The 144179-nt window shown below is 38.8% G+C and overlaps 6 protein-coding genes across 14 annotated transcripts; 5 read left to right on the plus strand and 1 right to left on the minus strand.

Annotated features, from left to right (window-relative positions):
* The first annotated feature begins 972 nt into the window (after positions 1–972).
* p4hb (prolyl 4-hydroxylase, beta polypeptide) lies at positions 973–29306 on the plus strand. Its single transcript, XM_036571389.1, has 11 exons — positions 973–1249; positions 3527–3733; positions 8436–8569; positions 9649–9786; positions 12977–13081; positions 13411–13536; positions 15498–15698; positions 15981–16101; positions 18316–18497; positions 22322–22420; positions 27696–29306. The coding sequence occupies exons 1-11, from the start codon at positions 1114–1116 to the stop codon at positions 27777–27779; spliced, it is 1533 nt and encodes a 510-aa protein (XP_036427282.1). The 5' UTR covers positions 973–1113; the 3' UTR covers positions 27780–29306.
* A 3173-nt stretch (positions 29307–32479) lies between these two features.
* Positions 32480–35870, plus strand: ppp1r27b (protein phosphatase 1, regulatory subunit 27b). The gene is made up of 3 exons (XM_036569627.1): positions 32480–33234; positions 34393–34543; positions 35252–35870. The coding sequence occupies exons 1-3, from the start codon at positions 33003–33005 to the stop codon at positions 35370–35372; spliced, it is 504 nt and encodes a 167-aa protein (XP_036425520.1). The 5' UTR covers positions 32480–33002; the 3' UTR covers positions 35373–35870.
* A 1814-nt stretch (positions 35871–37684) lies between these two features.
* Positions 37685–44438, plus strand: LOC118808596 (mapk-regulated corepressor-interacting protein 1-like). 4 transcript variants are annotated; one of them, XM_036571393.1, is made up of 4 exons: positions 37685–37732; positions 39624–39734; positions 40443–40547; positions 42724–44438. In XM_036571393.1, the coding sequence occupies exons 2-4, from the start codon at positions 39632–39634 to the stop codon at positions 42786–42788; spliced, it is 273 nt and encodes a 90-aa protein (XP_036427286.1). In that variant the 5' UTR covers positions 37685–37732; positions 39624–39631; the 3' UTR covers positions 42789–44438. The 4 variants fall into 4 exon arrangements, with proteins under 4 accessions (XP_036427286.1, XP_036427284.1, XP_036427285.1 ...); XM_036571391.1 differs by lacking the exon at positions 37685–37732 and adding an exon at positions 37756–37934 and having other exon boundaries at positions 39621–39734; XM_036571392.1 differs by lacking the exon at positions 37685–37732 and adding an exon at positions 37756–37934.
* Positions 44439–47327: 2889 nt separating this feature from the next.
* anapc11 (APC11 anaphase promoting complex subunit 11 homolog (yeast)) lies at positions 47328–51148 on the minus strand. Of its 4 annotated transcripts, none has more exons than XM_036571394.1 (4): positions 51042–51148; positions 50099–50216; positions 47570–47711; positions 47328–47425 (listed from the first exon to the last, which is right to left on the minus strand). In XM_036571394.1, the coding sequence occupies exons 2-4, from the start codon at positions 50205–50207 to the stop codon at positions 47410–47412; spliced, it is 267 nt and encodes an 88-aa protein (XP_036427287.1). In that variant the 5' UTR covers positions 50208–50216; positions 51042–51148; the 3' UTR covers positions 47328–47409. The 4 variants fall into 4 exon arrangements, with proteins under 4 accessions (XP_036427287.1, XP_036427288.1, XP_036427289.1 ...); XM_036571395.1 differs by having other exon boundaries at positions 50966–51087; XM_036571396.1 differs by having other exon boundaries at positions 50961–51069.
* Positions 51149–52470: 1322 nt separating this feature from the next.
* Positions 52471–79119, plus strand: ccdc40 (coiled-coil domain containing 40). The gene is given in 21 exon segments (XM_036569629.1): positions 52471–52576; positions 52968–53040; positions 53805–53865; positions 57316–57383; positions 57554–57658; positions 57923–58006; positions 58352–58571; positions 59879–60036; positions 60220–60342; positions 61297–61418; positions 62243–62486; positions 62718–62900; positions 64066–64311; positions 65177–65390; positions 67869–68039; positions 69940–70054; positions 71041–71161; positions 72124–72312; positions 73314–73472; positions 73936–74073; positions 79006–79119. Coding segments are annotated over 20 exon segments (2901 nt in total). The 5' UTR covers positions 52471–52576; positions 52968–52974.
* A 6139-nt stretch (positions 79120–85258) lies between these two features.
* Positions 85259–118267, plus strand: card14 (caspase recruitment domain family, member 14). Of its 3 annotated transcripts, XM_036571400.1 has the most exons (22): positions 85259–85861; positions 86127–86387; positions 88851–88988; positions 90364–90570; positions 93901–94019; positions 97196–97354; positions 97608–97727; positions 99162–99287; positions 101058–101204; positions 101388–101513; positions 101722–101828; positions 104492–104565; positions 104763–104886; positions 105322–105538; positions 106450–106576; positions 108500–108737; positions 110012–110075; positions 114959–115082; positions 115228–115392; positions 115702–115820; positions 116446–116561; positions 117686–118267. In XM_036571400.1, exons 2-22 carry the CDS (start codon positions 86174–86176, stop codon positions 117891–117893), a joined length of 3039 nt encoding a protein of 1012 aa, XP_036427293.1. In that variant the 5' UTR covers positions 85259–85861; positions 86127–86173; the 3' UTR covers positions 117894–118267. The 3 variants fall into 3 exon arrangements, with proteins under 3 accessions (XP_036427293.1, XP_036427292.1, XP_036427294.1); XM_036571399.1 differs by having other exon boundaries at positions 85259–86387; XM_036571401.1 differs by having other exon boundaries at positions 85259–86387; positions 104495–104565.
* The last annotated feature ends 25912 nt before the right edge of the window (positions 118268–144179 follow it).

Here is a 144179-nt window from a genome sequence, read left to right on the forward strand (position 1 = left end):
GAGCTGCTAAGTCATAATTATGAGAAAGTAAGTCATTATTGTGAGTTGCTAAGTGATAATTATGAGAAAGTAAGTCATAATTCAGGCCAATATTAAGTCATATTTATGACATTATTGTGAGATATTAAGGTATTATTATTATTATTAGATCAAATCTCATTATTATGAGATGCTAAGTCATAATTATGACACAGTGAGTCATAAATATGAGATACTAAGCCGTTATTATGACAGTCATTATTATGAGATATTAGGTCAAAACTTTGAGATCAAATCTCATTGTTTTGAGATGCTAAGTCATAATTATGACATAGTAAGTGATTATTATCAGATCCTAAGTCATAATTATGTGAAACTAATTCATATCTATGACATGCTAAGTCATAATTGTGGGATATTAGGTCATAATTATAACACAGTAAGTCATTATTATGAGAAAGTAAGTCATAATTATGGCACAGTCATTGTTATGAAACATTAGGTCAGAATTATGAGATGAGATCTCATTATTTTGAGATACTAAGTCATAATTATGAAATGCTAATTCATAATCATTAGATGCTAATTCATACCTGTGATATGCTAAGTCATAATCACGAGATACTAATTCATAATTATAACATAATCAGTATTTTGAGATTATGATTGTCATAACTATTAGATCAAATCTCATTATTTTGAGATGCTAAGTCATAGTTCTGAGAGAGTAAGTCACAATTATGAGATTCTAAATCATAATCATGGGACATTTTCTCATTAGTATGCCTTACTAAATGCCAATATGTTTTTTTCCCCCCAGTGGCTGAGAATTGGAACACCGCCACAGCACAATGGCCGCGCAGTGCGCTCCCTCGCTAGGCAGCGCGTGTGAATTTAGGACGCGCCCGCCCGGCCTCGCCTCGCTTTTCACTTCCAGGTTTCCGAGCGCCGCGGTCCACTCACAATTCAACACGAACGGCATCGCGCAGATAAATGCGCCTCCCACTCCAAAAAGTCCTCTTCCTGCATGCACTGCCACGTTAGAGAGAAAACCTCCCGACAAACACACCTTTCACACACACACACGCACAGACAGACCTGCTCCGCTCTCAACTCGTCGCCCGGCCTGAAATCATGATGCTGAAGCTGGTGCTGCTGTGCGCCCTGGCGGTGTCCGCGGAGATCACGGAGGAAGAGGACGTGCTGGTGCTGAAGAAGAGCAACTTCGAGGAGGCGCTCAAAGCGCACCCCAACATCCTCGTCGAGTTTTGTAAGTACACTTGGAGGGATTTTTGCATGGCAGGAGCCCTCCCTCGGAGCCTGCTGCCCTGATTGGTGCCGTTTGTGCGAGTCAGCTTCTTATTCGCCCAGCTTGTTGTTCGAATTTCCCCGTTCCACCTTAAATGGTGCAGCAGCTACATTCTGGTGCCTGAGGCCAGAATGTAACTGCTGCACCATTTAAGGTGGAACGGGGAAATGCGAAAAGGAAGCCAACTTCAGCCTTGTGTTTGTCGCGCTTGTGCCGGCACGTAGGCAAAAATAAAAGCAAACTAGAAGTTAGTGATGCTTAGCTAGATGGTTCTTCAAGGGTTCTTTAATAAAGACACCATGAACGCTCAAAGAACCATTTGCATCTGTGAATATGTTCTGCATAGCCCTAAAAATGTCTGCATAGAACCATATTCAACACATTCCCCATGCAGGGGAACATGTAGATCGCTCTTTAAGTGCTCATGGTTCTATATAGAACCCCTTTTTTAACAGTGTATGCATTCACTAACGCTGGCCTGGGGACATGCATTTCTACCACTACTCACTAGTGCATGCATTTGATGCTACCTAATGCATGCATTTCCCCGTGGGCTGAGAGGTGCATGCATTTCTATTCAAACTGAACCTCACTAACACGGAAGGCATGCATTTCTGCTTCTACAGGAAGTATACAGGGTAAGCCGGTGCGTGCATTTCTAACCTGGGCCTTGCAAATGAGTTAGAAACCTTTTCTCTGACCATTTGTAGGACATACAGCACTTAATCCTTATGAACACAGCTAAAACTAATGTAATGCCTCTTTTAGGCCTCCAGTGGTGGTTATAAACAGGGTGGCCAATGCAAATGCACAGGTCAAAGCAAAGCTAGCTATGTGGGCATGTTTTGCTTTCTGGAATATTAAAAACTTGATCCAGAACATCACTTAAGATCACTACACCTTCCTGTTTCTCTAATCATGCTTTATAGTGGCCTGTGTACATTTGCATTGCTTTAGGTTGGACTTAAACTTGGCTCAGTGCTGCTTGAAAGTCTTATGTTTTGTGTTTTAGCTGCTTTTTGCTTAAAAAATACATGTGACTTTATCACAGTGGTGGTTTTCAGTGTCAGTCCAAGCTGTACATTTGAATAAAGTAGCTTTTATTGCCATATATTTGTATTAGGACGTATAAAAGACTAATAGTTGTTAACAAAAGACCAGATAAAGTTGTGAATCGCTGGTCTGAGTCTCCATTTTGGATTTTGCCCCCTCCCTCCCAGTGGAGGTTCATGAAAGTTTTCCAAGTGCTGCCCACTCACAAAGCTCCACGAGTTTTCACAGTGCAGTGGGCGGGGTTAGCACACAGGGGGGCGTGTCGTTAGCTCCGCCCCTTTCCCTTGGTAGGTTGACGTGTACATCAGCATGAACTCTTATGAGGCACGTCAGCAGCCAGAAATGTCCTTTTAATGTTGTTCAGACGTTAAAAAAAGCCCTCGGCACGTGCAGGTGACCGTTCCAACAGTGCTGAGGGTGACCAGTGTGGACATGAACCTTGGACTTTCACCCTACAACACAGCAGAGTTGTGGCAATTCTAATGTATGACTAATACAGGGAAGTTCAGGTTGGGCTGATGAAATCACAGCTCGGTTCAGCTTGGCATGATTGGTCAGATCTGCTAATGAGCATCTCTGGTGGAGAACAGCTCCGAGAGCATGAGGGGCAACCGCTGAGAGGAGCCGAGATGCAAAGGTGGAACCTGTCACCAGATAGGAGTGAAGTTAGGAGACATATCCAGCTACGGGTGGAGAGTGTAATGATATTTATCGTTATTATGGTTAAATTGGTGTAAAACACTTTCCCAAGCATATCGAGGTGCATATCGTGCTTAAATAACACGGACCAGCTGTTTATTTGGATTTAGCCCAGTGCAGTATCACTGTATTCATAGTTTTTGGTGGTATTTTGATAGTATGTGGCCTTTTTTGAATTGTGTGTGAAGGCAGGCCAGTTTTGTTTGTTCCTAATAAACAGCCCTTTTCTCATAGACCTGCTTAATATGCACAATAAAACCAAATAAAATGGGCAAAAAAAATTTGATTGTCCAGCTTTGCTTGCTTTCTAAATCCACTTTTTGAGTAGAAAATTTGCCAGGATGTGTACATTCTAAACTACTTTATTTACTGTGTTTATTGTCTATTCATTTATGTACACACCAGTTACACCAAGGCATGATTGTTAAACACACACATACTGCTATACATTCATATGTTAATCTGTGTTCTCATTGGTTGTCACAGATGCACCATGGTGCGGTCACTGCAAAGCCCTGGCGCCCGAATATGCCAAAGCTGCAGGAATGCTCAAAGCCGAGGGTTCGGACATCCGCCTGGCCAAAGTGGACGCCACTGAAGAGACAGACCTTGCGCAGGAGTTTGGGGTGCGCGGTTATCCCACCATCAAATTCTTCAAGGGAGGAGAGAAAGGTTCCCCCAAAGAATATTCAGGTGAGTCAGATGGGGGTGATGTGGCTGAACTACTGCAGTCATGATTACAGTGGTCACTGTCAGTTGTTTTTGAGTCATCTAGTGGTTACTATGACATTTAATTGAGTAATACACTTTAGAAAGTGAGTAAAATGGACTTAACTGAACAACAATGAACCATGCAGAGTTGCACACAGATTCCAAAATATGTTTAAATGGGGGAAAAATAGGCCTTTATGATGACTTTGAATGTAATGTTTTCAAATTGTAGGGAAAAAAATGTATAATAAAAAATATAATATAGAGGGTTTGTTCAGACAGTGACTATATGTGAAAACACTGTGGCAGTGCATATAATGCGTATACATCAGGCTCTCTTCTTGCTGTAAGAGTGACCAGTAGAATAATTATGCAATATTGATCACATAAACTGTCAGATAATCACCACCAGTATTATATGAAGGTAATTTCTATTCAGTTATTGTAAAATTGGATTTAATTGGGTGATCATGACAGCCCTAATCATAACAGACGCTAATTCGTTGGGTATTTGCTGCAGCTGTGCTTTATTAATCTTTTTCTTTTGTCATTTGAAATAATTGTGTTTAGTTTTTGGTGTTATTTTAGTTTTATTACAGTTTTTGATTTTCTTTCCGTGCTTGTATCTATATTACCATAGTGTATTTACATATAGTCGCTGTCTATCCATTTGTGTTGTTTTTAACCTCTTACTGTCGATTGATATGAGGTTATTTTTACCAGGTCTGTCCTCTAATTGGGTCATTAAAGTGTTTTAAATTGGTCAGTGAAAGGCATCTTAATACTCACTCATGTGGTGTCCACTTCAGGGCCTTTCCCATTCTGACACATGGCATAAGGAAAGTGCAGTGGTGAGATCTATAAGCGATACTAATGATGCACTAAGCAGTGTGAGTAAAGCGGGGGGTTCAGGCTCGGAAGACCCCGATGCCTTTAGCATGAGTGCCACGACTCTGAAACGTGCGGCTCATTCTGTACGTGTGTTAGTGAGTGTTTTCCCGCGGCCCCTCCTCCGCTTCCCGAGATTCCTCCGGCCGGCTGAGAGATGTGCGGGTCCTCACGTTGCCTGTGGTCTGCTTCTCCAGCAGGGGGCGGGGTCTGTGGCTTCACTCTCAGTTTTCTTCTCTCAGCGCAGTGTAACCGGAGCCGGTAGGAACTCCTCCGGCTTGCTCCAGACTAATCCACTCTCAGCACTGCAGCTGTGAGGGTTTCTAGAACCGGGATAGAGTCAAAGCTGCTGAACTTCTGGATCTCTCGGTGCAGTTCCACATACCGCATTGTACTGTGAACACTTGGACAAACAATTTAAAAACCCATTTGAAAAGTTTTAGGGGCACCAGAAGTTTGGTGGGAGAATCGCTCTTGCAGTTTGAACCATTTTAGATTCACTAGAATTTGGCCTATCATTGTTAAACCTGTCATGAAAAGTTTAGCTGATGGTGAATTGCTATATAAATCATTGCGATTGACATTTTACATTTTTTTTGTTCACTCTATATAGTGAATGAAGTACAAGCCTAAAGTGGCCAAACTGGCCGGTTGATTATTTTAGTTCCTTCCTGTTGACATACTTTGTAGCTCCCAACTGAAGACATTAACAGCTCAACTTGAAATAAGCAAATGTTACTCATTGCCACCCTCCAAAGACGTTAACATGCCCATATCCTACATGTCTCTTGTGTTTTAGGACCACTTATGATATTTGTTGGTTTTATCTACCAAAAACATTCATAATTCATCTTCTCTTTATTCCTTGGAATCAAACAGGCTGTTTTGGTTGCTGTGCCTTTCAAAATTGACATGTACATGTTCTTTGCTCTGATTGGTTTCTCATTCAAACGACACTCCTAATATCTTATAACTTTAGTATAAATGAGTGGAGCTGAAACTGACTCAGGCTGAACTGAAAGATGTATGTATGTAAATGGATGGTTTTTCATGACATCACAAAAAGGGCTTCAGAATCAACTGACTTAGTTTGGTTTCCATATATATAGTCTTTAGGCATTGAAATAAATGGCATGTTATGCAAGTTTAACAATGTTTACTACATCCAAATTTTATTTCAGAAACGGTGAGAAAAAAACATTGATTTTCCAACATCAGATAAACAAACATTACTCTTTGCTGTCCTCTAAAGGTTTTATAGCACCAATCAGAACTGTTGTTGTTGTAGAACCTGTAAATGAAAAATGCATCTGAGACACATTACAAGTAGTGGCCTCAACCCCATGCATAAAAATGCGCCTTAGGCTACGTTTACACAGCAGGTAAAAGTGGCCCAAATCTGATTTTCTCATCAAATCCGATTTTGTTTTTGTTTGGCTGTTCACATTATCTTTTATATGTGACCTGTATGCGACATCAGTCTGAACAGATCACGCTCCTAAACCGACCCGCATGCGCAAAAGAACAATGCTGGCTCCTCCAGAGGTAAACAGTCATGACAGCCAGCGAACGCCAGTCGCTCCCGCAGCTTTCAGTTTCATCTTCGCCAGCATTGCATGAGCGAGTATAAGGTTCCAGTGGTTGACAGCTGGACTCATCACCCAGAATGTGTTCGAGTTCGCCGAAAAAGGGCACGTTATTCGGCCACAGCCACTTCTTTCGTTCGTGTCCTCGGATTCTTGAAACTGTTCTCTGATGCTGCAGCCTCGGTTTCCTCCGTCCGCGTTCGGCCGTTTCGTTTGAACACGGAGCGGCTGCTATAAGTCTCTTCTAATTTTTTTAGTACAGAAACATCAGCCTTTATGAGTCTCAGCAGCAAATTATGACGAATGTTGAGTTGGACTGATGTAAAAGTTGCATGAATTCTGATTTGGCTGTTGAGACTGAGTCGCGTTGCCGGAGATCGGATACGTATCGGATTTCAGTACCACATATGAAAGCGTCTCACATCAGAATTGAAAATGTCAAATTGAGTGCGTTTTTGCTGTTCACACTGCCACACAGATGACACATCTGTGTCACATTTGAGGAAAAAGTTTGGATTTGGGCCACTTTTAGCTGCTGTGTAAACGTAGCCTAATTCACCTGGTTGTGATGCAGACATATGGCTGTGAAAACTAAAATAATTGAATTACCTGACAGGCTGAAGTTTAGTGCTTAATTGAAATTGAACGTCTTTCAGAACTAAGCTAAGTTCAGGGCTAGCAACTCTGATTTTCAAGATCCAGAGTAAGTCTAAACTTGGACTAAACAAAGGTTTTTAATGGGGATTCATCACTGGCTGTGGAGTTTAGTTTAAGCTCTTGTCTGTTTATTACAATTATTTTTCCAGTATTGAATCAGAGTTTGCATAGTCAGTGAGCTCAGGCTGACCTGAAGTCTGCCTGGTGACCCACACTGTTGCTGTGGCATTGCATCAACACTTCCTGCCCTCAGCTCCAGGGCTCTGCTCTACTGAACTGTTACCAACAGCTGAGGCAGAACTCCTCCCACAGCAATGTGGCTTGTGTTGTGGTAGTTTCCATATTTGGGCATTTATAAAAAAAATAAAAAAAAACCATTTAAAAGTTGTGAAGCGTTCACAGATCTTCCCCTTTTTTCTGTAAGGAGTTTCGTTATGATCTGAAAACGTTCACTCCTCAGTCTATATATAGAAGCTGAGCGGCAGAAAAACAGCCTGATGTGAATGAATCATGGTTGTGATGTCATAGAACAGGGGTCATTAGTCTGTTGCAGAAACAGCCTGTTTTTTCAAGGGATAAAATAGAGGTTAGAAAATAGTCATGAAAAATATAATTACTTTGTGTAAATGAACAGTCAATTCAGTGCCAGGTCCAGCCATCCTAAGACAGTAGTTTTAGCTGTGCTGATGCTACAATTAAACATTGCATCCTGGCCCAAATGTCCCTTCAGTACTGCATTACTTCACAACATGAAAAAGCTGGTTATTACTGAACTCCTAATCTATATAATCCAGCCAAACGAAGAACTGCCAGTTGAAGATCACCAATTGTTGTTTCTGGCTCCTGTTAACCAGTGTACGGCTTCATATTCTCTATATTTGAACTACATTCTGCCCTCACTAGATGAGGCCCACAGGTAGCTAATAGTCTAACAGGCTGCGTCAATAAGATGAAGGCCAAAAAACCTACTAAGCGCAAGTACATGAATGGAAATGACGGCGCTTGACCAACACATTGCGAACGCACGACCATTCTCAGAATGGCCAAACTCAGAATTGCAATTATGTTGTATAAATTGTGGTTCAGGCCTGTTTTTTTTTTTTTTTGGCCAAAAGACCAGAATATCCACTTTTTCTGGCTTGAGGCTTGACCCCTTAACATAGTGCACGAGAAAGCCCGTAAGTTGTGGTTATAATGTCACAACACATGCAGGGTTGGTTGCCTCTGATTGGACGTTTTTGCGATTTCGATATAAAAAAGATTAATCTTTCAGCCCTAGTTCTTATGTTACTGTCGGGGTTAAACACTCAATACTGAAGGGGGCGATAGAGGGAAAGTATGATCAGTTTGCAATTATTATGATGCATCAACTTCAAACATGTATCATAAAGCCAGTTGGCAACACTCAGTCATGTTGTTTACTGTGTAAATTGACTTTCTGCTCTGTTGTCTGTGTGTTTGCTCAGTGCCAGTCGTACTGTTTGTCTCTCTGTAACTGCTCGTGTTTGTTCGGTCATGTCACCTCTCTGCTTCTGTTTTGTGTGAACGTGCAGCTGGACGGCAGGCCGATGACATCGTGAACTGGCTGAAGAAGCGGACGGGGCCAGCGGCCACCCCGCTGACAGAGGTCACCCAGGCCGAGTCACTCATCGCTGACAATGAGGTCGCAGTCATCGGCTTTTTCAAGGTGGGCTTTGTTTATATCAGCAGACTTGGGCAGCTTAGTTAGTGGTGTTTGAGCTGGTCAGCGTTTGTATACAGTCGCTGTTGGAGCAAAATCTCACGTTCCCAAATAGTTTTGGACCCTTTCTGGTGGTCCTTTCATGATAAAATTTTAGCACAAGGCAAAAAATCAAAACTGGACTTTTCAGATTATTAAAAAAAATGAAAAACAGTTCCAAGCTTTTTACGTGATTATGATAATATGTAGAGGATTATAAGAGAATCTCAAAACTTGATTAAAGGGTTTCATAAATCTGAAGGTTTCACATGCCCACATCAATTCATGAACGTGTTTTTTTTTGGTAGCTGCTCTTTGTGGCATTTGCATTGTCATGATGAATGAACTAATATTTGTATCATTTAAGACTACTCAGAGTGGTTTGGTGTGAAGTGGTTCAGATTTCTTTACAGTGGTGGTGATAGGAACCAGGGGTCACCATGACTACAACAGAAATAACCACAAGTGAACCTACACGTGCTTTATGAGTTTTATATGGATTGTTGATGGTGAAATAGTGATAGATCTGGTTCCTATCACCACCACTGTGAACAATTCTGACTCAGCAAGTTTCTGTTGAATGGAGCTTTTCACACCAAACCACTCTGAATGACTCTGTTTACATCTTAACCACTTAATTATGTGGGATTTTTAAAAAATCAACGGAATTTTATATGGAATGTTAGCATTTTAGAGCTATGTGTTCTTTTCAAATGACAGGGAGGTATTTGGCTGTTTTGTATCCAAAAGCATTTTTTCCTCCTCCAGAGTCGTCTAGACTTCAAGGCAAAAATGATATCAGATGTATCTGGGGGGAGGGCCAATCAGATTTCACTGCCAGTCTAAACACAGCTAAAACTTCTACAGGCAGTCAAGGTTGTACATTAGCTCGAACAGCTGTATGAATTGCTTTTTTAAGTGTAATAATTCCTTAACAGCAATGCCAGCACTTGTTTGCTGGAGTTTGCAGTCCGTGGGGCATTTGTTTATGAGTGTTTCTCAGGTGGACTGAAGCTGGCTTTTTGTTCTCATTTCTGTTGTGGTAGGATGTGGAGTCTGATGGTGCTAAGGCCTTTATTAAAGCAGCAGAGGCCGTCGACGACATTCCATTCGGCATCAGCTCAGACGATGCTGTCTTCTCCAAGTTTGAGGTCACCAAAGATGCTGTTGTGCTCTTCAAGAAGGTATTTATTATACTCTGATATTTCTGCTCTCTCTGTTCATAGGTGGTTCTGTCTGCAGGATCTGAAAACTCTTGCAAGAAACACTGTAGGAGAACATTAATAAAATAAAATTAAAACATTTTTTTAACCTTTATTTAACCAGGATAATCAAATTGAGATTAAAAATCTCTTTCACAAGTGAGCCGCACCCAAGAAGGCAGCGCATAACATAATTAAATAAATAACATAAACAAACACACACACACCCACAACCAACAAAATCAAATTAAAAACAAAGACAATGGTACAATTCTTTAATAGTTATCTTGAAATCGGTCAAGGTTTCAAATGTTTCTGCAGATCATTCCCCACACATGAAGCTCTGTGTGTGCATCACAGCTCTCAGTGCTGCTACTCCTGACACAGAATGTAAAGCTTGCTGTATGTCTCCACTTCTTTATGTGATGTATGTGTATGAGGGTAATCTGTATCTGTAGCAGGGTAACACGACCCTGACAGCCTTACGTTCTCACCCGGGTGGTCTGACGTGCCCCCGCTGTGCTAATATTAGCCCCGACCCGGTGGGTGCAGAGACGCTCCTGCAGCGTCCTGCCTGCTTTTGGGCCTGTTTGGGTTCAGCATTATTTGGCACCTGATTAACCCCCTTCCTTTAACCCAGAGGGGTCTTCACACAGACCCCTCACAGCATTTGAGTAGTGATTCATTTAAAGAGGTGTTACTTAATCGCCAGTGTCTCCAGGGTTTCGTAAATCAGACGTGTATTCTTAGATAGCAGTTATGATGGACGGATGCTTGATGGTTTTCTCAGCCTTATCGTAGTTTCTCATGTTTGGTAATGTCTGCCTAATTATTGATTGGAGGTGGAGCTTGTGGCTGCGCATACTGGTAGTTATTTTAGATGTTTTAGCGTACTTTCACATCTTCAAAAATTCACAAGAGACTTTAAGGTCTAGACGTTTTGGGGATTTGGAGACCTCTCTGGTGGAAATGTGTTACTGCACGCGTTACTTTTGTAGCATGGTTTGCGTTTTGGACAGATTTTAAAGAGAACTGTTGTCATCACATCTTCATCAGTATAATGTTGATTTTTGAGGTCATTTGAGGCCTAAACATCAAGCTGGTCCTTCTTTTTTAGCCTGTGTGTGATGTTAATACGTAAAGATGTATGTGATGTATAAACCTCCAGGCTTTACAGGGAGTCTCGAAGCAGCATACACACCATATCTTAGCTATTTCTAACTCCTGACTCTAGTTGATCTGATGAATCATGGCTAATATGAACAGGAGTATGAACCAACAAGGTGGAAAAAGGGCACGTTAACTTTCAGTAATCTCTAATAGAGTTGTTAATGGGTGCAGGAAATTTTCATGTAGCTCTGTAAAATTCAACATTTTACAATTCTATTTTATTTTTTCTGAACTCCTCCTTTTAAGCAGGTTTTAAGTGTGTTGTGTATTGGACTTGTTAGGAAAGTCACTTCTGCCATCGTTAGTGGGCCGGGCTACGTTTCTAGCTGTAATTAGTTGCTTGTGTCAGAGCTGTGAAGGAGCATCACCATTATGTAAGAAATGACCTTTAGCTCTGAGGTAATCTGGGTCAACTGACCCCAGCTTCGATGATGCAAACCTGGTTTATAATAGCGTCTGACTTTAAATTACCCAGACTCTACTGCAGGAAAATGTTCTAGACTTTCTGAGCTGAGAATATGAACATCAACCTGATCAATATGAGCAACTAAGCAGCTTTTCGCCAATAATTAACTTTTCAAATATGTTCATGCTGGCTTCTCCTAGGCCTTTTGAAAGGCCCATATCCCATTTTTCTTCAAATTTTTCCCCCCAGTGGTCCATTTATGATATTTGTATGGTTTCATTCATGTCATTCATTCATAACTTATTTTTCATGACCATTTTCCATCCTCTCTTTATCTCTCAGAATTAAACCGTCTGTTTTTGTTATTGTGCCTTTAAGACTGACATGCTATTCCAGAATCAGTTCCTCAGTGAATGTTATTTTACTTTTTAATTTATTTAGTTATATTGATTTAAAAAATGCCATTTGCTAATTAATAAATAGTATTTTAATGCTTTGTTTTAAAACCTCTTGTACATTTGTAGTCTTGCCTGCGAGTATCGCCCTCTAAGAACGTAATCCTGCTGTGGTGTGGATGTATAGAGTGGCTTAGAGATTAACTCTGGTTTTGACTCTTGGCTCTAATGGAGCATTGATGAAATTCTCACTGCATTAACACCTACATGATCACTGCAGCTCTCTCTGTCGCTCTACTTTCCTCTCTTTTCTCAACTCTCGCTAGTCTACTTTTCTTGCCTCTTTCTTTTCTTTGTCTCTCACTTCTTTCTCTCTTTTTGTGTCTGCGCTTTTCTTGGGCCTCTTACACATCTCTCCCTCTTTCTCTCCTTTTTTTCGACTCTCCTTTTTTTTTGACTCTTATTTTTTTCTTGTTTTTCTGTCTTCTCACTACTTTTTCCCCCCCACACATTTTTTTTTCTCCTCCGTGTGGTGTGTGTGTGGTTTGTCACTCACTGGTCACCCAGTGATGTTAATCTCATCCCTGGCCGCAGCTCTGTGTTTGGACACCTGATCTCTCGCTCTTGCTGCTATTTCATCCCTCTCTCCCTCTCTCTCGCTTGCTCGCTCTTGCTCTCTCTCTCGCTTGCTCGCTCTTGCTCTCTCTCTCGCTTGCTTTCTCTTTTTTCTTTCTCTCTCTCTCGCTTTTTCCTTCTCTCTCTCACTTGCGCGCGCTCTCTCGCTCTCTCTCTCTCTCTCTCTCTCTCTCTCTCTCTCTCTCTCTCTCTCTCTCTCTCCCTCTCTCTCTCTCGCTTTCTTTCTTTCTCTATCTAAACAGCTGTTTCATGTTTGTTCGTTATTCCAGGCGTGTGTTGTTGCCTTCTGTTTCATATCCTCTCTTGTTTCTCTGTTGATTGACATGTTCTGCTGTTCTTAACACTTAATTAAATCAAATATAGCTCTGCAGGTCCCCTCGTGTAGCTTCCTCACACGGCTGGGCAGGTTTAAGTGCGCCAATGTGTTTGGTAAAGCTATAAAAAGTTTTATGGCACTGAAAAACGGGATGATCTCTGTTGCGGGAAGTTGCTCCATGTTTAAAGCTAACGCTGTGTCTTGTTTCTATGTGTGTGTGTGTGTGTGTGTGTGTGTGTGTGTGTGTAGTTTGATGAGGGCCGTAACACTTTTGATGGAGAGCTCAGTAAGGAGAACCTCCTGAGCTTCATCCAGGCCAACCAGCTCCCACTGGTCATCGAGTTCACAGAGCAGGTAAACTCTTCATGTATTTCCCTTCATTCATTTGCTTATTGGATTAAGTTTATTTTCTGGTATACTGATGCAGAAATAAGATGCACAGATTTATTTTTTACAGAACATAACAATCGCAATAATGGTGGTATGTTTAATATGGAACAATAAAATTGCACGTTTGATGGCATTGTAAATAAATATCAGTAGGTAAATATGCCATAGATGTTATTTGAATAATGTAAAAACAGTGCTTCCTTGTACATTTGGCAACTAATATAATGCTTTAGTCTGATGAACATGAACATGGGAGCAGTTAATGATGTATATATTTTTTTTTTCCCCCTCAGACGGCCCCCAAAATTTTTGGAGGTGATATCAAGTCGCATATTTTGCTCTTCGTACCCAAAGCAAGCAAAGACTTCCAGGACAAGATGGACAACTTCAGAAAAGCAGCCGAGGGCTTCAAGGGCAAGGTGAGGATGATGTACCTTGTTATTGCTGTGATGAGCATTGCTGTGCCTTGTTAGTAAGGCTGGGAGTCGACCCCAAAAAGAATCATTTCCTCGATTCCAGGTATTTAGGAATTATTCGTCGACTCCAAAGCTTTGCACTCGATTCCGCGCGGTAATGTACATATGGAGTGTGACATTCTGCTGTCACTGTTGAAATCAGGAGTCGGCAAACTGCAGCTCCGGTGCTGCATATGGCTCTTTTACTGCCCTGTTGCGGCTCCACAGCAGAATTAGATTCATAGGTAAAAATAAAATAATCCTCCTTTGCAGTAAAATAAAGCCTTTTGTCTTAAATGTTGGAGTTAATGTAAAACTCCTAATGCACCCTTTAACCCTGCAGATTGGCACACTGGTCACATAGAAATGCAGACAGTCTTGCCTAGCTAGTAGCTAATGGAAAGGCAAAGAGAGATTTAAGATGAACATCGATCATTTGGAGACACATTGTTTGCATTTATGATTACTCCAGCTGGTTTCCTGATACATAAAATTCCTGATACATTGCAGTGAGAAACTGACAAACACTAAAAAGCCGCAAAGCTGAGTCAGTTTCTCTGTCTAATTTTCCTGTTCCACCTTAATGGCTGCAGCAGTTAGCTACATTCTGGTGCCTCAGGCACCATTTAAGGTGGAATGGGAAAATTCGAACAAGAAGCTGGAGAATGAGAAGCTGAAAAATGCAAAAACATTCAAGACATTTCAAGACATTTTCTATTCTACTTTTGGAAAAGTTTCCTGCTGGAGATGCGAGAAAAGTGGCTATAGCTGAGCTTAAGCATAAAGCAGAGCAATGTTTTTTTGTTTTTTTTTCCCCCCCTCCTATTAGATTTTTTTTTTGCCTATACTCGGACATTAGCGCATACTGAGGCATATTTACAACCAAGATGGTGAAACGTTACTTTATTAAAATGGACATGAAATGTTGTGGCTCCCAAGGTGGTTTGATTTTTGTTAACTTGAAAAATGGCTCTTCTTAACTTTTGAGTTGCTAACCCCTCGCCTAGACAGTCTGTATGAAAAATGCAGACTTCCATGACACAAGCATTGATAGTCCAGTACATTGATGATAAGTTGTTAGTAAAATGTAAAATTTGTCACAAAAAATTGGCTTAGAAACAAAAAACATTGCCAGTGCCAAAACATTTGCTCACTTGAATGAGATGAATTAGGTGAAGGTAATTTAGCTAGAGCTAGCTCTGCAAAAGTTTAATAATTAATACTTCTTTCTTTTTTTGTCATTTTTCTTCTATGTCTTGTTTTTTGGAATTGAGGTTATTGTGTGGAGTCTACTCCGTGTCCAGTCACTTAGATTCTGAATCAAAGTCAATGCCAACATTTCTTGAATCGAACAGCTGTATTTGTTCGATGTTCAGTAGTGAAGGGCAGCAGTAATCAGAGGGTTTGACCATATGACTGTAACTGAAGATAATTTATATTGTCTGTCAATCGGCTGTTATCAGTTAATCCACAAATCGAATGGTCTGCCTTTATTGTTTCTGCTCACTTTGCTGCGGCCATTGTTCAAAGTGCCATCTGTGCAGCAGGCAGTTTCCGCTTTTATGGTGCAGTGAAACAATAGAAACCATATCATACTGTAGTCCATCAGAGTCTGTCAGTGACCACATGGATCATTAAACATGGAGCACTTTTTAAAGGAATCAGTAGAGGCCCTATCGCCCCCTACACTTCCTGTAGTGTATTACAATCTGTCAGAATGACTGTGTGGATCATATGAACATTATAGAGGGCTTTTTAAATGAACCGGTAGACGCTGTCACCCATTAATTTTCTTGTAATTTATTCCAGCCTGTCATTAACTGTCCTGAATATTGAGCATTATGAAGCTCTCGACACTTCTGTGTAATATCTTTAGTCAACAAATGACTCAATGTAATTTAACTGCCCCTCTCTCTGTCCTGCAGATTCTCTTCATCTTCATCGACAGCGATGTGGATGATAACCAGCGCATCTTGGAGTTCTTTGGACTGAAAAAGGAGGAGTGTCCCGCCCTGAGGCTCATCACCCTGGAGGACGAGATGACCAAATACAAGCCAGAAACCTCAGAGATTACAGCAGAAAACATCATCACTTTCTGTACAGCTTTTGTTGAGGGAAAACTCAAGGTGTGTTCACTCACCACAAAATGAGAGAGAGAGAGAGGCTGACTCTGTCCATTAAAGAATAACTGTACTCATGACTGTAGACAGTGCTGCCAGTGAGGTAACATATCGTGTTTGGTGGCAGCAAGGCCTTGGAGATGGCAATATCAAAACAAACATTTCTTTGGCTACGTTCACACATCAATTTTTTCCACCAAATCTTATTTAAAGCTCTGATGGTTATTTTTATTTTTATTTTTTAAATTTCTATTTCTCATCTTCCATTTCTTGTCTTCTTGTACACAGCCTCATCTTATGAGCCAGGACATTCCTGAGGATTGGGACAAGAACCCAGTTAAGGTCCTGGTGGGCAAGAACTTTGAGGAAATTGCCTTCGACCCCACCAAGAACGTCTTTGTTGAGTTTTGTAAGTGCCCGTGTCTACTTGCAGCACAGTTTTAGCCAAGCGGCTCATATTTAGGCATCAGGGGCCTATAATGTTTGCCAGTGAACAAAATACAGGAGTTTACATACTTTGAAACTATGAAATTAAAATACAGATGCAGTGAGACACTATAATAAATGTGTAATAAATGTGGAAGGCCGTATTTCAGGTCTCTCCTCACTGCAGACACATTGGAGACTCATAGAAATGTGGTGTGTGAACGGCTATAAGTCTCATTGTCCACTGAGACGGACGGTAATGCCAGGTATGAACAGGCCTGAATGTAACCGACTGTTCCGATAGGTGTCTATCTCTGTGTGCAGTAAAAACCAGTTGGTCCATGTATCTCTGTGGCCAGAGTGACTGACGTGGACTAAATTTTGCTTTCCTGATACAAAGAGGAGGAATACTTCTATATTTTTCCAGCAGCTGGGGGATTTGGTTATTTTTTGTCCCGCAAAAGTCGCTCTCTGTGTGGGGAATTTCCCCGTGGCGGAAGGGTATTTGCAGGGCCACTCACAGGCTGCACGTGCCCGGGGCTTCGTATGCTGCCCGCTGCATACGGCCTTGGCATGAGCCGTGAGTGGATTCATTCAGCTGTCGGTGCCAGACGCTCTCAACAAAGATGCACTCTGGAGGACCAGAGACAGATTCCCTCATACTTTCCACTGTGCTGGGCTTAGGAGACAGCAATAACGTTTCATTCTCTGAACCCGGGGACCTCACCCCGCCTCCCACCCCCCTCAGTGAGTTTGTCCAGGCCACTGTTGACCCTCAGCTACTGAAGCTGCAGCCCAGCTTAAGCCGAGTCTCCCAGCAGGACATTGTGCACACAAGCTGTTCAGCAGAAGGAATCAGTGTCTCTGCTTAAGCTGAGAAACGCTCAGTCACTGGTTTTGTTGCTGAGGCATGTTTATTTTGGCTTCGCACCCCTCAGACTGTTGCATCATTCATTTTTTTAGTCCTGGCTCTTTGATTAATGTCATTACAGTGTTGTTTTCTAGTAATCCTGTTCCACTTGAATGGAAAAACCTTGACAGGTTACCATTATTTTTGAAAAAAATGTGACACACTTCATGGTGTTGGACACAACAAAGCTATATCAGTGCCTTTCTAAACGAGTGCCAAGTAATGCCTTTACAAAGTAAAAAAATCTAAATAAGTAAAGAGAGGCAAATTAATCGGTCACAGTGTGATACAGCATTAGAAGAGGCTACAAATAGTTAGCAGGATAAAAATGAATTAGTTTCTTCGATGCAACGTTTATAATTGCTCTCAATGCCAAAAAAAAAACAACAAAAAACGTGGAGGCGTATGCACTGGCTGAAAATCAGTTTGAAATGTTATGCATTGATTGAGTCATGATTTACCAACAAAGCAAAATGATTTTAAAAACAATGTGATTTGACATCTTTTCAAACTGCCGCTAACACAGCGTCATTGGACAGCTGAACACGCTCAGAGGAGAGCACTAATCGCCAGTTCTGTTACGTCAGCTAACACACACCTGCACTGGCTAGCATCGTGCTGAGTGATGGAGGGGAGAAGGGGGGGGCATCCTACCCACCCAGAGAGAGCAAGGACAATAGTGCTTTCTTGGACTCCCGGCCATGGATGGCTGTGGCATCACCAGGATCTCTGATCTCCTTGCCTGGTTCAAGGGAGCGTTCCCAAGCAGCACTAGAGAAATGATCACAATTTGTTTGTTGAAAGTGGTTAATCGAATGGCCAAATCAAAGTTCTGACCTTAATCCTGTAGAAATGTTGTGGAAGGACCGGAAACAAGCAGTTCATGGGAGGAAACCCACCAACATAAGAGCTGAAGCTGTGCAGGACTAATCAACAGTTACTGGAAACGTGTAGTTGCTGTTATTGATGCACAAGGGGGTCACACCAGATGTTATCTAAGGGGTTCACATTCTTTTGGCACTCACAGCTGTGTGATCTTGGTCATTTATTTATTGAGGAAAATATGTGACGATGCTTCGCCGAATGCCTCATCATATAATACAAGTCTAATATTTTTGTCTCATTTGTTTAATTTGGTTCTCTCCATCTACTATTAGGACTTGTGTGAAAATCTGAAGTATAAATAAAACAGGATAAATTTGATTTATTATGATTTAAATTTCTTTGCACACGGTGGTAGCAGAAATGCAGATGTTCTTTTATTGATGACTCTTCCCTTTCCTTTAGATGCCCCCTGGTGCGGTCACTGCAAACAGCTGGCTCCTATCTGGGACCAGCTGGGAGCGAAATATAAGGACAGCAAAGATGTCGTGGTAGCCAAGATGGACTCCACAGCCAATGAGATCGAGACTGTTAAAGTCCACAGTTTCCCCACATTGAAATTCTTCCCTGCTGGGGAGGAGCGCAAGGTGAGACCTTTACCTTCCACCTCTTTACTTAGTTCATATCTAAAGCTCTGTTGGTGCTGGATTAGTTTTCCATTAGGAATAAAAATAAGTAGGAATGATCTTTTAGGAGACTTGAGGTTTCCTTAAGCACCATCGCCTCCAATTCTATCACTTTTTAGGTCATTGTATGTATGCGTGGACAGCTACAGGGCTTGCTCTATTCAGACTTTATCCTAAGAAGGCAGATCATATAAAACTGGGTAAGATTAAATATTGATCTAGACCTGATGTTAGCAGTGGAGCAAAAAATAGATGTACTTGAAATGGAGAAGTCTCATCACATGCTGAGTTTGGTTGCAAAATATAAAGATTGGGTTACCGATAATCATATTAACCAGCCATGAGTATATTAATGCCTCACAGCACTGAAGAAGTTGCAACATACAGCAGCTTTTCAGCCTAATTTCAGGCTCATTGCTCAATGTTGAGGTGTTATAACCTGTTATGTTGCTAGCAGTGAGGAGGAGCGTCTGTGGTTTGAAGGAGTAGTTTGTTGAAAAATCAAATTTACACAAAAAATGAAATTTTATGATCATACTTCCCTGACCCCAGTCAAAGTTGATCAACCAAGTAGTGGTAAATCTTTTCTAGAAGTTCAATCTTTTTTTTTCTTTTGGTCTGGTCAGGAAAGGTGGGCTTGTATACAGCTTTTTGATCTGACATACAGTTTTCATACAATCTTCAATAAATCCCATATGAATGAATGGGGTAATAAATTGCACGTCCATCTACTGTCTTTCTGCTCAATGGAAAGACACAGTTTTGCATATACTATCTCATGGCAGGCCCCCAAGCACAAATTCAATGTTGTTCTGACCCATGCTCATCTGTGCTCCCCACCCTTCACCCCTAGTTTGTCCTGTAGACTCCCATTCATTTTGGCCCCCACCCAAGCCCAAACATTACTTTGCCTGACAGCCACCAAACTGCATGTACTCACTCAGGGCAGGTCCCTAAACTCTAATCTACAGCCATACTGACCCACAGTCTTTTCTATTGATGCTTATCCCATGTTCCTCCCGTAGAGTCCCATTCATTTTTCACAATTAGCAACTACTTGGCAACCCCCTAACAACCACTCAGTACACACTCCTCATGCCATAGCAACTGTCTAGAAACACCTTACCAGCCACCTATCAGGAAAAACTTCAGCCGTGCAATCTCTCTGCATTTTCTTCAGGAAATGCACTATACTAGTTTTATTACTTATTGGCTACGTTAGCCTCGTAGCTCTGACATCAGGATAAGGGTGAGAAACAGTAATATCTCTTCAAATGTAGAAAACTACTCTCAGCATTATCACTGACCACTTACAGCAGTATAAGCTGACTGCAGTTAACTTTGTCCAGACTGGCACTGCAGTCAGGTTTACTTGCCACACCCCCGTCTCAGAAACCCCTATCACATTCCCTCGCATTACTTTGCACCCCTTGAAGAGATGCTGGTGATGGCTGAGGGGTTATTTTTGAAAGTGGCAGCGATAGTAACCCAGTGAAACTTTCTATCCGTGGTTTATTAGCTTCCCGGTTTAGAGCCGAACTGTTTACGACAGTGGCAACACGTGCTGATGAAAACCAGACGCGCCTGGCCCAGTAAATCATATCACCTGCTGTGTGCCAAGGAGATCCGGTCAAAACTGCCCCCCGTCGGACGCTGGGCTCTCCAGGGGAGCTCGGCACTGTGCCAAGTAAATGCCCTTCGTTTGCCGCTGTCTATATTGATTTCTGAAGGATTTGAGTTTCTGCTGGGTTGCTACCTGAAGCAGCTTCAGCTCGATTGTGATCAATATTGTAATCAGTATTCTTTTCAGCAGTCCATTTGACAAGGATTTAATTCGGGGCCCTTTGCCTCTTGTTTTAAAATAGCTTTGTGGGTTTTTGTTTGCATTTAAGAACAAACAATGACAGAGTCAATTATGACGAATGAGGTCAGGACAAATATTTCAACATTTCTGCATAATTCAGTGGTTGAGTAAACAAACGTTTAGTGATTTGATGTGAAATGAGAGTTATTGACAGTGGTGGTGATGAGAATCAGGGGTCATAATATCTAGGCAAATAACATAGTCATTTATTTAGTATCCAAAACCACCAGTGGACCCTCTGAGTTTTATATTTAATGCTGATTCTAAAATGTTGGTAAATGTTTTTTTGGGGGAGTATTTTGCATGCACACCTTCACCTTTAATCAATTATTTATTTATTTTTTTTGTGTTTTAGGCCAAAACTTGCTCAAAACTATCGTTATCAATGTCTAAGACATCTGGAAGCATATTCATGACATTTCGTGTAATAACTTTCTGTGAGCAAGCTTTTAGAGCAAAGGTGGCAAACTCGACCACTAAACCAGCTGTGTTTTTTTTTTCCCATTTTTACTTAATATTTTGCCATGACCCAAACTGGCCACTGTTTATTCAAAATACACCAAAACTGCAACAGAAAAATATGCATTGAATGCTTAAATACTTAAAAATAATTCTAAATAAAACTGCCTGTTTGCGTAAACTAGACACCTGGCATATTTTCTTTTTGTGTAACTGCTGGCCCAGAGATTGTTGTTGGAGGAATGGGGTCCGAGCGCACATCATGTTGCAGTGCATGCTGGGGACTGTAATGAATCTCAGGGTGAAACGCACTGGTAAGAATAGAAAAATAAAATAATCTTGCGGGACAAATAGGATTCTGCCACAGGCCTGACTCTGCCTGCGGCCCTTGTGTTTGGCACATGGGTTTTAGAGGCTTTAAACTCTTCAGACCTGGTTCCTATCACAATTCTCATGCTAAGTTTCTGTAAAACAGTACGTACCATCAAACCACTCTGAGTTACTGCCCTCTGGGCTAAATAAAGTCCAGTTTTTTCAGTGTATAGGTTTCTGAATCAGTCGGTTACCCTGTTACTGTCTAATGTGCTAAGAATATCAGGGGAAAAACCCGATATCATATTATTGAGACAAGTCAAACTATTATCTACCGCAAACCCCTTACATGGGTTGAAGTGATAATGGCCTTTGGCAGCAGTTGTAGGCTGTATTTTTAGGTACCACCTTTATATCCACAGTTCTAAATCAAGACTTTGTTGCTTACTTGAGCATCAGTCAACGAAAAGTGGACTACTTTTAGGTTGACAGAAGCTTAGCAATGATGTAGCACAATTTAGCACCCATGAATCTCTGACTCGCAGTTGTCACTGGTTCATTAACACCAGAAGTTGTCATAAAAAATGTTATAACTGCATTGTGGAAAGATTGATGTACATTTTTCTAAGCGAATAGTCTGCATTTTATTCACCAAATTTTTTACACAAAAGCTGGAACTTTCATGCATTACATTTAAAAAAAAATAAATAAATAAATAAAAAAGCCACGTAAACAGCCAGTTTAATGTATAAACTAAATTGAGCCTGTTCACCTGGGAAGCATAAATTATCCCTGAGGGAATCCCGCTCAAGGCCGGATGTGCCCTTTGCTGTGTGCGTGAGGAGCGAGCAGATGGCGTCTATAGAACTGTTGGCTGATGTCAGCTAGCCCCTGTTTGACATCTGTATTAAGTGTCTGTATTAAGTTGCTACTTGAATCTGAGGTGCCAGAAGCCTGGCACTGCAAGGGCACCCAGCTTTTACCCAGCCAACATCATAAACACCCCTCTGGGGAGTCATAGACTCTGTATGTGAAGGGTATGAAGGGTTGTGCAGATGTTTTAATGTTGCAGAAAGTTTTTTGCCAGAATGTGGTGCATAAACCACTGCTGGATCGCTAATGCCCGTTTACTCTGTCTCTCTGTGTGCAGATAATTGACTACAGCGGGGAGAGGACGCTGGAGGGCTTTACAAAGTTCTTGGAGAGTGGTGGAAAGGAAGGAGGAGCACCAGCAGGAGATGATGATGAGGTAGGTGTGACTAAGATGCTATGGCTGCCTTCACACAGCAGGTAAAAGTGGCCCAAATCTGAATTTCTAACCTTTTTGTTTGGCTGTTCACATTATCTTTTAAATGTGATCTGTATGCGACATCAGTCTGAACAGATGTCTGAGCCGCATGCGCAAAAGAACAATGGTTTATGTTGCTTCATGGCTCATGCAGAGGTAAACAATCACGACGGCCAGCGAATGCACGTCTGCTCCCAGAGCTTTCAGTTTCATCTTCACTTGCATGACAGGAGCCTTCATGAAGCTTCATTGACTTGACAGCTGGGCTCATCACCCAGAATTTGTTCGAGCTCGTTGTAAACAGGGCACAGTCACTTATTTGGTTCATGTTCTCGGATTCTTTAAACTTAGATTTCAGACCTTTAACTGTTCTTTGACACAGCCTCATTCTCTTATGGCTGAACTTTCAAAATCTCTTCGAACACAGAGGGGTTTGGATACGTCTTTTCTAAGTTTTTGTACAGAAACATCACCCCAAATCTTTGAGGCCACAGCAGCGTGAAATGATGAATGTGGAGTTGGATTGACGTAAAAGTTGCATGAATTCCAATCTGGCTGTTCAGAGTCGCGTTGTTGCATTTCTGATACGCACAGATTTCAGTACCACATATGAAAGCGTCTCAAATCGGAATTGAAAATGTCAGTCAGTGTGTTTTTGCTGTTCACAGTGCCACACAGATGACACATCTGTGTCACATATGAAGAAAAAGATCGGATTTGGACCACTTTTACCTGCTGTGTGAGCAAAGCCTGTGACTAAGTAATCGAGTATTGGGTATTCATTATGCTGCATCATGGAAATACTGAGAGAAAATATACAGGCCAACAATTCAACGAAAAACTGTTAACAGGCCTATGAAGTGCAATAATTTTTGCCTTGTGTTTAAGTATATTACACTTTGCTCGTATCTGTAACTGGCTTAACTATTCAAGCTGATGTTGGCTCAGCAATGACGAGATATGATCACACGTCATTCACTGAGGATAAAAACCTCGTGTCGAAGCCCGTAAGTCATCACCACACACCACTGCATTGGCTGGCTCTCATTAGCTCATCTGAAGGGGCAGCCTGCGTTACTTAAGCCTTATCCAACACACAAACTTCTCGGTTCAACCCACCAATGAATTTTCCTTTCTGTTGTTCCCTTTCTCCCCATGGGTAACCTGCTATTAACACCTACAGATAGTCAAATATCAAAACTGGTCAGAATACACATCCAGGTAACACCAAGGCTGTTTTTTGTTGAGCACAAAGCTCAGTTTTCAACTAATAGTTCACCAGTCATGCTCCCTTACATACATAAGGAAATAAAGAAATGCAGTCAACTGAAGATCACTAAGAATGATCAGTCCAGAGGTTCTCAGTTTGGCCCTCTGGGACCCCCAGACAGTTCCACATTTTTGCTCCCTTTTTGTTGCAAGCTAAGTTGGAGCAAAAATCTGGACTGTCTCTAAGGACCAGTTTAAGAACTACTGGATTGGTCACCAGGCCAACTTGGAGGTGATGGCCTAGATAACACATTCCAAATCCGTTGCTTTTCATAGCTACCATTTTAGTTTCAGAAAGCATTATTAAAAGCCCTGTTTTGCGGTCATTCAGATTTGCAAAGGTTTCTACTGTGGCTGTTGAAGTATGTGCGAAGTTACCAGAGTCTAAATAATGCAGTGGTCATAAATGACAGTGCTGGGGACCTAAAGTGCTACATTTTTGTGTTCGCTGTTCAATAAACATGCCACAACTTCTCAGGTAATTTAGAGTTTCAGATTAAAGACTGAGAAACTCTGATTGAATACATTAGGTCTCAACTGGAGCTTGAACCGCTGCAACAATGTGTATTTAATGCCATTTTGAGCCCCTCTAATGCTGCTTGATGGCTGCAGTTATATTTGCGGCTGCTCCATGTCCATCAGAAAGCCCTGCATTCTTGGCTTGGCTCCCGAAGCACTGCAGGAGGTTAAAGACCTTGCTGCACATCAGAAATGCCTGCCTTATGGCTGTGTCTCGATCTGCAGTCAAATCTGCACCCCAGTGCATCCTGTACAATGGTGTGTTTTTTTTTTTTTTGTTTTGTTTTTTTTTTCCTTTCCATTCAGATGATTTGTCAGATTTGTCTTGCTCAGTCTGTCTTTAAATCTACCACATCTGCTCATGGGTTTTAGTTTGCTGTTATCTTTAAATTGGAGGTTTCGAGGCCCAGTCCTGGAAAGCCACAACACCCAGAGTTCAGCACTTTTTTATTATTATTAAGCTTTTATTATTTCCTATGATTTTGTTTAATTCAAGAAAAACACAGTCTTGAGTCAAATCAAATCATGTTCATCACATTTACACAGATGCGAAGGTAATCAGATTATACAAGATATGGATATGTGAATATGTACAAGATGTCCATCTATATGTGCAGGTGTACATATAGGGTTGCTAGATAGGAGTAACAGTAAGATCAGAGTAAGTGTGTGTGAGGTGTGGATGCAGTGTGGTTTGCCTATGGAGTCAGACATTGTTCTAAGTTTGAGGTCAGTCTTTTGCTGCTACTCAGTTATGCCATTTACAGTATTGTAAACGGTCATATGCATTTATTTACTTGTGCATTAAGGGATTTAGTACCTCTTACTTGCTAGATTATCCTTGAACATGACCTTCAAATCAACCCCTGACCTGTTAAGTATTTGGGTTGTATCTTTAAAAAATAAATAAATAAAAAATTCCCCCCATTTTCTTAGCCATTTGCATCTTTCATTCTTCTCATGTTTCATACCTTCATTTGAAACCTAAGTAGCCTGTTTGAGTGCTAGTGTCAAAATATGACACAATGGGTTTGAGATGTTATTTTAATGGTCATATTCTCACATCTGCCTCAAGTGCCCGCTAAGTCATGGGACTGATGAACTTCTGACCGATGTTTATGATCATGACCACAAGTCAGGGAGTCTAGTTTCTCCAGTGAGTCTTGGTTTACAAGCTCTGATTCAAGTCCAGCACAGCTGCCCCTTGCATCTAACTCTTAGCTTGCAGAATGTAGATTTAAAATAAATGAGAATGCTAACTAGGAGCACTAACATTATTAATCAAAATGCTTAGCCCAAACCACTGATGGTCAGTTAAACCAAGCACTGGCCTGCAAAAACTTTTCCCCACCATATTCAGCACACTTTTCCTGGGCACATGGCCCAAGCTGTGGTATGTGAACCCATCACCAAAACCCAGTAAGACCACCACATTCTGCGATGCCCTTAATTCTTTCAGTGGCCACCATTTGGTATCCAGACTGGATAAGATCCAAAGCTTGAAAACCCATCCCAATCCCCTGGTTCTGATTCTAGGAAGTCTAATTCCAGGGCCTTACTGCTGTTGCTAATGCCTAGCACAGCTGTTAAGGGCTGTTTACCTCTTGGATGATGGGATCCAACCGCCAGCAGCCGCTGACAGCAGCTCCAGCAGTAACTCCTTCAACAGCCGTTAGTTTGCTGTTACTCCTGTTGGCATCACGAACGTGCATGATGCTCGTGACAGGGTGGCCGTGCCATTCGTGGCACAGTTGTTCCTTTGCAACAAGTCCAAATTGCCAACAACACCCTTGAAAACAGAGATGCCAGCAAAGGCTTTTTGGAGCATTGCCATAGTTTGGCTACCTGAAAAGCCTTTCTGTAGATGGTGCTTTTAAAAGCTCACTCGAAATCTCTGATTTGAAAGGTTCTTTAGTGAACCAAAAGCTTATGTTCTGCAGACTCAAACCAAACCCTTTTTGGTACCCTTAGCCTTATAGCCTTGCTCACAGTGATGCGCACAGGGACCGGTGTTCCTAAAGAACCTCTCAATTTACACTTCTTTAGAGAATCATTTTGGTCATGGTCACTTTTTTAATGAATTTTTTTATGTATTATATTTGTAAGTAGGGTGCCGAACTAAATCCCTTCTGGGCCACAGCTTTGGAGCGTTCAGCATTCTGTCACGTTGAACACAATTGACTCAACTCGTCAGCTAATTAGCAAGGCCTTGAGTTGAATTCAGGGTGTTAGAAGAGGGAAATGCTAATCTCTGCAGAGCTGTGGCCTGGAGGAAACCCAGTTCCACACCTGGTTTTGAAGGTTTTTCCTAAAGCTGTACATCCAAGCCAATTAGGAGCTTTTATTTTAAAGACTGGATCACAAATGAATCACAATGGTTAACACTGGTACATTAGCAGATAGTGTCTGCCATGGAGAACATGTAGCTATAAGAAGCCGATGAGTGCATTCAAACCTAAAACTTTCATTTAATGTTATTTGTTGTGTTATATAATATTCTGTAGTGCAGTGCTGTGTCACTCAGCCTCATCAGTTTGATGGAATTTACAATTTTGTATGGTTTGCTTTTTTTCCATTAATGTTTTCACTACAACTCCCAGTGTGCATCATGCAAACACACGATACAACCACCCGACGACATCAAGGGTCTCAATGGGCTTGTAGTTTTGCACTCCTAAACATTTTTTCCCACCTTAAAGATACATCATCAGTAGTTCTAGTAGTTTTTTAGATGGGTGGAGAACAATAATGCATCATTGATATGTTGTAGGTATGTTTGCTACACTCATGGTTTAAGGATTCTTCAATAAAGAAAATGGTTCTATAAAGAACCTTGGACACTCCAAGAACCCTCTGCATGATTAAAAGTTTCTTTGCATCATGAAAGTGTTCTTCAGAATGTGCTGTAGACAATTTTGTATGTATATAGCACCCAAAAGGGTTCTCCTATTGTTACGATGTCAAGCTTGTAACAAAAGAAGAATCCTTTTGGGTGCTATTTAGAGCCCTTTTCAAAAAAAAAGGTTCTATATAGAACCATCTACAGCACATTCTCCATCAATCTGAAAAACAGTTTCATGCTTAAATCATGCACAGGGTTCTGTGAGTGTTCATGGTCCTTTCTAAAGAACCATATTTTTTAAGGGTGAAACACCATTTTTCTTTTCTTCTTGCTCAACATTGTGACTGACTGAAGCCCCAGACTCACCTATTGGCTGACGCATAGTTACATCCAAGTTTGTTCCGTCAAAAGTTCTGAATAAATGATTGTAACTTTCAGACACATTGAAATGAGATTTTGATGGATACTGAAATGTCGTTGTGCACACAGCCTTACTCTTGTGGTATGACTGAAGCTTGGATTGGCAGCGAATGTAAAACTGTTTTTAAAAACGAAAATCACTTGATCTGTTGGATGAACATTCATGTATTTCCTCTTTCTGCGTAGGATTCGGACCTTGAAGATGCCGACCTCGAGGATGCGGACGATTCAGACGAAGGACACGATGATGAAGGGCACGATGAGTTATAAGGGCGGGCGGGAGAGAGAGAGGAGGACACGAGGAGAGACAAAACCCCTTCACCACCACCACTTCCACTCTAACGCACCCTCCCCGTCCTGGGAAACCTCAAGCTTCTCCTAGTCAACCCCACAGCTGCCGGGCGTCCGCCCGCATCCCGCCGCTATAGCAACCGTTTCCATCCTGACGGTCTCCAGCCCGAACTCTTCTTACCACTGGACCTCAAAGAATAAAAAAAAATGTTTTGGGTCATTTATGGAGCGTGTTTTCTGCTTCTGTTAGGAGACCCACCTGCTTAACCTCAGTGTTGGCATTTAAGCTTGTTTATCCTCAGATTTTTGAGGTTTTTAATCGTCTAATTAGCTTCTCTACAAGCCCACCACCTCACTAATTAGTTTAATTTGACATCTAATCTTGCACAGGGAGCAGAGTTGGAAAGGAAAGCCAGCTTATTTAATTTTTTTCCTCCAGAAAGGAGTGGACGAGTGTACAGTGGCTGGAATGGATGGATTTCTCAGGGCATCGGGGCCACATTCAATAGGAGGTTGATCAAAGCATTACATTCTGTCTAGAGCGGGCCATTGCGATACAAATGCAGGTGTAGCCGAGACCAAGCTGAGGTAGTTTCCCTTTTCTTGCTTTTTGTTTTTCTATTACAGTCTCTTTTTCACCGTTTTCTCCCAAATCATTAAAGGAAAAGCTCAACCATACATGCTAATTTAGCTGACGGTGAATGAGAGCCACTAGCCACCAATTAGCATGATGTAATTTTCATAACACTAATTAATGGCTGTTCTTCATTCATAGTTAGCAATATTAGCATCATTGACAGAGCTATTCCTTTAATGTCTGGCTACTGAATTATTTTTTAAGATATGAAATATGTTTGTTTTATTTAATTCTGTGTTTCCAGTTGTTTCTCTTTTGAATGGGTTTTTGTGTAAGGGCCCGTGGCCCTCTCGGTCTCAGAGGAAAGCAAAAAAATAAATACAATTCTGTAGCACTTCATTACGCCAGCAGAGATTTCATATCAGTTACTGAAGCGGCGACAGTTCATAGTTGGGAATAATTCCATTAAAAGTTCATCCTTTCTTTCTTTTTATCCCATCCTTTAATCTCCCTTGTCCTTGCGGCGGTTTGCGCCAAGGCGGTTCTGTCTGTGTGGTCAGTAAAACGGGGAGGGAACAATGCAGGAAAATGCTAAGGCTACCTTGATCAGCGTGTAGTTTTGTTTTGTCTTTCACACGTCCAGGGACAGGGTTGTGAATATATTCTATTGTTCTTTTCACCCCCAGCTGTTTGTGGTTATTTTTTCTAGTAGGGGTGGATATCAGGGGTGATGTAAATGGGGGAATTGAATGGGGGGGTTTGTACAGGGTGGGACTTCTGTAAGAGTTTTTTGGTTGTTTTGTTTTAATTGAAAGCTGTAAGCGAGAAAGGAGCGAATATGTTCAGAGAAGTGAAGCATTCCATCACATTTTCAATTCGATGTGGAAAAGTTAACTGGTGGCCAAATAAACAACAAAAATGGTGACAAACTTGTGTTGGTGTCTTTTATTTTTTTATTTTTTTCTCTTTCATTTTTTTTCTTTCACTTTTAGTTGTAAGTGTTTAGAATTCTGTGCTGATTTGTAATTCAGCTTAATAGTGGTGAGAATTTGCCCATTGGTTGTCCTTACATTTCATTGCTAAACTGAAGGTTTAGGCCTTACAGAATTGCTCAGAGTGGTGGTGATGGGGACCAGACGTCCACCTCTAAAAGCTCCCTCACAGAAAGTTATTACATGAAATTGTTATCAATACACTGCCTGATTGTTTTGGCCAAAATTATATAATTTTTTGGTGGGTGTTGAGGCAAAATAGTCTCCAAAGAAAATGTATTATTTAAGATTTTCCAATATTTTCCAATCATCAACATTCCATAAAAGACTCAGACACGTGGTTCACTGGTGGTTTTGGATAGTAAATAAAATGGCTATATTTGTGTTGTAGTCATGGCGACCCCTGGTTCCTATCACCACCACTATAAAGAAATCTGAACCATTTCACACCAAACCACTCTGAATGACTCTCTTTACATCTCAAACACCGAGTTATACAGAACTCAAAATGTGTAAATAATGGTGTTCTTTAAGATTTAGAAGTTTCTCTTCCATTTTTTAATTCAACACTTGAGAATATTGGACAATCAGCATCTAGTTTGAGTCGAACCTGCTGCAGTCATTTAGATTTTAACTAATTGAGTCAGAATTTGTTTGCATGAAATAGAGAATCTCAACAAAAAAAACTGACGAACCAAATGATGCAGAGTAGATGAGGAAAGAGTGTTCTAGGTTCTGTAATCAGACGTTTGTCTGGTCCGTGTACTCCGGCCTTAAGGGTTAAGTTGGGGGTCTCTGTGTACCTGGGGAAAGTCCAGGCAAAGCCATTTGTGATGCCTTGCTGGTGACGGATGTTTAAATTTAATTTCTGACCACACGCTGCCCTGACAGTGATGACACTTGTATCTGAACCAGCTTACTGGCACTTTAGTTCCGGCAGTAGGTTATCCTTTAGCTCGTGCTTACGGTCATTCAGTGTCATGTGAGTGAGTTTTCTGAATTGTTCTTGAAGGGTGATTATTTTATTAGGGGCATATGAGTATTTTAGAGACTGTTTTATGTTACATGGTACTACAAAACCCATTAATTTATTAAGTCACACTGATGTTTAAGTATACTGTTACATTACAGTTCAAAATAAGATTAAATAATAAATCTACCATCACAATATATCAATCTGTGTGGCTGTAATAGTGCACTTTTTGAGAAAGAGAATGGCACCAACAGTGGACTTTTGTTGTTTAAGCTGATTACACACATAAAAAGCATGAATTTTAAATCAATTTTTTGGATGTTATGAGGAAATATAACACCTAAATGTTATTATTTTTATTACTTATTATTACAGAGTAGATTAAATGAAAAGGCTTGGGTGGAGGAGAAACAAAAATACTGAAATTCAGATTTTTTTTTTAATCTACGCTAAGAATAAAAAATTCCCTTAAAGGGCCAGATCATGGAAAACAATTTCCCTCCATTTCTTTGAAATAGTATGGAGTATACTTATAAATAAGTAAACACTTAAAGTTTCCAAACATACTGTTGATTCCTCGGTCCATGAAGACCTTATATGGAACCTGAGCTGCAGAAACAGCCTGTTTTGAATTCACTGTTTCTGTGATGTCATGAAAACAATTTACATATATCTGGCTACTCAGCCTATAGCAGTTTAGCCCCGCCCGTTCAAACTGAAGTTATAAGGAGTGTTTCTGCGCAGACTGCTTTTTGAATGAGGCACAATACAGGGCAGCCAATTAGAACAGAGCTTATTTACGTATATCAGTCTTAAAGGCACAGTAACAAAAGCATCCTGTTTAATTGTAAGGGCCAAAAAGAAGTTGGAAAATGGTCATGTAAAAACTGTTTTACATTATGACTTTTTTTTTTTTAATAAAACCACACAAAAGTGGAGCTTAAGGAGAAAAAACAAAAATACATGAAAAAGGATATATGGGCCCTTTTAATTGAAAACCTAGCCAGTAACTATCTAAAAGTAGATGAAATCAGATTATACTTTCTTCCTTTCCTGGTTTTAAAATTAAGTCCTTTTCAATTTTTCAAAATTTCTACAAATTCAGTGTTTGAGATGTAAACAGAGAGATTCAGAGTGGTTTGGTGTGAAATGGTTCAGATTTCTTTACAGTGGTGGTGATAGGAACCAGGGGTTGTCATAACTACAGAACAAATACAGACATTTTATTTACTATCCAAAACCACCAGTGAACCTACACGTGTCTTCTGAGTTTTATATGGAATGTTGGTGATGGTAAAATAGTGGAAAATCTGAAACAATATGTTTTCTTTGGGGACTGTTTTGCCTCACAACACCCTGGATTTGAAATATATATGTTTCTTCTGAAAACTATCATTAAACAACATCTCAGACAACAGGCAGCATATTAATAACTATTTGATGTTATAACTTTCGGTGTGGGAGCTGACGTCTGGTTCCTATTACCACCACTGTGAACAATTCTGACTTGGTAAGTTTCTCTAGAACGGAGCATTTCACACCAAACCATTCTGAATGACTCTGTTTACATCTTAACTATTTAATTATGCAAAAATTTTGAAAAATCAGTTGAGTACATGTTTCCACTTTTAATAATATATGTTTAAATTGATAAGTTATTGACACCCTTTTGTCTTTACCAAGTCAATTTTATGTTAATTAGGCTTCACTTGGAATGTTCTAGAGCTCTAGAACTGTGAAGGTTATTTATTAATGATAAGCTCAGGCAGGAAAATCTGGTAGGGTTGTATACTAAATCTAGAATCCAACATCATCTGTTGTGTGGCATCCACATGGTAACACCATAAACCGAGGAACCGAAATAGCCCTGTTTGCTGGCATACACCTTGTTTTATGTTGGCCGTTGGTCAGACACGATTTGTAAAAGTCCAGTCATGGCTGTTGACCAGCCTTGGCCTGCTGTTTGGCATGTTTCACCCATAATCTTTATGCCCCATGGGTTGTTTACTAGAAGTTACTCCCCGCTTGTGCAGTGCGTGACCAACAAGCTTGGAGTGATTGGGAATGTGTATGTGGGTGTGTGTATCCTGGCGAAAACAGGCTGAGGTTACAGCTCCCATCAGTTGGAAGGGCATGAGTGAGTTGAGTGGGCTGGGCCAAGGTCCACTCATCTTCCAATTCAGTCATTGGAGCTGTGAGGTGACAGCACCGAAAATAGTCCAAGAGAGGGTATATAGGGCCCAGAGCCATTCAGAGCCACTCAGACTCGCACTACACACCAACTGTCCAGGAAGAAGCCTTATACCAAAGAGATCCAGCCACAACAGCACTGGAAGAGCAGGAGCAACTGCAAGCTGCAAGAACTGAGAAGAACTGAAGCTTCCCAAGAGGAGACAACCAGAACATCTAAAGCTTAAGCCAAGTTTCAAGCTTTCAATCTACAAGACTTGAGAAGACCATTCTCAAAAGTGAAGGAGATCTGAGGAGATAAAGGCTTAAAGCTCCAGAAAAGCAAACCTAGAGAAGATCTAAAACTTAACCAAGCAAACGTTTGACTTGAACGTCCAAGAACATCACAAAGAAGCCAACAGCTTAGCTGCTGATTTACCAAACTTCTCAGATTTGCTTCTTGAGAGACGAGGAGAACTTCTTAGGTGAACATGAAGTACTACCAGTGCCCAGTGACCCCAACTGTGACCTACGAGGGCTGCAGCTCCAAAATTGTAAGCCCAACATCCTGCCTGCGTCCTCACAAGTCCATCAAACCCGTCCGCAGCGTCCACTTCCCCAACGATGTCCTCTTCCAGGATTACGTCCGCCAAGGCGAGCTGGAGAGGATTGGTCGCTTTATTAGAACCAGGAGAGTGACCCTGGACACCATCTACCACTCAGGTAAGGAGAGAAGGTGTTTTTGTTGTTGTTGTTTCTTTTTATCTAATTTATTTATGCTACCACAGATGTTTGGAATCAGTTATCTTTCTAAAAATGAGTTGTGTTGTTTATAAACTGTAATAACTGATCTATAAATAATATAATGCTGATTTAGATATTAGAAGGTTGATAAAAAGTATTTTAGATGTTTTGATCAATATTTCAGGCTGAGAGCAACAAGAAGTGATAAAATGATAAATAACATACTGTAATTCTCCATTTTACAGTCCTTTTATGGCAATATATCTGCCTCAAGATTGAACTTGTCATAATATTTTCCTGCACATTAATTATTATTATTTTTTTTTATCTAGAAGCTAAACAGCTGAAACAAATCTAAAAGCTTCCTAGCTTCCTATTATTAGCAGTATTATTATTATGAAGTTGAACAGGGCTAGCATATTCAAATCATTTATATTTATCTCTGCTGCCCAATTTGGTTTTATATTATTAAGAAAAATTATTACAAACTTGAATTGTGATTTTAAACTTCTGAACGATAGTCTAACCATGATGCACTAAAAATGGAAAATACCGCAAAATTCAAATAATGGACAATAATAATATAACAATAATAATATGCATTATTTATATAGCACTTTTCCAAACAAAGTTTCACAAAGTGCCTTACAAAAGACAGAAATTAATAAAATTGTAAATATAAACAATTAAAGGACAAAAAAGAAACAAGTGGAAGTTCATTAACAGCTTATCTAAACAAGAGGGTCTTAACCTTCTTTACCTTAAATATGCCAAAAATCTGCCAAAAGCAAAATAATAACCTAAATAATAAATAATAACCTTAATACAGCAACAATTTGACTGCAGAAATGTAACTAAAGTGGTTCAAACCTCTTCAATAGCTTCAATGAATATGACATTCAAAAAAATACTCTCATTATTTCTATTATTTGTTCAATGGGGCCTTAAAATTGCTCCCAAGCTTCTTATTAAGCCCTATTCACCAGTTATCGCTCCATCACAGTCCTTTTGTTTATCAGACATAAACAGACTGTGGCTGTAATAAGATAATCCTCAGTGTCCTGAACCTTAATCACGGTGATAATTGAGTTGTCTGAGCTGGATATTTATCCTGTGATCCCTCTGATGGTTGTGCAGGCATGGCGGCCCTTCACGAGGCTGTGCTCTCGGGGAACCTGGAGTGTGTGAAGCTGCTGGTGAGCTACGGGGCTGACATCATGCAGAGAGATGAAGAAGGATGGACGCCGCTCCACATGGCCTGCAGTGATGGATTTCCAGAAATTGCAGAGTGAGTTTGCATATTGGTTGCCTTTAGTAGCTGGTAAAGGTTTGGTGTGAAGTCTTTAGTAGTTCAAAAAAAGAATTAGTGACTCACTTCTTAAATGGGGTATTATTATAAAACTCGACCATCCGTCCAAAACTTTAAAGATACAAAAGTCAGAAAACTTTTTTAAATTTAAAAATACAATAATAATGTATGTTCCTTGGACTAGCACTAAACATTAGCATTGCGCACTAGCATTGAGCATTAGTAGCTAATTTGATTTGTTGACCTAGAGTATTAGCAATAAAGTTGTCACATAGGGTATTATTGCTTAGCTACATGCACTAATCTCTGTAGAGGGACTGAGATTAAGTCTTTTTAGATATATTTTTTTTCAAAAAAGTTTTGTTTTACTTCATTTCTTTCTACACCATTAAGCATTATGATTAGCTTCCCAAACACGGTATTTCTGCTTAGCTAAACATGCTAACGTTGTGATCCCGCCACAATAAGAAAGATAGACATTTACAACCCTGCTAAAAAAAATCAGCATAAACCAGAATGTGTTGTTTTTTTGGATGCTGGTATGCTGGTCAACCATGATCATGCTGGGTGACCAACTAAACCAGCACTAGACCAGCATAAACCAGCATAAACCAGCTTAGACCAGCATGAAATTCAAACCTCTCCAACTTGACTAAACACATTCTTTTTCATCTCTGTGCCCTTCAGGTATCTGTTGTCCTTGGGTGCTGATCCAGAAGCAGAGAATGAATGTGGAGAGAAACCTGCTGACCTCATTGACCCAGACTGCAAAGAGCTTGTGGAGCTGTTTGGGGTTGGAGGAGACTGAGATTTCTCCCGAATTCTTCTCAGTTTGCGATAAAACAAGCCAGATGGTTCTGTTGGGACAGCCACTGTCACGGTTGAAGTCTTCAACAAGGCCCTTCGGTCATATCCGCCTGGGCCTGAGCGCTCAAGGTGACCATGGTGGTCAGCTGAATGGAGAAGTGGCTCTGTCCTCTACATCGAAGGATTCTACCTTCAGTGACTGTGCACAGCTGCTTTCATCCCAATGAAGAGCTATACACGAAGCAGTTCGAGATCAGTTTGTGTTTAGCGCTACTGTACTACATTATAGGCTGTATAAATGATGTGGTTTGTATAGATTTCGTAACAACTGCATTTTATACACTTGTGTAATTGTGCAATCCAAGGCTGCTCATGCTGTAAAAATTGTGTTTTTATTTCCCTTTTGCCTTTATATTGTGACTCTCTTTTGGTACACTGAAATATTTTTTGCTGATTATATAGGTGTGATTTTTATTGCAATCTTGCACTGCACGGCCTAGTCTTAATTTTTATACTTTATTTTTCAATAAAGTTTTTTTTTATGAGTAAATGGTTTGGTTTCTTTCAATTTTATAGAAAGATAATGAGTTAGTGCAGCAGCTTTTTAGCCATACTGATCTTCAGTATGCCCTCAGTGCCTTTTTCCATGACGGACTTTAACATGCCCTCTTATTGCCCGCACAGGACTTTAAGGCCAGAAACATACTCAGTGCAAAAATGCGAAGGCAAATTACAACGCCCCGCTAACACTATGCAAATGCACGTCTTGCTGTACAATCCCTTTGTGCATTTCGACATTACTGTGGTGATCAAAATGTGCTGCTTTATTAGTTCTATTGGAAAGAAGAGACGATTAAGTAGTATAAATACATACATATTTATAAGACTGCTGGTGTACACTGACAACTGACCAGACAGATACATGCTGGAGATATGATATAGCTTGACCAGGCTTGGCTCTCGATATAGCACCCCTTGCTGGACTTTAATACGCCCTTTTTGACTACATGGGGCTTTAACATGCTCTTTTGGCTATGCTGCACTTTAACACGCCCCTTTTTGGCAATGCTGCACTAGAGCTGATTTATGAGGAGCCTGGCCACTTCCTATTCCCCCCATTATGTAAAAACATGACTGCAAAATGCCAGAGGGCACCTGTGAGTGAGTCCTCAATGAATGGGAGTAAATAGAGCTCAACAGCTAAAAACAAAAAGTTAAAATAGTTTCTAATCACTTGCCCAGAACTTTCCTTTAATTGTAGAAAGTAGAAGGATGTATTTCACTAAAAAGGCAAAGAAAACTTACCTATACATTTCCTTACGTGTTTGGGGCAGCAGAATGCTGGCATTACTGCTACTGAGTGCTGTTTGGTTGGCAGCGGAGCAGCTCATTGGCTTTTCGCGCTCACAGACGTCACAGAAGTACATGAGGCGCCATTTTAAGCTCCTAAAACTCGAGTTTAAAAGCTCTTAAAAATATAACAGCAGTGTTTAAATGTTTTATGCTATTAAGTGTTCTTTTGTATTGATTGTATTCTTTTACATTAAAAATGTTTAAGCATTTATAAACTATGATTTTACTCAAATCTCCATCTTAACCCATTCATTTTGGACTCGCTCGGGAGCGCCCTCTAGCTTTTGAGAAATCCGGAAGACATTACAAAGTGGTAATTCTCCTCTCTACAAGTTCTCTGGCTGCATTTTAATGTGCCTATTTTTTGGCCATGCTGGGCTTTGACACCCCACTTTTTGACTACACTGGGTTTGAAGTTCCCCTTAATAGCTATGCTGGGCTTTCACATGCACATTTTGAATACATTGGGTTTGAATACAGTGCTTTTTGGCTATGCTGCACTTCAACATGCCCTATTTTGCCCATGCTGGGCTTTAACACGACCCTTTTGGGCTATGCTGCACTTTAACACGACCCTTATTGGCCACACTGCACTTTAACACGCCCTATTTTCCATCATACTGCGCTTTAACACGCCCCTTTTTTAACATTGCTCTTTTTGCTCATTAAGGGTTTTAAAACGGCCCTTTTTGACTACATTGGATTTGAACACGCCCGTTTTGCCCATGCTGTGTTTTAACACGCCCCTTTTTGGCTATGGTGCACTTTAACACGCCCCTTTTTGCCCACACTGCACTTTTTGACTACATTGGATTTGAACACGCCCCTTGTGGCAACACTGCACTTAAACACGCCCCTTTTTGGCATTACTGGCACGCCCCCCTTTGGTCGCGCTCTGCACTGCAGTGTTGACCACGCCCCTTTAGCAGTTTGTTTTGAAAGCTTCAGCACAAAGGAGGACTTGACTGGGCGGTTCTGTAAGTGAGCCTCTTATCAAAGCAAAGCAAGGTTAAATTTGCAACGATTCTTACAATTATTGGTTCAAGTAAAACTAGCGGGAAAATAAATCATGTAATATGTCCGCTGCCGTCTCCTTTTGAAAGCTTAGAAGGCTTCCTCGCTGACAAAAATCTGTGGTTCGTGAAGGTTGGCTAAGCTAACGGCTAACCTGCTAGACTGTGTCGTTACAGGAGCGGACAGCTGGGACAAAGTACGTTTTTACGTGTCAAAACATAAACTAAATTATGACTTCAGTAAATGGGACATGGAAAAAGCGAGGAACCTCTGTTTTGTAACGAAGCTGAAGTCTGCGTCGTGCTTGCTAGCTTCTTGTTCGGATGTTCCCGTTCTACCTTAAATGGTGCTGCAGTGTAGCTGTAACTGCTGCACCATTTAAGGTGGAACGGGAACATTCGAACAAGAAGCTGGCAAATAGGAAGCAAATTTCAGCCTCGTAGTATAGATAGGCGGGCTTGAGTTTAGCGGGCTAACTCAACGTTGACGAATTTATTAAAACTTGCATTTAACTAATAAGAAAAAAAAACTCATTCCTGCAGCCAGAGATATCTAGCGTTAATGTTCTTACACAGTTCCGGTTATGAACGTTAGTTCATCAATTCAAAGCAGTCAGTGTGCAGAGAGCATCACGGTCTGTGAGTCTTGCTGCTTTATCACCTGTATGGTCTACACTCTAAAAAAGGTATTTCTTAGTTAAGGGGATGGTTCTATTTAGAGCCGTGTGCTTTATGTAGAACCATTACCATTCCTAAATTGTTCTGTGCATGGTGAAATGGTTCTACAGATTGATGGAGAATGTGTTGTATGTGTAGGGCTCTGCTATTGTGATGACGTCAAGCTTGTAACAATAAAAGAACCCTGTTTGATGATATATAGAACCATATGCAGCACATTCTCCTTGCAAAGAACCATTTAATCATGAAATGGTTCTATATAAAACAGTTTTCTTTACTAAAGAACCCTTAAAGAACCATCTTTTTAAGGCTGTATGTCATGTTTCATACTGCATACTACCATACTAAATACATACACACAATACGTAGTACATTACCATTAGAAATGCATTCATTTGTACCGTATGTGTGTTATGGTATGATATAGTATGAATACAGACAGTCTTATACCATTTCCAGCTAGGGCCCTGTTTCCTGGGTTTAGTAGCTGGTTTAGAAAACATCAAAACTGTGATTAAGTTCATTTAATAGTAACTATAGGGATACACTGATATGGGCGTTGTGGGCTGATGCCATTATTTGGTATTTTTTCATGTACATATCTGCCAATACCTAGGAGTGGGCAATATGACAATATTTTATTGTTATTGTGATAAATCACGTCACAGTATGCTTTTTTTGAGCATTTTGTGGATATCGTCAGTACTTAAATAACACTGACTAACTATTTCATAACAAAGTGAGCATAATTTGCCTGTTTAATTGGATTTAGTGCAGTGCAGTTTGCAAAACACTGAATAAAATCTTTGTAGTTGTAGGTTTATTAATATTATTGTTATAGTTTTTTTTATGTGGCACTACAGGTTCTGTTTTGTCTGTTTCGACTTATTAAATGTCAGAAAAACTAAATAGTGTGATGCACATTGTGTATCGTGAAAATGTCGTGAAGTATCGTGATAAAATATTCTTGCCATATCGCTCACCTCCACATAAACGTTTATAAAATGTAATAATTAGGACTGGGCATTTCAGACAAAGGAACACTTATTTGTACAAGAATACCAATGCAGTAAAAAGTGCAGACATTTAGTACAGTAACTTACTACAGTATCATGCATTCCTAGTCAATTGAATGTTAAAGAATATTAAAGTAAATATTCCGTAGTGATTTTTAACATGGGTGAAAATGACCCCTGTTTTGTCAGCAGCTCCAAAGATGGTACAAAACTACAAACAGACATCCGGCGCCTGCTCGCCAACCAACACAGAAGAGTTACTCACACCAGCACACGAGGAGAACGTGCGCTTCATTCATTACAGTAAGCAGTTTACATGTGTAACAAACACTAAGAGAACCATGAACACTCAAAGAACCCTCTGCATGATTAAAGGGTTCTTTGCATCATGAAAGGATGGAGAATGTGCTGTAGATGGTTCTGTCTAGAACCTTTTTGAAAATGGTGCTATATAGCACCAAAAAGAGTTCTTCTATTGTTATAATATCAAGCTTGATGATGCAAAGAACCCTTTAAGCATGCAGCGTTCATTGTTCCCTATAGAACCATTCTCTTAAGTAAAGAGCCCTTGAAGAACCACCTTTTTTGAGTTGTACCATAATCGTTTAATCTAGTTTTACCTACTGTATCCATCAGCTCTTGATCAGTGATCAACATCACTAATTAATTAACTGAACCTAATTATTAGAGTTCTATTTTATTCTGCTCTATTAAAAAACAATACATGATATACCTAACAGAGACAACTGTGAAACTTGACTTGTCTTACATTTTGTGTGTTTTGTGTATTTAAATGTATTTGCTTTCTAGGACAGTTATTTGTTTTTGCTTTTGTCTTGTTCTGGCAAGTGGAAAAAATAAAGCTAAATGAATCTTTTTTAACTTCCATATTGAAAAAGGTGCAAAAACACAGTACATATCAGACTGTAAAATTTGTGTAGCACTACACCCTTTTTAGTCAGCTCGGCTTTTTTTGCTTTTGAATGTTTTTGTTGTCTGTTATTTTTGCAGCCTGGCAGTGTGTGATGAGGGAGATGCAGTCTTTCCAGGGAAGTGAAAACAGCAATAAAGGACCCCAGAAATATGTGGAGAGGACACCGAACCCCAACCTGAGCTGTATGTTGACCTAATTTTTTATCTTTCTGTCAAGCTCAAAGAACTTGTTTTAGTAAGGCGCTATACAGCGATCAGGCATAACATTATGGCCACCTCCTTCTTTCTATGCTCATTGTCCATTTTATCAGCTCTACTTACTATATCGGTGCACTTTGTAGTTCTACAGTTACAGACTGTAGTCCATCTGTTTCTCTGCATACTTTGTTAGCCCCGTTTTACCCTGTTCTTCAGTGGTCACCCTCACAGAGCAGGTACTATTTAAGTGGTGGATCATTCTCAGCACTGCAGTAACACTGACGTGATGGTGGTGTGTTAGTGTGTGTTATGCTGGTCTGGGTGGATCAGACACAGCAGTGCTGCTGGAGTTTTCAAACACCTCAGTGTCACTGCTGGACTGAGAATAGTCCACCAACCAAAAATATCCAGCCAACAGCGTCCTGTGGGCAGCGTCCTGTGACCACTGATGAAGGACTAGAGGATGACCAACACAAACTGTGCAGCAGCAGATGAGCTATCGTCTCTGACTTTACATCTACAAGGTGGACTGACAAGGTGTCTTATAGAGTGGACAGTGATTGGACACAGTGTTTAAAAACTCCAGCAGCACTGCTGTGTCTGATCCACTTGTACCAGCACAACACACACTAACACACCACCAACACGTCAGTATTACTGCAGTGCTGAGAATGATCCACCACTCAAATAGTACCTGCTCTGTGAGGGTCCATGGGGGTCCTGACCACTGAAGAACAGAGTAAAAGGGGGCTAACAGTATGCAGAGAAACAGATGGACTACAGTCTGTAATTGTAGAACTACAAAGTGCACCTATATAGTAAGTGGAACTGATAAAATGGACAATGAGCATAGAAACAAGGAGGTGGTCATAATGTTATGCCTGATCGGTGTATAAGCTAACCCTTAAAAAAAAATTGTTGATGGATTTTCATTTTTCTCTCATGTATAAAAGGCTTGTAGGAAACCAACTGACCATAAAAGTATGACGTTTGTATATATTTAAAAAAATGTTTTAAATTTTAATTTTTGTAAAATTACAGCCATGGGTTTCAAAGGTTATGTATTTTTCTCACTGTGGTTTTAAGTGAAAACATGTGAACACATCCTCTATAGCAGGGGTGCACAACTCAAGTCTTGGAGGGCCAGTGTCCAGCAGGGTTTGGTGGTTTCCCTGCTCAAACACGCCCACTAAAGCTGGCCATTAACAGATGAGTGTAATCAGGCATGCTTGAGCAGGTAAATTACCAAAGTATGCTAGACACCGGCCCTCCAGGACCAGAGTTGTGCACTCCTGCTCTACAGAGAACACAATTCTGCTCATTTAAATGCACACTTGCTGTTTATTTGCTGAATTTAACTAATTGGAAGAAAAGTAAAACATGTGGCCTGTGCAAAATTATGGCACATTTATATTTAAAATTTTTGGAAACAATTTGAAGAAAAAAGGTGCTTCCATAAACTACAGGTGAGGTTTAACGAAATTCAAAAAAGGTCCTGATGAGCGCCTGGCGTTCAGGCCGAAACATTATGTTTTTAAACAAAGAAAGTTACCCTTTTATTGAGGATAGAGGGAGCGTTGCACCTTTTCACCTGAGATGTTTTAATTATTTACAATATGTTAAACTCAGTAAATAAATAGAAACTGTGTACTAAAATTCACTGAAGAATGGCATATTTAAGAGTGTTCTCTGTAGAGGATGTGTTCATTTCCTTTAGAATATCAAGGAAACATGCAGTTTTACCAGGAGGGTTTTAAGTTTTGCATACAACTCCCAAATACACCTGGTGTATGTGTGTGTATATATATATACACACACACACCAGTTGTAATGAGCTGTAATGAAAATCCTAAAAAAATTGAGGCCTCAATTGGTTCCATTTTTGTAACATTCACAAGAATTCTCAAATTTGTGTAGGAACATTTATTTATTTGCTGTATTTCTTAAATCTCTAAAACATGATAAAATATCACAGCTTGGATATTTATTTAAAAGAATTCTTACTTGCCAGTTTGGTCCAAAACAGAGCAAAGCTGCAATTATTTTAGACGATTACTGCAAGTTACAGGAAGCACAGAAAAGTGTTTTTGTGTTTGCTAATTGATCATTTAAATTCTGTATTTAGATTCTGTATCAGATGTTTTTGGTGTTTGTCTTGCAGCGTTCACACCAGTGGACTTAAACGACGTCAGGCGGCGGAACACGCAGGACTCCAAAAAGTCTTAGTGAAAAAGGCGAGGGATCCCGTCTGCCTGCACACATCTCCAGCAAACGCTTTTCATTTTTAAATCGACTTTGTACGAGGTTTCTCCTGTCCTTACGCAGACACTGCCGCCTCCTGAGGACCTGCACCCCTTTTACCTGCATTCACTCTGCTGTAAGGTTATGCAAGTAACGGAGGCTCTGCATTCTTCCAGCTAATTTCTGTGCTCAGAATGGGACGGCAATTTGTCAATGATGGCAAACAGTCTTCCCAGCCTGGAACATGCTAACTTGGCTCATGTGCTTCTGTATCATTGGATCAGTTACAGTAAAAGACTCAAGACGATCCTGGATCAGTACACTTCATCAGGTACTCGTACACCATGAAGCAGAAATGCTGATCTAGGATTCTGGCCCTGTTTAAGGTGGTTCTAGCCATAAAAGTGGGTTCTGCATCAGCTCTTCTGCTCCTAAATGCTTCAAGCTTTAAAGCCCATATGATATATTTCCATATAATTGTATGTATTAGATTGTAAAATACATAGTTGCAGTTTATTAAGTACAAACACTTTATATCTAAACTAACTGGCCACTTTATCGGAAACACCTGCCTTAAAAGTCTAGAGACTATAGCCCGTCTTATTGGTGCACAATTTATCAGCCCCTCTCTATGATTGGAATCACCATTGACCAGATATTATTTGAATAAACATACCAAGTGCAGCTATATGGTAGGTGTTTCTGATAAAATGGCCAAGGAATGTAGCTACAAAGTAGGTGGAGATGATAAACTGGCAACTCAATGCATATATATGCATTTAAATATGAATCTTTATCCTGGATCAGCACTCTTGCACTGCAGAAAATGGTATGTTGTCAAGTAAAATGATCTTAATTCTAGTCAATGAATCTAATATTTCTCCTGGTGAGATTCTTGTAAGCTTATTTCAAGATTATTTAACTTGTTCCCAAATATATTATAATTGTTTTAAGTGATTTATGAACTTTATCTCACTATATTGGCAGATAATTTTGCTTAGGTAATGTATTTGAAACCAGCAAAATTATCTTCTAGTATAGTGAGATAGTTTTTCTTGATAAAATTACTTAAAACAGGTAAAAATGTCTAGAAATGAGCTAGATAATCTTATAAGTGCACAACCATCTCAACTTGACAACATTATTGCAGTGTAGTTTGAGAATATCAAGCCCTGGACATTTTTTCCAGTCCTCCAGAGCCAGCAGAGCAGCGACTCGAGCATGGATTCGTCTCTGCTTCTTCCTTTTCTTACCTCAGCTCGGGGCAGCTAAACCTACGCACAAGCCCAGCTGCAGACTGACTACACTTTCAGGCCTTTTCCACTGAGCTCCTTCAGGCTCCTCACACTTCCAGGTTGTATAGGTTTGAACAGATCGCAAGCACTTCCCTCCCCGTCATTAAGAAGCCATAATCTCATCTTCCTTTAACTGTTTTGTCAGTTGCTTAGCTGGGCCCTTCTCTGATAACTCGAAAGTGTTTTTGTCTGTCGTTTTAAGTTTTAGTATTTCTCTTGACCCTTGTGTGGTGTTCAGGTCTGTGGGACCCATTTTCAATGTTTACCAAAAGAAAAAATGATGCGATTTATTATTATTTCCCCCATATTCCTTGGCCTTTGCTCATTTTCTGTGAAGAACATATAAAAAAACACATTTTCAGTGACTTCACACTGTTCACCTCCCCCACACATTTATATTACACGTGGTGTTGGGGTGAACCTGCTGTGTCCCTTCACTCTGTTCTCTTCCTACATGGCCTGCTGTTAGTGTGTGTGTGTATGTGTTTGTATATGTGTGTGTGAGGGTGGACAACATGGACAGGCTGCTGACTGGCTACAGCTGCTAAAGGAGAACCCTAAGCTGTCCACTAGTGATATTTTAAACATCTGCTATTTTTTTTACATAAATTGTTATGGCTGTATTGATTTAAAAAAAACAATAATGTGGTGGGTCCACCAGACCACAGAGTAACAAACACATGAACACCACACAAGGGTTTAATGTCCAGATGGTTTGGAGTATAGTCGTATGCAAACGTTTGAACATCCCCAGTCAAATCTCACACTTTGTTGATTTTCTACCATCTGCTACCACAAACACACTTAAATATGACATACTGTGCACTAAAAATGGCAGAAAAATGGTTAACACTTTTTCTGGAGTGGTCCTTTGTAGATGATTAATAAAATCTTACCAGAGTAACAGTAACACATCAACAACATATCGGTGAAGTAGCAGTAGTGCAGCATCTGAATACACTTGAGTAAATATCTTTTAGATGTTCTGTTGATACATTACTTACATTAAGTAGATGTGTTGTTATATGTTACTTCCATTACGCAAAACCTAAACCTTACCCCCACCCTGGCCCTAATCCTAACCCTAACCTTACCCAAAACCTAACCCTCACCCTCATATATGTTTTTGACTTGAGTCCGTTGAGTGTTTGTTTCATTTAAAAAGGACCACTCAAAATAAAGTCTTGCCGAAAAATGTTAACTTTTCAACAAAACAGGTCATTTGAGTAGGGGCACACAAATTTTTCCATACGACTGTATGCGGCCGGACTGGCCACTGTATAGAGCTGTAGTTAACAGGGTTAGTTAGTAGTTATTGTGTCTATTTTATGTTTAAACTCTTTATTCATACCGGCTAGCTGCAAGAAACACAGATCAGCACTCGTATAAAACAATGACATTCTTGACCAGTTTTCCCAGATACAGACAGATTTCTTATTGGATAAAGCCATTGCTTTTGTTGCCGGCCCAATCCTCTTCCAGCCTGAAGGCACGATTCCTGAGCAGCAGTCTCTCTCTCTTTGTGTATGCAGGCATGTGCAGAAGTTTAGGCACCCCTGGTCAAATTACATTTGTTTATTTTCTAAGTGTAAATAAGTTAACCATCCTCTACAGAGAACACACCTCGGCACATTTTAATACACACTTACTGTTTATTTGCTAAGTTTAACTTAAATACTAAATGTGGCAAAAATTATAGCACTTTTATATATTGTATGTTTTCCATTATGTTAAACACAGGAAATAAATAGAAATAGACTTTACTGTTCAACAATTAAATTATAATTTCTTAGAGGGCCCATATCCTACATTTTTCCAAATTTTTTTCACATTGGTGAACTGCTTGATGTCTGAGACATTGTATTACAAAATTTTGAATTTTGAAATGTATTCTTTTTAACTATGGTGGAGAAGTACATATAGGACATTGTGAGGCAAAATATAGATTTAGGACTTAAGATTTATTTTAGGACTGTTTTATGATTGTTTTCAGAAGAAACATATTGTAATTCAGTTGGTGGTGGAGGGATACATGTGGGGTGTTGTGGGGCAAAAAGGTCCCAAAAAAACTTTTTTCAGATTTCCCACTATTTTACCTTCATCAACATTCCATATAAAACTAGTGTAGGTTGAGTGGTGGTTTTGTATAGTAAATAAAATGGCTATATTTGTGTTGTAGTCATGGTGACCCCTGGTTCCTATCACCACCACTGTAAAGACATCTCAGTCTCTACAATCAACCATTTCACACCAAAACATTCTGAATGACATTACATTTCAACAATTACATTATACAGGAATTTATTAAAGAGCCCATATCCTACATTTTTTTGGTGTTTTATTTGTTTCCGTTGATGTCCACTTATAACATTTGTGTAGTTTTATGTACCAAAAACAGCCATAATTGATTTTTACATGACCATTTTCCAACTTTTTATCCCTTAGAATTGAACAGGCTGATGCCTTTAAGACTGATAATGGCTGCCTCATTCAAAAAGCACTCAAAGCTGAAACACTCCTTAGAACTTCAATATGAATGTGGGCAAGCCTGGATCATCCAATGGGTTTTATGGGCGCATGCCCAGTGGCCCAAGCCACTTGGGGACCCCTGTGAGCAATTATGAGAAAATCTAAACAGTTGTTTTGACTCGCAGTGGGAATTTCTGTGAATATACTTTAAATATGAGCTCCAGATATTCCACAGGTGCCTGAAGGATCTGTAAAAGCCAGACCTGATACTATGTTTATGTACTATACTATATTAAGATACTATAATTCTGTAGAAATGTTTGTAGAAAATGCCATATTTAAGCGTGTTTTTTTTTTTATGCCATTTAAGCGCATTCTCACACTTCTCACATCTATTTTCACTTAGATCATCAACAAAACATGACCGGGGGCGTTCAAACTTTTGCAAACTGTACAAGTTAGACACTTTTTTTGTGATTATAATCTCAGATGATATTTGCTGTTGGATTGCAAAGTGAAACTCATTTAAAGCTCCTTCCACACTAACCAAACAAAAAAAAGACTTGGATGTTGAGTAGGTGTTTTGGTGCAAGTTTGAAGTATCTGTAATTTTTGGTTTTACTGGTGTTCGATCAGGGTGAAAGAATCCTAATATATTAAATGTTACTCTCTTCTCAATATACCATGTAATCATTTGCCATTTAAGGAACAAAATGTATGTGTTTTGTCATTCTAGCACATATAATCATCGAAATATATATATTTTTAGGTTGAGGTATGTATTTATTGTCCTTAAAAGAATAAAGCATTGGTTTGATATTGTAATAGTTTATTTCATCACCTCATGATGTGTCTCCCCTGAATAAAAAAAGGAACAGCTATTACTTTGTATGAAAAAACGAGCTCATAAAACACTTGTTTAGAAGATTAAAAACATGAATTTGTGTAGAGTGGGCTTTAAGCTATGTGAGTGGGCTTCCGGCTGAGAAGTAAAATTCTCACTCTTTGAACTTCCACTCCTGCCGGCACATCGGGCACTGCTGCTGGACCTGCTGCGAATTCAGCCACTTCAGGATGCAGTGCATGTGGAAACAGTGCGAACACTGACCCCAGACCAGCGGGCAGTCGTCTCCAGGGACTTTGCCTGCACATAGAAGCATAATGAAGCATTACTGTCACACCTTCAGAGAGCACACTTTGGTTTATTTCAAGGTGAACTCTACCGAGTTTTCAAAGTCTCTGCATAATTAGGTGGTTAAGATGTAAACAGAATCGTTCGGAGTGGTTTGGTGTGAAATGCTCTGTTCTAGAGAAACTTGCTGAGTCAGAATTGTTTACGGTGGTGCTGATAGGAACCAGACATCCACCTCTAAAAGCTCCCTCAAAGAAAGTTACTACATGAAATGGTTATGAATACACTACCTGATGCCTGAGACATTATATTTTAAAAAAGCTTTTGGCCTAAAATGTATCTTTTTAACTATAGTGAAGAGGTACATATAGGATGTTGTGAGGCAAAGTAGTTATTTTAGGATTTATCACTTATTTTACCATCAACCACCTCTAAAAGGTCCCTAACAGAAAGTTATTAGGCCATGTTTTAGGCCATGACAAATTTAATGTAAAACAATTTTAATTGGTTTATTTCAATCCATTCATGTTGGAGGGATACATGCAGGGCGTTATAAGGCAAAATAGTTCCCAAAGAAAACTTAATTATTTCAAATGTGCCACTATTTTACCATCATCAACATTACATACAAAACTCAGAAGACACGTGTTGGTTCACTGGTGAAGACATCTGAGTCTCTACATCCAATCATTTCACACCAAACCAATCTGAACTGCTCTGATTACATTCCAACAAGTAAATTATATAGGAACTTATTAAAGGGTCCAAATCCTACATTTTTCAGGTGTTTTATTTGTTTCCCTTAATGTCCACTTCCACCCACAAGTCCCAATGATGGGCCCAACCCTGCAATTAGCGTATGGTGCTGCTTAGAGCTCATGTAACCTGCTGCGCTATCAAAAAATTCGCTGACCACCCAACAAAGGTAGGGGCCCACCAAATATTTGTGTCCAAGGGCCAATAACTTGATAATCTGGGCTGTGAATGGGTGGGGCTAAACTGCTGTAGGCTGAATAGGTAAATATATGTGAGTAAATTGGTACTTGTGACACCACAGGAAAAAAAAAAATAAAACTGGTGGTTTTTGCAGTTCAGTTTCATTATTTGGACTGGGCAGTGAATGGTACATTTTTAAACTTTAACAAGGTTTACATATTACTCCTATTTACTCCGTTATTGATTTTTCAGGGTCAGGAAAAAGTAGAAGACATATTTAACAGAAAAATACACAGAATCCTTCATATAATATCACATTTATCAGTATGTAATAATCTGCAGCCACTTTAACTTGTCTATCCATTCAATCTTAAAACCAGCCAGTTCCATCTGCAACTCGTACTTGATGACTTAATGATCATTTTGACTGGAAATTAAATAACTGAATGGTGTTCTCTGACTTTGCAGTTCTGTATATTTTTAAAATTCATGAATATGCCACATTCACATTTACCTTTTGCTGACAAAGATGTCCAACTGCGCATAAACTTGTATGGCTAATAGAATGAGACCCTGGAGCAGCCTAAGGTCACCATACTCAATGCCAACTGTGGGCTAGAGGGATATAAAGACTAACCAGCATTGGGCTGTGTAACTTTGGAACTCTCCATTCTCTGGAGTGATGGAGCTGGGGATGAAGTGATCCAGAAACTGACCATCCAACATCAGTATGAGTAAATAATACACACAGAGAACATGGTGAAGGATGACTCATCTGACATCACTTTTCCACCCACATCCCTGCAGACTAGTGCCTACAGTTTCTGTACTACTGAACTCTCAAATGGTCATTTGTCTTTTTGACCAATTCTAATGCTCATAGTAGTCTACAAATGTTTAAACCGCTAACAACTATATGGTAAACACAGATGTCAGGCTTATGATTAGGGACAGGTTAAGGTTTAGGTTGAGACTAAGGTTAGAGTGAACATGAGATTTAGAGATTGAGATTTAATGAAAAGGTAATTTAATAAACATTTTAGTTGTCTGACAAACATCTACAGAGCATCTACAGTGAAGCATCAACAATCTCTTACCTTTTCATCACCAAACAAAATCTAGCTTAAAGCTACACTACGAATTTGTTAAAATTGAAAGAACAGAAAATAAAAACAGTCATATGGCGAGTTCGAAGTCAGAGTCGGGTTGGCAGCTTTTCACACCACATCGTACGTCTTTATGTATTAACATCACAAGCATTGATAAAGACAATAAAGAAGGTCTGGCTCGATGTTTAGATTTCAAATGATCTCAAGATCAACATTATACTGATGAAGATGTGATGACAATAGTAGATAATTCACTCACATCCTCAGAAGACGCGTCCTTCACCATGTTTTGACTGAGTTCACCTTAAATTCCCCTTTGATGCGCATGTAAATGTTTTAAGAGAGATCACTTACAGTCTGGGCAGCAGCCGTTGAATGGAGCTCTACAGATGCCACAGTTCTCATCATTGGCCACCCACAACCAGGACGCCACGCCGTTCCACTGCTTTATCTTCACCTTCATTTCTCACTTCTGGGAAGAAAAGAAAAAGAAATCAACTAATGTTAATGGGAATGGTACTATATAGAACTATTTGCATGCTTAAATCGTTCTTCAGATTGAGAATAATATGTTGTATATGGTTCTGTATAGAACCTTTTAAAGCACCAAAAAGGGTTCTTTTCTTGATATTGTAACAAAAGCAGAACCCATTCTGGTACTACATGGAACCATTTTCAAAAACAATCAATTCCATCAATCTGAAGAACCATTTCACCACAAAAGGACCATTTAAGCATGAAATAGAACTCATGGTTCTAAATAGAACCATCCCCTTCATTAGCAAAGGACCATCTGTTTTAAGAGTGTACAAATATGTTAGTAATATTTACTGGTTGTATCACAGTAAATTTATTCTACTGCATGAAATCACTCTAACGTTAAATATCGCTAAAATATCGAATCGTTATCTTACACATCGAAACCGTGTCAGCACTTCAACATCACTGAACATAAAAATACACAAAGAAATGATAAAGGTTTTTACTCCACACCAGCCAGTTAAACGTGGAGGTTATCTTGAACAAACTTGTGAGAAAGAAAACTAGTACAGACATAAACCCAGTAAAATCAGTAACTGTTAGCGGTTTATGAGTTATGAGATCTATGAATAATTCCATCTTTCGGTTCCACCTTAAATAGTACAGGCGCCAGAATGGAAATGCTGCATCATTTAAGGTGGAAGGGAAAATTTAAATTTAAGCCATGTAAACAAACCATACAGCAAACTACAGCCTCATCGTCTGAGCCATTTAAGTCAGTAAAAAAAAGAAGAAACGTGAGATAAAAGAAAAATACCGAGCCATAAAACTAAAGCTCTGTTTCCCTCCTGTTTTCCATTTTGTTTACAGCGACGACATGAAGTTCCTGCTGTATTACTAACAGCTCCGTATCGCCACCTGCTGCACCGGAGGAGATGTAGCGCTATTGACTGAGAAAGAGAAAAATATATTTGTTTTCCTCCTTAAAGAGAAATTCCGTTGATTTTTCAAAATGTCTGCATAATTCAATGTTTGAGATGTAAACATTCAGTGTGGTTTGGTGTGAAATCTGATGTCTTTACAGTGGTGGTGATAACAACCAGGGGTCGCCATGACTACAACACAAATACAGACATTTTATTTACTATCCAAAACCACCAGTAATCCAACACGTGTCTATATTTATGGAATGTTCATGATGGTAAAATAGTGACACTTTTGTCAAAATATGTTTTGTTTGCGGAATATTTTTGTCTTATATCCCCCTCCATGTATCCCTCCAACATGAATGGATTAAAATACACTTTATCACAAATCTATCGTAAAACTGTGCTTCAGAAATTAGGCAGCATATTCATAGCCATTTAATTGTTTCCACTGTGAACTATTCTGACTTGGTAAGTTTCGCTAGATCTAAGAAGATCTAGAAGCATTTAGAAGCATTTCACACCAAACCACTCTGAATGACTTCACTGGCATTTAAACCATTTCATTATGCAGAAATGTTGAAATGTCGGTGGAGTTCCCCTTTAATACATTCTACTCTCATTTTCCGACTGTTTTAGTTACTGTAAGCCACACATCTCAATCTGCATATTAGAACCCTTAAAGGCATTTCCATGAGTAGTTTCACTTAAGTAACTTAAGTTAAAATTATTGCTGTTTTCAGTTCAACGCCAGAGTCTCAAATTTGCTCGATTTAACCTCCTTTATACCTTTTTGTACTTTTTACATTTGTGTTCATTTCGTACTCTTTTGTATTAAATAAACAGAAACGTTAAAACCAAAGACTTTCAATTTGTGGCTGTATCTTAAACGGCTCTCTGTCCACTATGTAGTGCACTAGGCGAGTCTCGTAAATTGAGCTTTTTTTCACCCAAACTATTTAGCAAATATAGAATTAGGCACAACAGACTGAATCCCAAATGGCTCTTTTTTAGACATATGATGCACTGTTTGGGTGCAGTAGCCATTACTTTAAGTTTTTTGTAGTGCACTAGGTAGGGAGTAGGGAGCGGTTTGAGATTGAGCCTGTTACTCAGTAGTGGCGTCAAAGCGCGGTTAAATCTCAACGTTTGGCGTCTAAAACTAAATCCTTTTTAAATAATAAGTAATATTCCATAGATTTATATTATTCACAACAATCATAATGTTATATACATCATAAATTACATTTTATTACAATTTATTCAGACGACTGTATTTTATTTGAAAAAAATCAGTTCCCGGAAGTGTACGGTCTCCTAGCAACGGTTAGTAAACAGCGCTGTACTCCTTCAGCTGTGTGGAGGGCTTAAAGTCGACAAAGACGAAATTAACTCGATTTTAAAGCTCAGGATCACTTTCACTCGGGTATTTTGTTGTTTTGGCTTCGTTAGGCTTTGTGTTTTTTTTATCTGTAGTTTTGACGATAGCAGTCTTGGCTAAGAAAATAGAGAGCAGCTGAAGTCAGATAACTACTCGCCAGCTTCTTGTTCGAATTGTCCCGTTCCACCTTAAATGGTGCGGCTGTTACATACCGGCACCTGGGGCGGCAGAATGTAACTGCTGCACCATTTAAGGTGGAACGGGAAAATCCAACAAGACGCAGGCGAATAATAAGCTAAAAATAACATCATAATTCATAACATCAAAATCATAATAAGTTCTGAAATAATTTAATGCTATTTGTTGCCAGTCATCCTGTCGAATTTGCTTTTTAACGTTTTACTTGTTTTTTTTGTTTTTTTTTATCCATCTGCAGTTTTAGGATGGCGAGTGTTGGAGAAGATGAAGGGCGAGGGAGCACAGAGGGTCTTCCAGAGGGGTCAGCAGAGGTCAGGCCTCAAGTTTTGGTTCCCAACCTTTTTATTTTTACAAACAGGGCAAGAGATCATTTTATATGGCAAGAGAATGAATACTGACAAATAAGACGTAAGGACGTGGCATTGTGTGTCACTAAATAATTCATTATGACAGAAATAATTCTTTTTTGTAAGGATGTGGTTATATATGCACAAAAAAGTAACCCAAAGTAGAGCTGAGCAATGACAGTACTTATCGTTATTGTGATGAATTACATTATGTCACAGTGTGTTTTTCTGATCATATCATGGATATCATCAGTATTTAAAACTCACTTCCCAACTGCATGTTTGGTTAAAAAGAGAGCTAAATGAGTGCTATTTAGTTGGATTTAGTGCAGCACTATGTAGTGTTGAATAGTAATTGGATTGATAAACGCATTCATAAATGCATTATGGCTAATTTTTATTAGTAGTATTTTATAAATTCCTGAAGCTGACCGTGTGGGCTAAGTGAACACATATAACAAACTAGCACAATTAGCTGTTATCAACTAAAATTGCAACAAAACAAACAAAAATGTAATTCAAAAAAGTGGCCTAATTACATAACATGAATCAAATACAGTGCTACATTGAAAATAAGAGGTGACTGGCTGTTAAGCACAGTAAGTCATGTATAATTATAATAATGTTATGTTGATACAGGTGTAGCAGCAGCATTTAAATACAGTAACTTAAAATAACTCGGTGGTTTGGTGATGTTTTAAAGCACTGATGTGTTGGTTTCTCTGCAGGTTCCGGGGGGAGACCAGGTGGAGTCCAGCACTGATGATCCGGTTTCACACACACATTCAGGTGTGTATTAGTCTTCCCTCCAGGAAATCACCAAGAAATATCAGGAAAATGTGGTTCACCTTCATTTTAATACATGCAAAATGACTCATCGTTCCTGTCTGCTTATTAAAAATAAACAAAAGTGGTGACGCACTTGTTTTGCTGTACAGCTCAAATTGACAAAGCAGTTGTTAATTAAAGCAGTTACTGCACTTATTCCAGCCATCAAGATCATAAAGATGGCAATAACCAAATATCGATTAATTATAGCATTACAGGGTGACCAGGGGGCATATTACAGAAATGTTTTAAAGGAGAATTCCCCCATTTTTCTTAAATGTGAAAATAATTCAATCATTGTAATGTAAACAGAGTGGTTTTGTGTGAAATTCTGTGTTCTATGGAAACTTGCAGAGTCAGAATTGTTCACAGTGGTGGTGATAGGAGCCAGATGTCCACCTCTAAAAGCTCCCTTACAGAAAGTTATTACATGAAATGGCTATGAATACACTGCCTGATGACTGTGACATTGTTTTACGAGACAGTTTTGGCCCTAAAACATAATCTGTTTAATCTATTCATGGCGGGGGGCACACATCAGGTCGTTCTAAGGCAAAATAGTTCCCCCAGAAAAGTATAATTTCAGATTTTCCACTAGTTGACATTATCAGTATTACATAGAAAACTCAGTAGACAAATGTAGGTTCAGTAAATAAAATGGCTACATTTGCATTATGGCCCTTTTAGGCATGGCAGTGGCTGGTTCCCATCACCACCACTATAAAGAAATAGGAGCTGGTACGTTTACTGCATAATGAACCATTTCACATCAAACCATTTTGTTTACATCTTAATGATTGAACTATGTGAATTTCTTAAAATTGGGTGGAATTCCCCATTAACTTTGAAAATCTGATCTATTTAGTCTCCATGACGACTTCAGTACAGACTGAATTTAGGCCAGTAGCTATGACAGAATAACAGTTTCTAACTTCATCATCTCATCATTAACTCCAGATAAGAAAACAGTATTACACAAACATCCTAACTAGACTAAACCTCCTAAATACTGTCCTAACTTTAGGATAAACCCCAACAGTGTCCTGACTTCTGTTTAAGCGTCTGTTTTTATCGGTTTTAGGCAGCTGTGTCAGGCAGCATAGTTCAGTACTAGCATAATGATGCTACATTTATTTATACTATAAAACGCTGCTTTCAATGTGAGATGTTTTTCTTTTCTAACTCTGTGTTTTAAAAATCTCAGACACTGCAGACTCAGATCTCCACCGTCCCTCTTATTACCTTCCTGTGTTAATGTTGATGATAAAATATTACAGTGATGGTGGTGAATAATGAGGAGACAGAGCTGAACGTGTGTCTGTTTATTAGGAGGAATAATGTTAGTGTGCTCTGCTAAAGCGTTTGGAAAATGGAGCGTTTATCACACTTCAGTTTTCTTTGACCTTTTTACATCATTAACGGTAGCTAACGTTAGCTGTCTGGCTAACTAACTTGATTATTTTGACTATGTGTTTATGTTTCAGCTGTGCTCATATAGTCGGTTGCTAGGTAACAGATATGACAGTTGATTGTTTACTTTGATTGAGTAGGTTAAAATGTCCTAACTTGAGATAAGATGCTGTAAAATAAGATCAAATTAAATTAAGACAATATTTGCTTCTGTAATGTGAATTTGTGAAAAATCTTATCTTGACCTGTCAGATCTTAACTTAAGTCAAAAATAGGATGTTTCTGTAATACGGCCTCTGAAATAAAACAGCATCATGGCTAGAACAGAATACAAAACATGGAAAATAGTTTGCTTTGCATCTAACTGTTAGTTACAGTAAATCATGCATTTTTTTCACTGGAAGCTTCACCGTTTTTTCTGTTGTATGTAATGGATACAGTAAATTACTGCAATATTTCCAGTATAAATTTACCTCAGTTCTTTAGAGTGTACATCACACCATGTAGAATTATTACATATTGTTAAACGGATACTTCCGGTTCTAAAATCTGATTGGCTGAGCTGTGTTTGAAGCTGTTATAAAATACTCGATATACACACAGCTATGACCGCTTCACAGCGAAAGAACTCTGTATTACTACGCCATGGCACAAAAAATCCTTGTGCTGTTAATGGAATAATCTTTGACTGTAATGCTGCTCGCATGGAGCACCGAGTGTACTGGTGAAGTAAGAACCTGTTTTTGTTTAAACTAAATAGATTACAACTTATGTTCTTAATTAGAGTCTAACAGTTTAGTTAAAGAACGAGCTAACAGGCTAAAGGAGAGCTAACATGCTAAGCAACTCCATCATTAATATCTCAGGCTTAAATTTAAGTACTTAAGATTTGATTCACCGTAAAACTGCATTATGAAAGTCTGAATAATGTCACTTGAATGTCTTACATACTTCAATTGTTCATGTTTCAGTCAGAAATAGCATCAGTCTCAAATGGCTCCATACTCCCACTTTATTTCAGTACCAATATATGCACATATTTATTCAGTATTGTCATTATATGTTGTTACCTGTGCCTCCTTGTACATTCATTATTGCACTACCTTTTTTATCTCAGGATAGATCTTACTGAATATTTTTGTATATTTCTAGTTGTATATATGCCTGTACATAGTTTTTTTGTATATATTCTTCTTTTTCATATTGTATCACCCTTATTATTATAACTGTCCTGTGTTGTGTGACTGCTACTGTCTATCTATCTAGTGCACTATGTAAGTAATTGAAATTCTAACCTCTACAACCAAATAGTGCACTATTTGTTGAGTATGGGTGTGGCTGAACCACAAATGACTAATTTTTAGTTATATTATGCACTGTTGGGCTGCTGGAGTCAGTATTTAAATTCCTACGTAGTGCTCTATGTAGGGAGGGGGGAGCCATTTGAGATTCATCCACACTGTGGGAAGAGGGGCAATGCTAATACGACTGACGGTGGTAATTTGGTGAGACAAAGTACTTATAAAGTGAAGATTTTTGTAATAGCCAGTGCCAGGATATGATCAGTTTATTGTTATATGACCAAAAGTTAAAACGTTCATGAAATAATCACAGTATACAGTGATGAGTGACCGAACGTTCTTCTCCTCATTTAGCAGTTCATGGTTGCTTGGTAACGAATCATACACTGAAGGAACGACATTTCTTGGCGGAATACTTGTTTGTGTTGATTACTATTAATGATAAATTGTTTTTGGGAAAAAAATGTTTATTTTGTCATATGTTCACTGCCGATTTATAAAAGTAATAAGCCATTTGAGGCCGAGCACATATTGTAACTCCACTTCGCGTCTTGCCTAAGAGTGCCCTTCCCTCGTGATAAACTCGCAGTAAAGCACAGCCTTTCGTAGCTTATTGCTTGGATAGGTTGCAGAACAATGTTAATTGGTGTTTAATAAGAAAATGGCATTTTTCAAAATTCATTTGTGCTGTATTTTCTAGAGTGGGACAGTGGTGACCTGCCTGATCCTCCTGCCTCATCTCTACAACTCACACTGGCCAATTCTACGGTAACAGAGCTGCAAAGGAACTAGGTTTTATATTTAAAGCTCAAATACTTCTGTCACATGTTTATGCCTCAAGTGCCCATACAAATACTGTTTTATCAGTCCATTCTTAGAGATTTTTGGCATTCTCCATGTAAACAAAACATTAAAAATGGTAAATCCCCTCCATTCAGGTGGCTCTTATAGATGGAGAGTCAGACGAAAGAAGCAGGACGATGCAGAACGATGAGGATGAAGAGGATGAAGACGAGGAGCTCATAGTGTTGGACCCTGAGCATGTATGTACCATTACTTTTCACTATATGAATTTTCTACGCAGTGGCACTTGGAGGTGTTGCATTTTTATTGGAAACTTACACTTACTCACAAATTTATGGCATGTATACTGCATTATATATTTTAATCATATTTAATCATATGTATAGTATTGAGCTAAAGACAGTTGTTGAAAACAATTTGTCTTGACAACTCTTTTTAATTTTTTTTTGGAATATTATTAGTAATATAACAATGTAATATAAAATCAAATATTTTCATTGCAGCCTCTGATGAAGAGATTCCAGTCTGCCCTGAAAAACCACCTCACAAAACAGCTGGAGAGACTCGATCTTGAGCTCCGTGAGAAGGTGCAAAAGTTGTGTCTATGCTAACACACTTCCAACAAAAACAAATATTTGCAAATTGTATATCATATACAAGTTCAGGAGATCTGCTAACTAGTGCTCTAGAACTAGGCTACATGTATGTCTAAAATATAAAATGTGCCATAACTTTTGCACATTGTTTTTTTTCACCAGTGTGTTAAATTCAGCAAATAAACAGCAAATGTGCACTAAAATGTGCAGAAGTGTTCTCTGTAGAGGACGTATTAACTTATTTTCACTTATAAAATCAACAAAACATAAAATTTGACTGAGGCGCTTAAACTTTTTAAAAGATATTTCAAGCTCTAACGTTCTGTGCTCCACCAGGTGGCGCTGGAGCGAGCGGAGGGCAGTCGGAGGGAGAATTTGGGTGTGGAGCTGTACTCGGTGCAGCAGGAGCTGGCCAGGCTGCAGGCATTTCTGGAAGGCCGTCATGAGGCCTGTGCGCAGGCCAGCACCCAGCGGAGACAGGCTCAGGGACAGCTGGAGCACATCAGGAACCAGTACAGGACTGTAGCGGGACAGGCCAGCACACAGCGCACACAGGGTGAGGGTGGGGCTGGGCAAGAAACGTGTCAAAAACTGAGCTTAAAAATTTTGTCACAAATGTCCAAAAGTTTGTCGACATCTACTCATCCAACATTTCTTTTGAAATCAAGGGTGCTGCATTCCACATCAAATTTAAAAAAAAGTGAGGAACACTTAGTTTTCCATAATATTCACCCTTTAAAGTGAATTCACTCTTGTGGCTGTCTAGATATTTCTGGGTGTAGCGTATTTTTACACTCGAGGTCTAATGCATTATGTTAAATGAAGCAAGAAGAGGCTAGGATTGTTAGGCAGGTGAAGCGGAATAAAATCACTTATAATGGCATGGATAACACTTTTGATTTTGAGTGACGCTTCAGTAAGCATTCCCCTGACCAATCACAAGGCTGACATCTCTGGCCCCGCCCCCACAAACATTTTAGAGTCAGCGAAACTAAGTGAGGTAAAGCTAGTCTAGCATAACCAAAAGCCAGCAAGTTAGACCACCTGTCTGTAGCTGCCTGACACCTGTTTCTTAATCTGTCTGTTTGTTTGTCTGCATATCTGTTCGCCTGTGTCTTTTTTTCGTCCAGTTACCGTCACAAAAAAAGCTGGATAATGATTTTAGTTCTGTATGAGGGGCGGAGCAGGCTAAGAGTGTTGAACAGGGAACTGTCAATCATGCTGCTCATTAGCCACGCCCACACAGTTCTTAGATAGGTCTGATCAGTGTTTTTTAAGCCATGTTTTATCATATTTAAATCTTATATTTTTTCATTTAAGCTTTGCTGGATGTTTAATATAACATCAAGATTAACATCAAGATAACGTGATTCATGGTGGAAGTAGCGTGGTGGTATTTGCTGTTGTTTTAGACTACTGGCTAATCTGAAGAGATAGCCTCTGTTACTCAGATGACATAAAAACCCTTCTGATTTCACTCAGCTATTAAAGTGTTTAATTCCAATACACTGTATATCAGTTTGTGACAGTTTTGGATATAAGTTTTTGAAAAGACTAACAGCTGGTGTATGCAAAACACATTTTTTGTTTTTCTAATAAATGTGGAATTAATCATAATTCTTGAAAGTGGTCTAAAATGCATTTTGCAGAGCATTATATTTCATAATAATAGAACATGTTTTCAAATATGTTCCTCTGCATGCTATGTTCTTCCTCATGGTTAAACAATTATATGTTTATTAACCTTTACAGATACTGGAATATCAAAAGTCATGGGAATGCACATCCTCAGCCAATCAGACTTCAGAACTTCAGTTTTCTAATCATATATTGAACCTCTTTTCTGTCTGCGTGGTGTCTCAGTATCGGATTTGCAGTCGGAGGTGGAGAAGCTGGCCCTGCGTCTGCTCTACATGCAGGAAGTGACTTCTGACCTTCGCTCGGACATCACTGCCATGAAGAACGCAACACACAAAGTGAAGGCAGAGAAACTGCAGGCCGAACAACAGAAGCACAAACAGGTCAGATCCGGGTCTGCAAGGCTCCACCTGTTCACTCCACGGAGTTAGCTTAATTTACATGATTTATTGAATTATTCAGAATAAGAGTGTAAACTGTGTATATGTTTAACATCCGCTGTTGAGAAGTTCTAAGAAGTAAAATATCCGTGATGTTTAATGCTGTGTGTTCATTGGCTGTTGTAGGACCTGTATGTGGAGCGTCTGGTGAAGCAGGTGGAGAAGCTGAGGGATCAGATCGCTCTGTATGAGGCCCAGACTCTCGCGCAGGCCGAGGAGACACAGGCAGCTAAAGAGACCTTAGCTGAGGTCAGGAACTGTCTCACAGTCGAATACGCTGCAAAACTGCATCTGATGGCTGACATGCACATACTTAATGCAACTGACTCTCCATAGCATGGTCTGTATTTGTAACCAAAAAAAAGGCTGAGTTGAGAAACACTGATTGCACTTATTTAAGCTGACTGCAGTTATTTTGCACAGTTGTTATCTTTCACAATCATATGTTTTACGTTGCAACAAACAGAACTTAATTTGATGCATTTTCATGCATTGGGTTAAAGAAAAAGAATGTAAATTAAAGATAGCAGATAAGACATGTATTGAGACATGTTACAAAAACAACCAAAGATATAACTTCTATCTGGTGCTGTAACACCTAGGAAGCGAAATGGCTAGTCAGACAATTTGGCCTTTCATTTTGGGCAAAAATTTTATGAACGCGACAAGCTTGGAGTGTACTAATATGGCTTGTACAGTTGTTGATGTCCAAGTTGGCCGACTGCTCAAAACATATCTAATCAAACACAATGAAGCCCAAACCTTAATTTCTTGGAGCGCTCTGGTGCTCTAAAACAACAACTTGGAGAGACATTAATGTTGTACTTATAAAAAAGAATTGCTTTTACATATGCTAATATATACAATGTATATATTTATTTTATGTTCATATAAAATCATATCAGTCATATCAGTAATTTTAGTGCTCAATTTATTGAGTTTAACATATAGGAAAATAAAACATGCCACATTTTATATATTTTCCCCAATATGTTCAAATAAACAGTAATTGTGCAAGCATAATTTGACTGGGGTGCTCAAACTTTTGCATTTGACTGTAACTATATGTGTGCTTGTGTGTGTGTGTGTGTGTGTCTGTGTGTGTGTATATGTGTGTGTGTGTATGTGTGTGTGTGTGTGTGTCTGTGTGTGTGTGTATGTGTGTGTGTGTATGTGTGTGTGTATGTGTCTGTGTGTGTGTAGGCTCAGCTGGAGATAGACTCTCTGACTGTGGAGCGGAAGCAGCTGCTGCAGCAGTGGAACAGCAGCCTGATTGGGATGAAGAGGAGAGACGAGACTTTTACCGTCACACAGGAGGCACTCAGGTGTGTCTGTCTGTCTGAGGTGACCTTTAGGCTGCTCATTCATAGAGACACCAGAGCTTCTCATTACCACATTATGCCAAATAAATAAACACATTGCTTAATGAAATGAAAACCATCTCTTTCTAACTTCTGTATTATAACAACAGTAATTTAGAATGTTTGACACTGATTTAAAAGCTTTGTCAGTTGACAGAGTCATTTAGTTTTCAGCTATGTCAGTTATGGAAAAAGGTGGATGCTCAGTATACTTGAATGTTCATATGATCGTAATACAGATTGTAATACACTACAGGAAGTGTAGGGGGTGATATGGCTTCTATTGTTTCATTTACAAAGCGTTCTATAATGTTCATATGATCCGCACAGTCATTCTGACAGATTGTAATACACTACAGGAAGTGTAGGGGGCGATATGGCTTCTATTATTCCATTTAAAAAGCACTCTATAATGTTCATATGATCCATATAGTCATTCTGACAGATTGTAATAACTACAGGAAGTTTTGAGTTTGCAATAAATGAAATGGCAACATTTAAGTGGAACACAAAATGAAATCACTAAATCTTTTCAATAAATGGGTATGGCTCGTCTCTTATGCTAGCTGCATGCAATAAACTTTATTTTATTTGATTACTTTCATTATTTATTGGAATTGTTGGAATTTTGGAATTTTGGAATGCTATTTGTTCAGAAATGTGGGTATTTGAACAGCAAATGTTTTTTAAAATAGAAGTAATGACTGATTTCATCCCAAGCAGCAACCATATACTAGCTCGTCAGTTGTGGTGATCCCTGATTGGTTGTCCTCTTGCTCCTCCCCCAGGCTTGCCGATCAGCAGGTGCGGTCCCTTGACACGGAGGTGGAGGGCTACAAGAGATCCATCATGAAGGAGCAAGAGCAGAACGAGCTGCTAACCGTACTGCTGAACCGCGCACAGCTCAACAGCGCCACCTACCGCAAACTCATCACACACTCAAACAGCCAGCAGGAGGCACTACAGGCCCTGTACAGCACATACTCCCGCACACTGCAGGAGACCGAGAAGAGCCTGAACAGAGTGACCGCGGTGAGCGACACAAACGCACTCACACGTTTTTTTGGGAATCCACAATAAACAATCAGTGGTGTAACTATGATGATACAGGTACAGTAAGGATGTTGAATGGCACGGTTGTCATGGGCCCCTGCACATTACAGGCACAAGTACATGTGCCCTGCCTCTACTTTCAGCATTTACGCTTCTGAAAATGTTCCTATTTCAGCAGTTTTTGTATGTTCTCTCTCTCTCTCTTTGTAGGAGTGCAATGCATGTCAGTCTGAGCTGACTGTTCTGAGGAAGCAGTTGGAGAAGGAGTCGTCAGTGCGTTTGGATCTGGAGGACAAGATTGTGAAGAAGATGCAGGAGCAGCTCACCCACGATAACGCAGCTAAATACTCCAAACACCTCACCAACAAGACCGCCGCACACCAGAGAGACAGGGTGAGGGTCTCTCGCTCTCTCTCTTTCTCACACACACAAACACACATGCACACACACATATACACACACACACACACACATGCACACACATACCCACGGCACAATTCATTGTGAACAATTTTGTAATTTTAGATTTATTATCATAGAATATAATCATACTCAATAAATACTCAATACTTAATAAAAAAAAGTATTCCAAGTCACCACCAGGAATGGGAATGATTATGGGATTATGTGATTATTTTATGCCGGTGAAAGTAAACCTGGTTTCATCTGTCTGCGCTGTTGGTAAAAGTTTGGCTTTATCTTGGGAATTTTTCTTACTTTATTTTATAACAATTATTTTGAACTCTGCTTCATAACATTGACATAATCGATCCATAAACATGCCATGGCAAATGTCATATTCTGTCATGAGTTGTCAGGCTATTCCCAGTAATGTAACAGTATCATGTTACTATTACCGGTAATTGTCATGTTATGTTGTTTGATGTCATGACAGGTTATGTTATACACTGTTTGGCTGTGTATTCCTAGTTAGCCATAATGACATCAAACATTATGATGTCTGATGATACTATTACATTACAGTACATTTCATTACAGTGTATAACATCCGCCATGCCTGGTTAAGATATGGTTATATCATGCTTAGTTCTCAGCCTTCAAACTCTATTTGGCTGTCTGTTGTAAAAAGCATTTACAAACAATTAGAGGTCTTTGATACTTTACAAAGTGATTCAATGTATCATAAATTCACCAAAAACTCAATTTAATTAAATTCTTTTGGTCTGATTCAGAAATACTTTTAAAAACACAAATATGAATTAAGGACAATACTATTGTTTTAGTCTCTTTATTACAATATACATTAGTAGATTATGGACAAAGTAACATGCACCAAGCTTTGTTTTTTTATTTTTACTTTTAAAAATTGTCTGTATTTTATTTAGGCCAAAAAATTAGCTGTATTGAATACTATTATAATCATTTAAGAATCAATGCAGGTGAATTATCACCTTCAGATCAATGCATCAAAATTCACTGAAGCATTTTTACACTTATACAAACAATATATCCTATTTTATTTTAACTAAAGAACAAGCTGTTACGCTTCTATGTGAGTATGAACCTGTAACATGTCTTGTTTATTTGTTTCTGACAGGAGGCTCAGCTGTCTAAGCTGGAGAATGAACTGGCTGCAGTAACCCTAGAGGCCAGCCAGGTGGCGCTGCATTTGGAGGCTCTGGCTGGCCTGCAAGCAGACCTGGAACAAGAAATGACATGTCGTCACCAGCTGCTGACTGCCAGCGAGGCAGAGGGGGCCAAACGTACCACTGCCATTGAGCGCAAACAGGCCACCATCAACGTCTACAATAAGAAGATCCAGCAGATTGTAGCCAGCACAGGGGTCAGAAAGCACGGCAGTGCTGAACATGCTTTACACACACTGTATGTCCAAAAGTATTCAGGCAGCTCTTCTAATGAGTTAATTCAGATACTTTAAGGTCACCCATTCCTGGCAGCTAGTATAATGCCCTGAAGCAGTAGCACACGAGTCTTAGGTCACCAGGTCCAGTGCCAAGCGTGGGCTAGAGGGGTATAAGGTCCCCCAGCATTGGGCTGTGGAGCAGCCTGGAGTGATGGAGCTCCTTCCAGTACCTTTGGAATGAGTTGAAGTGATCCAGAACTGACCATAAACATCAGTACCTGACCTCACTAATCCTCAGATCCTCATAGCAATGTTCTAACATCTAAAGTAAAGCCTCCCCAGAAGAGTGGAGGCTGTTACTGCAGCAAAGGGGGGCAAACTCACTAATAATACCCTTCATTTCAGAAGAAACGTTGGCATCTATATACTTTTGAACATATATTGTACTTTACACTTTACACTCTGATCACGCTCACATTTTACAAACTCTTTATGTAAAGCCAAAAAACGAATATCTTCAGAATTGAAGCACTATGTGGACATTTCTGTGTTTTTGTTGTGGAAATATACAAACCATATACAGAAACTTGCAATGAGAATAAAATACAGACTTTTCTTCTTTTATCATTTTCAGAATGCATCAGTTATCCACATGTTATAAAGTTAGCTCGCTTAATAGTAATGGTCTTTAATAAAGTCTTTTAGTATAGCACATGAATCACCCTGATCATACTTTACACACTAATTGCAGTTTACAGTCATTCAGATGTGAAAGTTAAGATGCAGGACATGCAGAATTGCCCTTGTATACTAATGAGATGCTTGTGTGTGTTTGGATGAGCAGCATGAAGACCTGGGTCCTCTGGAGATCCAGGCCAGCACCCTCAATAAGCAGCTGGAGGAGGTGGGGGCAGAGATTAAAGAGAAGCAGCAGTTCTGGCTCTGGCAGCAGGGGGAGCTAGTGAGACTGAGCCAGGAGAGACAGGCCCAGAACAGCGCAGTACAGAACTTGCAAACGCAACTAATTATCCTGCAGCAGAGGAAGATCAGGACAGAGAGTGAGTAGATGTATATATGCATGTATCTGCATACAATAATATGACCCATATGTATTATCTAAATATATAAGTGCCTGTCTATTAGAATACTCCCCCTATATGTTAGGTCTGTATACTATATGTATGAATGATATGTCCCATATGTACACTCCCCAAAAAATAATAGGCCAAGCCCAAAATGGTAAAACATTAAGCATCCAATGGTCTTAACAACAAATCATTATAAAAATGTAAAGTAAATTAAGACTTTATGTATGTATATGTGCAGACAGTCTTTTACAGAAAGAAGAGTCACTATTTTTCCACTCAGCACTCACGGCGTCGAACAGCTGAAAAATGTTGCTGAGCTAGTTTGTATTTAATGTAAGACCAAATATTTTCTATAGGGTGCAAATCTGGACTCTGACCAGCCCAAAACCGTCAGTAAAAAACATTAGTATTTAGTATTTTAGTGTACTATATATATGTAAGTGCCTATACCTGATAAAAATAAACTCAATATGTGTAATCTATGTCTATGTCATAATAAAATACCCAATATACATTTTATCTCTATTTGCCAGAACATATGTGTAATGATATGTCCTATGTGCATTACAAACCCAATTCCAAAAAAATTGCGATACTGTGTAAAATGTAAAATAAATGTAAATAAAAACAGAATGCAATGATTAGCAAATCCCATAGACCCATATTTTATTCACAATAGAACATAGAACACATATCAGATGTTGAAAGTGAGACATTTTACCATTTCATGAAAAACATTAACTCGTTTAGAACTTAATGCCAGCAACGCATCTCAAAAATGTTGAGACAGGTCCATGTCTACCATTGTGTAGCATCCCCTCTTCTTTAAACAACAGTCTGTACAGCTGCTCTAGCTGATTCTAGCTGCTCAACAGTCCTGGGTCTTCTTTGCTGGATTTTTAATTTAATGATGCGCCAAATGCTTTCTATTGTTGAAAGATCTGGACTGCAGGCCGGTCAGTTCTGCACCCAGACTCTTCTTCTGTGAAGCCATGCTGTTGTGATGGATGCAGTATGTGGTTTAGCATTGTCTTGCTGAAATATGCAAGGCCTTCCCTGAAAGAGAGGCTGTCTGGATGGGAGCATATGTTGTTCTAACACCTCTATATACTGTTCACAATTGATAGTGCCTTTCCAGATGTGTAAGCTGCCCACGCCATAGGCACTAATGCAACCCCATACCATCAGAGATGCAGGCTTTTGAACTGTGCACTGATAACAAGCTTGATGGTCCCTCTCCTCTTGAGTCTGCAGGACACGGCATCCGTGGTTTCCAAAAAGAATTTCAAATTTTGATTCATCTGACCACAGAACAGTTTTCCACTTTGCCTCAGTCCATTTTAAATGAGCTTTGGCCCAGAGAAGATGGTGACGTTTCTGGATTGTGTTGACACTTTGCATGATATAGCTTTAATTTGCATTTGCGGATTGCACAGCAGACTCTGTTCACAGATAATGATTTCTGGAAGTTTCCTGAGCCCATACAGTGATTTCCAGTACAGAATCATGCCTGTTTTTAATACAGTGCCGCCTGAGGGCCCGAAGATCATGAGTATCCAAAATTGATCGCCGGCCTTGTCCCTTGCATACAGGGATTTCTCCACATTCTCTGAATCTTTTGATATTATGTACTGTAGATGGTGTGATATCCAAGTCTTCGCAATTTTACATTGAGAAACATTTTTCTGAAATTGTTCCACAATTTTTAGACACAGTTTTTCGCAGATTGGTGAACCTCTGCCCATCTTTGCTTCTGAGAGACTCTGCCTCTCTAAAGTGCTCTTTTTATACCCAGCCATGTGAGTTAGTTGCAAATTGCTCCTTCAGCTGTACCACTTACTTTTCCAGCCTTTTGTTGTCCCGTCCCAACTTTTTTGAGATGTGTTGCTGGCATTAAGTTCTAAATGAGTTAATGTTTTTCATGAAATGGTAAAATGTCTCACTTTCAACATCTGATATGTGTTCTATGTTCTATTGTGAATAAAATATGGGTCTATGAGATTTCCAAATCATTGCATTCTGTTTTTATTTACATTTATTTACATTTTACACAGTGTTCCAAATATTGGGACTGTTTTCGGAAATGGGGTTGTAAATATGTTGCTTGTGTTGGAACAAAACCTCTCTAAAATGGCAGTTTTACAGGAGGAAAACAAAGTAAAAGCCTTATCTCCGCAAAGCTGTAGTCCAGAAGGAACACAGTTTGACATGCTTGTGCTAACCCTAGCTTTTGCCTCAGTAACCAAAAAGAAATGGAAATAATTTCACTTTCAAAAAACGAAACGTGGGGCTTTTGCAAAAAGCACGGTAGCAAAGTCAGGAGCATTTTGTTGCTCCTGTAAGTTAGTCCTGTTTTTCTCTGGATGTACTACAAAGTGCAATGCAATGATAAACAGCCCTGTAGACTCACCTCACTGTGAAGCATCACCTGTATGTGTTTGTATGTAGGTGAAATAGAGCAGGAGCAGCGAGGTTTATCAGAGTTGGAGCGACACTCTAAAGCTCTGATGCTGGACCTGCAGAAACTGAACTCACTACTGAGCCAAAACACACAGCAGAGCCAAGAACTACAGCAGAGTAACAGCCTGATGGAGAGCAGCTTCATCCACCAGCTTAAAGGTACACATACATTCACACACAGTGTTTTGGATCATAGGCTGTTGTAAATGAGAAAGAGATCTACACTCCTGTGCAAAAAAAGGGGCAAAGCCTAAAATACCAATGTTTTTACTGAGGGTTTTAGCTGAGTCCAGAGTTAAACCCTATAGTGAATATTCGGTCTCACATTAAACACAAACTAGCTCTGCAATGTTTTTCAGCTGTTTGAAGCCACCAGTGCTGAGTGAAACAATACTGACTCTTCCTTCTGTAAAAGACTGTCTGCAGGTTTACCCACAAGACTTCAGTATTTAAAGAAATCAAGGGAAAAGCTCTTTAGTATTGACTATTTTACTTTTTTTGCAATAATTTGTCATCAAGACCAAGAAAAGCTTAATGTTTTACCATTTTGGGCTTGGCCCAAAAAGGGAGAAGGGTCTGGCTGCAGACATGCACTCTCAGCCTGACATGCACCGCCAGCCTATTGAAGACGTCAGCGCACGCTCTGCCACGACAGTGTTTTTGTCGGTTTTATGAGGAAAAACAGCGAAACACATACTGTTGGGCAACAAGAGTTACACTGAATGTTGTCTTTCTGAGCAATTACATGTCAACGTTGTGACGATGTACAGAGCACCAAGCACACAGCGTTGTGGGCACCAAAACAGTATGTTGTCACAACGTAACTGTGTTTGCTGGGCTGTTAGGAAACTATCAAATGTATGTGGAATCAGTCCCAAAACACCTGATTAAACGGAATCCTTTACACTGTGATATCAATCCATCAGGAAAACACTGTGTTAGCCGTGTTATGGGCGAAAAATGGATTAAGTGATGATATCGTTAAGCAGCAGCAGCAGCCAAAAGTTAATGTACCGTTGGGCTCCTTCCGCCATTGTGGCAGAGAGTGCATGTGCACGTGACGTCACTGGGGCTGAGAGTGCATCTGGCTGAGAGTGTATGTCTGCAGCCAGACTCTATTGGGCAAAAAGGTGTGTACTCTGTAAAACTACTTTTAACAGAAAAAATAACATGTATCAAAAATGTTACGTTAAAGATGATGAATTTGACAGCAGGACCGAAACTTCAAGTTTGACTGAAATCACCAGTTTTTGTGTTAGAAATTATTGAAATATGTGGTGAACAGTTTTAAGCTAGACCTTCAGTTTGGGCCATAAAACCTGGTCAAAAATGGGAAAAAAATGTCCTTTATGATAATGCTAATTTCTACTAGCACCCCTATGGGATTTTAGTACTAGCACTAAGCTAACAGCAAGTCACATTAACGTTTTTGCCCTCCTGCTTTAAAAATAGCCATTTGAAGCTTGTGAAAGACATTAACGTTAAAGTCAAAACATGATTGGTTGATTCCACTCTCACTTCCTAATAATGTTGGTAGGTAATCTAACATGTAAGGCCTTCAGTCCAGATTTCTTAACCAATGGGAGAGCTCGGTTGAGTGTATTTACCAAGATACTACAGAGGAAGCAAATCCTAAGTGGATCATTTTCTGCTGTGAATTTAACCCTTTTGTTTCCAAAAACTTTACAGTGAAATAAGAGTATTAATATAATATTTACAGAATTTAAATACAACAAGTATGATGATTATATTAGACAAAAGTGAACTTAAAATCACAGCCATGTTTTTTTTTATTTCACAGAAATCAGTAGATCTTCTCTGAAGGCCCAGAGGGTTCCCCTCTGACTGAAATACTGTATAAACGCTTTGCTGATGCCAGCAGGCATCCTGATCTGTGTGTAATTTGATATGGAGTAAATGATAACTGAGGTCATATGCAAAAGTTTAGGCACGCCTGGTCAAATGTTGATTTTCTAAGTGTAAATGAGTGAACACATCCTCCACAGAGAACACACTTCTTCACATTTTAATGCAAAATTAGTGCTTAGAGTGATGAGAGAAACTGTTTATGTGTGTATGTAGGATGCAGAGAGGGAGTCTGTGGAGATGCAGCTGCGTCTGGAGAAGCTTCAGGAGGAGAAGGAGAGACTGCTCAACAGCCTGGTGGAGGCAGAGTGAGCGCAATACAAACACACAGTACACCCACCCTAATAATGCCCACCCTGAACTGCAAATAATCGAGTCAATATCTCCATCGGCGGGAGATCCTGAGTTTGATTCCCGGTGATGCACAGTCATTTGTGTTTAGAAGTCCAAAAGAGCACAGTCGTCCTCTCTCTCTCTCTCTGGGTGGGTAGAATGGTTCTCTCTCTCCCTCATCACTCAACACAGTGCTAGCCAACGTAGGTGTCTCTTAGCTGATGTTACAATATTAGCAGAATTGGGTAAAGACCCAATGCACCTGTACTCACCCAATGCACCTGTACTCAGCTGTATTGGCTCAGTGCACCTGTACTCACCCAACACACCTGCACTCGCACACTGCACCTGTACTCACCCAACACATCTGTACTTGTTCAGTGTACCTTTATTAACCCAAAGCACCTGTACTCGCTCAATGCACCTGTACTCACCCAACACACCTGCAATCAGCTGTACTGGCTTAGTGCACCCGTACACAGCTGTACTCGCTCAGTGCACCTGTACTCACCCAATGCACCTGTACTCAGCTGTACTGGCTCAGTGCACCTTTATTAACCCAAAGCACCTGCACTCACTCAATGCACCTGTACTCACCCAACACACCTGCAATCAGCTGTACTGGCTTAGTGCACCCGTACACAGCTGTACTCGCTCAGTGCACCTGTACTCACCCAATGCACCTGTACTCAGCTGTACTGGCTCAGTGCACCTATACTCACCCAGTACACCTGTACTCACTCAGTGCACCTGTATTCAACCAGTGCACCTGTAATCACTCAGTACACTTGTACTCACCCAACGCACCTGTACTCAGTTGTACTGGTTCAACACACCTGTACTTTCAAAATTCCAACCACTCTGATCCCAGTTTAGACCAAATAGATCAAACAAACTCACCCAACACAACCAGTCTATCATCCTCCTCACCACTCCACTCCACGTGTGTGTGTGTGTGTAGGCGTCAGATCATGCTGTGGGAGAAGAAAACTCAGCTTGTTCGTGAGACCCGCTCTGCTGTGGACTCAGAGGTGGGGAAAGGAGAAATTCACACCATGAAGGCAGAGATACACCGCATGGAGGTGCGTGGGCATATGTTCTTGTTTGTTAATGTATGTAAAGTGTTTGCATTTGTAGTATGTATTATTATACACATTTATATTTATTTTATTTACATGAAGGACATATTTTTGTAAAATATAAATTCTTACACCTGTATAATACTTATTCAATACAGTTTTATTACATGTAGGTACCTATAACCGCTGTTATGAAAAAACCTTGCACCTCCAAAATGGTAAATTACAGGAGATGGAAAAAAGTTATTGATCGGAAGTTAATAAAAATATTTCTCTCCAAGTAATTGTGGTGCATTTCTCTGTTGGTTAATTCATAATGAAATTAAGGCACAATGTAAAAGGCAACTGACTTTTCCAAATTTGGGAAAGAAAAAACACAAAAACGGAGATATAATTTTTTGTTCCAAATATAACTTCATGATTATTGTGCAGAGGACAGGTACAGAGCCAATGAAATGCAGTTAGCTTGTAACCAGAAGTGCAAAATACCGTAATATTTAAATATAAAGTGCAGGAAAGTAAGCAGTATATATATTATTCTACATTATTACATATGTGTATGCACTTATATATATATATATATATATATATAGAGAGAGAGAGAGAGAGAGAGAGAGATGCCCTGTGATGGACTGGCGACCTGTCCAGGGTGTTTGCTGCATTCCGTCAAATGAGTGCTAGAATAGGCTCCAGCACCTCCCATGACCCAGGAGGATAAGCAGTATAGATTATAAATGAATGAATGTGTGTATATATACATACATGAGCCATGTTATTATTAAATATAGATACTTAAGTATACATGCAATATATTAGCCTCACAGTGCCACATGTAATTCCTTAACAACGACACATGTCTGAGGACAACTTTTGTTGGTAGGTTGCGGCCTAATACAACGCTAACAGGAGTATGACCCACATCCTGATGTTTTGATCTAGTCGATGTGTGTGTTTGTGTGTTTCAGGTGCATTATGGTCATCTGCTAAAGCAGCAGAAGCAGTTGTTAAGGGACATGGAGGCGGCGGTTGTCAGACGTGAGAGCATCGTCACTCAAAGTGAGGCTCAGGCCCGCAGTGACCGTAAACACCCCACACACACTGACCTCCAGCACACACTGCAAGCCCTGCGCCGCAACATCCTACACACGCACAAGGTGGGCAGGTTTTCTACTCTTCTTATTTGAACATACAGTTGTAAGCAAAGGTTTGCACACCTGTTCAAATTACATGATCAGTTCACACTAACTAAATCATAGCATTTTCTGCAAATATTCACTGTGTTTAACATATTGAGAGAAATGTATGCAACATAAACATATTAAACATAAATAAAGATGCACAGGCCACTTTATTATGTTGAATTTTTTAAATGTGAAAATCAACAAAACATGGAATTTGGAGCGCCCAAACTTTTACATACTTTTGTCATATCTATGTGTTCCTGTACAGTTATCTATAGTCTGCGTTTGAGCCTATATATATATGTATATAGTTCCTGCTCCACTTCTGATTAGAAGCCATTGCAAAATGTGCACATATACAACTGAATGCAAAGGTTTTGGCTCCCCTGGTCAAATTAAATGTTTTCTTGAAGTTAAAATAAGTTAACACACCCTCTACAGAGAACTCTCTTCTGCTAATTTTAATGCACAATTACTGTTCTTTTGCATATAAAATGTGGCATGAAATTGTGGCACATTTACATTTTATGTTTTATTTTCCCCAGTATGTTAAAATTATGAATTAACATATGCTGAAAAATGTCATATTTAAGTGTGTTCTCTAAAGAGGATGTGTACACTTATTTCAGCAAAACATGGAATTTGACCAGGGTGCTAAAACCTTAGCCTATGACTGTATAACCATACACATCAGTTGAACTATGCATTAACATTGCAGGCTATTAACAACCAAAGAACCAATATGTAGAAATGTAAAGAATCACATTGCTTGGCAGCCGCTATCTGCTGTGAACATGCTGCATTGCTAGGCTGCATTACTTATTGCAATGGTTAATAATAAATTATTTAGCAAATATTGTTTTATAAATGTAAGATGCTAAGCACCACCTCTAACTGTGGTGGCTCTGAGTGGCTTCTTGTTTAGTAAATGTGTGTGTGTGTGTGTGTGTGTGTGTGTGTGTGTGTGTGTGCAGCAAGTGGAGGAGTGTGATGGTGTGTTAGCAGAGCTGCAGGAGAAGCAGAATTCTCTGAGTGAGAGTCTGAAGCAGAAACAGCTGCAGATCAGTGACCTTCACAACACCAGCACTGCCCTCAGTACTGACCTACAGGATCTACAGGAGACCAGAGAGAGCGTCAGTATACATACACATTCTATTTCTACTGTTCTTTAAAGGGGAATTCCACCAGCTTTTCAAATTTCTGCTTAATTAAAATGTCATTAACAGTCATTCAGAGTGGTTTGGTGTGAAATGCTCTAGAGAAACTTACAGAGTCAGAATTATTCACAGTGGTGGTGATAGGAACCAGACATCCACCTCTAAAAGCTCCCTCATAGAAATGTATTATACGAAATTGTTATAAATACACTGCCTGATGTCTGAGACACTGTTTTACATTTTAAAAAAAAGGTTACGGTTCTAAAACATATTTTTTAAAATCTGTTAATGGTGGAGGGATAAATGCAGGGCATTGTGTGGAAAAATAGTCCCCAAAGAAAACTATTTCTTTTCACTGCTTTAGAATGTACTTACTTTACTAAGCGTTTAATTGTTTCCTGAGTGAGCACTTTACTGAGCATTCTGTTCTCTATTCTAGAACCTGGCTCGGCTACTGTCTCTGCAGTCTCGGGCAAAGCAGCTGCAGGTGGTGAAGGAGGGTCGCTACAGCGCCACGGCAACTGGAGAGGCTGCGCTGAAGGAGGCCATGCAGAAACAGCACGAGCGGCTACGTTCGGTCAGTCACCACACACACTTCACTCTAGAACACAGTTCTAGAGTTTCTAGAAAGCCAGGGATTCTACAACATCTTTCTAGAAGACCAGGGACAAAAATAAATAAGTTCTTTGTGACAAAAATAAAAAGCTTTTTACATGTAAAACTGTAAATGTTAAAAGTTCACGCTGAAAAAATTTGACACCATATTAACGCTTCAGCTTTTAGTTTAGTAACCTGGAGCCACATTACAGAAACATCTTAACTCTGAAATCTTTTTAGTCTCCATGACGACTTCAGTACGGACTGAATTTAGGCCAGTAGCTATTACACAGTAACAGTTCCTAACTTCATAATCTTATCATTAACTCCAGATAAGAAAACAGTATTACACAAACATCCTAACTAGACTAAACCTCCTAAATACTAGGGGTGGGAATCTCTAGGCACCTCATAATTCTATTCGATTACGATTCAGAGGGCTGTGATGCAATTATAAAATGATTATCGATGCACCTCGATGCATCTTTTTTTTCTATATAGCATTTATATTTTCTCACTGTGTGAGCTCAAGTTTTGAGTTCAAGTTTCAAGTTTATTTGTCATTTGCACAACATGTCAGGATATTTATGCATTGAAATGCTTGTGGTGAAGCACAGGCAATCACTCTACAGAAAGTAAATAAGTAAAAATAAAAATACAAGAAAAAACAACTGAAATATATTAAATATACACAAAATATACACAGAATATACACAGAATATAGAGACAATATACATTTTAAAGTGACTAAGTGACTCGGTGTTATTGTTATTTAAAGTGACTTTTAAACCAAAGTGTTTGTAGTGATCCATAATAAATTTACTTCCAATATCTTTTTTAATAAAACAAATGGAAGTGATGTGGCAAGTGAACTAGAAGGCTCTCATTCACTGCTCTTGTTTGGAGCACGAGACGCTGCTGCTACTCATCTGCGATAAAATGCGCAGTTACGGTGAAATAAGATCCAGTGGTGATGGATGTCCATGCAGCACGTTACAGCTATTCTACCTGTTTTCTTTAGTGATTTTATAACTTCAGTTTTGGTCTCGTTGTAGAGACGGGGGGGATCGCTGTGTCAGTAAAGTATCTTTGACGTGTGCAACATAGCGTGAAAGCCCTGTTTCGCAACGACTGAGAACCGGCGTGCAGACTGCAGGTCACATAGCAACAATGCGTTATTCGCATTTATAAGCAGCGCAGTAGGTTTCCTGGTACGTTAAATCTGCAACAAGAGACTGTCAAACACTAAAAAGTGGCGAAGATGAAGTCGCTTCTCTTTTGAATTCTCCTGTTCCACCTTAAATGGTGCCACTATTACATTCGGCGCCTCAGTTAGAATTTAAGGTGGAACGGGTAAATTCGGACAAGAAGCTGGAGAATAAGAAGCGACTTCAGCCTCGAAAAAAGGTCAAACGTTGAGAGACATTTAACTGATCAACTTCTGCAGAAAAGTTTTCTGGCGGAGATGGGAGGAAAGCGGCTATAGCTGAAGCTTAAAGCACAGCAAAGTAAATCTGCATTTTCGTTTAGGTTATACTGTTTAGTCTATACTAGGACATTAACACATACTGAGACATACTGGCCATTAAATGCTGTGGCTCCCAAGGTGGTTTGATTTTTGTTGAAAGGTCAAAATAGCTCTTCTTAACATTTGGGTTGTGACTCCTGACCTAACCTGGCTTTTAATTCAGAGGGTGCCGGTCGGATTTCTCGCTCATCCAGTAGTGTTTTTGTTATGTGCTGCCACAGACTGTCCGGGCGCTGCACTTCCACACTTCCAAGTTCCGCCCTTTGTGTTCCGTCAACATTACATTCTAAATTAAATATTTAGAAAATCGATTTTTGACATTTGCGAATCGATTCAGAATTGTTCACATCCGCATTGCGATGCATCTAAGAATCGATTTTTTTCCCACACCCCTACTAAATACTGTCCAGCAGCGTAGTCCACTACTAGCAATGACGCTACACTTATTTATGCTGTATAACGCTGCTGGAGATGGAGACTGAAACTGGGGAGCGACGACGGTCTGATAAACAACAGCACTCTTTACTTTTGTTTTGACTTTGCATCAGTAATGGTGGCTATAACTTACATATTTAACATTATTTTGATTTTGTGTGTATATTTCAACTGTGTGTATGGTTGCTAGGTAACAGACATGACAGTTATCGACTTCGATTGAGTAGGTTAAGATTTCCTAACTTGAGATAATGTGCTGTAATATAAGATTCCTAAATGCAGAAAAGATTTGCTTAAAATCTTAATTTAAAACTATTAAGATAAAAAAAAATATTTACATTAAACTGACTAGGTTGCCTCTGTCTGCACATACTAACTAGTTTATTAATATGAGATTTAGATGTTAGTTTACCATCCAGCCAAATGCCGAGGTTCTTATACTCTGTGACTCGCTCAATGCTGGATCCTGCCAGGGTAGTAATAGTCACAGTATTAAAATCAATATTTGAATAAGCTCATCATCTCCAGCCACAGCATGTTTAGCTGTATCACTACACAGGCCAGCATCAACTTTTTATGTAAGTTTAATCAGGTACAAACTTCTGCACATGCGAGTTTAGGCTTAATGCGTCAACTATTTTCATAACACAAACTGATATTTCAGAATCCACTCTAAAATTAAACAGTAATTTACCGTAGGCTGTTTGTTACAGTCATTTCCTCCTGGTTGGTATAACAATAAAATGTATCAATAATTTTTTTAACCACAGTTATGAGGCACTTACTGCTATTATAAAACAGAGACGAAACACAATTTAAATACATGATTATATTCAATAAATCATTGACATTATTAACAGTTAAATTACATAAAGTGCTCCGTGAAGAGCACCCTGGTTTTTAATGACTTGGGCGGATTAATGCAGAGTTCAGTTGGTGCCTCTGAATGTGGCTTAGCCAATCAAGCAAGCAAGCAAAGTTTATTTATATAGCGCTTTTTACAACAGGTAAATAAATAAATAAGTCAGCATTACAGAAAGAAATCCGGGTCCAAGCCCCCATGAGCAAGCCAGTGGCGACAGTGGCAAGGAAAAACTCCCTAAGAGAAACAAGAAGAAATCTTGAGAGGAACCAAGACTCAGAAGGGGAACCCATCCTCCTCTGGTTGACACCGGATAGCAAAAATTGTTAGTACAAAAACGGGGAAAACAGGTGGAGCAATGATTAATTTGATTAGTTTAGTTTATGCAGCAGCAGCATCAGTGGGGTCAGGATGTGAGGGTGAGGTTGCACGGCGTTGTACAGCATAAAGCTCAATGGTGGTCAAGCCAGTCCAGAGGCAGCATCAGACGCACAGGATGGGCAGCTGTTTAACTCGGCAAAGAAAAGAAAGAAAGGAAAAACACACAGTCAGTTCTGTAATGGGTGACTGATCACAGATTGCAGTGTTAGCAGAGCAGCAGAGACTCTGGCAGGTATAGAACTGACAGGGAAAACTAATTACCAAAGGCTTGACTATACAAGTAAGTTTTTAGCCTAGACTTAAAGCCTGAGGCTGTGTCTGAGTCCCGAACATTAACAGGAAGACTATTCCAAAGCTGGGGGGCTTTGTATGAGAAAGCTCTCCCCCCTGACGTAACTTCATTAATTCTAGGTACTAATAGTAAGCCAGCACTTTGTGATCTAAGTAGGCGTGATGGTTCATAATGGGAGAGAAGTTCACTCAGGTACTGAGGGGCGAGTCCATTCACAGCTTTATAAGTCAGTAAGAGAATTTTATAATCAATGCGAAATTTAACTGGTAACCAGTGTAGGTTTGATAGAACTGGGCTGATATGGTAAAATTTTCTGGTTCTAGTAAGAACTCTGGCTGCAGCATTCTGGACTAACAAGCTGAACTTGTTAAGGCTTTTGCTGGGACATCCAGCTAGCAGGGCATTACAGTAATCTAGCCTTGAAGTAATAAATGCATGAACTAACTTTTCTGCATCCTGTAGAGATAATGCATTTCTCAATTTAGCAATATTGCGGAGATGCAGGAAGGCTGTTCTACTAATATTAGTTATATGTGCGTCGAAGGACAGATCAGGATCTATCATGACACCAAGATTTACAGATGAACCTGATGCAACTGAGAAATTGTTAAGTTTGAGTGTAAAATTAGACAGTTTGTTTCTAGCTGCTTTTGGACCAAGAAGTAGAACCTCTGTTTTATCCGAGTTAAGAAGGAGAAAGTTACTCGACATTCAGTCTTTTATGTCTTTTATACAGTCCTCAAACTTGATTTACAATCAAAATTTATGCCGTGTTTACTGATAATGGTGCCCAGTGGTAGCATATATAGTGTGAATAATACAGGTCCTAAAACAGAGCCTTGTGGAACACCATACTTTACTTTTGCGAGGGCAGATGATTTACCGTTTAAATTAACAAATTGATAGCGATCAGTGAGGTAGGACCTGAACCAGGAAAGAGCTATTCCTGTTACCCCTACAAGGTTTTCTAGACTAATAAGATAGCGTGGTCTATCGTGTCAAATGCCACAATAAGATTGAGGAGGACTAACAAAGACACTTTTTCTTGGTCAGAGAATAATAATAGATCATTTACAATTTTTACCAGAGAATCAGATTTTGGAATCATAACTGTCCACTTTTTCATAATAAGTTGATTTTAAACTAAAAAGCGTTCTCGCAAAGTGAGTTTTAATTATAAACTCCAGTTTTAGGAAGAAGTTTTTGAACCTTTTCTGGATTTCAGGACGAATGGTTCCTAATAAACAATGATAAGCGAAGCTGATCTTATCTAATAATCAACAAACAACATTTAACATTTTCATGTGTACTTTCCAGAGCTGGTGTGAAGTTTGACGTCATGTGCTGTGTTCATATATGAGATTCCTCAGCTGTCTTTGTGACATGTGGGTGTTTGTGTGTGATGTGCCCTCAGGTCAGCGGCGTTCTGCAGCGTGTGGTGCAGGACTTTCCCCATTATGAGAGCGCCCTCCGCAAAATAAACCTCCTACTGTCTGCACGCACCCCCACGGACCACCAGAGAGCTTAACCTCTTCAGTTCTTTTATAATTGATTTATGTTTTGCATTATTGTATTACAAAATACCATCTGTGATGTGAGTACATATTCTATACATATATATTTAACCCAAAAAGACTGTAGGAAATGCCTTCGTGCAACCAAAGACCCACAAAAATTCATCTGGAGCATCTGTGATCGGAGCACATATCAAAGTAAAAATAAGATTAAAACAGCGGTTTGTCAGAGCCTTCTTTTGCACTCTTACAGACCCCATGAAAAAGGAAAATAGATTAATATATTGTATACACTGATCAGGCATAACGTTATGACCACCTCCTTGTTTCTATGCTCATTGTTCATTTTATCAGCTCCACTTACTATATAGGTGCACTTTGTAGTTCTACAATTACAGACTGTAGTCCATCTGTTTCTCTGCATACTTTGTTAGCCCCCTTTTACCCCATTCTTCAGTGGTCAGGACCCCCATGGACCCTCACAGAGCAGGTACTATTTGGATGTTGGATCATTCTCAGCACTGCAGTAACACTGATGTGGTGGTGGTGTGTTAGTGTGTGTTGCGCTGGTCTGGGTGGATCAGACACAGCAGTTATTTTTTCATTTATTTTATTTCCAGAGTGTTTGGGATTACTTTGGTCATAAAAAAGTGTAAAATACAACCAACTTCTAAGATTGAACTGGAGATTTGGAAAAATATCCCTGCAGATTTCTTAGAAAAACTGAACGCATGTCATTTGAATAGAATAGAAGTTATAATTAAGCTGAAGAGTGGACACACTCAATACTAAAATAATAGATATTATATATTTAGGTGTTAACTTTGCACAATTATCTGCTTTTTTTCCTGAAAAATGAATAGCTTGTACATATTGGCCATTTTTGCTAGAAATTAGATAAACAAAGGGTGCAAAGTATTGTTTGTAATGTTGTTGAGAATGAGGTTGTCAGCACATTCCAGAATATAAATAGCATGCATTGTGATATATTTACAGTGTGTTACTTCTTGCATAAGAAAGCTTATAATGCGATAATCATCAGAAAAATGATATAGGCGTGTTGCCAAGCTCTATTTATCGTACTTTTTTACATTGTTGTCTTTGTTTAGAACAACACAGTGCACCTGAGTCTGTGGATTCATATTGAAGCTAAGAAGGAAGTGGAGTATAGAGTGGAGAGAGAGCTCAGGGGTTTCCCCTTTAAATTAACCTGTGATTCAGGCCTGTATCAGGGGACTGGGATAAGCTCACTTTACAGCCGCCGCAGTCACGAAAGAGTTTCCACACAGATGAGACACACAGTGAGAACAGAACGTGTGTCATACCACAGCTAATCTGACCCCAAAGCTTGGTTAAAATAAAGCAACAGGGCCCCACAGTGCTTTAACTGGGAGCTGATACGCACATGCTTAAAACGGAGACCAAGTAAAATATAATTAAATACACCAAAGCTCAATGTTCAACAGGTGTATTTAGACTTTACTTCGACTTGCAGTCAAGAAATGAAACTATTTTCCCGTCAAGTGTGGGAGAGCTGCTCCACCTCGGTAGTTGTTGTTGCTCAACATGTTCACCGTCACCTTGATGAGAACATTGTGATTCATTGTTGTGACTCAGATTAAAGATTCTTATTTCCTGGTGAGACAAATCAAAAATCATAGACACAGCAGATACATATATTTACAGTTTTATTTATTTTTGCAGGACAAAAAAACAATGTCATAGAGTCCTCTCCTGCTATCTGTCAGCTTCTTTCTGAACTTGGCAGTCACAGTTATCTCCAGTGATAGTATATCTAACAACAATAATATCTCCAACAAGAGTGAGCTGCAATTCAGTGTGAAGTATTTATGACTTGTCATTTAAAAAAGAGGAGAAATTGTGTGGAAAGTGCAGATTCCAAACTTTCAGCACCACATCCGTGCTTTTAAGTACACTCTTAAAAAAATGATGCGTCAAGAAAATGGTTTTATATAGAACCATGATTTTTATATGATTTAAAGGTTCTTTGCATCATGAAAAGGTTCAGCAGATTGATGGAATGTGTTGTATATGGTTCTATATAGTGCCAAAAAGGGTTCTTCTATTCTTACAATGTCAAGCTAGTATTAATAGAAGAACCCTTTTTGGTGCTATACAGAACCCTTTCCAAAAAGATTCTACATGGAACCAGCTAAAATACATTCTCCATTAATCTGAAGAACGCTTTCACCATGCAAAGAACCCTTTATCATTCAAAGGGTTCCTCAAGTGTTCATGGCTCTATATAGAACAATTTTCCATAATGAAGAGCTTTTGAAGAACCATCTTTTTAAGTGTGTACCAATCAGTAACAACATGTTTTTATCACAGCACCTTCATTTATTTAATTTCCAGTACAGTGTTCAGCTACACAGTGAAGTTTATTCCCTTTAATGGCTCACAGTATGTCAAACTAAACCACATCAACAAGTCTGTATGACCTCAGTGAAGACCCAGATGTGGTTTGAGAGATTTGGGGATGTATTAAGAGAAAATATTTGTGTGACTGTTGACTTCTAGTGTTTGTTGGGGATGTTAGCCTTGCAGCTACAGTGCTAAACAAAAGAATTTAAATTTAGACACCAAACATGTCTTGGCTGCAGGCTACATCTAGGTTTGGAACCATGTGAATTTAATATTCTTTTAAGGCTTACTGAAGTGTTATTGAACTACTTAGATTATGTTGGGCACTAAATCAACATAAAGCTGGTTTCTCCTACATTGTAGGAAAAATACTGTCAAAGTACTGTAAAATTGAATGGTCAATAACTGTTTTTTGAGGAAAAAAGCAGGTTGATTGCATGTAAATAAGCCATACATATACTACATTTATACCTGCTGCTGTAAATTCACAAAAAAAGGAATGTAAATTCACAAAAAAAAAGATCATGACCTTTATTTCACAGACATTTGGCATTATTTGAATGGTTGTTGCTGTTATTATTATGCTAAAATATATCAATCAAAATCATGTAGAAAATGGCTGTCATTTTGCAGAATTTTACTGTCATAGGCAAACATACTTTTAGTTTTTTTACAGACTTTTTAATGCTAATAGGTAATTTCCTGTTACGCTGTTCTCGGCAAAAGTGATCAACCCACTTTGATTACTGTAATTGCTACATACTTATTGTCCACCCTTTCACCTACATACTTCACTGACGGTATAACACTGTAGCAGTTGCTTTAAGGCCTGTCATCTTTGCATGCAACATGAAAACATGTGGACAAACCAGATATGAGGAGTGGCAAGATTGCACTGATTGAAAAGAGGCGTAAACACAAACTTTACAGTTTCCACTGTGTCAGAGCAAAATAAGACTAGACTGAAGATATTTACAGGTCAGGAACTGATAATATTTGTGTATAAGAACAGTTCACATCATTATTTTGCAGTTTGCTTGCTGTATTCTTTTTTATATGACTGGTATTAAATTGCATACGCACAGATTTGGGTAGTAACTAGATCAGTTTACCAAGTTACACATAATTAAACAAAATGTATGGAGTGGTACTTGATTTATGCACAGTACTGTTGGCTTCTATTACTTGTTAGCTACATTAGCTTCATAAAAAAAGAAAACCACGAAAACAAATGGACTACATTTGGGGGAAAAATGGGGAAATCCAGACTTTCATTCTGAACTGTAGTATAATGCAGATGGTGGTAGAAGTGCAGTTCAAGGGGAAGATGCCATCGTACTTTGAACAGTGTTTACCTGCCGCTCTAGGAATTCACCTGCAGCCTCAGGTGTTTGTGTGTGCACACGCTTATGAGCTTCCTATGAACCAAGTTGCTTGAATTAGTCACTTGAGGCTGTTATCATGTGGAAAAATCTTGTAAGTATCACACCTGATCAGTAGGTGTGCATTAGGATGTGCGTCGTTTTCCTGTAATCGCTCTCTTCCTCCTCTGTCCGAAGCTCTCTTTCATTTCCTTTCTCCGTCTGCAGGACTTTGGACCACGTTTGGTTTGTTTTAGATAGCGACGGCCTCAGGTGTTTAATGAATCTGGGTCGAGCACAAACACAGGGGTCCTGCAGCGTGTGTGCAAAATAAAAGGTGTGTGTGTGGTTGTATATCGGCATCGTAGGTTCAATGAAGCTGCTGCAGGGTGAGAACCAAAGCGCTAAAAAAACACAGGTTATAGGTGCTCATGTTCGGAATCAGAATCAGTGGGTTGAGAGAAGATTGGAGCAAACATTTGGGTGACTATTGACTTCCAGTGTTTGTTAGCAATGCTAGCCTTGTAGCTCCAGTGCTAAACTAAAGAAGCAAAGCTTGCACACCAAACATGACTTGGCTGATAACTACATCTGTGGTGAGTGGAGAATTATGTAAATTAGATTGTTTACTGAACTACTCCTTTAAAGCCTTATTAATCAGAATCCCAATCAGAATTAGAATCAGAATCAAAATTAGAATCAGAAGCATAATTGGTGTTAGAAAGAGAGACGGATAGTAGAAAAGATAGTAGCCAAGCGTGTGGCAGCGGTCAGTGCAAATAATCATGCAGATACGGTCAGCAGCTTTAGGTAATTTTCACATCAACCATCAGAATGAGGGGAAGCTGACAGAAAGGCTACAGTAACTCAGATAACCACCCTGTACATTTGTGGTGAGCAGAAAAGCATCTCAGAAAACACAACACGTCCAACTTTGAGGTGGATGGGCTGCAACAGCAGATGACCACGCCAGGTTCCACTTCTGTTCCACTTTCAGCTAGGAGTAGAAAGCTGAGGCTGCAGTGGGCACAGGCTCACCAAAACTGGACAGTTGAAGATAGGAGAAATGTAGCCTGATCTGAAGAATCTCGATTTCTGTTGAGGCACATAAATGGTAGGGTCAGAATTGATGCCAAAAGCATGAATCCATGGACCCAACCTGGACTGTTGACACAAGGCAGGCTGTTGGCGGGGAGGTGGAGTAAACAATGAGTTTCATGACAATGAGTTTAGTGCTCTTCAGTGGCCTTCCCAGTCACCAGATCTGTATCCAATAGGGCACCTTTGGGATTTAGTTGAACGGGAGATTTGCAGCATGAAAGTACCTAAAGAAATCTGCAGGAATTGCTTGATGCAATCATGTCAACATGGAGCAGAATCTCAAAGTAATGTTTCCAACATCTTGTGGAATCCCTGCAATCCCTCTGTTTTAAGAACAAACAGAGGTCCTACCCAGTATTAGATTGTGTTCCTAATAAAGTTTTCATTAATTCTAGATAATAATTCTTGCACTTAGTAGAACTATTCTAAAATAGTTCTACTAAGTGCAAATAGAAAGATTTTACTATTTTACTATTTACACTAAGTGTTCAAAGGAACATCATGCTATTTACACTTATAAGCACATAATTATGTGGTATTTTATTATATGTCTTGATATTGATTCAGCAGTTGATTTGTTAATGCTAGTGTTTTCTGATTTCTGCACTTGCTCCTATCTGTATTAGTGCAGTTTTAAAAAATATAATTTGTCCATTGCAAAAACTTAAGTTGAATTAAAGGACTGATTAAATGTTGTTTCACTTAAAACAGAAAATAATAATGGATGGTGCATAATAATTTTAAAAAATGACAGGTGCACAAAGGTCAGTGGTGTTATCCTCTACACTATCCCATCATCCCATTGTCCTGGATAATGTTTCAGCTTAGCAACTGTTACTGTTAGATAACAATAGATGTAGATGGTTTACTTATTATTTATTTAATAAGGTTTGAGCAGTGAGTGGAAAGTTCTCTCATTTGTTCTGATTAACACTAAATAACTAAATTTCTCTCCAGTTATCCCTCAAACACAGCTTCTTTTAATGCTTCCTCATTTTTGTTCATGGAAAGTATGATAACTGCAGACAAAAATAAGCTCATTTTATGTTCTAATGTCACATGATTTACCAGCTGAAGTATGTGTAAATAGCCAGGCTGCGTGGTTAATGCTGTTTAAACTTAGTATTAATAGACAATGCCTATATATAAATATAGAGACACACAGGAACCCACACAGAGCGAGAGACAAAGAAAAAGTTAAAGAAAAATCGGTAAGAGTCAGTGTGTGTGTGTGTGTGTGTGGGTGGGTGTTGTACAATGTGGTTTGAGAGGAAACACTGCTGCTCATATTTCAGGTTTTCTCAGGGTAGGTGTGTGTGGGGGGGGGTTGTACTTGTTTTAGTATATTGTGAGGAGCAAATGTCAGCATGATTACAGGAAAACAAGACACAGCAATTATTTTGGAAAAGCTAAAAAAAGCAGAAAGATTGCCTTTTGCTTACTGAAGTTAAGGGGTTCAGAGTTTAGGGTTTAGGTGTAGTATTACTTGGCTACAGTAATGTAGAAGTTAATAAAAGTCCTCACAAGAATAGCAATGCCAACCTGTGTGTGTGCTGGGTGTGTTTTGGGAGGCGTTTCTCTTTCTGTCCCTTCCTCTCTCTCTCTCTCTCCCTCTCTCTCCCCCCTGAGTGAGTCTCTCAGCCTTAAAATTCCTCATTATAAAGGCCGGTGTGTGTGTGTGTCTGAGCTGCAGTCGCTCTGCGTCTGGCTGTGTGTATGTGTGAGTGTGTGTTTACTTTAGTAAAGCAGTTAAGCAGCTGTTAGGTTTGGATGTGTTTTGGGTTTTTTGTTTGTTTGTTTGTTTTTTCATCTGGAACTCATCAGCAGGGCTACTCTTTTTATATTTTAACTGCTTTATTAGTGTATTAATGACAATTCAGGAGATCTCAGGACGGCTGTAAGGGTGTATGTGAGTGTCTATTTGAGTGAAGGAGTTTTTTGTTTGTTTGTTTGTTTTGTTTTTTTAGTGTTGTTGGTGCTTTTGGTCTGGGGCTCATCAGCAGTTGCTGTCCTTTTTATTTTATTTGCATTTTTGGGTCCTTTTTGACCGTGTGAGTGTAAGGGGGGAGTTTTTTGTTTGTTTTCTTGTTTGTTTTCTAATCTGGGGCTGTCCTTTTTATTAGCATTTTTTGAGTTTTCTGTTTGTTTTGCTTTGTTTTTGTTTGTCATGTAAGTGCGTGTGTTTTAGTGTGTGTGTGTGTATGTGATTGAGTGTGTGACCATGGCGGCAGAGAGTCTTGAGGAGTCCCCTGAACTGAAGGACATGGATGAGGAGGTTCTGTGGGATTTAATTAATGATAACCGCCACGGTATCTGTCTGGGCATTCGGCCATGCATACTGATCCCGTACCTGCGGCAGGTGCGCGTGCTGACTGACCTGGACGAGGACGAGATCCTCACCTGCCTCAAATTCACCAACCGCAGCATGAGGACGAGTAAGTAGCCAGTACAGAGATCTTTATAGGAAATACAGTGTAACATAATGCAGTGTAATGTAAACTCCTGTTCAGACATTTGAATTAATTTCATTTTCACAATAGCCGCTGTTCGTTAGTAACATCTTACATAGTAAAGACTAATTGTTTCATGTATTTATCTGCAACAAAAATGGTTGTACATGATTGAAAACGGTCATTCAATCCTTTGAAACACTGATTACAATTGTTTGCACAGCAGCGTAAACCTAAGGACTTACAATAGGGAATACAGTGCAATATAATGTAATGCAATGTTAGTCCAGATAACTTTCTAAGAAATGCAAAGTAATGCAATGGACTGTAATATACGTTACTGTTCAGATGTTTTACTTTTATTTTTATAATTGATGCTATTTTCAGTTCAGTAATAACATAAAGGTAGTTAACTGTAGACTAGAGGGCTATCTAGGAAAGTGTAATGTAATATAATGTAATATAATGTAATATAATGTAATGGACACTGTCACTCAAAAATGTAGAGCACATGTCATCTTAATAGTTGTTATTGTAATCTCTCATATGCTCTCAAAAAACATAGTTCTTCAAGGGTTCTTTAGTAAAGAAAATGGTTCTATATAGAACCATGAACTCTCAAAGAACCTCTTGCATGATTTAAAGGGTTCTTTGTGTCATGAAAGGGTTCTTTAGGTTGATGAAAACTGTACATTAATGTGCTACAGATGGTTATATATAAAACCCTTTAAAAAGGGTTCTATATAGCACCCAAAAGGGTTCTACAATTGTTTGGAACCATTTTCAAAAAGGTTCTACATATAACCATCTACAGCACATTCTCCATCAAAGGACCATTTTGTGATGCAAAGAACACTTTGAGTTCATGGTTTTATATAGAACCATTTTCTTTACTAAAGAACCCGAGAAGCACTTTTCTTTTTAAAGTGTGTATTATGTGGCTTGAAATTTTATAAACTACATACAAAAAGGTTTTTATGTGTTTAAAATTGAATGTCAAGTTTCTTATTTTATATTATACTGTAGTTATTGTACCGTTTGTATTTAAGTGACCTGCTTTGAGATTTGATCAACACTCTACTCAGCTTTGCTTTGAGATTTGATCAACACAATAATACTAGGCATTTTGAGAGTTAAACATATTATAATTGAGGGTAATACAATCTAAGGTAATGTAATGATACTACAACACTGTGTAGGAATTACATACAGTACAGTACAGACTAAGAGCACACAAGATTAAGAGTACAGCATTGAAACACCAGTGAAATGTTATGGAACAAACTGATTTTTTAAGAGAAAACAAACACGTGAGATACAGTTTGTCGGCAAATTTACATTAATTTAGGTAAATCAGTGTTTGTCTCCGTTCATTTTGTCCTGTGGACTTTCTATGAATTGCGGTGTAGCTTATTTAATGATGAATATGTTAAATTATGAGAGATTAGGAATCAATAAGGGATTAAAACAGAATGATAGAGATGGTAAGAGAGAATGGACAATAACTAATAAATGAAAAAAAAGATTCCAAGGAGAGCATAAGAATAGAGATCGAGGGGGATTTTAGGTGTTCGATCAGTTTGGATGAAAATAACTTAGTTAAGCTGTGACTGGAATGGTGGAATTCAATGAAGTCATAGATTTTGATGTTATCGTGCTCAATAAAAGTGAAAGAATGATCATAGTGTTGTCAATACTAATATTTCTTATATCGAGATGGTTGTGCACTCATTATAAGGTTATAGAGCTTATTTATAGACATTGCTACCTGTTTTAAATGATTTTATCATGAAAAATGATCTCACTATACTGGCAGATCATTTTGCTGGTTTCAAATACATTTCTTAAAATAAGCAAAATGATCTGCCTATATTGTGAGATAAAGTTTCTTAATAAAATCACTTAAAACAAGTACAAAATGTTTGGAAATAAGTTTAATAATCTTAAAATAATCTCACAGCAATCTTAACTGGAGAAATATTAGATTTATTGACTAGATTTAAGATAATTTTACTTGGCAAGATACCATTTTTTTTGCAGTGTATCTTCAGTCTTAACCTGTACGATCTGTACGATCAATTGGAACCCATTTTATTCCTATCTTTGCCTATGATTACCGTTCACTCAACACTAAGGATGGGACAGCTACTGGTTTTAACAATACATCATGGCATAAAACCCAATTCCAGTAACTATGCACAATTGCACAAAGGCTTCTTTGGAGTAATACCACAGAAGACCTTTTGGTTCCTAGTTTTGGTTCCTTAAGAATCTCAGCGATGCTAACAAACGTTCAGTATGTGATAACGAGTGAAGTCCAGAGTGTTTGTTTATGTATTCCGTGTTTGGTTTAAAGGTAGAGTTTAGTGTTGGGTGACCAATTGGATGTAAGCTGACGTTGGGCACTGGTTGGGTCCAATGGTGAATGTTTGATTTGTCTTCCTGCAGGTCACATGCTGGACCTGCTGCGTGTCCAGGGCCGAAATGGTGCCGTGGCGCTCCTGGACAGCTTGATGATTCACTACCCAAATCTCTACACGCAGATCACCGGCCGCAAGCCCAGCACAGAACCTTCCGGCTTCAGTGGTGAGCCAGTCAGGAGTGCAGCCTCAGTGTTTATACTGCTGGAGTGTGAAATAAAAATAAAACCAGTTTACAAATTTATTTTATAATAACAACAGATGTTTTAGGCGAGTGTGTTAAATGTAAATCTGATAAACAAAGCACACAGTTAGAAATGATGGTTTTTCAAGGGTTCTTTAGTAAAGAAAATGGTTCGATATAGGTCTATTAACACTCAAAGATTCTATATTGCACCAAAAAGGGTTCTTCTATTGCTATGATATCAAGCTTGTTACAATAGAAGAACCCTTTTTGGTACTATATACAACCATTTTTAAAAAGGTTCTGTATAGAACCATCTACAGCACATTCTCCATTAATCTGAAGAACAGTTTAATAATGTAACAAACCATTTAAGCATGCAAAGGGTTCTTTAAGTGTTCACAGTTGTATATAGAACCATTTGCTTTATACAACAACCTATGAAGAACCATAATTTTCAAGTGTGTATATTTAGTTGGATTTTAGCTACAATCATATACACTGGTCAAATGTTTTTTGTTGATTTTCTGAGTGACAAATAAGTAAATAATACATCCTCTACAGCAAATATAATTAATATGGCATTTTTAATGCACAATGTCCATTTGTTTACTGACTTGGAAAAAAAAACATGAAACACAATGCGCACAGGCTACATTTTACATTTTACTTTCAACAGAACTTATAATTTGAATGAGGTCAAAGCCAAACTTTTGCACACAACTGTAAGTCTAAATTAATTCTGATCTAGAATGTAAACAATTCTCTAGATTCCGAATTCACAACACCTGTACTATCAATTGGAACCCATTTTATTCCTACCTTTGACTACGATTATCGTTCACTCATCGCTAAGGACGGGACGGCTACTGGTTTTAATAATACATCATGGTGTAAAACCCAATTCCAGTAACTATGCACAATTGCACAAAGGCTTCTTTGGAGCAATGCCACAGAAGACCTTTTGGTTCCCAGTTTTGGTTCCTTAAGAATCTTTTAATGAATGGTTCTCTAAAAATACTGAATTGGAACTACTCGTATTGGTGCTTTTTAAATATTAGTATTAACAACACTATGATCATTCTTTCATTTTTACTGAACGTATAATTTGACTGAGGTCAAAGCCAAACTTTTGCACACAACTGTAAGTCTAAATTAATTCTGATCTAGAATGTAAACAATTCTCTAGATTCTGAATTCATATACATACCAATGATGCTCATGATGGAAGATATCACATTTTAATTCAGTGCAGATGCTACAATTTCTTCATTATTGTAGCATCAATACAAATACTTATATATTTCAAATGTCTATGCAGTAAAGTTCAGATCCATTTCTATCTCTGTCTGTTCAGGGTTGATAAAGTACTCTGAGCTGACGGAGTATCTGGTGCGGGCGGTGACGGGGATGCAGAAGGAGCTGCAGGACGCTCGTGAGGAAGCGGCTCAGCTGCGTGCACGCTGCTCCTCCCTGCAGGGCGAGCTCTCTCAGGCCGTGACGCAGGGACAGGAAAGCACACGCCTGCAGGCGGAACATGCACGCCTGCGCACCACCCTCGCAGGTACCGCAGCTGAAAAAACACATTTTTGTTGAATTATGACAGGAACAAACAAACTAACCATCTACAGGCTCTGGATAAGTTAGAATTTAGCTACAGTCATATGCAAAACTTTGGGCATCACTGGTCAAATGTCATTTTTGCTTGATTTTCTAAGTGAAAAAGAAGACACTCAGCACACCCTCTACAGAGAACATACTTAAATATGGCTTTTTTAGTGCACAATATATATTTATTTACTGACTTATTGAAAAAAAAACATAAAATACAGTCATAATACAGTCAAGGACTGGACATTGTTGATTTTCAAAATAAATAATAGTTATATAAATAAAGTTAACACACATCCTCCACAGAGAACACCCCGAAATATAGCATTTTTCTGCACAATTCATATTTATTTGCTCTGTTTAGCATATGGCAAGATATAAAATATCCATAAATTTTGTAAAAATTTTGCTAGCAAACGTTCAGTATGTGATAATCAGTGAAGTCCAGAGTGTTTGTTTATGTATTAGGTGTTTGGCTTAAAGGTAGAGATTGGTGTTGGGTGACCAATTGGATGTAAGTTGATGTTGGGCACTGCTTGGGGTCCAATGGTGAATGTTAAAATGTGGAGGATTTAACAAGGGTGCCCAAACTTTTGCATACAACAGTACAGACACAGATGTATTAAGGACTGTTTTCAACAACTGTATCTACAACTGTAGATATACTCACTGAGCACCACTTCATTAGATACATCTGCAGATACACCTTCTATCTGCAGTCACTGTCTATTTTATCAGGTCCACTGACCATATAGTTTCACTTTGTAGTTCTACAATTACAGACTGTAGTCCGTTTGTTTCTCTGCATACTTTTTTACCCTGTTCTTCAGTGGTCAGGACCCCCACAGAGCAGGTATTATTTGGGTGGTGGGTCATTCTCAGCAGTGACACTGACGTGGTGTGTTAGTGTGTGTTGCGCTGGTGCAAGTGGATCAGACAAACTGTGCAGCAGCAGATGAGCTATCGTCTCTGACTTTACATCTACAGGGTGGACCAACAGGATAGGAGTGTCTAATAGAGTGGGCAGTGTGTGGACATAGTGTTAAAGAACTCCAGCAGCACTGCTATGTCTTTTTCACTCGCACCAGCACAACACATACTAACTCAACACCACCATGTCAGTGTCACTGCAGTGCTGAAAATGACCCTCTACCCAAATAGTACCTGCTCTGTGGGGGTCCTGACCACTGAAGAACTGGGTAACAAAGTATGCAGAAAAACAGATGGACTACAGTCTGTAACTGTAGATCTACAAAGCCAGTGGAGCTAATAAAATGGACAATGCTAAAATAAAAACATAACAAATAGACTGTTATTTGCTATTATAATAAACATTTTCAGTACTATGCAGCCCCCACACAGTCCAGGCCGTAATGGACTATTCCATGTAGTTACGTGACTACACAACCATGTAAAGGCAGACAGGTATGAGGAAATGAGCGATAAAGCATAAAGAGGAAACACTTAACAGCCTGTGAAATTATTTTGTGCTACACAATGTTTAATTAAATGTGAAATAAAGTTTAGAGAGCACCGTATCCCTGTATTTACCAAGGGGATTAAAATCCACCCCTGAATCCTGATACTGAGTTTGCTGTACAGTCCTACACACATACACAAACAGCTTACTGTAAACCAGTTTGGTTTCTTGTAGGGAGTAATTAAAGCGTCAGCTTTCTGCTCTCACGTTGTCTAGTCGGCATCTAAATGACGCCATCCGTGGGGATTTTGGTGCTCTTTAATCTGAGACGAGGCTCCATGTGTATGGAGTGCTTTCATTTCTACTATCACATTACTCTTCTACAAGAATTAACGTCACAAACATCATTTTAATTTCAATTTTAAATGCAAAAATGTTGGAACAGTTTTTGAAAAGCAAATCAAAAACAGAAAGCAGTGATTTGTTTATCCATTTTAACCTGTATTTCAATCAAAAAGCAGAATAAAGACAAGACATTTAATATTTTACCTAGTTTACCTTCATTTTTTTCTAAATATATGTTCATTTTGAAATTGATGCATGCAAAAAAAGTTGGATACAAAAGAAGTATCCAGGAAAGGTTGAGTCCTTCAAAGATAGGTTGCGGCTCACCACAGCGTCAAAAAATGCACTAGTTAATAATCCAACAGTTTAAGAACAATGTTCCTCAATGAATGATTGCAAAGATTTTATTCCTCTATGGTGCATAAAATCACCCAGATCGTTACCAGTGTAAAGTTCAAAAGCCAGGGTCTGTCATGGCGTTGGGGCAACATATCATCGCTGTCCAAAGAAAAAGAGGTATCTTCAAAATAGTAACTTTACAGGAGAAGGCAGAAATGTTCTTTACTTTCAATGTAAGTTAAGGTAAAGAGATTTTAGAAAAATAAAAATCAACAAAAATGGAGATATATGTTTTTCGCTGGACAGTGACGATATGCTGCCTTCTAGATGATGTCTTTGTCAAGGACGTCCATGCTCATTTCAACAGGACAACAGCAAAAAAAATGTGACACATTGCGACAGCACAGAATGAAAAATGAATGCAATAAAGTACAACATAAAATAACATGTTTTTGTACTGGTTTCAATTTCGTACAGGTTAAACAGTATTTTCTCATGACAGCTGTCTATTTTTACTGCATTTCGTAAACTGTTCCAACCTTTTTGGAGTTGAGGTTTTTGGTTCCTGAAATATAATATTTTAAAAAGTTTCAGTTGTGGGTAATTGAATGTGTGTGCAGGCAGCATGTCTGTGTGTGTGTATGCTTGTCTGTGTGGGTGTGTGTGTGTGCATATTTAAGAGCCATGGGAGTAAGTTAAAGGGAAATTCAGAGTGGTTTGTTGTGAAATACTTATTCTTTAGAAACTTGCAATCAGAATTGTTCACAGTAGTGGTGATAGGAACCAGACGCCTGAAGAATTCAATGCCTCTAAAAGCTGTTATTGAACAAAATAGTTGTGAAGATGTTGCCTGATGTCTGAGACCTTAATGATAGTTTTGAGAGTTTTTTGGGCCTAAAATATTGTTTTAAATCCAACTCAGAAGACACATGTAGGTTCACTGGTTTTTTTTAGATAGTAAATAAAATGTCTATATTTTTGTTGTAGTCATGGTGACCCCTGGTTCCTATCACCACCACTGTAAAGAAATCTGAGTCTCTATAATCAACCATTTCACACCAAACCACCCTGAATGACATCTCAAACACTGAATTATGTGGAAATGTGTAATGTTTATGGATGATTTGTCATGGCAAATGTGTACGTGACAGTAAAGCATGTATGTATGCATGTACGCAGGCCTGCATAGAGACCTGCTGCGGCTGAAGGATGAGAAATGTGATCTGTATGTTAGATACGCAGCAGCAGTGGAGGAGAAATCTGCCGTCAACATTCGCTGCAGAGACTTGAACCTGCAGGTGAGTGTGTGTGAATGTGTTTGAGGTTGACTTACACGGAGTGGCCAGTTTGTGACTACACTCACTGGCCAATTAATCAGAAACACCTGCCATACAGGTGCACTTTGTGGGTTTAGAGTTACAGACTGCAGCCCATCTATTGCTGCACATTGTATTCAGCCCCCTCTACCCTATTGATCACTGTAGAAGGACCAGATTAGAGACCAGATATTGTTTGATTGGTAGATGCTAACAGTGCTAGAGTGGTCTACTAACAAAAAATATCCAGCCAAGAGCAGCTCTGTGGTCAGAAATTGACTGTCGTTGATGGATTAGAGGATGGCTAATACAAACAGTGCATCAACAAATGGACTGATCTTTGGCGATATGGACCTATGAGTGTGAATAAGTGTGAGAAAACTTTGAAGAACACTTTTTACTTGAACTCTGCCACAAAATATTGACATATCAATGTCATAAGTATGTCATGTCATTATATCTGTCTTAACGTTTAAAGCATGTTATGTCAGTGTTATGCAGCAGTGGTCAAGACGTTGATACCAAATAATAATACAGTGTACAACTAGATGTAAAAACGCAACACCTGCCCAGCTCTGGGCTTTCTCCATTGTTCAGTGTTTTTGAACACTGTTTGGGAAACACAGAAGTCTATCTGATATTCTGGTGCCTGCCAAGTTACATCATTAAAGTCCAATAATTCCTGAATATGTCTGATGATAATCAATACTGTGTTCATATCATTGCTGGGCCTTATATAGACACTCAGCTACTGTATAAGCGACTTTTCACCCAAATTGCTGGTCGCTCATCGCCTGTGGGCGTTTCTTAACTTGAGCGGACTGTTGGTTGCCATGGTTTTACTGAAGCCAAGCACAAATCAGATGCTTTCCCTCTGGAAATAAAAATCCTGGTGAGAAATGCTTGTGTGCTTATTTTTATTTAATCCCTTTGTCTACGTAGTCAGTTTGTGAGGAAAACAGTATTTGGCGAAAGCACCACTGCCGTTATTCCACCTGTAGTAGAAACAATTATCTAGGAACCAAAAATGGAGCATACCAGTTTGCAGTGGCATAGATGAAGTGCATACTACGCTGCTCAATTCTTAATGGTAATCACCACATCACTTCGCTCCGTATTTGCAAAACGTTGAACTCAGCTCAGCGTTGTTGCATCGCTGACTCCGCCCACTTTGCATCGCCAATGTTCACGTCGCTGCCTGTTGAAATCACCAGGTTTCATTGAAAATGAATGACCTCCGGCCACTTTGTCGCATCGCGTTGCTGCCAGTGTGAATGCAGGGTTATTGCTGGGACTACTTGCTGTGGGTTTATACTTCTTAAAACATGAGACAATGTTATACTTTTGCTTTGGCAGTATAAATAAGAAGAAAATAGTCTTGCTTTAGACTCAATGGATAAAGTGTTAGAATTTAGTATTAGAGTTATTGATTTCAAATTATATTTATTTTGTATGCACCTGAAATGTTACAGTGTTGCAATAAATCTGATAGTTTTCCCTCATGTAATCAATCAATCAGTCAACCTTTATTTAACCTCAGAGAACATTGAGGGTGACCCTTATTTACAATCTTGCTGAGTTAAAACAGAAAAAAGGGACTGATAATGTGTAAGAACACATCAAATCATGATATCTGTTTTGACGTCTGTGCGAGCTAATGTTAGCATGGCAACCCGTTTAAGGTTGTTATCTCCAACTTGCTTAAAACAACATAGTCCAGCTCCATAGCGCAGAATGTTAGAGACTCCTACAATGTATGTATTATTATGTAAAGATTAGGATTTTGGTCAATATTCTGTAAAGCCACAACATTCTGCAGCAACACACAGATTTTGCGTGGAGCATAAATTACCATTTGACAGACATACAAAGTCTAAATAGCGTCAGCACAAACATTGACAGTAGACAGTCCCACATTTTCTGTTGGTGATAAGTCCACAACTGTACAAATGACAGTAAATTTAAATGTGCAAGCAATATAGTATCTCATAATTATATAATGTCTCCAAGGGAAAGTCCAGGGTGACAGGTCCAACTCTATATTATGTTTACTCATTTTTATATGAAGAGGCCTTGGCGGAGAGCGAGCTCTATTGGGCTTACTACCCTCAGCTTATTCTCCTGGCTGGCTCGCCAAATGTTAGACTGCAAATTTCCCTCAGGCCACTGCATGTTAGACCCACAGTGTAGCACCATCCTCTGTTGATGATAGACTCCTTTGCCTAAGACAAAGAGCTGCAAGGTTAAATCCAAAATAACTTTGAGAACTGATCATTTCATTTTGTGCTGGTAGAAGGTGAGCAACAAAATACTGTAAATTGACTGTAGTTATTTTTGATCAGGCTCAATAGTTGCTTTTGCACATACAAATGATTTGCTTTTGTTTTCATTTCAGTTTGTTGAGACATTCAGTTCATTATTCTTTCATGCATACTCGCTGAAATTAAAATAGGGTGCAGAGTATTTAGCATAAAGTGCTGTATTCGTGTTGGCAGAATTACAGCTGACCCCTCTCATCCTCAACATCAACATTCAGGACCATTAAAACTAGCACAGCCAGACATGCTAACAGCTTTTTCCCCAGAGCTGTAGCTCATTAACCACAGTGGACACCTCACACTTTAAACTCAAACTGAGCCATCAAACCTCCTTACTGTATAACTGTAACTCTTCCTGTAGCAAAATGCTTATTTACACTACTGTACAAGTAATTTTTTTACAAATGTTCATATCACTCTAATATTCTGCATATAATAGTTTTTATAGTATATTTTATAGTACGTGTCTACTTGACCTGCATACATACAGAGATTCATATTTGCATACATACAGATCTCCACACATCTCATATGTACATCTCCTCAGCTCCTTTCACTTGGCTGTTTTTATATTTAGTTATTATATTTTATCCTATATTCTGTTTAATGTATTTTATTTTACTTGTTAACAATCTGTGTGCTTGTCTGGTCTGCTCAATATTCTTTGATCAATTCCTTGTATGTGTAACGTTCTGGGCAAAATAAAGTGATTCTGATTCTGATAATACTGAATAAAAAACAGTGGTGCAACAAGGCAGCATTACAGACAATTTCATGTCTCTCTCACCTCTCTCTCTGTCTCTCTCTCCGTGTCTCTCTCTCACTCTGTCTCTCTCTCAGGTGTATCAGTTGCAGTGTGAGCTGAAGAAAGCTCAGACTGAGACGGACTTTCAGAGGCAGCGCTCTCTGAGGAGGGTTTCTCTCAGCGAGACGCAGCAGCTGCGGGAGGAGCTCAGCGTGCTGCGGAGACAGCTACTGGAGGCAGAGAAGATCACACCGGTGAGATGATCTTAATAGTCAGATGCAACAATTTATTCTGTTATAAGCTTAATAATTGTACCACATATCAAATGTAGTGAAATAAGGGTGCTAAGAGGTTAAATGCTTGGCTGAGTGCTGCTGCACACCTCCACCAACAGCGCCAGTTAGAGACTTAATGTTGCTACAGCTCACTTGGATATCATTAGTGTGGGTGATTTTATTTGAAAAGCCATTGTCCAACAAATGTTATGATATAATGTGTGTGTTTCAGGCGTGTCAGGACATCCTGGCGCAGGATCTGGAGGAGGCGAGAGACCGACGCTCTGAACTGGCCGAACAGCTGAGGATACTGCATGAGGAGAACGAGGCACTAACGAGAGAGAGAGATGAGGTAACACACACTTTCCTTTTCTAGCATTTTCTCTTCTGTTCCCTCTTACTATCTATTAATCTCTGCCACAGAAGCTCCGCCCAAAACTCTGCCAAAAAGGTTCTTTATTGAAGAAAATGTTCTTCAGATTTATGGAGAATGTGCTGTAGATGGTTCTAAACAGCACCACAAAGGGTTCTTCTATGGTTATGATGTCAGGCTTGTTACAATAGAAGAACCCTTTTTGGTGCTACATACAACCATTTTCAAAAAGGTTCTGTATAGAACCATCTACAAACCTTCTACAAATGAAAGGACTATTTAATCATTAAAAGGGTTCTTTATATGTTCATGGTTCTTTATAGAACTATTTTCTTTACTAAAGAACCCTTGAGGAACCATTACTTTTAAGTGTGTACAAAAATAATAAAGTGAGTATTAATTTGTTTTCTATGCATTCTAGTGTATATGTTTACATTACGTGTAAGTATGTCTTTGTACACTCTTGTTCTCTGCATGTCCATGAGTACGCACCACTTTTTAGGAGTCTGAACTGAAATAAATTTGTTTTATTAAGCTTAATGCCAGCCAGCCACCTGCAATAAACAGTTGCTTTCTCTGCACACAGTAAGAACAAAGAGCATTTTAGATGTAACTGCTGGATTGCAAAAAAATCCCAGTATCATATCATTAAAAGTTACTCAATATTCGAATTAGAATTGGTTAGTACAATTTCACAAAATATCCTGATCTGTTTTTGTTGTAACACCAGAAAAAACTGTCTATGAATAAGCAGGTTTCAGGTCTGTCAAGTCACCCCTTCTTGTCAAATTCATGTTAAGCAACAAAACCTCCCAGACTCTCTATTGATTGTCAGAAGTCTGGCTAACTAGACGAGTGCTTTAGTTTCACCACCTTAGCCAAATAAAACAAAGTGCATGAGCTCAAATGTAATATTCATTAACCACAAAAACTGTGTATGTGGGTCTACATTTCAAAACACAGTGTAGTTACTGAATAATGAGCTTTAGGATTGACCCCTAAAAGGCCAGGGCCCAAAGATTTATTACACACTTCTAAAACCTAAGAATAGCTCAACCAGTTTGCATTGAAGTGCCTGTAGTTACTGAATAAGCCTTAACTGAATAGTAAGCATGCAAGCGTGCCTCACAGCATCTACATCATCATGCTGTTCTCTTCTGCTTTCTGTACACAGTGTGACGATGGGGCTCTATTGTATCATATTAGCTCAATGAAGATCACTTGCGTCCACATGTAGTGACCTTATACGTTTCAGGATGTAATAAGTTGAAAAAATGATTCTTTAGTTGTTTCTTTGCTCAATAGCTGACGAGATACACTTGTGATGTCTGCTTAACCCAGCATGGTGACCCCTGCCTCTGTAATCATTAACAAAGAAGTAATACTGCTCTCTCTCTCTCTCTCTCTCTCCAGCTACTGGAGGAGAAGGACTGTTTGGCTCTGCAGGTTCAGAAGTTAACTCTTGACTGTGAGATGTATCAGCAGAAGAGCACTGTTTTCCAGAGCCAGCTGGGCGAGCTACAGGCCGAGCGAGACCGGGTCAGTCTGGCTTTAAAGCTATAGTTTGGTGAACAGTACAAGCATACAAATGTCCAGTGCCCCCCACCCCGGCCTTACCTCAATGTAGTTGATCAGGCAAGACATGTTTGGTGTTCAGTAATCTCTTATAGACTTGATTATGTTGTTTCTGACACAGTACAGCACACTGTTATCTATATATATATATATATATATGAGCTTAAGTACGGACAACATTCAGACTTCAAGGCTGTAGATAGCAGCATGCTACTGTTAGTTTTAGTATGCTAATGTACTCTCGTCCATTTTTATAGATAGCAGTAAGTCATACAGAGTCAGAAAACACGTAAACAACTCTACCACTGCACACAACCTTCGGCCTGCCTTTCCTGCTACAGAGACCTGCCGTCTAAACTTTGTCGCTTTTACTCAATTTGACTTCCTCATTTTACGCTGTCTGTGTTTGTTCAGGAAGTGATTTATTTGCTATGGATTTATGTAGCAACCATAGCCGAGCGCCTCTGCACAGTCACTGAGGTTAAACAGTTCAGTTCAGTTAGATCAAACAGAGGAAGCGGTAGTGCCAGCATTAGATTATTAGCACTACTACAGTCTGTAACTGTACACCTATATAGAGGAAGTACACAGAAGGTGTTTCTGATAAAGTGGCCAGTGAGTGGAAGTACAGGTTAGGTGCTAATAATGAAGTGGCCAGTGAATGGAAACACAAGGTAGATGTTTCTAATAAAGTGGTCAGTGAGTGGAAGTGCACACTAGGTGTTTCTAATAAAGTGGCCAGTTAGTGGAAACACAAGATAGATGTTTCTAATAAAGTGGCCAGTGAGTGGAAGCACAAGTTTGGTGTTTCTAATAAAATGGCCAGTGAGTGGAAACATAAGGTAGGTGTTTCTAATAAAGTGGCCAGGGAGTGGAAGTAGAAGGTAGGTGTTTCTCATAAAGTGGCCAATAGCGTAGTTTCTGTGTAATTAGAGGGTTAATGTTATGATGAAGTGAGGTCAACTAAAAAGGAGCAGTGCAGATGTCAACCCTTCTATTGAGACTTGGGATCAACTTCAGTATTGAGACATGCTGTCTGTGGCTCTGTCAACTTTTCATTAGATTACATGGGTGGATGCCTACAACTATTATTGCCTATTAACTGAGAGGAATGTTTAATGACATTTTTCCAAATTAAAGTTTCTGTGAATAGAGTAAATGTTAATGAGTTTAGTGTATCTGCACTGAACTTTGCAGTCCCGCTGTGGGGCAAGTGAAACTAGTTTTGTTTGGGGAAATGAAAAATGTTTGGTTCGTTTGACCTGAAGAGTTCACATGCCTGTAAAAAAATACCGCGATGAATGCGTCTGATAGCACTGCGAGAAGAGTGAAAGGTCCGCCAGAGAAAATTACTGACTGCCACAGAAAGTGCTGGAACTGTCACTCATCTGGAGACAGGGGTTTTATCTGTTCACTAAAAAGAAAAAACTCCAATACCTTCAAAAAGCACCGTGTTCCCTAAGGCAGATCACATTTCCTGTAAAGACATCAGTGCTAAAGCAGGGGGTAGATTTTCCACCTCATAACAATTATAGTTACAGTTTTAGGGAATAATTCAAATGTCAAATTTCACCAGATTCAATTATTTTGAATCAAGAGTCCAAAAATGCATAGAATTAAAAAAAAATACCTCACACAAAGTTACAAAGTTGTCACAGAATAAGAATATGTAAAAAAAAACACTCAAATTTGACAAAAAAGTCAGATAGATAGCTGTTTGTTGTGTATGTGTAGGCGTACCTGGCGCGCGATGAAGCTCAGGCTCAGATAGCCTGTAGTCTGGCTGAGAAGGACACACTGAGGGGTCAGCTGGTGGAGCTGCAGGAGAAACTCTTCACTCTGAGGGCCTTCAGCATCCAGGGAGAGCCAGACAAGACCAGAGTAAGTACACTTATTTGCTCCATTCTCTGATTTCAGCCCATTCTGTTTAATTTGAAGGGGAACTCCATCCATTTTTCTAAATTTCCGCATAATTGACAGGTTGAGATATAAAGCATTCAAAGTTTTGCCCTGTTTATTACATATTGGAAACAACCGTTCAAGTTCTGCATGTTTTGTGTTCAGGACAGGCAGTTTAGTTGGGATAGTGGCCAAAGCAGCGACTGCCCCACCTCGAGCCCGCCACCCCGCCCAAGGCTGCGCCGCATGGACGCCGTCCCGCCCTCCTGCTCCAGCTTCCAAACTAGTAAAGTATGTTAGAGAAAATGGGTTTATAAAACTCTTTATGGCTAAAATATACACTTTCAATTTAACTGTTTTTATGACCTGGCAATATACATTTTTGAATATTTGTATTCAGAGATGTATGACTGACAGAGTTTAGGCTTGTTCAGTCTAGTGGAGGGTTTAAATTTGTCTGAAAAGTCACATATTTGGCTTTATGTGTGTCTCCCTGCAGCAGCTCAGCGATGACGGTTTTAACAGTGTCCGGTCCAGTATGGTGGAGCCTCCTTGTTCAGAATCTCTGCGCAGGAGAGAAAAAGACATAGAGCTCAGTGACCACAGGTGAGCCAAACACCTGCTTAGATTGCACACATATATAGCTTTTCACAAGTTAGTCCAGATATTCACAGGTAAGTCTGGCACCTGCACAGGTGAGTTTTATAGCTGCACAGGTAAGTTTCCCACTGACATACCTATAGAGCTGAGCTTTATGCCTGCATAAGTGAACTTCATACCTGCACAGGTGAGCTTAATACCTATATGTGTGAGATTCATATCTGCATAAGTGATTTTTATAGTTGCATAGGTAACCTTCACACCTGCAGAATTGAGCTTCATACCTGCACAGGTGAGCTTCACACCTGCAGAATTGAGCTTTATACCTGCACAGGTGAGATTCACACCTGCGGAATTCAGCTTTATACCTGCATGGCTGAGCTTTATATCTGAACAGGTGAGCTTTATATCTGCTCAAGTGAGCTTACAGCTGTGCAATTGAGCTTTGCATCCGCAGAATTGAGCTTTATACCTACACGGGTGAGCTTCATATCTGCACAAGTGAGCTTATAGCTGTGCAAGTGAGCTTTGCACCTGCTGAATTGAGCTTCATACCTTCATGGGTGAGCTTCATATCTGAAAAGGTGAGCTTCACACCTGCAGAATTGAGCTTCTTACCTGGATAGTTGAGCTTCATATCTGAACAGGTTAGCTCCATCTGCCCAAGTGAGCTTATAGCTGTGCAAGTGAGCTTTGCACCCGCAGAATTGAGTTTCATACCTGCAGGTGGCCTATACACTTGAACAAGTGAGCATTATATCAGCACATACAGTATATGCACTGCTGAGCTTTGTCCCTGGACAGGTGAAGTTTGTACCTGCAGAAATGAGCTTTAAACTAGCACCTACAATGTCTGCCCAGGAGCACTTTATCCCTACACCGGTGCAAGTGAGCTTTGTACCTGCACAAGCAAACTTTGAACCTGTGCAGGTGAGTTTGTACCTGCAGAAGTGAGCTTTTTTACCTGTGCAGGTGAACTTTATACCTGCACAAGTGAGCTTTTTGACCTGTACAGGTGAGTTTTGTACCTGTGAAGGTGAGCTTCATATCTGCACAAGCGAACTTTGTGCCTGTGCAAGTGAGCTTTGTACCTGTGCAGGTGAGCTATCAACCCAGATCGCAAGTGTCTGGATTTACATAACAGTTCCAAAAAAAAATCTTAGGAGTGAAGTCTTACTCCAAACCTTGTGCCATTATACAGCATATTAAAGCTGTAATCAGTAAGATTTGAAACATGACATGCTGAAAAGAGAAAACAGCAAATCTGAACTGTTCCCTGTACTCTTCATTTTGAAGTCACCAATCAGCATCTCAGTTGTTCATTCCTGATTGACAGTGTAAGGACACAGTGATGTGTTCAGTCTGTAAACTTCCCCGAGCTAATTTTAGCACAACACTGTACAGATTAGAATCACAGATTCAATATAAAGCATAAGGGAACAATAATATTGAACATATATACCTATGGCCATATCATAAAATTTACAAGAAGGGGAAATCCTTAATGAAAAAGAAAGCATGTTCTAATGCACAGATTTCAGCTGGTGAGGTCATAAACAGTTTTATTATATGAGTTTATTCAGCATAGTCTGAGTTTATGACCTGCTACTAGTAGTAGAAAAAATCCACTGGGGATGATGCATGAGAACAGCTTTAATTAAAGATACAATACAGTGAAGATCATACAATTAATGTACAATAAAATATCAATTAAATGAACAAATGATAACATTTCAAATTGAATACTGTTGTAAGTATATTTCCAATGTAAAATAGTATATAGTGATACATATTCTAGTAATAACTACAAAAATAGCTATGATTAAACATATAGTACAATAAAAGTTTCCATAATTTTCCACAGATTTTTCTAAAGGTCTTCATAAGTCAATCATTGAGATGTAAACAGAGAGATTCAGAGTGGTTTGGTGTCAAATGGTTTAGATGTCTTTACATTCATGGTGATAAGAACCAGGGGTCACGATGGCTACAACACAAAAATGGACATTTTTTTACTATACAAAACCACCAGTGAACCTACACGTGTCTTCTGAGTTTTATATGAAATGTTGATGATGGGAAAATAGTGGACAATCTGAAATAATTAATTTTCTTTGGGGACTATTTTGCCCCACAATGCCCTGGATGTATCTATCTATAAAACTATCAGCAAACAACATTTCAGGCAGGATATGCATAACCATTTCATGTAATAACTTTCTGAAAAATCAGTGGAATTTCTCTTGAGCTTGTACATTGTTGTAATTACATATACAATATCCATACATCCATACATATCCAAAGAAATTCAATAATAAACCCAAATAGATTTTTAAAATGCAGGTTGAAAAGTCACATGAATTGTAATGAACTGGTGGTGTTCTTGGTTCTCAGAGCTACTAAAAGCTCTTTGTTTTTCAGTTGTTTTATATTCATGTTTATTAAATGCAGATGCCATTTGAAACAGTATAAAGAAAAAGTGCATTAATTTGTTTTGGTAACTGTCTGATTTTGTGTTATGCTTTTCCTTTCTCCAAAAAAAGATAGATAGATTAAGGGAGAGTGAGAGAGAGAGAGAGAAATAGAGAGAGAGAATGAGAAAGAGAGAGGAGGGGTGCATGTCTGTTTAAATGAATTGTCTCTAATTGAACTGCTGTTTTGTGTTTTAGCAGTCAGGAGACATCAGATGATTCATCGTTCTGTTTGCTGGACATTGAGAGTGATTTTGTGTTCATTCCTAAAGGTAAACACACTCTCAAACACACACACACACACACACACACACACACACACACACACACACCTTACACATTTGCAAGGAATAATGTGCTAAAATAATGTGAGGCCTTCTGCTTTTTGTTGCATTGCCAGCCCAGACGGCCATGACCAGCTATTTTTTGACATCACTCTGACATGTCGTTACATTTGAATTTATCCTAGATGAAGATGAGCCAAAACCTGCAGCTCCTCTGCCCGCTCCCTCGCCCTGTACCTCTCTCTCTCTCGTCTGCAACAACAGCCCCTGCCCATCCTCTCCATCCTGTAAGAGGAGCGGCATCAGGAGGTACGAAAAGCAGGCTTTAAAGGATTATACAGCATTTTCAGCCAAATCTCTGCAACAATCTGCTGTTATATATGTATGTATATATGAATATATATATATATATATATATATATATATATATATATATATATGTGTGCGTGTGTGTGTGTGTGTAAAGGTGCATACAGCTGTACCAATGATGACACATTTCTCACATTATATTTTTAGAGTGTATTTTTTGCATCAAGAGGGCATAATAATATTACTATTTCAAATTTCAAAAGCTTTCTGGCATTTATTGTATATGCGTTTCTGAATAATAATTATGTTTTTCATCATAATGACAAAAATATAATGTTTTTCATCATAATGTTTGTAATATTCATAATATTCATGTCTTATCAAACTGAAAGCTTATAAATATATTTTGAACACTTTCCATCCTGTGTTCCACAGCGTCTCTCGGGCGTCACCTCCTCTGTTTCTGGTGCGTTCTCGGCACCAGGCTCTGCGCATTACAGGCCGCGCGCTCACCTTTTCCTTCCAGGGTGAGGCGCTGCTGAGCCAGCTGCAGGTGATCGGGGGGAATAAGACGGGCGTGTTTGTGCACCAGATCACCGAGGGGTCATCTGCACACACTGCTGGTATCAGCCCCGGGGCGCAAATTCTGGAGGTACCTTTTGTTACATTCAAATACATCAGCATACAGTAGCACTTACTTTAGTAGTGTGTGTTATCTTCTGCATATGATGAGGATAAGAGAGGTGGTGCTGAGTACTCTGTGGCAGGTACACTATTTACTGAAGCAGTTTGGTACACTGTGAAACAATTCCCTGTAAAATTAGCCCATTGATGGGATAAATTTCTGGCTACTAGCTGCATTACTTCCACAGTAATTTATTGAGCCATATTAATAGTAATAAAGCAATACAACTCAGAAAACAGAAATTTACTGTAAATTTACATATGAAAAAAGGACGTTTTGTTGACTAAACCTATGAATGTTTTTTGTTTTGAAAAAGTGAAAGATAAAATAAAGTATCCATGTCAATAAACACATTTATTTATCATATTTTGCACTGTTTTAAATGAATTTCACAATGAAATGAAATAAAATGAAAACAGTTTATTTTTTTGTGGAAAAAATGTGTTAAATATCATGAAATCATGGAAGTAATTAACAATGTACTATAATATGTAACTTGTCTGTATTGAATGCTAAAATATGCATTATATTTCTCACATTATTTACTCTGTACTTACATATGTACATAAGTACAACTGTAAACTATAAATTACTATGTACATGCAAAGTATATACCAGTAATTACTTGGACGATTTACTTCGATCCTATTAAATGCTGAGTAATTATTGCACTGAGTACTGCAGTAAATACTTGGATTTTATATCGGCTACTACATACATGCAGCAGACAGTATGTACCAGAAATTACCCATACTTACATATTAAATACTAATTACTTACCATACCTTAAAATACACTGCTACTCAATCTACAAATTGTGCAATTAAAACTATTTGGCGGAGTATGATCTCCTCGTTCATGTGTTTGTGTTGTTGCAGGTGAAGTGTGAGCGGGATCAGCGGGCTCTCCGGATGGTTCTGGAAGACTCCACAATGGAGGAGGCGCTGTGGGCGCTGGGGCAGGTGCAGGGACCCTGCAGCCTCTCACTGCGACCCAAACAGGATGGTGAGCAATCAGGAGGGGAAATTTCACAATGATTTGTTGCACAAGAAAAAAGTTCTCAGCAAGTGACTAAGAAGTGCTTTGTTTTAATAAAAACAAACCAATATTTTGATTTTAACATTTACAAGAACGAGCATGCAGCAAAGAGTAGGGAACAACAAATGAAATTATTTGGTAAATCATGGCTAAATAAAAAATTTTGAGGAATATATATTTTTTATACAAGCAGCCTGCACACATTTGCAACAAGCTAATATGTAAATTGGTGACACTTCATTTAATTCACTTCATTTTGGTCCTGTTTAGATGACACAAACGCTCAACGGACTCTCAGTAACATGTCTAAAACATATGAGGGTTAGGGTTGGGTTTTGAGTTGAGGTTAAGGTTAGGATTAGGGCCAGGGTTAGGGTTAGGTTTCGGGTTGAGGTTAAGGTTAGGGTTAGGATTAGGGCCAGGGTTGGGTAGGGTTAGGTTTATAATACATCTTTAAGATATTTACTTCAGTGTATTCAGATGCTGCACTACTGCTACTTCACTGATATGTTGTAGATGTCTTACTGATAATCTGTTTATTATAGGAGTTTATTAGTCATCTACAAAGGACTACTCCATTTAAAGTACTGCCTTTGCACAGTTTAGCTGATAGTCTATAGTATGTGTCTGACGAAATAAAGTATATGGTGCATATGGAGTTCTTAGAATGTTTACTTTGGGGGTCTTAGTTGTAACAGTGTGTTAAACTAACCCCACCCCCAGGCAGAGGCTGTATTTTAGCCTGGCTGGTTCTCACTTTGAGCTGTTTATCTGCTTTTAAATGCAGACACCAAGAGGAGATTAACATTGTATAGAAGTGAATTCTGTGACTTATGTCTTGAGGGTCAATCTGGAGAAATATCTGTCTGATTGTTGGTGAATGATGTTGCTATGGGAACACAAGAAAATGACCAAAACACTTTCTACTGAAACTTCATAAAATATCCATTTTACACCATGGTAGGTTGGGCCTAACCCTCCCCTACTTTATTGAATAGTATTAGAATTGATTAAAATTCTAACTTTTTGAAACTGATGCAGTTAGCATGTAGAAATACATACAATTATAAAAAATAAATAAATAAATAATAATAATAATAATAATAAGTACAGTCATATTCAAATGTTTTAAAAACAAGACAACACATCTTCTAGTAGGAAAGGACATTTATTCAGCTAATTTTAGTGCACACACAAAATACATTCGGTTACACACGTACACACACAGCCTAATCCATTTAATGTAAAGTTAGCAGTGTTTAACCTGACCTTTAACACACACACTGTTCCAGCAGTCACTGATGGACATGATAATGTTCAACACTGATGACATCACTGTAGACAGGTCATTTACACACGCTCACTTACACACACAGCCTTTACTCAGTACACTCTGAGCTGTTCTGTAAACTGTGTTTGAGAGCTGCTGTTCAGTAAAAGGCTGAGTTAGATTATTTTGTATTGTCAGTTGTTGGTGAAGTGTGTAAATTCCCCTCTGACCAAGTTAGCAGGTCTATATGCAAATCTTAAGCATGCGGTCCAGTGGGTTTCTGGTCAGCATGTTCTTCCTTCGTCTATAAAGAGCTGACAGGTTGACAGGTTGATTATCTTTAGTCATAGTTCTGTAAGTGGAACAGATATGCTGTAAGACACCTAGGCTGGAGATTAGCGACTGAGTTGATTCATGTGTGCTCAGGCTGGGAAAACACAATGCAAGTATGCATGTATGTATTTACATAGTATACACATAATATAGATATACATAATATTGACATTATTATATATATATATATATATATATATATATATATATATATATATATATATGCACTTGGGTTGTATTTATCAATATAATGTATGATTATTCATGCTGTTTTATATGTTTTTCAGCCTATGGGAGTCTGCTGCAGCAGCTGAAGAAAGGCGAGGTGACATCTGGAGACTCCTTCTACGTCCGTGTGAACATGTCTCTTGTGGGGGGCGTGGGCGGGGCCCTGTCTGTCACCTGCAATGACATTCTACACGTGACAGACACTCATCACGGTCAGGATGGCTCCTGGTGGGCCAGCCACGTCCACAGCTGCCAGCTGATGGACCTGAAGAGTGGAAGTCTGCCTAATTACTACAGGTATACATGATGGACATGAAGATGTGGCACTGCTAGTTTATTATCTCACACATGAACATTCTGTAGTTACTGTAAAATCAAGGAAAACATAATTTAACATGAGAAGTACTTAATCCAATAAATTAGTTATAATTATAATAAATAAATTTACCAATAAATCTGTGAATTTATTAATATGATGCCAGTTGTTTTTATATCAAATTTTAAGCTCAGCTCCATCATTCACTGAGCAGGATAACCCCAAACTGCAGAATTAGTATTCAGTTATTGTTTGCAATACTTCATAACTCAATAACTGCAAAAAATTATTCTGGAGCTACTATAAATTATTTAGTATCTATTATTAATTATTTAGTGTCTACAAAGAATTATTCAATATCTGCTTTTGAGTTATTCAGTATTTACTATGAATTATTCGACAACTGCTATGAATTATTCAGTATCTATTATGAATTATTCAGTATCTACTATTATTAATGCAGTAACTACAATTATTCAATTAATTCTGTGAATTGAACTAATGTGTAGGTAGTGTAGTTATCAGAGTGAGTGTGTGCTCCCACATACAGACTCTTAGAGTTTGATGGGTTAATCTCAATAGTTTAGAGCCAATCTTTAGAATCTGATGTGGCAAAACTTTAAAGATTCATAACGTAAAACGTTTTGTAGCACAGTTTTGAACATTTGCAGAAAAGCATGAATTCAATAGTAGTTTTTGCTTGAATGTTTTCATGGAAATCCATGTTGTGACCGGCCAGATCCTGAGGGAACTGGGAGAAAATATGCACCTACATCAGAAATTCATTGGTAATAGTTACAGTGAACAGTTTAAATAGTCAACAGTAATTCGCAGCTTCAGCATTCTGAGGAAAACCTACATGTTCAGAATTTTCAGCAGTCTGTGAAACACAATGATTGACATGTGCTTGGAATCTCAATCCTCCATTTCTTGTTAGTGACCAAATGTGGTGAATGAAGTCACTTCTTCTGCTGAAGATTCATTACTAAATTTCCTAGAACACTTTTTGAGCAAAGGTCATAATCAGATCAGTGGATTAAGTCAGATGTTTCACAAATAAAACTGAGTGTCACAGCAGTCATTCACAACAAAATGAAAGCACAGTCACTATAGTGGTCTCAAACATTTAGACCCACTGTAGATAATATCCACATGCATAAAATATGTCACAGCAACACAATTAATCTCTTTTTGTAAAGAATTGTGTTGATTATAACAAAAAAGTGTATTCATCTGCAACCATTTGTTGCTGTAGAGCACAGAGGCTGTTGATCAGAGCAATTGAGGACATGTCCTTCCAGCAGAGAACCCACAGAAAGGTGAGATACTTCCTGTTTCAGCTTCTCTTCCGGAACATTAACTGCAACCAAAGTACTTTCCCTCATGTGCAACAATAGAGAGTCTAGTGCAGTTGGTAAAAATCCCTGTACAAACTGCAACAGAGCACTTTCATTAACACTGTCTGACCTAACGCATGGTGACTGATCCATTCATGCACTCTTTAAACAGATGGTTCTTCAAGAATTCTTCCGTAAATACAGTGGTTCTACTAGAACCGTGAACAATCAAAGAACCATTTGCACGTTAACACTTCTTTGCATGGTGAAATGGTTCTTCAGATTGATGGAGTATTTGTTTTTGAAAATGGTTCTATATAGTACCAAAATAAGTTCTTCTATTGTCACAATAACAAGCTTAGAGTAAAAATACAAGAAGCATTTTCAAAAAAATCTTCATAGAACCATATACAATACATTCTCCATCCGTCTGAAGAACTTTTTCACCATGCAAAGAAACATTTAAGCATGCAAATGGCTCTTTGAGTGTTCATGGTTCTCAATAGAACCATTGTCTTTAGTAAAGACCCCTTGAAGAACCATCTTTTTTAAGTGTATTGTTCATTTTTGTCCTCTTTAACTGATTAAAATCTGCTCCCAGAGTAGTTGGTGAGTATGCAGGTCCATGTTGGTCAGTAAAATGAGTCAGCATGTGGAATTGGAGCTTGCTGTGAGCTGCTGTATTTCCTATCACTGTATAAAAGAAGCTCCATGCTGCCCTTATTGTTGGATGCATTGAGTTTCTGAGCTATATAAACACTTATTATTGATATGTTTCATCAGACTAACAGTAAAAGGCCCCTGAAGTGTTAAGTATTTCCTTATTCATGTGTTTACTTGGTAGCAAATGGTGGTTTGTACTACAAGAATAAAAAAAAATTCTGGTATAGATCACGTCCTTTCATATCAAAATAAACGCTACAGCATTAGTTGTAGAACTCAGTATTGCAATAATTCCCCAACAATGTAATTAACCCAAAAATGTGACACATTTTTGCACTTAACTTGATCAAAAATGTAATAAACCCGAATAATGTAATAAAATAGTAAACAGTCAGCCTGAAAATGGTATTACATAATCAGAAAAAATATGATTAGATTATTAACTTAAGACATCATATTACATTATTGAACATGTAATCACATTTTTTATATCACTGTTGTCAGAAGAAAACCTTGTATCTCCAAAATGACAATAAAAGGATAAAACCCACTTTGCTTTTAATGTAAGTCAGTGGAACCAGACTTTTTCCAAGTAATTTTGGGTCATTTCTTTTGGTCCATTCTTAATGAAAAATGACAAAAATGGAGATACAAGGTTTTCTTCCGACAGCAGTGATATGTGTATATTTATATATATACAAAACATTGCATCTCTAAAAAGGTAACTTTTACAGGACAAGGAAAAACATGCTTAACTGTTAAAGGAAGTAAATGGATAAATATTTTTTTCCAAGTAATTTGGGACCATTTCTGTTGTTCCATTCATCATGAAATTTTGACGCATCAAAAAGAGCAACAGAACGTGTAAAATTATGCTAAAAACTGAAAAACACAATTTTGCATAAATTCTGAAATTCATGTAAATATTTCAAAAATACTCTTTTTCACTCGAATTCTTGTGCTAATAATAACATTTGTAAAAAAAAAAAATCTTACATTATTGGAAATTATTGAAAAGTTATTACATCATTGGGTCCCACTCTCATGTAGGTTAAAGGTGAAGAGCAGATTCAAATAATAGAATTTAAGAGTTATATGGAAAAATTTGTCATTCTTTTTTTATCAGCATGACTCAAACTGCAAGTCATGCTTATTCACGAAAAGAGAAGTTCACAGGGAATAGTCAGTGGTTTTGGTCCTGTTGTGAAATTCCCAGAGGGCATTCCTTTCGCAAATTTCTTTCAGTAATGATTAGCTTTTGAGGTTAACAAATGACAGCACATCATACTTCAGCACTGTGGAGCAAACGCAATGCTTTATTTGCAGAACTGAACTGAATCTGTGGTTGTAGCCTGATTTCTTTTCACTACAAAACTTTATTTAACTTAAAAAAGTAAGTAATCTGGCAAGGACTGGGTATCATTCGTACTGATATCAACACTTTTACAGTCAAATGGACTACAGTCAAAAGGAGAGAGAGAGTTAAGCATTGACATTACAGAGAAAGAGTGGACTAAAATGTGCGTAACTCAACACACAACCACTAACTCAAGGATATGGAAAGAACTTGGATGAAATAACTTGACCCATTATTTCATAACTCCTGAAATATGGAGTAAACAAATTGGCCATAAACAGCCATGTTGGAGGATAAGGTGGTCAATCATACACACGTCTTTTGGAAATATAAGAAACTGTACTCTTTTTGGGAAAATGTATATGATGTCATTAAAGACATTTTGGGTTATTCAGTTCCCAAAGAATACAAAGATATGTAGCTTGGAGATGATCATGTTATGAATAATGACAAATATTCAACAAGAACACTTTTGATAGCCAGCAAAAAAGAAATGACAGAAAATTGGTATAAGATTGAACCTCCCTCTACAGAACAGTGGGTGGAAATTGTGCGACAAATTTATATACTAGAAAAAATTGTATTTGTTAACAGGTGCACTGTCAAAAATGAGAAGTCTGCTCAACTTAAAATGATATACTAACTGATTACATGGCTTTTCTTGAGGTGACTCAAGACACCAGAGTTCACACAACTCAAACTTCTTAGTTGAGCCAAAATTTCTCCCAGCAACTGTTTCTAGGTCTGCATCTCAGTTAAATAAACAAAACTGAATTTTGGGTTTTACTCAATTTCCCCACTAGCAGTTTCTGGATATAGACATCTATGGTATTGCTGGGATTCAAACTCACAATCTCCTGCTGTTGGGATGAGTCATTAGACAGTTGCACCACATGAGACTATACTGTGCTTTAAAGTTAAAACAACAAATATTTCTCCAGTGTATTTAACATTTGCAGACACAAAATCTGAGTTGCTTCATGGGTTCCTGAGTGGTGCAGTGGACTAAGCCATCACCCCAACAGGAGATTGTAAGTTTGAGACCCAGCAATGCCATAGCCAAATATAAGTGCCTACCTAAGAGGAAAAATGACTTGCAGGATTGTGTGATGGAAAGAGTCCTGGCTAGTGGGACAGTTGAGTATGAAAACAGATTCATTTTATTTACCATAACTGAAATGCAGAACTAAAAAATGAAGAGATTTTTGACTCAACTAAGCAGTTTGAGTTGTGTGAATTCTTGTGTCCTCAAGTTGAATCAACTCAAGAAAAGCCATGTAATCAGTTACTATATCATTTTGAGTTGAGCTGACCTCTCATTTTTAACAGTGTGGCGAAAATGGACGACATATGACACCATAGAAATACTTAATGCAAGGATACTACACATTTATATCCACTCATTTGATAAGAGTTTAGTAACCACTGACACCCTTTTCCCCCATCCTTGTGTTGGTGTTGTTCTGACTGTGGTATCCTTTATTGTATACATCTATGTCTACTTGTAAACTCAACACTTAAGTATCAAAAAAAAAAAAAACACACCAATGGCATAGATTAAAATCGGCACTTTCCAAAACATTTTTCCACTTGTTTCGATAAGCGAGTTAGAAATTCTAAAGAAAATGTTTCAAACAGAACGTGTGAAGGCGCAGAGCTGATGGTGGAGATTGGAGGGTTATCTGAATGTGCAGGAGGAACATGATGATCACATCTGAGAAACGTGATCAGGTCCTCATGTGTAGTGGAACAGAATGTTACCGTGGAATGTTTGTGAGTTTTGGATGATAAAGCTGTTCAGGCTCTGGCGCCCTCAGCTCGCTCTCTCGATGAGCTCCAGTGATAAGAACACTGGCCTTTAAGAGGTTACACAGGGTCAAAGCTCATGAGGAATTGATGTGATGATATTTCTGCACTCTGAAATTCCTCAGTTAGTTATCTTATAACAAATATGCATAGATTAGAGTCAACAAAGAGTCAGAAAAACGGGCAGAATCTGAATCATTTTATTTGCATGTACTAAAAATTGGTTTGATAAAATTGGTTTTTAAAGCAAAGCAAAATTAATTCAATAAAACCACGTCTATAAACGAAAAGTCTTAAGATTCTTCTTGAGAAAAGAGACACAGAATTACTCAAAACAAAAATTAGTTCATAAAAACACGCCTAAAAAGAAAAATCTCTCTAAATTCTTTTTAAAAAGAGATAAAGATCCAGAATTTCTTTGAGACTCAGGAAGCTTGTTTAATAGTGATTCCAGGTGATTCCAGTGTGTTCTTCTGTTGTGCAAATGTCAAGCTTGTTACAATAGAAGAACCCGTATTGGTGCTATATAGAACCATTTTCAGAAAGATTCTATATAAAACCATCTACAACACATATTCCATCAATCTGAAGGACAATTTCACCGTGCAAAGAACCATTTAAGCATGACATTTCTTTGAGTGTTCATGGTTCTACATATAACCATTGTCTTTCCTAAAGAACCCTTGAAGAACCATCTGTTTTAAGAGTGTGGTATTGTCAGATAGTTTCTGAGCTATGTAAACACTTATTATTGATCTGTGGCATCAGAATAATAGTAAAAGGCCCAGAAAGTGTGAAGTATATTTTTGTTTAATACTAAAAAGCCCATAAAGGTACTTAGAGAAATTAGCATTATTGTAGTGGATGCATTAAAATGCCTTAAAAGGCACTACATTGAATTTGCTGATACCTGTTGATACCCTGATAATGAATATTATTATACTCCTACTGCTGTCTTTTACATCAACATGTTGTTTTGAGTTAAATCTTTTTAAAGTGTGGTGCAAACGGCCTAAATGTTACACCCATATATGTACAGGTGGAGCGGGCGCAGGCTCAGGGGAAGCAGAAGGCCGTGCGGATCGTCAGTACGGGTCGACAGGGGAGGAATCCACTGTGGGTCAGTGTGGAGGAGGACAGCAACAGCAAAAACAAACCCACTGGTGAGAGATTAATTCATTCTCTTATTCATTCAAATACAATCATAACTAAATATACTGCCATATGTATATACTACTGCCCCAGATATGATTCTGTCTGAAGTATCTGGACTGTAACTCTGCTGTTGCGGCTGTTTTTCCCCTCCAGCTGATGGCAGCAGCCCCCGCAGCTGTGTGACCCTGATGCCCTACACGCTGGTGACCCCCCACTACCCCCCTGTCTGCCGCCCAGTCCTCCTGCTACCCACAGTCCTTGGCCACATCCTGCACAAACGCCTGGCGGAGCAAGAGGGCTACCAGCTATGTGAGCCAGGTACACCCCCAACAGCATTATAAAAATATTTTGTCTCTCTCTCTCTCTCTCTCTTTCGATATATATATATATATATATATATATATATATATATATATATATATATATATATATATATATATATATATATTCCCCTTTAATGGAATAATCTACCAGAAAATCTTTAAATATTCTAATTATGAATGGAATCTAATGAGGGGTTAGTTAAAATGTGCTAGAAAGTGTCCAATAACCATTCAATAGCATTTTTAGAGGGCAGTGTGTTAAAGTGAACAACTGATCTGATGTTTTTCTCTCTGATCCGCTCAGAAACCCTCAGTGCGACTGATCACGCATCCAGGATGCAGAAGGGGGAGGTGCTGGAGGAGTGCAAGTCAACCACACACTGCTGTTACACTGTACAGAGTGTGGAGAAGATCATGAAACGCGTATGTAGCTCTGAACTGTAAATCAACTTTAAATAAAGGGCTCTAATCTGGCCTCAGCTCAGTCAGGTTTCCAGGTTTTAACACAGCTCATTATTATTAATATAACAAAAAGATTAAAGGAATAGTGTTTTTCAACCTAATCTCTGTTTGCTGCATCTGGACTGTGACATAGGAGCTGAGGCAGGTTGCAAGTGCGAACTGACTTTATTAGGGGCATTCAGATAGTCCTTGTCGCAGCAGGCAGGGGTCAATACACAGGCAGGCAGGAGATCCACATTCGGGAATAACAAAGAGAGTAGCAGGGGTCAAAACCAGGTGTGTGGGAGAGGAGGAGAGTGGGTGAAGCCAGGGAGAGTCCAAGTCGATTTTCCTCAGAGTGGGGGAGATGTGACATGGACTTTAATTGCAAGTGTTTCACTGACTTTAAGTAAGAACAGAAATTGTTAATCTATTCTCTTGCTGCTTTATATAGCAGCAAGAGATTAGGTTTGAAAAAGTACCAAAACTTATTACTATTATTATTATTATTATTATTATTATTATTATAAGCAAGGTCTCTCTTTGAATCACTTTCTCACAGCCTGAATAAAGTAATAAATTTGAATATGTATGTCTGTGTGTGCAGGGTACTCACTGTGTGCTGCCTCTGGGTCTGGACTGCGTGCGGCGGCTGCAACGTGCAGAAATCTTCCCCATCATCATCTTCGTGGCGTCTACAGAGCGCAGCACTCGCAGACTCAAGTAGGTCAAGTTTCAACACCTCTGGTCATATTACATGTTTTGTGAAAATAATACAAGGGAAAATTTTAATAAATACATTAATCCCACCTCTACAGCCCATGTGTCAAACACAATGCCCAGATCAGGCATAATCCTATCTGACCCATGAAATTATTTTCATTTTCTACTAATATTAGGCCTCTACAACGCGCTGCACTACAATCCCCAGCACGCACTGCAACACAATGTGCGCAATGTAATGTAGCCTATTGTAATGTGCATAATGTTGTGTACAGTAGCCTATTTATGTAATTGATTATTTTTGAATATTTTGAATATTCCTTATGTAATATGTTGTTCACTACAACTGCCTTTATTTTGATGTTGGTGTTTTAGCGTATTGTTAATAAACAATGGCCAGCTCAGGTTGAAACAAATTTAAATATAGCATTTTCCTGCAATTTTACATGCAGTAAACCCTAACTTTTGCACAGGCCACATCTTATGTTTTATTGCTTTTCCAGTGTGTAAATTCAGTAAATAAACAGTACTTGTGCATGAAAATGTGTAGAATGTGTGTAAGATTTACACTTATTGTTAATTTTCCTACACTTAGAAAATCAACAGTGCATGGAATTTGTCATTTGACCAGAGGCACTAAAATGATTTGCATGTGACAAATATTATTAACAGAGCTCTCTTGGAAATAATCTACTTGTTGTGATATCAGCACTTATCAGTACTGAAATATTAATCAACAAAACTAAATATTGCAGATGTATACAGTCCCATGCAAAAAAGCTCAAAATGGCAAAATATTAAACTTTTTCCTGTTGCAGACAGTCTTTTACAGAAAGAAGAGTCAAAATTGTTTCACTCAGCACTGACGGCTTCAAGCAGCTGAAAAATGTTCCCGAGCTAGTTTGTGTTTAATGTGAAGCCAAATCTTCTCTATAGGGTTTAAATCTGGACTCTGACCAGCCCAAAACTATAAGTAAAATACAGTATATTTTGAGCTTGGCCCATTTTTTGCACATGAATGTGCTCAAAATATCATCACATAGCTGCTTTATGCCAATAAAACCTTTTTTCTTTTTACTTATGGTACGCCTTAAATCTGTCTTTCTATGTTGTTGTCCATTCAGACATAAGCTGCGTCAGAACTGTCTGACAGAAGCTCAGCTGCTGGAGTGTTCTCGCAGCGAGGAGCCACTGCTGGACAAACTGCCCTGCCTGTACCGCACCGTACCGCCGGAGAACTGGAGCGACAGCGCCTCCCTTTTGGACACTCTGCTTTACGTGGTGCAAGACGAGCAGAGGAAAATCGTTTGGGTTGAGCCTGATCTGTGGTGAGACTGGATTTGCACTGCGAAGTCAAATGTTCAGGTTTTAACGCTTTTCTTTTTCAGTGCATCATATTATTTAGTTAAGCTATTTCTCTATTTGAGAACAAATTAGATAAAGCTTGACTGTAACATCGAATAAAATTGATTTAAGGTGATTTTTTAAATTTTTGTATAGGTCTTTCAAAAGTACTGCATAATTCAATTGTAAAGGTGTAAACAAAGTCCAAGCCGAGAACTATTCACAGCTTATTACATGAGCACACTGCATCACACCTGAAATTGTTTAACATAATAAAAATTTGAGAAGGTTTTGGCCTAAAACATATATATTTTTTTCTCTATTTCTGATAGAGGGATACATACAGGGTGCTGTGAGGCAAAATAGCCCCCAAAGAAAACTTATTATTTCAGATTTTCCACTATTTTTCCTTATAAAACTCGTTGGTTCACTGGTGGTTTTGGATAGTAAATAAAATGTCTGTATTTGTGTTGTAGTCATGGTGACCCCTGGTTCCTGTCACCACCACTGTAAAGAAATCTGAGTCATTTCACACCAAACCACTCTGAATCACTCTTTTTACATCTCAAACACTGAGTTATGCAGAAATAATAAAAAGAAATCATTGGAATTCAGTTTTAAAGAAGCTCAACTTAAAAAGGGTTTAGTACTTACACATTTGGATTTACAGGGTACAATCCAGTGCTCATCTACTGACTGTGGAATCAAGGTCAAAAACGTCCTTCAGTCCTTCATTCTTGTGGTGATTTCAGCAGTGTTATGTAATGGTCAAATGGTGCATTACTAACCCGGGTAATTAGCATAATCAATGAATAATTCATGAAATAACGAAGAATGTGCTCACCCACTGCCTTCGGCATCAAAACCTCTCAGAATAATGTACTTACTGACCTCACAAATACTTCAAAGCCTCAAGACAATAGACAGAGAAGGTGCTCAACTGAACCAGTTGAATTATCCATTAAAAAGTATGGAAAAGTATGGATTTGCTATAGTATTAGTGTTGTGACGCAGCAGTCGGCACTTGCAGGTGTTTATTATAATAATAAAAAAGAACTGCATTATGATTATTGGTGGTTAGATTTTATATTTAACATAGATACTGTTTCATATCACGTGCATGTGCAGCAGGGTATTTTACTCACTTTACCTTTGTCCAATGACAATAATTATTTGTAATATGCCTTATTTGCATAAGTGAAATATGTAAATACAATGTATTAGTTGGTATCCAGCAAGCAGGACTGCGCTGGCCCTGTACGGGCCCACCAGCAGCCCCCCCAGGAGGAATGAGATTTCACTCACTGGCAAATGATTGGCCCCTCAGTGTTGGCCCTAAGCAGGCAGCCTTAACTGAGCCATAAGTAAGAGTGGGTTTTGTCTGGGACAGCTCAGTGGGCCGTGAATGGTGGGTTGGGTCAATCGCAGGCTCACCCTCGTAGGGCTGGTGAGGGGTTTGTGTAGGATTGCTGAAATCCCATTTCTCATTTTTACCCCTACCCCTTCTTTTTCGAGTGTCACCTTGCCTCTTGGAACCGAGTTACAAAGGGTAGCGGTTGAAATCTCCCCTACGAAATGGAACAACCTTGAATAAAAAAGAACATTACTTTATTAACAGGCTACTAGCGGTGCTCTGTTGGCGACCCTGCCAGTCAGCAGTGACAGCAGAGGAGGGTAAAGGTCAGCAACCTACCCCTAGACATGAACACGCAAAACAGACGGGAAGGGCTTAGTGGTAGGGGCAAGGGGTGAAATGGGATTGTACCAAAGTCAGCCCACAGAGGGCCTGCAATGGGGGCGTGTTTGCTGAATACCCGTACATAAACTTTACAGATATAACAGAAAAGCCATCCTGAATTGTGCAATACTCCTTAAGCTTAATGTCTAACTGTTTACTGTTCAGTGTTTAATGTTGCTTGGCAACTGGCCACTCATGCCAAAGATGACATCTAGCTGAACTTCTTCCTTGTGCTTAGGAAAAACAGAGCGAAACAAAAGGTTTCATTAGCACGCAGTAACGCAAGGAATGAGGATGAGTGAGTGTGTCAGGGTTTCTGTTATCATGGTAACACCTGAACCTCTCACGTTTCCCTAAATGTCCACCCCCTCACCTGCTGATTCACTGTGAAGAGTGCAAAATGAGAGAAAAGCAAAAAAAAGCAAAGACTTGCTTTGAATTGCATAGAGTTACTTGCAAAAGCTGAAAGTACGTGTTTTGTTATTTTTCAAATGAAATTAAGTCAACCCTCTCTTCAGGGGACAAACGCAAATATGGCATTTGTCAAAATTTAATGCACAGTTTCTATTTATTTGTTTAGAAAAAAGCATATAAAGTAAAATGTAAAAGTATTTTTTGGGCAAAAAATATTATTTATTTATTTATTTGTTTGCTTATTAACATTAGAATAAATACAAATGAAAAAGATCCATGCAATGGCTGAAGTACAGAGAGAGTTCAGGAAATTCTTCTAACCAACAAATGTAAAAATGATAGTTCTTCAAGGGTTCTTTTGTAAAGAAAATGGTTCTATATAGAAACCATTTTGGCCATTCAAAGAACCCTTTGCATGATTACAGCGTTCTTTACATCGTGAATGGGTTCTTCAGATTGATAGAGAATGTGCTGTAAATGATCCTAAGGCTCTATATAGAAGGTTTTACAATGTCAATAGTAGAACCCTTTTTGGTGCTATGTAGTACCATTTTCAAAAAGGTGCTATATAGAACCATCTACAGCACATTCTCCACCAATATGGAGAACCATTTTATGAAGAAAGAACAATTTCTTTATGCAAAGAGCTCTTTGAGTGCCCATGATTCTATAGGGAACCATTTTCTTTACTAAAGAATCCTTGTAGACCCATCATTTTTAAGAGTGTACATATTGTTTATTTCTAAGTATTTGTCTTTATTCGTATTTATTCTAATGTTATGTTAGTGTTTTTATTGGCAAAAACACATTAACAGCCACAAACATCTCCTGCATTCTGATTCAGCATCTGTGAAACAGCTGAATGAAGAAGTTCATGTGTAATGAGTAATCGGTGACTGTACAGTGTGCTAAGCAGTACGTCACTGTCAGGATGAGAATGTGCATCTCCAAAAATGGTAACTTTACAGGAGAAAAAATGAGTGGCATAAACTTTTAATGAAAGTCAGTGTAAAAAGAGCTTCTCTATTGGTCCATTATTCATGACATGTTCACACAGTGCAGCAGCTGGCAAATCATGTAAAAAATTAATAATAAAAAAACAACTAAAGTGGAGATACAAGGTTTCATCCTGACAGCACTGAGTAGCATGTTTACACAAGTTCTAGGGTTCCAAGGTTTACTCATCTTTCTCTGTTAAAAAATGGGTCATATTAATATATAAAATATGTTTAATGTTTTTTTTTCTTCATATTTTACTTGCTGTTGTGTATGCTGTCAAAATAATATGTAATTTATACCATTATTACAAATTGTAAATGTACAGAAAAATAATAAAACATGTATGAAAGGACATTTTTGAGTTTGGGTCATGATGCATGATGATGCTAATAGAATAGCATGCTGACATATCCTCACATGTTCAAAACTGCTATATCATGAAATGTCTTGGTATATTTTCATCATCCTGAGGACATTTACAAATACAACCCCAATTCCAAAAAAGTTGGGATGCTGTGTAAAATGTAAATAAATGTACATAAAAATAGAATGCAATGATTTGCAAATCTCATAGACCCATATGTTATTCACAATAGAACATAGAACACATCAGATGCTGAAAGTGACATATTTTACCATTTCATGAAAAATATTAACTCATCACATCTCAAAAAAGTTGGGACAGGGCCGTGTCTACCAATGTGCAGCATCCCCTCTTCTTTTAACAACAGTCTGTAAACGTCTGGGAAGTGAGGAGACCAATTACTGGAGTTTTGGGAGAGGAATGTTGCCCCATTCTTCTCTGATATAGGATTCTAGCTGCTCAACAGTCCTGGGTCTTCTTTGCTGGATTTTTCATTTCATGATGCGCCATTTGTTTTCTATTGGTGAAGGGTCTGGACCGCAGGCAGGCCAGTTCAGCACCCGGACTCTTCTTCTGCGAAGCCGTGCTGTTGTGATGGATGCAGTATGTGGTTTAGCATTGTCTTGCTGAAATATGCAAGGCCTTCCCTGAAAGAGAGGCTGTCTGGATGGGAGCACATGTTGTTCTAAAACCTCTTTATACTGTTGAGCATTGATAATGCCTCTCCAGATGTGTAAGCTGCCCACACTATAGGCACTAATGCAACCCCATGCCATCAGAGATACAAGCTTTTGAACTGTGCGCTGATAACAAGCCGGATGGTCCCTCTCCTCTTGAGTCTGCAGGACACGACGTCCATTGTTTCCAAAAAGTATTTCAAATTTTGGTTCATCTGACCACAGAACAGTTTTCCACTTGGCCTCAGTCCATTTTAAATGAGCTTTGGCCCAGAGAAGGCAGCGCCATTTCTGGATTGTGTTGACATATGGCTTCTTCTTTGCTTGATACAGCTTTAATTTGCATTTGTGAAATGCAAGGCGAACTGTGTTCACAGATAATGATTTCTGGAAGTTTCCTGAGCCCATGCAGTGATTTTCAGTACAGAATCATGCCTGTTTTCAATGCAGTGGTGCCTGAGGGCCTGAAGATCATGAGCATCCAATACATACCGCCGACCTTGTCCCTTGCGTACAGGGATTTCTCCAGATTCTCTGAATCTTTTGATGATATTATGTACTGTAGATGGTGGGATATCCTTCTTCACAATCTTACACCGTTTTCCAATTTTTAGATTTTTAGATGCATTGGTGATCCCTGCCCATCTTTGCTTCTTAGAGACTCTCTAAAAATGCTCTTTTTATACCCAGTCATGTGAGATAGTTGCAAATTTCTCCTCCAGCTGTTTTTCATTAGTACCACTTACTTTTCCAGCCTTTTGTTGCCCCTGTCCTAACTTTTTTGAGATGCGTTGCTGCCATCAAGTTCTAAATGAGTTAATGTTTTTTATGAAATGGTAAAATGTCCCACTTTCAACATCTGATATGTGTTCAATGTTCTATTGTGAATAAAATATGGTTCTATGAGATTTGCCAATCATTTCATTCTGTATTTATTTACATTTATTTACATTTTACACAGCATCCCAACTTTTTTGGAATTGGGGTTGTAGATCAACACATACATCGTGACATTAGTTCTAAACTCCACACCGCAGATAACGGTATTAAGTTTCCACTAAGAGCAAAACATACACTAAAATATTTGCCTGACTTTAGCTTCTGGTCATATACAGTCCTGACTGTCCAAATTTTGGACATATACTTCAGCATGAGATTTTCAGACTAGTACATTTATATGCTGTACAATAGCACCTCCAGTGGTGTGTTGATGTTCTGCATCTAATTCTGGGTCTATGAGGACTGTTACTGTCCTTTGTGTTCTGTTTCTCTTTCATTTTCTGCTTTTAACACAGTCCTTTGACTCCTCACTGGAGTATAAATACATTTCATGGTCCTAAGCTACATTTAAGTACACTTCAGTTACATACTGCAAATGCTATTATGTTAAGTTGCATAAATAGCACTTATAAAATGCATTTAAATGCTTTAAACTGCAGTTCAACGCCAGTTCATCAGTACTAATGTTCCTATTGCAGTGGTCCGCAACATGTGGCTCCGGAGCTACGTGTGGCTCTTTTACTGCCCTGTTGCGGCTCCACAGGAGAATTAGATTTTTAGATAAAAATAAAATAATCCTCCTTTGCAGTAAAATAAAGCTCTGCTGATCGTTCCACCACAGTTTTAACAATAAATGGTCTTAAACGCTGGAGTTAATGTATAACTGCTAATTTATCCTTTAACCCTGAAGACTGGCACGCAGACTGCCTAGCTAGTAGCTAACGAAAAGGCAAAGAGAAAGATTTAAGACGAACATCGATCATTTGGTGACGAATGGACTTATTTGTGTTTATAATCACTCCAGCTGGTTTCCTGATATGTTTAATCTGCAATTAGAAACTGACAAACACTAAAAAGTTGCGAAGCTGAAGCCATCTTCTCATTCCAATTTTCCTGTTGCACCTTAAATGGTGCAGCAGTTACATTCTGGCACCTCAGGCACCATTTAAGGTGGAACAGGAAAGTTCGAACAAGAAGCTGGTGAATGAGAAATTGGTAAAAAATAAAACATCAAGAGACATTTTACAAGAAACTATTCTGCTTTTGAGGAAAGGTTTCCTGCCGGAGATGCGAGAAAAGTAGCTATAGCTGATCTGAAGCTTAAAACAGAGCAAAGTAAGTCTTTGACATATATACAGCCAAGATGGTAAAACGTTACTTAAATAAATGGACATAAAATGTTCTGGCTCTCAAGGTGGTTTGATTTTTGTTGAAAGGACAAAATGGCTCTTCTTAACATTTGGGTTGCGACTCCTGATCTAGTGGAACATAAATGATGTTTATCTTGAGCAAACTGTGAGAATCCTTGATTTTAATTTACAGTAATAAGGCATAATGATGTATTTTAACACTAAATGGACTTTGGACTGCTGTGAGTGTAATCTAAATCATAATATCCAATCCTTCATCAGTAGCTACTCATATTTACCTGGTTTATATTTGGATGGATTTGTACTTTCCTGAGTATTTTCAAATGATAATTAGTACTGTTTGCTGCTATATTGGTGAGTATCATAATCCACTTTCTCCTCAGTTCAATTTTAGTCATGAACATTTAGTTCCTAATTCCTTTTTTTGGGGTTTATTTGGTGCTGTTGTGTTGTTACTGTTCTGCTTTACTGCTGATCACTCCTCGCACTGTGGAGCTTTAGCTTTTATTTTAGACCAGAAAAGGGTCCAAAAAGAGAAGATGCTGGTCACACTAAGAACTTCCACTGCAGTTCCACAAGTCATAATTATGCAAAGACCTAAAAGAACAGTTATCAGCTACTCCTAGTATATTTCTCTTCATCAAACCAACTTAATGAATCTACAAATATAATCATAACATTTATAAATGGGACTGTGTTTGTTTTTTTTCAGTTCTAGTCTCTTCAGTGCTGTTTTTTTAGTGTGAATAGAATAATTTTAAATCTTTAAATAGTAAATAAATAAATAGATAAATAAATAACTTTCAAAAATGTGTGCTTAAAATCACAGCTGAGATGCTGCAAAACTGAGTCTTTTGTTCACTTGAAGTTGACTATAGTAATGGACACAAGAGGGAGCCAAAGAGTACAGAACTGAGAGAGAGAGAGAGAGAGAGAGAGAGAGAGAGAGAGAGAGAGAGAGAGATGGACATGGCATTTAGGAGAAAAAACAAAAACACAAGTCGTGATGTTTTGAAAAACAAATGGTTTATGCATGCTATTCTAATAATCTATTTCTCTCTTTTTTCTCTCTCTTTTCTCTCTACCCCCTCCCTCCCTCCCTCCCTCTCTGTCTCTTGCTCTCTCTCTCTCTCTCTCTCTCTCTTTTCTCTCTCTCTCTCTCAGTCAATCCACTGACTTTCTGCCTCTGCCCATCGACTCTGTTCTGAAGCAGATCAGACAGTCAGTTTTCTCTGAAAGGTGGATTCATTTTTTTCAGTTCCACTAGGGTTCCTGAACACCTTTGGTTGCTGGGAAACAGCCCCAGCAGTGTGTGTGTGTGTGTGTGTGTGTGTGTGTGTGTGTACATGTATCGAGTCTTGACACAAATGTTGATTTGTGTTTTGGCAGAAATACCTTAATAATGCACTCAGACAGGCTTGTTTTTATACCTTGTCAGGATGTGAATGTGAGGTCATATAAATACCAATAAAGTTCCCTGATCTCTCTAAGGAATGAATTCAGCTACTTTAAGGTCACCCACTGCTGATACAGGCATTCAACTGTGCGCACACAGCTTGTATAATCTCCATAGAAAAGCACTGAACAATCAAATGGGACACATGAGCCTAAGGTCACCATGCCCAATGTCATGCATGGACAAGAGGGATATAAAGCCCCCCAGCACTGGGCTGTGGAACAGTGGAACTGTGTTCTCTGGATTGATGGAGCTCCAGCTTCATAAGTTGGAGATCCAGAACTGTTCATCCAACATCAGTAACTGACCTCACTAATGCTCTGTCAAATCCTCACAGCAATGTTCAATATCTAGTGTAAAGCCTTCCCAGAAGAGTAGAGGCTGATACTGCAACAAAGAGGGGCAAACTCTATATTAATGTCCCATATGTCTTATATAATTATAATAATAATAATAATAATAATAATAATAATAATACATCCAACTTTGGAAATACCTATATGTAGTAATAATGTCATATGTGAATTTTGGTGGTATATAGATCCCTTTTGAAAAAGGTTCTATCTAGAACCATATACAACACATTTTCCATCAATCTAAAGAACAATTTCACCGTGCAAAGAACCACTGAGGCATGCAAATGTTTTTTTGAGCTTTCATGGTTCTATGTAGAATCATTGTCTTTACTAAAAAAACATCTTTTTTAAGAATGTATCCTAAATCTAACTCTAACTTGTGCACAGTTTTTGTCATCTTCTGTCCATCTGCTCATCGCAACTGGTTAGAGGCCAGACAGTCTAAGCAGGTGTTTATATTAAAGTGGCCAATAAGTGGAAGCACAAGGAGCAAATTTCTCTTATGGGAAGCTTTGAATGTCCAGTGCGGTAGAATAGTCTGTGTTGTCTTTGTTTGCGTTCACCTTTCCTTAACTTTGAGCAAATAGAGTTTTATTACCTGTGAGATAGCTTCACCAAATTATCTTGATTGGCTTCTGTGACGGTTTTGGCAGGAAGCACTGCTGTTATTTTTCCCTGTCAGGTTAAATATGACTCATGTAGGAGTATTTTCATGGTGGACTTATCAGTCACACGGTCAGTCACATGACGAACAATGTTGCCACGTTATCAGACGAGACAATGACCTGTAGTACTGGCCAGACCGTAGAAAGCACTAGGTTGCTCCACACAGCAATAGTTTGGCCAAGGTGATGTAGCTAGGAAGTAACAAAAGCTTATGTATATAAAAACAACAAAAACAACAACAATAATAATAATAATAATAATTTCAACGTTACTAAGTTCAATGTTACAAGCTTGACATCGTATCAGTACACACCTAAAAAATGGTTGAAGTGTTCTTTAGTAAAAACAATGGTTCTATATAGAACCATGAATTCTCTGGGAGTCTAGGATTTTATTGGGTTAAGCATGAAGCATGAAATGGTTCTATACAGAACTCATGGCTCTAAATAGAGCCACTGCCTACTGATGGGTAATTATCACACTAGCATATCACATGCAGTAGCATGTTTTTGTGCAACAAATAACACGACAGGAACGTTACACAGAATGTTACACAGAATGTTGCACATTTGTGAACTGATATCTGGTTTTACTTCCTAAGTGACCCACCAACATTGCCTGCTAATGAAGAACAGCTTTTTTACTGTCTAATAATATATTTTACTACATTTTCTGAGGAAAGACTGGCTGTTACACCTACTTACAGTGTCTTCTTGTGAGCTTTTAAGTGTAAAAATAATTTGTACTGCTACAAATATGAAGTTAAAAGACATCTGTCTCTTTATATTGTGAATATAGATTTCATCAACATGTAGACCTCGTAGTCAAACTTTCCACCAGGGGACCCACCCAAAACCCCTGCCACAATTCAATAGCATATGAAAAAGCTGATCACAGATCAGCACTCTGACACAATGAAATCTGGAACACTAGGCGGTCAGCACAGCCAGGCTTAATATGGATCTCAGCTGGACAAAGACAGTTCAGCTCAAATCTATACTGATGCTGAAAATTAGGTTTGGAAATGTAATTATTCTGAGGAAATGGATTTAAGCGGAGGAGGGGTGAGATGGAGGAGACAAAGAGACACAAAGATAAAGAAAAGCAGATTTTCTTTTCGATAACATTTATTTTCAAATGGACACTGTTGTGTAAGATGTGTAACAAATTTGTTTTTCCTTGCCAGTGTTTTCTGTGTACACAGTGTAAAGTAATAAAACTGCGTATGTCATGAAACAACTGTAAAATTGATTGTAGTTGCAGTATACATTCAAATAAAACATTTATTATGGTGTTAGTGTATGTGTGCATGAGCATATGCACAGCAGCGGAACATTCTCCTTGCGTATCCTCGGCAGCCCCCCCAGGTTGCCGGGGGAGACAGTCGAGCCAGATGAGCTGTCAAGGGAAATTAGCCTTCAGACAATCTGATTTCAGTGTCTGCCTGACTTCCTTTACACACACTGGGCCTAACCACGCAGCCCACTCAGGGGACCCTCTCACCACAGAGCTCGTCCAGGAGGCCTTCCTACCACATAGCTCACCTGGGGGGGCCTTTCACCACAGAGCTCGTCCAGGAGGCCTTCTTACCACATAGCTCATCCAAGGGGCCCTCTCACCAAAGAACTTGTTCATATGGCCCTCTTGCCACATGGCTCATCCAGGGGGTCCTCTCAGCACAAAGCTCTTCCATAGACCGCTCTCAACTTAGAGCTCATCTAGGGGTTCTCTCACTGCAGAGCTTGTTCAGAGGGCCCTCTCAGTACAGAGCTTGTTAAGTTGGCCCTGTCACCACGGAGCCTGTCCAGGGGATTAACTCACCATAGACCTTGTCCAGGAGGCTGTATCACTGAATTCATCCAGGGCATCCTCCCACCATGCAGCTCTTTCAGAGTGCCCTTTCATAATAGAGCTTATCCAGAGGGCCCACTCTCAACAGAGCTCTTCCAGAGGACCCCTTTCACAACACCAGGAGGGTCTATGGCATCAGGGGTCAAAACAGAGTTCATCTGGGGGGCCTCTCGCCACAGAGCTCTTTCAGAGGGCCCATTTCACAACACAGCTTATCCGTTACAGAGCATATTAGTGTGCTTTTTAATTGACACAATAGAAACCTTAACATCCCTGTGTATTACAATCTGTCCGAATGACTGTGGATCATGTGAACATTATAGAGCGCTTTTGAAATTAAACAATAGAAACCATATCACCCCCTACACTTCCTGTAGTGTATTACAGTCTGTCAGAATGACTGTGTGGGTCATATAAACTGCTGTAGTTTTTACTTAAAACAGCATGTTGACACTTTTGCATCATTGCAATCATATTACTGAATAAACAGCCTTAAGAATAATCACTGAATAATAAGCCTGTGGATTTTGTGGGCTATTGTGCTCTTGCTCTGAGTGAGGGAGCTCAGTAATGGAGCAGCTTTCTGGTGGATGGATCCTATAAACCATGCTAACTCAATCTAGGGCCCTGTGGGTTTTGTGGTCTGCAGGCTGAGCTCTCCTGGTGTGCAGTGAGGTGTTATTCTGGTCTACTGATGGCGGCCAAATAAAGAAGAATAGTTATGATTTTGACTGAGAGATTTTTGCTCTTTTGTGTTTCCTCTGTTGGATTTGAATTGAGTGAGACTATGTTGAAAGTCTCTGATGTCAAGTGACCCCTTTAAACCAATCAAAATTAGAGCAGCCCCCACACAGACCAAAGTCACTATGTATGTCTGACTGACTACCGGTGAGAGGATTTACTAGCATTTTAAAACTGTGGTACAATGATTTTAACTGATGGCTTTACCAATAAAACCTTTCTGAAGTGCTTACTTTACAAAAGATTGGGTCTTCATAATCTTTTGGCTAGTTTAACTTAGCTGACAAATGCTAACGTTGTCTAGTCAGAGTTAGTGAATGCTAATGGTGTTTGGATGTTTTGCCAAATTCCTACTTGCTTATTAATAAGCTTATCACTGCATCAGTAACTTACCACTGCAGTTACTGTGGTCACTCCTGGTAAAACATGACTGTACCTTCATAATCTGATATCTTGCACAGACATAAACCTCTGCCAGAAAATAAAAGCTAAAAAAGCCTGCTGATGTGGGTGTGACTGCCCACCCAGCACTGATCAGAACCTAAGGTTTTATCAACTTTTAACTTTCACTTTGGTTAATAATAAAGTTATATATCTTTAGGATATTGTTAAGATAGTGTATCTGTGCAGATATCTATATACTTGAAAACAAACCTAAACCCACACACACATAGGCTACACCAAAAACATATCAACAAACAACAAACAATAAACAAACATACAAGCAAGTTAGAATGGCATTTAACCCTCAGAAGTTGCTGTAATTGTCAGCGATACCAGATGCGTATTCTAATTTTATATGAATTATATCTTACTTGTAGCTCACTGGAAAAAGTGGAGAAACTGCGTTTTAAGTGAACTGCCACAAGTAATGTCAAAATGCACATCTCGCACACATACACTCATACACAGTACACACAGACTCACAAGCATACAGCCTAATGCACAGCAACAACAGCAAAAATAATGGATTTAAGGTAGCGGTGAATTTAATGTAGCAATAGATTTAAGGCAGTAGATTTAAGGTCTCAATGGATTTAAGGTGTTAGTGTGTGTAAGGTAGCAGCAGATTTAAGATACCAGTTGATTTAAGGTAGCGGTGGATTTAAGGTAGAAGCAGATTTGAGGTGTCAGTGGGTTTAGGATACTACAGCTTTAATACACTCTACAGCCCAGCAGGCTACATCAATTTACAAAATTTAACTTTCCAGTGGAATTAGCTTGCTTTGACAAGCCGACTTGAAGTGCTTATGAACTTTCCCTTTCTAGCTATGGAATGTAATTTGAATGTACAGCCCAATGACAACACTACGGTGTTAAATCACAGGCTTTTGTGAAAGGTGCAGCAGTCTGAGATTTACTCTTAATGACATTTTCGCACATGTTTTTGAGGCAAATTACAATGTTGTTACAGTTCTACAGATGGGTAACATAGCCTGGATTTGCAGGGATCTGGAATTTTTCAAAAACAAGCCGGTCATTTTCATCTAGTGAATGAAATAAGTGGAGAAATCTGATGAGGAGAGAGTTTCTCCAGTCTTCTTCAGTGAAACCAATCCAGTCTTCGGTGAAATCGTACATGAGCTCATGACAGCTGGGACTCACTCAGACCAAAGCTGCTGTACAATAGATGTAACAAGGAAAAGATCCAAACCAAACAGACGGGGATCCGCCTGTAGTACGAGGAATTTTCTCACAGGGAAATGGTTGGAAACGGTACATTAACCCTATAAAACCTAACGTCTCAGCTGTGATCCATTTATCGTGTTTGTGATTGTCCCCTTTAACTGATTAAAATCTGTCACCAGTATAGCTGGTCAGTGTGCATGTCCATGTTGGACAGCAAAATGGCTCAGCATTTGTAGCCTGATGTGGTTTTGAGGTGGTGGTTAGTTGATTAATTGCACTAGCAAGTTGATTAATTGTTAAAGTTTAAATTAGATCAGTGGGTATTAATCAGGGTTTTTGTAAATCATTAACTATAAAGAGTAAATAGACAGAGAAAGCTTGTGAACAAACTTGGGTTGAAAGTTGGCTTGACAAAGGCAGCTAATAATGCTTTAAATGTTTTAATAACTTAATTGGCTTATTTTATATAGAAAGTCCAGGTTGCTCTGGTGTTGCAATGGTTGATATGGTATTCCAGCTTGTTGTTAGGGCATTGCTTGGCGGTTTTTAGGTGGTTGCTAAGGTGTTGCTAAGCTGTTGCTAAGCTTGTTGATAGTACGATGCTTGAAGGTTTTTAGGTGGTTGCTACAATGTTGCTAGGCTATTATAAAGGTATCCCAGGTGACTGTTAAGGTGTTCCTAGGCAGTTGCTATGGTGTCCCAGGTGGTTGATAAGGTGTTGCTAGTCCCTCTCTGCGACATCACATGTGGTTGCTAAGTTCATTGCTATGGTATCCCAGGTAGCTGTTAAAGTGTTCCTTGGCTGTTGCTATGGTATTCCCGTATGGTTGCTAAGATGTTGCTATGCCATTTCTATTCTATCTCAGGTGGTTGCTAAGGAGTTGCTAAGTCATTGCTATGGTATCCCAGGTAGTTGTTAAAGTGTTTCTTGGCTGTTGCTATGGTATTCCTGTATGATTGCGAAGATGTTACCATGCCATTTCTATTCTATCTCAGGTGGTTGCTAAGGAGTTGCTAAGTCATTGTTATGGTATCCCAGGTAGTTGTTAAAGTGTTTCTAGGCTGTTGCTATGGTATTCCCATATGATTGCAAAGATGTTACCATGCCATTTCTATTCTATCTCAGGTGGTTGCGAAGGAGTTGCTAAGTCATTGTTATGGTATCCCAGGTAGTTGTTAAAGTGTTTCTAGGCTGTTGCTATGGTATTCCCATATGATTGCAAAGATGTTACCATGCCATTTCTATTCTATCTCAGGTGGTTGCGAAGGAGTTGCTAAGGCATTGCTATGGTATCCCAGGTAGTTGCTAGTCCCTCTCTGCGACATCACATGTGGTTCTTAAGTTCATTGCTATGGTATCCCAGGTAGTTGTTAAAAATGTTCCTAGGCTGCTGCTGTGGTATTCCCTATGGCTACTAAGGTGTTGCTTTGCCATTGCAATTTTATCTCAGGTGGTTGATAAAGAGTTGCTAGGTCATTGCTATGGTATCCCAGGTGATTGCTAAAGTGTTGCTGGAATGCTTGTATGAGGGTGACATAAGAAGAGTGTCCAAAAACATTTGGCTACAGAGTGTATACTGACTGTAGTGGAAGAAGTGGTAGAGGTAAAAGGATTATATATTATATAAAAGGAATGCCTCAGTTTCAATACATTAAGCTTTCCCCCATTCATTCCTTTAGAAAAACTTATTTTGAACGAACACTGTACGAACACCCTTCGTACAGTCGACTGATTAAAAAAATTACAAGCCACCTGTCCAGATAAAGGCTGTACAATCTGGCAAAGTATTTTGGATCTAGTTTGAAAGCTGTAGGAGGAGCAGCATTGCAAAACTTTGACCATAGAATAATAATAGGAAAAAGAAAATGAAGAATAGTAAGTTTTTCAAGCCAATTTAATGAATTGAGCCAATGATTCCAGGGATATAATTGAGATATTATTCAGATATGATTTGTTTACTGTTATGGAATCATATTAAATAATCATTAATTATTCAGTGATGGTTGATTGAAACTGATTATTTGAGTATAGGGGGCAGCACGGTGGCGCAGTGGGTAGCGCTGTTGCCCCACAGCGAGAATGGCCTGGGTTCGATTTCCGGCTGGGCGACCTGGGTCATTTCTGTGTGGAGTTTGCCTGTTCTCCCCATGTCTGCGTGGGTTTCCTCCGGGTACTCCAGTTTCCTCCCACAGTCCAAAAACATGCAGTTAAGCTAATTGGACATGCTAAATTGCCCCTAGGTGTGAGTGAGTGTGTGATTGTGTATGTCTGCCCTGTGATGGACTGGCAACCAGTCCAGGGTGTATTCTGCCTTCCGCCCAATGACAGCTGGGATAGGGACCAGCACCCCACCGCGACCCAGAAGGATAAGCAGTTTAGATGATGTATGTATGTATGTGTTTGAGTATGGTTTATGTGTCATTAATATTTTATGAATTAGCTTCCAGTAACTTTTACTTTAACTCCTTCAATCGCCAGGGCCCAATGGCAAGTCTAAAATTTTACTACACTCTTCTATAACCTAAGAATACACTTTTAAAAAGCTGGTTCTTCAAGGATTCTTTAGTAAAGAAAATGGTTTCATATTATCCCTTGAACTCTCAAAGAACCCATGGCATGATTAAAGGTTCTTTGCATTGTGAAAGCGTTCTTCAGATTGATGTAGAATGTGCTGTAAATAGTTCTATATAGAACCTTTTTGAAAAGGGTTCTATCTGGTAGCAAAAAGTGTTCTCCTGTTGTTACAAGCTTGATATCAAAACAATAGAAGAGCCCTATTTGGTGCTATTGAAAACCATATACAACACATTCTCCATTAATCTGAAGAGCCATTTCACCATGCAAAGATCCCTTTATTCATGCAAAGGGTTCCTTGAGAGTTCATGGTTCTACATAGAACCATTTTCTTTGCTAAAGAACCATCTTTTTTAAGAGTGTAGCTCAGCCAGTCCCTGTAGTTACTGAATAATAGGCCTGGGATTTTAAGGGGTTAACTATAATGATATTTTAGTAATATGCATATTTGATAATAATTTGATTGTAGTGATTAAAGTCTATTTTATTTTTTGCACAAGACACTTTTGTTTTAAAGAAAAGTTTTGACTTAAATTTGAGCTTGAGTTTCCTGGCTGTCTGATATATTTACTTCTGCTTGAATTTGCTAAAAGATTCGATTCCATTTATGGTATCAGTTCCAATAATTATGTTATTTGGTGCAACCAATCACATTTTAGTCAGTCATTATATTAACCATCAATTATCACTCCTTCTGTGTTGCGTAATTGGGCCTTTAAAGTGCTCTGTAAACTTTAGATTTTATCTCATTCCATGACTTTTCAGCTTATATCTTGGCTTTGTGAAAATACTGAATCCTTCTCATTCTCTTTATAAGCCTTGAGCAGATTCCTGCACCACTGTGAACCTGGATCTTGCTGCTGTGTTTCCTATCATTGTATTGAAGAAGCTCTATGCTGCCTTTATTGTTGGGTGCACTGCTCACATTCAGAACACAGATCACATCACTATGGAAACGATTCATTTTGCGTTAGCCTTAAAAGGTTAAATGTAAGAGGGATTTTATTACTACTGACATGTTTCACCGTGTGAACTGAAGATTCAGTGTTTCTTGTTTTTCTTTATGGTGTATGGCTCTTTCTCTTTCTATCTTTCTTCAATTTCTCCCTCTTACTTGTTCTCATCATCTTATCATTCTCTCTCTCTGACTCTCTTTAACTCTTTCTTTCCATGTCTTTCTTCTCTCTCTCTCCTCACTCTTTCTTTTTTTTTCTTGGTTTCTCTCCATTTCTTGAATTCTCTCTCTTTCTCTCTCTCTCTCTCTCTCTCTCTCTCTCTCTCTCTCTCTCTCCCTCTCTCTCTCTTTCTCTCTCTCTGGTAAGCTGTTAGTGTTTAACATGCCGTAAGTCCACATCGACTCTAACAGGCATTCTAACAGTGTCAGTCCTGATAATGAATCACACAGAAAAGCATGTTCTTATAGTTAGTCTCATAGCTTTGTGAATCAGCTATTTTCTATTTTTTGTACATTTAAAAAACAATAAAGTGCAGCACTGATGGAGTCTTAATCGCCATCCCTCAATACGATCACATATTTTGCAGCTAAAACAGTGGCACGTCTCACAGTGAGCTATCATTCCTCATATCCTGTTAATTGGAAGGAATTTTATATTATTTTTCTTATTTCATTGAATAAAATCTTCATTTTATCTTGATTTTTCTATATCCCTCCACTTTAATCCAGTCTGCTGGAGCTCACCCACGCTCTCAGGAGATGGCCTGTTTCACACTCACTCTGTAACTGTGCAAGGTGCCAGGTCCCAGGCCAGGCCAGGTTGCCAGATCCCTCTGAACTCCTCAATGTGTGTGGTTTTGGCAGCTCGCTCTCACCCAGCTGGGCTAGATTAATTATCTCCAGATGACATCAGCATGAACAGCAGGTGCCTTTTGGCCACGCAGGAGATTTCACACACATGCACACACACACACACACATGCTTAGCTAATCATTTTAATTCTAGTTCAATTCAGAAAACTCAGCAAATGTGCTCAAACATGATTCACAGTTCAGATTTATTCATACATTTTAATGCAGGGATTTTATTTTTTCATTTTTATATTATTTATTGTGCAGAATTGGTTTAAATCCCTCCTCCTATATTGGATGGAAGGTGCTGGACCTGAGCCATTACAGAGCTGGAGGTTAGTCAGTGTGTCCAAGCGTCACCACTACAAGCTAACAGCGCATGGCTGATGTATTTTTACAGTGACAGGAAACAAAACAAAACAAACAAACAATAAATAAATAAATAATAAAAGGTGGTAGTGCTGTTTTCTTCTTAAACTTGTTAGAGTCAAAGTTTCAGCTTAATTCAGTTGTTAAGATGTAGACAGTCAGAATTGTTCACAGTGGTGGTGATAGGAACCAGACGTCCACCTCTAAAAGCTCCCTCACAGAAAGCTAGTACATTAAATGGTTATGAATACCCTGCCTGATGTCTGATACACTATTTAAAGATAGTTTTGTGAAGACACCTCCAAAGTTCAGTCTTAGAAGTTGGTTGATCATTTTCCGAAGCAACCCAAACACATTCAGTGATGTTGAAGTCTGGACTCTGGGGTGGTCAGTCCACTGTTCAGATTCTTTGTTTGATGTGTCCGTCTCCTTTTCTCAGTGAGGTTTCCTGAACAGCTACACATCCTTTCAGACCCATAGCGCTGAGTCGGCTTCTCACAGTGGAAGGATGGACAGAAGCAGCTTGATTTTCTCCTCTCTCTCAAAGATGAAAATTTTACATGCTGTTTGGGGGCTAATGGGGACAGTTTTGGTGTCTAGCAGGTCTTCCAGGTGGTTGTTAGGAGTCTTGTTTTCTCTGTGGCTTTTAATCATTTTTATTTTTATATTCTTTGATGTTCTCCTTCCTTGTACAAGTGAATTGTCTTTGTTTGATATGTATTTTTAAGAAACACTTGAATATATATGATGGATAAATGCAAATATTGGATTTCTTTGAGCAGAGCTTTGGGAAAGGTTAAGATAACTCACACATCAAATCAGAGTGATTATTTGTATTTTCTCTAATATTGTTTTTTGTAAGAATAAATGCTCACAGCTCAGGAAAAGCTGAACTGATATTTGATATTTGATATAAGTAATCAGGATTGTGCAGAGCACTGTTTTGTGAGCACTGCAGTGTAGAGGAGAGATAATAGCTAATACAAGATTCCACTAAAGCCTCACATCCTCTTCTCATCCCTCTCTCCATACTCACACATCCCCCCTCCACTCTTTCCTTTTCCCTGTCTGCCTGCCTCTCTCTCTGTCCATGCAGTTTTTCATTGTGTTTGCTTCTTTTATTATGTTATATTGTCCCTCAGCCCTTTATTTATCTAAGTATTACTCTCTCTGTCTGTCAGCACTCTCAGGTTAGCAGTTTTAAAGGGCTCATATCCTACATTTTCAAGTTACACTTATTACATTACAATTGTCTGGCTTTTATGTAACAAAAATGATTATAAATCATTTTTATATGACCATTTTAACCTCTCTTTATCCCTTACAATTAAACAGGCTGTTTTTGTTACTGTGCCTTGAAGACTGATGTATGTAAATGAGCTCTGTTCAGATTGGCTGCCCTGCATTGCAGCTGCTTCAAAAAACAGTCTGCGCAGAAACACTCCTTATAACTTCAGCTTGAATAGGTGGAGCTCATCTGCACTAGGCGTAAATGAGTTGGATTTTGTGACATCACATGGACAACATACTCAAAATGGGCTGTTATTGTAGCTTATGTTCCATATATGGACATATAAGAATGCTATCAGAATGCATCGCAGTTAGAGAGCTTATAAATGATAAGCTCAATTCATTTTTATGTTCTGCTGGAATAAAAAAGAATACAACTTTCAACATCACATAAATTTAACTCAATTACTGTCAGATTCTGAACTCATCACAAACTCATTGTTTTTAGCTAAACGATGTAAGGTGAACAAGGCTAGGTTAGTAATGTTAGCTGAGATTTATCTTAAATTTCAAGCCATGTGTTTCAGGTGTGCAGTGGCTTTTTTAAGTCTTGATTCATTACTATCATCCTTTCATAATAGTTAAATAATTATGTAATTACATAATATATTACATAGTCAGTTACAGGGGCAATTAAAGAGCCTATTTAGGGGGTTTTCAGCACCTGAAAATGTCATTCTTTCCCAAATAATTTAAAATCTTCAGATTTTTTCATCTGTTTCTCATCACTGTTAGTGCAGTAAACAACCGGCAAAGCATCCTTCAATTTCACCCCTTCATTTCAGGTTTGAACCATACTGATGATTCTGGTGTGAAGCTTTCCAAAACCAGTCTGAATGACCAGCGAGGTGCAGCATGGTACCGTGGCCTTTCCTTTAAAAACCTGATAGCATGCATTAAACCCCCAAATGGCCCCACTGGTGCGTCCAAAGTTTTACTACACACTTCTATAACCTTAGAAAAAGCCAGTTTGCATTGTAGTTCATGTAGTTATTGTATAATAAGTGTTACTATGTAATAAGCCCAGGATTTTCAGTGGTTAAGGACTTGAATATTACAGTTTTTATTAGTTAGCTTGAGTAGGCTACACATCTACTATCAAGGGTTACTCACTGTAACTGCTGACTAATAGGCTACTTGTCAACGGCTGGACAGCACTATACCAGTTAATTAATATTTAATCATCAGGTTTAAGTCTTGTTGTCTTGTTTCAATTGGGTTTTAGCTTTAAAACGGGCTGTGTTTTAAATAATACATTAATAAAACAAGTATCTGTGTTTTACACACTGTCAACTTATTATTTAAAGTTTAAATAACTTTATTTTAAGGCTACCCAGTAACTCACTTTTTAAAGTTAAAGCCTGCCATTTTTTTTTCACAGTGCAAAAACTCTACTTACAAACACAAACATGGTAGGCAATGAAAGTTTACAACCTGCACTACAACCTTCCACATATTTTCCACTCATTGAATGAGCGACAAGTCAGAAATAACAGAACAGAATGTAGGAAAAGCCACAGGGGGGACCTAAGAGGGTTCACTGCTTTATTTGACTGATTGTCTTTTCCTGCACTTTGACTTTCCAATTCAGTTTGACTTTTACATGCTGGACCACAACTAACTGCCCCCAACGTGTCATTTCTGCAGTTTATCACACAGTTCATTGAAGGATCATGCGTTTTATCAGACATACATGAGTAGGTTATGGGTCATAAACTACAGAACAGAGCCCAGGGGAAGACTGATGGATTGTTTTATTGCTCAACTGCAAATGCATGCAAATTTATAGAAAATGAATTACTAGCTTGTAAACTCTGAAAGGCTCTGGTCTGGAGATATAATATGTGTGATACAGTCAATAGTATTCATATACACACTGCACAGTTGATATGAATTTTGCCATCACTATTATCTCAACTCAATGTTAATTCTAAACAGCCACAGAAATAAAACTTATTAACTCATCAAACTGTCTCACAAATTGAGAACTGGTGTTCTATGAATGCAAGTTGCACAGGGATAACATCTTACTACTGCTAAGAAAATAGGTGATGGTTGTTTTAGGGAACCTTAGAACATTCATGTTACATAAACTGTAAAGAATTTCTGTAAATTCTACAATAACGTACTGTGTTCAAGCCAGTGTGATGCTTTAAAGGTGTTTTAAAATTTTAAACAGCATCCTGTGTTGAATTCTGGTAAAATATTAAGAGTAGAGGCAGATTAAACTGTATGAAACATCTTATTGTATGACTACTTTATATTACTGTTACAGTAACACATCAAAACATACACTATCATTAGCTTTACTGTGAAGCATCGCCTTCACTGCAGTTTAATCTAGCTTTTCAATTTTCCATTATTGTAATGTTAAAACAGCTTGTATATTTTATTCTTAACTAGTAGCAAACTTAACATTAGTCTAGCTTACTAATACTAGAAAAAGTAAAGTATGGGGTACTGAAGTGCAGACTTTAAAGTAGAAACTTTGTAAGTGTCCTTTTTCTTTGATCTGTTCACCACTGTCTCTGTGGGATTTGCAGTGAAATGTTAGTGCCAAGCTAACAGTGGTGTACATTCAGTTTCCCATATTGAGTTTAATACCACAGTTTGAGCTTGAGCACACTGCCTTTTGGAGCTGCATGTGACATATTTTCACTTTGTACATTGTAGTTTTTAAACGAATCATTAAGTAAATAGTGCAGCTTAAAGCCAAACTGTGAATGTTATTAGAGGAGCCTGAAAACATTTAATTCTTTTGCCAGGACCTCTGACACTTTAAAATGTACTTAATCTAGATTTAAAGAGGATAGTGGGCCTCAGATAGAAAACACCAGAAGAACATCATGTTTTCAAACCCAGTTCATTTTCTAAAATCTAGCAGGGAAGCAAGTACTCTGTTACTCTCAAAGTTGCCACCATGAAAATAGAAAAATAGAAGAACAATAACAATCATAACTACAGTAAGAAATCATACTTGATATCTCCTTGTTTATGATGGGTTTGTCTTACCGGGTCAGAATTGTTCACAGTGGTGGTGATAGGAACCAGATGTCCACCTCTAAAACCTCCCTCACAGAAAGTTGTTACATGAAATGGTTACAAATACACTGACTGATGTCTGAGACATTGTTTTACGATATTTTTGATAAGATTTTAAACCAAATTTTAAATCCATTCATGGTGGAGGGATACATGCAGGGTGCTGTGAGGCAAAATATAATAATATAATATAATAATATTGTTATTATAATCATATAATAATATTGTTTTAGATTTATCACTATTTTACCATCATCAATATTCCATATAAAACTCAGAGTACACATGTAGATTTACTGGTGGTTTTGAACAGTAAATAAAATGTCTATACTCGTGCTGTAGTCATGGTGACCCCTGGTTCTTTTCACCACCACTGTAAAGAAATCTAACTCTCTACAATGAAACATTTCACATCAACTCTCACAGCTTAATAATTGCCTTTCTTTACTCGTTCTAGGTCATTGGTACGAGATGAGGTCCCCCTGTTAGCATGCAAGGCCTAATTAAATACATAATAGCACTTAATTAATTTGAATCTGAATAAAATTAGCAACGTGTGTCATTTTGTCTCTCTGGGCACGAGCTGCGTAAATGGACGTTTTAATTACTATTGACCTTTTCCTTTTAAATGGGGCTCTTCTTCTCTCCCTGTCGCTCTTAAAAGCATGCGTGCCTCTGATTAACTCATTAAAACGTTAAGTGGAGTATTGATTGAAGCTCGCTTTATATGGTCAGCGCATGCCTCGCTTCTGATTCCGTGATCAATTCCCACACTGGCCATTTTCAGTGTTAACAAGCCATTGCGGCTATGTTAACCAGATCCGTCTACAGAATCTGTATCATTTTATTGTGCTGATTCCTTCTGACACCTCGTGTGCCGTGTTATGTCATTAGGAGGTCAGCACAGGTCCGGCAGTAACCTCACTTCGATTCCTCCACAAATAAAGCCGGCAGTAATGGTCAGTATCGACTGACTGAGCCTCTATGATGGAAGGTGAAGGACTTTTTTATAGGCCTGATCCTGGCAGCGGTGATGTGAGTCTGACAGTAATCGCTTCAAGATTGGCCTTCGGATGTTAGAGGGTCCACTAAGTATAACACAGCATAAAACGTGCACAGACTTTGATGTCCAGATTTATCATGCATTTCTGAGATATAAGCGTGTGTCCCATTGTCTATATTTAGGCTCCCTAATAGTCCACAGTCCTCTGTAGATCTCTGTCAGTTGTTTGTACCAAAATAGTGATTATTGCCTTTAAAGCACTGTCATTATTATCATTGTCCATTACATAGTCCAACTGACCAGGCCCAGTGTGCACGATACTGGGCAAAAAGTCATAGACCACGCTGCATTCATTTACACTCAACATGGGGATTAAGTCCGAGTTAATGAACAAATACAGATGCAAATGCAAGTCAAAACGTGTCTTTAAGAGAAAATGATGCTGAATCCTCAACGACTAAATCTACTATCAGCTGTGTGAGTGTTCACTCTTTACCTTCATTACAGCTTCCATTCTTTTCAGGAGACTCACTTTCAGTTTCTCCAAGAAATCTGCAGACACACCTCCAAAGTTCAGTCTTAGAGGTTGGTTGATCATTTTCTGAAGTAATCAAGCACATTCAGTGATGTTGAAGTCTGGACTCTGGGGTGGTCAGTCCATTGTTCAGCTTCTTTGTTTGATGTGTCTGCCTCCTTTTCTCAGTGAAGTCTTCTTGAATAGCTACACATCCTTTCAGACCCATAGCGCTGAGTTGTCTTCTCACAGTGGAAGGACGGACAGAAACACCTGTGGATGTTTTCAGATTTGAAGCAGCTTGATTTTCTCCTCTCTCTCAAAGATGGAAGTGCTGTTTATCTGATGGGGTCAGTTTTGGTGTCTACCAGGTCTTCCAGGTGGTTGTTAGGAGTCCCATTTTGTCTGTCCTGGGGTGGCTGGTAGCCTCAAGGTAGGCTTAGTGAGACAGCAACTGGAAGGTAGTGGGTTCAAGTACGTGGATTGAGTGATTATACTAGTTGATGCCCTTGGGCAAGGCACTTAACCCTGCTGCTCTCAGATGTGGCATAGTCAGGCACTAAAATGACAAATTTCTCTGGCAGGATCGATAAAGTATATAACATATCTTTTAATCACTTTTTGAAGTCCTGTTTTGGAGCCCCTCCTCAGAAATATCTCCTGAAACATGAATATCTTATAGTTAATGAGTGTTTTGACTGGAAATTAAATAGGGCTGTTTCTGACTTTTGCACAGTACTGTACATACATGCATTACTATACAGTGATATATACTGAAAACTTGTTATACTTATTATAATTATACTATTATATACATTTTTGGCAATAAATCCCACTACTAATATCCACATTTTGCTGTCAGAACAAAACTTTTTATCTCTAAAATGGTAACTTCACCGAACCTACCAGTCAAAATGGGCTTTCCACTCTAAACTGAAAGAAACAGGCCATATCTGTAAGCAGTGGCACCCAGTGCCATCGTTATATCGTTATAACTGCTGCTCGGATGAAATTTTCTCCAGCAGCTTAGCAGTGATGGGAGCGAGGGAGAATACTGACAGTAAAACTGTGGACATGATGTCCTCCAATTTCTCTGTAATAGTCGAGCGATGAGATCATTGCAGCACCCCAAAGGACACTTCAAAATCTTATCTCATTTTCCAGCCTCTCCTATCCTTTAGAATTGCACGGGCTGTTTTTGTTACTGTGCCTTTAAGACTGATATATGTAAATGAGGTTTGTTCTGATTGGCTGCCCTGTATTTTGCTTCATTCAAAAAGACAGGCTGGGGTGAAACACTCCTTATAACTTCAGTGTGAGTTGAATGGGCTGGGTTAAACGGCTGTACTGCTGTTCAATTGGGGTATAGGTGGATATACAGTATGTAAATGTGATTGGTCAAAACGGTCAGTTTTTGCAGTTTAGTTTCCATGTATAGTGATCGGTACATTTAGAAGGTTTTCTTTTATTTCATTAGTTTTGAAAAAAAAAATTATATAATTCTATCATATTACACGTATTCTGATCTTTACAATGTTTTACCTTTAGATGGAAATAACAGCAGAACGATTGGAGAAAACTGCTGTGTTAGACATGTCTAAGTGTGTGAAAGCAGTTTTGCTGTCTCATTCTTAGCCCTGTGGCGTCCTAAAGGGAGGTCTATTTTGTATTGTATCTTTAGAAGCACTGTTTATTTCCTCTTTGTCTATTTATTCCTTTTTCCCCACAATAGGGCATCAGAGATCAGAGCGGATGTGCAGGCCAGAGAAAAGCCACAACACTGAGAGAGAACTGAAAAACCGAGGGCTGTTTTGTTTCTCTTTCTTGAATTTGTCCCGTGTGTTTGTACTCTGGTCAACCAAACAGGGAAATTTTCTCATAGCCAGGCCCTGCCACTGTCAAACTCTGTCACATATTCATTTCACACAAAACACCAACATCGTTTCAAATATGTTGGGAGAACTGGGAAAAAAATGTAATGTTTGTTGAGAAAAACCTTGGGATTTTCCTTTAATGCTGATGGAGTCATGGTTGCAACCATACTGTAAACACGCAAAGGTTAGCAGAACTCAGAATAATTAAGGAAATCGGTTGTTAGACAGTTGTTAAGGCCCAGAGGTTGTATTGGGGTGGCACACTGCTAGGAAAAAAAATTAATTAAATAGTGTTACTGTATAAAAATGACATAAAAATGATGCCTCATTTCTTCTCTGTACATACCTGGTGGTATATTTCCATAACCGAAATTGGTGCTTTATTAATGCTGACTGTATGATGATGGCAGAATATCTCACTTTCCATAACTGGGGTATCCAGGAGGTCGGCAATGCTTCATTCTAGAGTGGCACTGACTATGCCTCTGTAAATACTTCTCTCTCTCTTTCTCTCTCTCTCTCTCTCGATCTATCTATCTATCTATCTCTCTACTTCTCACCTTTAAGCTAAATTAAAGAAGAATTCAAGCATTTTTTTCACAATTCATACATTCAGAGTGGTGTGCTTTGCAATGGCTGATTGTAGAGACTGAGATTTCTTTACAGTGGTGGTGTCCATCATTTTCACATGAATAAAATAGTACATCAGTACAACTGTTGCTGAAAGTAAACTGAAAGACAAAACTGTTACTTGATCTAA

Source organism: Colossoma macropomum, unplaced genomic scaffold (assembly GCF_904425465.1).
Source record: "Colossoma macropomum unplaced genomic scaffold, Colossoma_macropomum, whole genome shotgun sequence".
In the NCBI taxonomy this organism is placed as follows: domain Eukaryota; kingdom Metazoa; phylum Chordata; class Actinopteri; order Characiformes; family Serrasalmidae; genus Colossoma; species Colossoma macropomum.

What these genes read in the sequence shown, in the direction of transcription:
- p4hb (XM_036571389.1), top strand. Translation starts at nt 1,114, where the DNA reads ATGATGCTGAAGCTGGTGCTGCTGTGCGCCCTGGCGGTGTCCGCGGAG. An exon ending in CAACATCCTCGTCGAGTTTT is followed by an intron (nt 1,250 to 3,526) that starts GTAAGTACACTT and finishes TGGTTGTCACAG; the next exon opens with ATGCACCATGGTGCGGTCAC. An exon ending in CTGCTGGGGAGGAGCGCAAG is followed by an intron (nt 18,498 to 22,321) that starts GTGAGACCTTTA and finishes CTCTGTGTGCAG; the next exon opens with ATAATTGACTACAGCGGGGA.
- ppp1r27b (XM_036569627.1), top strand. Translation starts at nt 33,003, where the DNA reads ATGAAGTACTACCAGTGCCCAGTGACCCCAACTGTGACCTACGAGGGC. An exon ending in GGACACCATCTACCACTCAG is followed by an intron (nt 33,235 to 34,392) that starts GTAAGGAGAGAA and finishes ATGGTTGTGCAG; the next exon opens with GCATGGCGGCCCTTCACGAG. An exon ending in GGATTTCCAGAAATTGCAGA is followed by an intron (nt 34,544 to 35,251) that starts GTGAGTTTGCAT and finishes TGTGCCCTTCAG; the next exon opens with GTATCTGTTGTCCTTGGGTG.
- LOC118808596 (XM_036571390.1), top strand. Translation starts at nt 39,602, where the DNA reads ATGACCCCTGTTTTGTCAGCAGCTCCAAAGATGGTACAAAACTACAAA. An exon ending in CGTGCGCTTCATTCATTACA is followed by an intron (nt 39,735 to 40,442) that starts GTAAGCAGTTTA and finishes TTATTTTTGCAG; the next exon opens with CCTGGCAGTGTGTGATGAGG. An exon ending in ACCGAACCCCAACCTGAGCT is followed by an intron (nt 40,548 to 42,723) that starts GTATGTTGACCT and finishes TTTGTCTTGCAG; the next exon opens with CGTTCACACCAGTGGACTTA.
- anapc11 (XM_036571394.1), bottom strand. Translation starts at nt 50,207, where the DNA reads ATGAAGGTGAAGATAAAGCAGTGGAACGGCGTGGCGTCCTGGTTGTGG. An exon ending in CAACGGCTGCTGCCCAGACT is followed by an intron (nt 47,712 to 50,098) that starts GTAAGTGATCTC and finishes TTCTATGTGCAG; the next exon opens with GCAAAGTCCCTGGAGACGAC.
- card14 (XM_036571399.1), top strand. Translation starts at nt 86,174, where the DNA reads ATGGCGGCAGAGAGTCTTGAGGAGTCCCCTGAACTGAAGGACATGGAT. An exon ending in AAGAGGAGCGGCATCAGGAG is followed by an intron (nt 104,887 to 105,321) that starts GTACGAAAAGCA and finishes TGTGTTCCACAG; the next exon opens with CGTCTCTCGGGCGTCACCTC. An exon ending in AGTCTGCCTAATTACTACAG is followed by an intron (nt 108,738 to 110,011) that starts GTATACATGATG and finishes TTGTTGCTGTAG; the next exon opens with AGCACAGAGGCTGTTGATCA.